Source organism: Myripristis murdjan, chromosome 10 (assembly GCF_902150065.1).
Source record: "Myripristis murdjan chromosome 10, fMyrMur1.1, whole genome shotgun sequence".
In the NCBI taxonomy this organism is placed as follows: domain Eukaryota; kingdom Metazoa; phylum Chordata; class Actinopteri; order Holocentriformes; family Holocentridae; genus Myripristis; species Myripristis murdjan.
The window spans coordinates 24,287,667-24,410,166 of record NC_043989.1 but is presented as its reverse complement, the minus strand read 5'-3'; the positions used below and the strand labels follow the sequence as shown (position 1 = coordinate 24,410,166).

Genomic DNA, 122,500 nt, shown 5'->3' with positions numbered 1-122,500 from the left:
GAGGAGAGGGGGAAGGAGAGAGGAATAGCTGTCAGGCAGCAGACAAAAGCTTTGTTTGAAGTGTCAGTTCGACGACGCATTTTGTGTGCGTGCGTGCGTGCGTGTGTGTGTGTGTGTGTGGCGATGGTGGTGTGTGCGCTCATTCAGACAGCATTAGACATCAGAGAAATATCAGGCATTCCTGGATAGACAGACTCTGAGAGGAAGACGCAGAGCACCATCAAGACGGATATGAAAATATAAAAATACAGCTTTTAGATTTCTGTATGTGTGTGATATGAGGGAGGATATCAAAAATAATAACGCTTTGTATTTGAGTGTGGGTTTGACAGGGTAGCAGGTATTATAATGAGACACAGCCTTCAAACATATTGTTACCTTACTGCTCTGTTTTCATGCACGCCATACAAATGCATGTATTTGACATTGATAGATAGATAAATAGGCAGGAAGAGGAGACAGACGAAGAGGAAGAGAGCACCGTGCCGCTTTGTGGTTTCATTTGTGTGTCATATGATAGGGGAGATAATAATGACACACAAACATACTGAGAGCATACAGACACATGCTGTACATATCTCCCTCTGTATTATGTTTCTTTTCTTGTGTCATCTTTGCACAGTACCCAGAAAACAGATATATTAAATAAATATTCCCGATCCAGTCAATATGAAAGATGTTCACTTCTTTCCAACCTCTCTGTTTGTTTTAGATGCAGCACAGAAACCAGTGTGACCAGTTCTGCAGCATGAAACATGAAATATTCTTTTTTTCCCCCTCAAAATTATTTAAAAATCGCTACCTTGGCTTTAGAGGATGTAAGTTTTTAATTTGTCAAAAAATAAATAAAAATTATAGATAAAGATATTTTTCATACTTGATTACTAATTACTTTTCCCCCATTTTTTAATGAAATTGCCCTTTCCAACAAAAAATTATGTCTTCATTGGCCAACTAGTTTTTTTTTTTTTTTTTAAGTAAACAGAGACTGAACCCCACCCCCGCCCAAATATCAATAGCAATATAATTGTCACTTCAGTAATAATATACAATCAATAAATTCAATAAGCTGTTTCTTTATCGTATAGACAACAGCTGCTATTGCCAGCGAATAGTAATATCTCAATAGCATGCTAAAAAGGTGTATGTGTGTGTGTGTGTGTGTGTGTGTGTGTGTGTGTGTGTGCAAGTGCTAATTTATGTGCCTCCGTGAGGTTGTAGGTACTCTAACATAATGGCTTTTAAAGCCCAGTGAGACAGACAGAGGATTAAAGAGAGCGAGAGAGAGAGAGAGAGAGAGAGAGAGAGAGAGAGAGAGAGAGAGAGAGAGACTTCAACAAAGAGTGAGCGAGCGATAAGAACGAGAATGAGACGCTGAAGTGTGTGTGATACAATGAAAACAGGCCACTCGGGCACATTTCTGAATGCAAACACTGTTGAGTAGAATCATTGTCACTGCAAACACAGACTCCAGCGACTCTAGGGGCCATTCTCACGCCATTGCCTCTCACTCTGCCTGCAATGTCTCAAAATTTATTGAAACCCCCTCGGGCCAAAATGGCCTTTACAGCTCTTTGTCCTGTAATCAAATTCATGAGATTGTGGTCTCTCCAAATTTATCACATTTGAATTATTACTGGTCAAACCTGCAGTTAAAGGGGTTGATGTGTCCTAGGTGTGAAACTAATCCAGCTTGGTAATTGTACTGAGTTCTGTTGGCAGAAGGCTGACAGCAATAGTATTAAAAAGTTTGATTCCCTTTATAACAGTCATCTGTTTGGATCTCAGTCCATAACAAGTACAAATTCAGCGCAGTCCAACGGCACACTGGTGGCGATGACGTGTTCTTGTTTCCGAATATGAGAAAAGGATTGTGAGAGTTGTGTGATAATTCACAGCTAAAGTGTGAAGATTCATACAGTTTTCACAATAACAGAGCGCTGCTTCCTTTTATTAATTAGATACAGCTCAAAAACGAACAGCTGAAATGCAGAAAATGATTTTCTCAAGTGTTGTAAACTGTGATGAGAGTCGCACTCTGACTGAGCAGCCTATAAATTTGCCTCTGGGTGACCATCATGCTGAGAAAATAGCACAGTGTGGGGAAAAAACACGTTAGAGTTGATCATGCTCATTTTAAGGCAAACTTGAACTCTGGTAGAGTGCTGGGATGTGTAGTTACCTGGACATGATATGAGTCCACATGGTGGTGAGGGATCCTCATTAGTTGCTCTGTGCTCCCCTGGGCTGCTAATCCAGATTACTGTCCAGAATATGGTCTCCACAGTGCAGCAAATTAACTCCAAAAATAAGACTTTTTGCACAATATTATGCCAATTTCCTATTTGTCTGATTCAAATGGGAAAATAATAAAAAAAAAGAGATGTTTAATTTCCTCAAAAAAAAATCAGCACTAGGACTTGTTTTTTGTATTGGCATAATCTGCCTTGTTCGTGTTTGTTTATGCACTGAAAGTATTATTTTAGGACCTATTTTGTTAGACTATGGAAGTGAATGCAGAGATAGATATACAATATTCCTGATTAGCAGCCCAGAGGAGCACAGAGCTACTATTGAGGATATTTCACCACCACCACTCATATCACATCCAGGGAACTAAACAACCCAGCCCTAGCAAACTTCGCTTTAGGTGCAATGCAGTGTATGCCTGTGTGTGTGTGTGTGTGTGTGTGTGTGTGTGAGAACAAAATATATATTTTTCTGTGTATGTGCATTACATGAAATGATTTGAAAATTGTTTTGGAACAATAGGGGTCCAAGAATGGAGCCTTGCGGGACACCGTTTGTTTTCCAAAGCACTCACTGTTACCTTAATTTCTTAAAAGAAAAAAAAATTGCTTTCATGTCCAAATCAATCAAAACTGCAGCTAACAAATAAAGGCAACAACCATAAGCAGTACATGGTGCTATGAGACTACAGTGCCATCACTGTTGTAATGTTGTGTCAGCTCCACAGTGTCTCCTATGATTTCCTCACAGCATATCAGTGAACTATGATTACACCCGGCAGTGTTATGTTGAGAAGCCACAGAGAGCTGCTTCCTATCATGAGATTTCATTATGTTTTTTTTTTTTTCATTCCGCCTTTGATATGTAACTCATAAATGTACCGGAAGAATGTTTTCATGTGCCTACAAGCCCAGTGACTTCTGAAGTGGACCCAAAGAAAACATGGAGAAAATCACTCGGGACAACATTTGCAATGCCAAAAACCACCCTGTACTCCTATTACACAGCAAAATATTGATACTAAAAAACTGTATGTGATGTCTTTAGGTGTAACGCTGCCTGCATGGTTGATGATACAAAAGCACCATAGCTGATGGTGTGTGAAAGGCCTCTGATTGTTCACTGTTACCACTTAAAAGGAACTGTGATTATTCCCTGATTAACTAGATCAACGATAAGGGCTTCCCTTAGCTCCTGACTCTCACCTGATAACGAGGGGTTAATAATTTAACACACACTCAACCCCGACACACAGACTCACACATCCACACTTAATCTCCAGACTATTAGCTGATGAGGAAGAATTTGTGCATGGTTAATTAGTTAATTAGTAAATTAGTGAGCACACTTAACTACATCCTGTATTCTGTGAAATCAGAACGGGAGAGACGGAGACAACGATAAGATGAGGGTTGGAGGGAGAGACAAAAGAAAGGGAGGGAGGTATGAGACAAAAACAGAGAAAGGGAGAGTAGAAAAAAGCGAGACAGCGGGAGAGAGACAATGAAAAGGAGCGAGAGAGAGAGAGAGAGAGAGAGAGAGAGAGAGAGAGAGAGAGAGAGAGAGAGAGAGAGAGAGGTGGATTCAGACCAAGGCATGTGGTGACGTTAATGTTTGCCTCAGAATGCACTCAACCCCAAACACTGGAGACATATAGGCTGTCGAAAACACACACACACACACACTCTGCCTCATTCTCTCTGTCTCACAAACACACATGTGGATGTGTCCGCACATACACACACGTAGACTTGTCTAAACACACACCCACACACACACACACACACACATGCACACACACACGGTGATAAGGAAACAATGTTAGACAGGCAGTTTATCATAAGGGCAAGAAGAGACAGAGAAAGATTAGAGACCATCCTTCTATTCAGACCAACACAAACACTGTGTCTTAGTGTGTGTGTGTGTGTGTGTGTGTGTGTGTGTGTGTGTGTGTGTGTGTGTGGGTGTGTGTGTATACCAGGTTTTATTGTGTGATTTCCAGAAAATGACTCATAAGGACATTTTCCCCTTTCCCATAAGCGGGAAAAACTGATATTGTGGCATTAACTTTAACTTTTAAGTTTTACATGTATGTTTTCTTGTGTGCATGTACATGTGTCTGTGTGCGTGCGTGTGTGTGTGTGAATATATGTGTGTGTCATCTCCCTCCCTTCTCCCTCTGTTTCTCTCTCTCTCTCCATATCTAATGACATTATGTTTGCTAATATCTGTATCATTTAATCCTTCTGCTTTGATCTCACGTATATGTGTGTACATGCCAACATACATATATTTTCGCATATGCCTGTGTGTGAGCACACACATGAGTGTGTGTGTGTGTCTGTCAATTTCCATGGTGAATGCAGTGGTTAAGGCTGTTTATATGTTAATGAGAGCTGTCATCTAGAACATAATGGCTTTACTAATGCAATCACACCCATTATCACGCTTATGATCTCTGTCTCAGACATTATCACTGATGTCACATGCTTGTCACCGCTGCCGGGTTCCTATGAAAGTGTATGGATCATTTCTATAATGCAAGAGCCATTTGCATTGGTTAGCTCTCCAAAAGCATCACAACAACAGCGGTGACATTTCCTCGGCTTCCCGGCGCCATTCGCAATGGGGGAATAATGTGATTTCGAAAATGTTATTGAAAATAATGCCACGCTTTAATCTCTCTCATTTGTATGTGTGTGCTTGCCTACCTCCTGTACATATATTTGCGTGTGTTCTTGTGCAAATGTATGTGTCATTGCCTGTGGCCTAACATATGAATTTACAGCTTTTTTTTTTTAATATAAAGCACCACAAAGCTCCCTGATATATACACCAGAGAGTACCACTGTGTGTCTGATATGCTCACTGAATTCCCAAAGTACACTTAAAAGTACCTTAAAGCATCACAGAGTGCACTACAACATACCAGTAAGGACACTAAAGTAGGATCACACCAATATATGGGGTTGACACTGGTGTTTAATTAAATAATACACATCAGCTAGTGCCACTCAGACTGTATTATATAATAGATACAATACAGATTTCTCACAGAACTATCATAGAATTGATCAGGTTGTCTTTAGGAAAACCTTAAAATGGTGTGAGCATATTGACATATTATAGTAGTAATAGTAGTAGTAATAGTATCCTGGGTTACAAATGCAGAGTTGCAGTGTTCCATTATGGTCTAAATGTTTTTTCAGGCATTCCCACACTGACAAAAACATAATTATGTGGGACCTAATGAGTGCTTGTCATTTTGGGGATTTTTTTTTTGGCACGAAAATGAAAATCCAAGCATACCAAACTTTTACACAACAGGAATTACTGCCAGCTTCAGTCTAAAAATAACAGCATCGGTACCTGACCCATATTGGTCAAACCCTGCGGGGACGGTTGGGATCACTGCGTGTAGAAAACATCATGAAACAGTGAACATCATGGAAATCTGAAATTTCTTCCATGCAAAGAGAGGCTTAGGTGTTCCAGAGTCAAACAATCAGTTTTGCACAGGATTAAAAGCTACTTTCACATGTAAGAGTGGGGTGATCCAATCTGACCACAACCTCAGTTTTGACTCCATTCGCCCGCATTTGATTGACTTTTCATCTGATTCCTGATTCCTAGTTAGCACGGCACACCGAGGGTTACTTCACCAATCTAACATTACTGTCTATCAGAGGAGATGAGCACTAACAAAGGCCTCAGTCTAAATGTGGAGCTTTAGCTGGCGGTCATGTCAAGGACTTTCTCACATCAATTCCACAACTACAAGTCTCCAAAGTTTTTTATCAAGCGAGCTCCACAGCAAAGCCAGCTGGGAAAACTTTAGCTGACATGTTGTTGCCGCTCTAATAAGGCCTGTGGCGTCCAGATCATATTGTTACTCTTCAAGGGGGGACTAAAGCCCACCAAGCCCTGCAGGAATGGATCACTTTAGGAAAATGAAGCCCCTAATAGTCAGCTATTGACTTTAAGGGACTCTCAAATTTTCATGGAGATAAGTAGAGAATAATACTAAATAGGAAGAAAGCTGGGTTTGCTTTCCCTTTTAGTCTAAGGTGGTGCACCAAAAACTGCTTCAAAGTGTGTTACTTCTACTGATAACTAGAGGAGGCAGATTTATGACGGTACAGGCAGATGATGTCTACAGTGCTCACTTGCATCGTAGCTTCTCTTTCTGCCAAACTTGCGCCTCTATATGACCCAGCCTGCTTTATGGCACAGGCCCCTGGCCATGCTTTATGAGCATTATCAGCTTGATCAAACTGCTCAACCAAAGCTGCCTGTTGTCCAATGGGCCGATGACTCCAGAAAACAGAAGAAATAATGAATGAGTAAAAGCCAATTATCCCCAGTCAGTGGCATAAATAAACTATCCTGCTGTTCTTACATGACCTCGTCTCCTCTGCTGCAACACTTCCCCTCCGCCTGTCCTCCTTTTCCTTCAACCTCTCCCTCTCTCTCTCTCTCTGTCTCTCTGTGTGTTTTTGCCTGCCAGCATGAACAAGCTGTACTGGACACACAGACACAGGCACTCACAGACACACACACACACACACACATACACACACACTGCTGCCTGCCAGTTCGCATGTGTGCGGAGAGGCGAGGGAGTGTGTATGTGCGCTAGTGTGTATGTGTGTGCGTGTGTGAAAAAAAAAGATAATACAATTTTTGGGACTCCAGCAGCATTACCTCTTCTCCTATGTTGCTATGGTAACAAGCTCAGGACCAGAGAGAGAGAGAGAGAGAAAGATGGATAGAGAGACCCCCAAGGACACACACACACACACACACACACACACACACACACACACACACATACACACACAGAGGCACTGCAAACATGCCTCCACACCACCTTCTTTCCCTCTCTCTCTCTCTCTCTCTCTCTCTCTCTCCCTCTCAGACAAAGGCTTTTCCAGCCAATTATCCAGCCCCAGTGCATGAAGGGTTAACAGCTGCTTGGTGTCTGTACCACAGAGATTTTACCTCCAGCCATTTGGTCTTGGCTGTAATCGCTCCACTCTATTCTGTGGCGTTAAACGTATGCCAAGTATGTGCAATAGCATTCTTTCATTGTGGGGATTGGGGAACGGCAGTAGCAGCATCCCACCTAACACACTCCATGCCAGCAACGTGACACACTCCGACTTTTTTGTCATTTCACCACTTTCCGGCTGAGGACTTTGTGGCTGCATTGTGTAATAGTCATGTAATTATGCATGTTGTGCTCACAACACATGCTCAGATTGTTTAGCCCCAGGGAGGAACTCAGCCCCACGTACATGTTGGAGCCGGTTATCATCAATACAATAACTAAAATATTTATATTTGCATGTATTAGCGTCTGAGGTGCAACCGCAGGTCAATCAATGTGACGGAATGCAAGCTAGCTGATTTACTATCAGTGAAATCACAGCCAAAATAATGCACTAAGATTTAAAATTTAATAGCTGTTGCCTACTAAACCGATCAAAACCTTCAGTAGTGAATATGGTTGATATGTGCAACCTCAACAAAGGCTATTATTTCCAGTCAAATGCAGCAGTAGAGATGAGACAACATGAAAATTCAACATCACGATCACTGTGACAAAATTTATCAAGGTTTCCGGAATTCTTTTGGAGGTAAAATGCTTGATAATTACTAATACACGTTGAAAACATTTCACCATGTTTTGTATTGTAAATGACACCATAAATCATCAAGACTATCAACTGTTTGCATTAAATAACTTTACTTTAACATATAAAATACACAATGCTAGTGAAGACATACTGTTTCTCCAGCTGGAACATGTGTATAGTGAAATTAATTTGATGAACGATGAGGGAAATCATTGTAACCTAGTTAATGTAACTGTCTGTCACAAATTAGTGTGCAGAGCCTGCACTCAATGAATAGTTGGAAAACGGAAAGTGTATTGACAAGATCAGGCAGTGTCACTGAAAATATCAATTTACATTAAGTGGTTATTAAGTTAATGGCTTTCTGCAAAAAGCACACTAATCAAAAACAATTATTGTGATTGTTAAAATCTGAAATGGTCGAACTACCTGTGGTGTTTTTAGGCAATAGTTTATCATAAAACCAGTAACTGCTCCATCCCTAATTAACAGCAGCTTCACTAAATAATTTGGTGATCCACTTTAATCTTACCCTCGTCCAAAACCTTGCACCTCAGCTGTGTGGCCCGTACTGTATGTGCTATTTTATTGCAAAGCCCTCCACAAAAAACTCTAATCTCTCACTTCACAAAGGCAGAAATCAGATATGTTGAACAAACATAATTTTCAGCCACAGGCCATGTGTCAAAGAAGAGAGATATTGCTTTTCGACATCTCCACACTGTGTACTACAACTGTCTTCCTAAAAAACACTTTGTTAAAGTGCAAATATCATGTCAGGCAGGGCTGTGACAATTGTGACCAGAAAGAGAGGATCCCCTGGATTTATCACGTCAAATGTCTTTTATTTTCACTGCAACAGAACTTCATAGATAGGAGATAGTGCTCAATAAAGAAAAGACATGAATTGTAAGTGATATTGTCAAGTGCTGTCAGCCATGATGAAGTCTGATAGCCCACAGGTCTCACATAGTAAAGCGTCTGGGGCCCGGCTGACTTGCATTTGCCTCTTGGTGCGGTGGTGAAAGTGCCGTGGGGGAAAGACTCCAGCGTGTTACATTCAGCTCCCATTCCTTTTCATGTCGCGCTCTTCAGTCTCGCTTTCATAAACGGCTTTTTATAGGCTTAGAAAAATTCTGAGTGAATGTAAAAAAATAGCATTAAAAGGTGGATCCCTGTTTTTTTATTGCTCAACACTGGAGGCAACGCTGCTTCCCAGCCTCTTCTAATCGCTCATGTGGACTTGACACCAGCGGCCATTTTTTTGGCCTACGTCACACACACAGGAGCGAGAACAGCCCAGCTGTCTGTGCACATCATACGAACCAAGGGCACAGCCACGGTCCAGACACTGGGGGTCCATGTCAGACGCCTCCCCAAGAATGTTTTTATGTGCATCTGTTTATGAAAATCTGCACATTTAGGACATAGTTTTGAGGACTATATTGACTAGTTCAGTTCACACTTAAAGGAACAGTCTTTGATTTCTCTGAGATAGGGGCTAGCCCTCCACTTTGTTTTGTTTTGCTCAGTGTCTTACTGTTTACTGCCTTTTCCAGTTGTAGCAAATGGGACAGCCTCCAATGGGGAAAACTTACATACTCATACTCAGAGCATTTTTATATAAAAAATTGTGATTGGAAAGACAACAAATGCTGTCTTTGGACAAATGACAGAAAAACAACTTGCAATGGACTTTTAAGAATGTCCAAGTTAATTTGTTTGCATTTTGTTGATTTGTGCCAAAATAAAAGTCGGTGCATTTACACTGAAAAGTCCCATGTGAATGAAGTCATAGACGTGTACAAAGAGTTACCAAAGGGGATCTCAATTGACTGAGAATGACCTGAAACATGCTCTGAAATACATCCCTGAGTATGAGCCAAAAATGGTTGATCTCTCTCCCATTCACTTATAACAGAGGGTCCAGTGGGTCAGTATCTCTGGAACCAAACCTCTGGTCTCACCTAGGTCTCCTCCACCAATGAAACATCTGAGGGTTTTCAGGGATGCTGAACACGCCAATCTCCACAAGACTGGGGGCGGGGGGGTAGATTGGTATTTTTTGATGGTAACGCACATAATTTCACAGATTCCTCACTGAAAAATTGATTCAAAACAAATGGCGTCAAGAATGTGGATACAGGTTTACATTTTAACCCTATAAAGCCTGAACTATGAAAGAATTGGCAGAAAATTCCAATTTTTTTTTAAACTGAACCCTTTATTTAGTCCTATAACAATATATATATATATATATATATATATTAAAAAAAATGTTATTACACAACCTTTCTGGTATATGATATATGATATGTATTGAAGTGCCAATGGTATGGTCCAGGGTGAACAGGGGAAGTGTTCAAAGGTATACAACAGTATTTTGGTCAAGTATTGATTAAACTGAAAATGAAAAACGGAATTGAAAATGTGTATCATATACGATACAAATGGCTTTATAGGTTTAAAGTAGCCTAACATATTTGGGCCACTTTGCCCAGCTTCTAAAATCAAGTCTAGGAAGTAAGTGGGAAGTTAACAATATAACTAACTATTCTAAATTGAACTGATTGATACGTTATGGACTCTATCATCTCCATGGTAACAAGACAAAGTCGGGTGTGTTTACATCTTCGCAAACATGGCAGCGCCCGATGAAACAGCTGATGCTGACTGACTGTTTATGTGACATCTAAGCGAGAAGGTGGTGAGTGTTACTGTGGCAACAAGCCGTCTCGTCACGCTGTCCTGCACAGTGTGCATGACGTTACCTCTGACACTCATTTCTGATAAAAGACAGTTGTGCAAAATGACACATTTCCGTGCAGTTCAAATGTAGCAGCAGTGCATAAGTATGCTGTAAGATGCAGAGCTGTAGTAATCTGACTAAAAGCCCGGTGCTGACCGCTCTGCAGTTAGAGCTTCCCACTGGGTAATGCACTCACAACTCAGGAAAAAACACAGACTTCAGTGCAAGGCTTGGAAAATGTTTATTTTGGAGATATGAGGAAAATGACTGTTTCTTTTACAGAGGCAAAAAATATTTCTTTTGAATAAATGTCAAAAAACTATTGTACTTTGGAGATGTGAATGAGTTGTGGATACGAGCTGAAGAGAAAACATCCCGACTCAGATTTGCAGCATTCATCTAATCAAAATGTTTGGTAATTGAGACAAGTCTCTGGGGGACAATAGAAAGAAATATGAAACTTGACTTTCTTTCTTTCTCTTTCTTTCTTTCTCTCCCTCTGTCTGGGGAGGCAGGAGAGGCAGCAATGGCAGGACAGGCATCGTTTTCTAGGTCGGCTCTCCTTGCATGGCAGACCATCAAGGCCACCCACGTACCCGGTGCTCCACCAGGGATATGATGTTTTGAGAAGCCTTGTTCTTCAGCAGTTTCAGACAGACAAGGACTTTGTGTTCTGCCAGTCTGCGGAGCCGAGCACGTCAGACGGGACCTGGAATCTGTTTTCAGTTGTTCTCCCCTCGTGGGCACAAGATGGCTCATGGTGATACAGCATTACACACTGACCCAGTTCACTTCCAGGACCAAAACACCGCTCTGTGCTGACAAACTGGGGTTACACTCTGACTCACTTTGCCAATATGCTGGCTTTTTATTAAACATTTTTTCATGCAAATTTAATTTATATTTATTGTATAAGTGGTCGGTCCCGCACTGGTTGTTTATGGGAAGCCCTCAACCTGAACTCATTCTTATGCAACATTTTTATTGGATTCCACACAAGTATGCATGGATTTGTTTTTATTACTTTTATTATTACTCTGGGTTTCAGTGGGGAGTTTTGTGTCCCACAATGGCCTGCATGTTGTTTCTGAGGCTTTTCCTCCATGGCATGAAAAAACATCTGGGGCAAACACTGAATCAGAGCCTATACAGCTCGAGTGTCAAACTCAGTCAATAAAGGGGCCTTATTAAAAAATCACAACCAATTCAAGGGTCAAACAGGGCCTGTGTTTATTGAACATGTTTAACTCAGTGGTCATTCTTTTGATCAAAGTGTAAAAATAATAATTCATACACAAATATGAACATTATGAAACATTCCTCCTCTAGATGTCTTTCAATAAAACAAAACAAAAACCACACTGATTACAGAGTGGAAAATGATACGAAACGGAGTCCACTGCATCATTCGTTTTTTCTGGCATATTGTATCTGCAGGCCGCTGCTGAATACTTTCAAATGACAAATAGTTTCATCATATGGAGTCTAACACAAACCAGAAAACTGATATTTTGCTGAAGAGGACTCGGTGAAAACATTAGGCTACATGTTTTTACTCGTACATGCACTCACATCCCTGGCACGCAAATCCAACTAGAAATCAAACTAATATTTTCATGTTAAAGCAGTGATTTGGTCAAAATGTGCCAAAGCATTTTAAACGACAAACATCAAAATATATGCAGAATGATTTGTAATTACAGAAAACAACCCTCTAATTGACTTGTGTTCATTCTCTACAGCCTTTCCCTAAATGTTAGCCATAATTTATGGCTTACTGTGACCTTAACCAATAAGCCAAAATGATCATCCAAAATTAAAAATAAATAAATTAAGTTAAGTCCATTGCAGTACTAGGACACGCAAATTAGCATGGGGGTGCGCAGGTGTTTTTGTGGTGTTGATAGCGCAGGATACTGCAATGCATGCTGGGGTTTGCAGTATCCACGTTGTGTGCAATATGGAACAGGGCCAATATTAACAGAAAATCAAACTCTGATCTGGCCTGCAGGCCTTGAGTTTAACAAATGTGCTATAGAGAGAGAAACCTGAACAACTACCATGCAGTAAGATGGAGAAAAAAAGATGTAGTACAGTGTTTTTGCCACTGGAGGCAGTGGTGAGCACTTGCAAAACAGTAGATGACAGAGTAGAATACATAATATAGTGAATATAGATTCTATACATAGAATATAGTGAATATAGATTATGTGGCAGTCAGTGGGGCTCAAAGATATAAGGGTGCTATAAAATTATCACTACTTTTGACTCAAAATATTTTATAGAAACTGGACTATCACTGTCATTGTTACACAGCCCAATATTTACAGTGAAGACATCAGGTGATGTGAAATTGATAGTTGTAAAATGACTGCAATTTCTTTGTGGCTATGTGATGCTGACCGCTTGCATAACCATAAGGGGATTTATTTTTCCCTAAGTGGTTCCAGATTTCATTTATCTAAGCCCATAAAAAATGTATATCTTCTTATCTCTGCACTGAATCTTGTGTCTTTTTTATCTTGAGCATAAACACGGACAGATTTAAGCATACTGAGTATCAGCACAAAAACTGGCTGCAGATTCAAACCAAAAGGTCAAACCCCACTACGCCAGTCGGTCGATAAGTGAGCAGGCAACTGGCAAGTGTCCCACGTATCTGTGGGGTTACTGAAGAGCTGCAAAACACACAGCCTTGCCTTTTTTATTTGAAGCCAGCCACAGGTCTCAACCTCAGGCATGATTTTCATGAGTGTGCAGCATCAGAGAGGCTGACGTTTCATGAAAAGGGATGTGTTCTCAATTCATTTTATTTTAGTTGCAAAACAGCAGGAAAGTTTAAAACCTCTAATTCATCAACTACATATCACATATCACCAGCAAGGCAGTGCTGACTACATAAGGCCTACCTTAGTCAACCTTTCACTTCTGTGCAAAGGTGACACAAGTTCATGTGTGAAACCGTGCCTTCAATACCGTCTAAATATAAACGTGTTACACTTGTACAGGCCCGCCAACAACTTCTTAAACTCACTAGGACGAACAAAGAATCATTAGAAAGTAATTATAGCTGCAATCTCAGCACAGCACAGTGTAGCATTACACAGATCTCCTTTTGATCTAGAGGAAAAGGAAAGTAGAACATTATCTCTGACTAAAATAACTAAAGCATGATATTATAAAATAAATGATGAAAATATTACAAACCCCATGAAGCCAAAAGACTTCAGTCTAAGGGACTTACTTTGATGACATGGTAATTATAGAGAGAGAGAGAGAGAGAGCGAGAGGAAGAGAAAACCAGAGAAAAAGAACAAGACAAAGAAGTGAAGAATGTAGTGAACAGTGAAGGAAGGCCAGAGATAGAGAGAGAGAAAGAGAGAGATGAAGTATCTAATAATTTAGAATGTATAGAGAGATGATGATGGTGGTGGGAAGTGTGTGTATGTGTGTGTGAACGTGTGGGTGGCGGTGCATATGTTTGACTTTCTGTGTGTTGTTATTTACAGAAGTATTAACAACTTGACCTGATTTCTTTCTTTCCTTTTTTAGAGGTTTGAGCCCCGCAGGGTCTGCACCTCTATTGTTTTTGCTCAGGTTTATTATCCTTATTATTCTCCTTCTGCTGTTTCTGAATTCCCCCTGAGAGCCAACATGGTGGAGACTTCCATCTCTGCGCTGTGATATCCACTGATCATCCAACATGCAAATGCTTCAAAATAAAAATTAGCCCTGTTTGCCTAATGGTGGCACTACAATTACAGCACAATCAATACTTCAAAACCCACCACTGCCCCCCCTTACAGCCTCTATGTGTAGCACTGGAACATATCATTGACAAATTAATTGTAATACCTCAGTATAATTACTGTAAACAAATGAGACCAGACAACTGGTAGCCTCTATCTCACACCAGCGGTGGCCTAACGTTTCTCAAAATTAAAATCACATTTCCCATCAACTCAGTTGCTTTGTGTCACTCGAGGCATGTCTGCTTTGTCTTCACTGAGGAGGATAAACATGTCGGAAGGGATTTTTCCTTGGGCGATTCACTTGCCAGCAACTGTGAAAGCTTTAGCCCCATTTGCGCAGGAGCAACAGCCCCATCCTTCTTGTTATGTGCCATAAATCAATAACCCATTGTGCAGTAAAGCGATGTAGGAGATCGCTCCACCAAATCCAAACCAGTGGCACAATGGAGTGTAAAAAGGAGTGCAGAGACAAGTAGAGGCTGTCAATCTGCCTCAGTAGTTGTCTTGTTTATTGAAATGAGCCTCATGTCTCAAATCTATTGTGCTAATTATGTTTTGATGTTAAAATGCTACATGTAGCAGCTCTGAGTGCGATTAACATTAAACTTGATATTCAGCTATCTATACACTACAAATCTGACCCACAGACAATCCAATATATGGTATCATTAGATGAATTTTTCCAGTAGGTAAGGTAAGATCAGTATTATCTATCATGATGTTTTATTAAAAATCATACATTTAAATTTTCAAGGAGGGGATTTCTTAATTTTAACCTGTCAATAGCAACACATTGTCACAACAGTCGCACACAATTGGCCTATAAAATATAGTCAAGCAGGGGGAAGGAAATGCCTGCAAAAAGCATACTAAAATAAAATCTTTCTTATTCCTTTCTTTTTTTCTTTCTTTCTTCTCTAATCATCCAGAAAATAAGGGGGTGCAGACTACAGGCGAGGAAAATAATGACTAGACGACATCAAAGAGATGATTTGAAAGAAAAACAAGACAGAGAAATGCCAGCAAAGGAATATGGGATAACAGTAAACACAAATACAAATACAGACACCCACGCATGTGAATGTGCATGTGCACGCATGTGCATGCATGTGTGTGTGTGTGTGTGTGAGAATGAGTGTGTGCACATGCATTTGGAGTTATAGCAATCAAATTGTCATTGGGCATGAGCCAAAAATGAACTTAACTGTAATGATACATCTTATAAATCTATGTCTAATCTTGTATATTGTGTGTGTGTGTGTGTGTGAGAGAGTGTGTGTTTGTGCATGTGTGCATGTGTGTGTGTGTGTATGTGAATACAGTACCTGAAGATCAGAGACGGAGATGCTATTTTACTCAGACGACTGCACTCTTCCATTATATTTGCAGGCTAGACTGAGAATAGGCACCAGCTAAAGAGCATCATGTGTAATTGCCAGTAGCTGAGGAATGTCCTGCTGAAAGTATCTTTAAAATCCCACCGATGAATCACGCTTCAGTCGGCTTCATCTGTCATAATTTCTGCGCGCGAGCCAAACTTAATGAAACCAAAACAACTGCCAACCATCAGATACACAAAACAACACCTAAAGATCAATACGCATTTAGACAGCCTGCGCTTGGTTACAGATATGCATACGCAGACACACACGAGGCATGCACACACACACTCAAAACACCAGCCAAACATACACACTTAGGGTATTGATTAAGCTCCCTGTAAGCCATTTTCTCCACTCGCTATATGGGCAGGCTGAAGGCTTACAGCTTGCAGTCTGTCCTCAGCAAAGCATTGCCATCTATCTACAAACTAATGAGGCTGAACAAAGTTTTTTTTTTACTACTGTGTTTGGCAGTGCTTGGGATTACACATAATTATAAAACATACTGTTTTTTTTCATTAAATGTAAGTTAACAATTAAAATGTAAATATAATTCAGCAGGATTTTAAGAAAACATATGACTGACCCACTAACCCATCCGTAACATGTTGGCTGTATAGTGCTGTAATTTGTGAGGTACAGCACACACAAGGCTTTTGACCCGGCTGACTGATGCTGACAGAGTACCAGACAGTTACAATATACAGATCTGACACACAAGGCGCAGTACAGAGTAATAGCATGTACTGTAGGAGCTGCACCGGCAGACAAGACGCTATATGACAGCAGGATGAACATGAACACCGTGCAGCTTTACATTTGAAGTGGGTGAGTTGTTGCGGTGCAGCAGCAGAGTTGCAGATGTTCAAAATGCACCCAGGTTGATACGGCCTCCTGGGACCCACACAGTGCATCTACGCCCTGTATCATCGACGTCACAGATTTGGAGTGGTATCTTCCAGAATGCATGCTATCATGAAAATCATGAAAGTCCCGATGATGTCACGTCTGCTGGTCGGACCTCGTGAGGGTTGAAAAGATGCCACGCAACTAAATGTTTACATTTCATGGAAGAAAGATCAAGTCTTAAAATATCACATCAAATTATTTTACATTTAAGATATTAAATTATTTCTTGTGCGTTAGAACCTGAGGAATGCTTTTAGTGAGTTTTTAGTGAATTTTACCTTTTTGAATCATGAAATACATGCCCATTTTATGGTGGGTCAAAAAAAAATCAGTTTTTGAGCTCAGAGCTCACTCCCATAGGTTGCAATGGGGGATTCCAGAGAGGACAGTGAGCACACTGCCTGCAAGCACACACACACACACACACACACACACACACACACACACACACACACACACACACACACACACACGTTTCTTGCCACATGAACAAATGCACAAGCGACAGTGAGGCTCCAGCGAGGCTAGATCATCACTGTGGGTCGTCGGGGAGCACAGACGCAAAACAACGCTCCATTTGCGGCTACAGGCAGAGACCTTGAGTGGTGTTCAGCGGTATGAGCGGTTTGAGTGTGTGTGTCCCCACTAACAGTAGGTCGTTGGTGGTGGAGAGGCAAACAGGACAAACAGTCTGCAGCTCACCACAGTGGACATCCTGGAAATCACACACGTCTATATGCAATCTTTAGTTTTCCTCTTGAAACTTGTCTTTGTCGCCCCAAACACTAAGAAACATTTTTTAAAATTAAAATTCAGACACCTTTCCTCCCACTTCTAAGGCGAATAAAGAAAAGCTGCATTAATGGCAGGTGGACAAACATAGCTTGGTTGATAGACAGACTGAATAGCTTGTATCAGCATCCATGTGCAGATCAGCAAAGCTCTTTCATTTGGCCACTTGTCTTGGCTGGCTGGTGTGTGTGACAGCATGTTTGTGGGTGCAGAGTGGAAAGGGTCTGGGGGTTTTGGTGGTGTAAGTAACGTAAACAGAAATTTACATTGCATTTGTCTACATGCATTTATGGATAAAGTCTGTTTAAGTGCGTTGGGCTACAAACATTACTATGAAAAAGTCACAAGTAGCACCTTCCAAGCTGTTTTCTGATGTCAGGCTTAGTGTCAAATCATCTCTAGGTTAGACCTGATCTGAATTTAAGTATTTTGAGGAGATCCTGGTATAGGGAACATTACAGTGGAGCCGAGAGACTGGCAACTACAACCAAATCAATGCTGATAATACTGGTGACTATTACTGTGAGTGTGGACTAGTAAAATGATTCCTAGACTGTGTTACATTCAGTGACCTCAAACCAATATACATCAGACCATCAGACCATCAAAAAAAAAAAAAAAAAAAAAAATATATATATATATATATATATATATATCCTACCCCTTATCTGAGAGTGTGTTTGTATATTTTTTTAAAGGCGTTAGAAATATAATGAAGGACGATAACAGCAATGGGAGTGTCACCAGTGATCAAAGTAGTAATTAATCTACATTCTGTCAATACATTAACCTTTAAGTGAATCAAACAGCAGTAACAGTGAAATTAAACTGTATTTCATTGGGCAGAGAACTCACTGGGAGCCTTTCTGGGACCCCTGAGAGCCCCTCCCACCACACACACACACACACACACAGAGCAGGATCGACAGACACAGAGTCACTCCGATAAAGTGCGGGAAACTACAGATCTAGATGCTGCACTGTCGCACACACACACACACACACACACACACACACGCATCGACCCAGCAAATGGAACCCCGCGTCTTGCAAGCTTTCAGACAGACAAATGTTCTCTGTAGGTAATAGAGCTTCAGAAGTGAGGATGAGGAGCCGTCCTGAAATTCATCTATTCAAAAAGATAGGAGGGCGGGAGGGGAGCGGACGGAGGAGACGGAGAGGGAGAAGATGGGGAGAGAAGAAACGGAATAGCGGGGGGAGAGAGCAAAGAAGACGTGTAGACGGCGTAATCGAGATAGGAGGGAATCAGACAGGGAGAGGGCGCGTTAATTAGGCGGAGAGTTGATAACAAATGTATTAGCGGGCCTCTGAAGGACGGCAGGAGCGGAGGAGAGATGAGGAAGAGGGGTGAGGGAGATATGAACAGGTTAACAGAGGGAGGAGGAGGGGAGAAAGATGAAGAAAAAGACAGAGAGAGACAAAGGGTAATTATGAATTAGTTGATAAGCAGGTAATAAAAGTCCTGGACGACAGCCCGAGTGACAGAGACGGAGGAGGGAGAGAGAGAGAGAGCGGCTGAGGATATCCTGATATCACTTTCATGACTGTCGACTCTCGCTGCTAAATCCTGAGTATCAGCAAACAGCAATAACCAAACTATACTTCTGCTGCATTGCAGACATGTCGGAAAGTCAGAAATTATGTCTTCCAGCTCGGGGGGAAAAAAGGCAACGGAGCAGCCGTCAAACTCGGAGATGTCTGCCAAGTTGCAGTTTTCTGGCGTCAAGTAAACACGGCGGCCCAGAGACAGAGCCACCAAAACACCTGCAGCCAGCCGGTGTCAGAGTGTCTGAGGACGACGGGGCACCGAATGTCCACCAAGAGGAAGACAGACTTCAAAAACTCAAAGTTGTTGGTCTGACCTCGAGTGAGAGAACAGTAACCTGAATACCATATTTTAGCATTTTTATCCTGGATTACATTTGATAAACCACAGCATGGAGTGACAAAAAATAAACACATATATGTCCACAATACAGCCAAATCTGTGTGCTGCTGCTGATTAATTCAATAGACTTGTTAGCTGTTAGCATGTTAGCTAATGGTTGGCAATGAGTGAGCTAACTAGCAGCTACCACAAGTTAGCTGACTACAACATCATTTTTACACAAATATTATAAAAAATATTTAGATTAGAAAACAATATAGCTTCTTGTGCCAGCATATTGTTAACAGTGAATATCTTCAAAACACACGTTCATCATCACCTATTCAAACAATTATGCGGTAACCCCTTAAACATATAAACATGACATGAAAAGCAGAACATTTATTTGCTAACATGCTATGCTAACTAGCTAGCTAACATGACCAAACAGTGATGAAATGTTAGCTGTTGCTGGCATAACAAACCTTTATTATTTGATTTGATTGATTATTACTTGATTATTGCCTAGGAAATGTAATTACAACCAAGCTGCGGGGGATTTTCCACTCCTGAATCTGAACAGAACAAGGGCTTGGACGTTCATTTTGGCCTAATTCGACAAAAAGCCTTTATGGTCCTTTTTTCTCCATTTGAATAACATAACGTCCTTAGAAGTAGGTTTCACTTACTTTTACTGATGAGTGACCAAACTGTGTGTCTGTGTTCCCCGTTAATATCCATGTTTTTTTTTTTTTTTTTTTTTTTTTATGTACTGTACATTATCGACAATATAATTTTCTCCCGCCATCCCAATTTGTTTCTACATACAGGGGAAACTATTACAGTATCTGCTAGTTAAAATAAAAATAAACAAAATAAAAATAAATAGACTGCTGGCACGAGAGGTGCAAGTTTTCTAGACAACACTGAGACTAAGTTGGTCATCAGATATTTTACTTTACTGGTTTAGGACAGTTTCTTGCAATAAAACTAAATATTAATATTTCTAAGCATTTTCAAATCCCACAACATTTAACTACAAATCCCTGTGGCTCCTCCCTTCTCCCACTGAAAGACTGGGTAGGCCACAGGAGACCTCCCCTCACACACACACACACACACACACACACACACATGCATAAGTACAGTGATATGGCAAACATGCAAACACACATGCATAAAAAAACATATGCGCTCACACACACCCGGAGTGAGTTGATCTTTGGGGAGCTGGATCCTCTCCTTTAGGGTAAATATGAGCCAGTGAAATGTCTCTAATTCAGTTCTTAGCAGTGCTTAAACCATGGCTGTGTAATGTTCTGAGAATAATAGAGAAATGGAATTAGATTCTCAATCAGAGAATTAACCTATTTTACTGTACACACTTCTATTTTGCAGCCATACACCGGGTAATGAACGGCACGTAATTGAAGACTAAAATTATGATCAATTTAAACAGCAGTATAATCTCATGTTATGCATCTTTCTGCCTTTATTGAGATATCTGGCAGCCATGTTATGTTATTTTTTACGTTCGTCGTCAGCATAGCATTGGAAAAAGGTGTCTCAGCCACTCTGCAAACCCATGGAAATCATTCACATTTGATGGAGGCGCCATGGTAGTCTATGGCATTAGTGCCTGCTAAAGTTAGCAGGTAAATCTTCCACTATTAGAGCTGCTCTGGGGAGACGCTGCTCCTAATGGGATTCAGATTTTTATTTTTATTTTATTTATTTATTTTTTAACCTAGTGCTCAATATAAATAGCAGCAAATGGGCAACGTTGCCTCTTAAAGGGATAGCTAGCTCTTGCACTACCTTATGAAATAATATTACATAACGTAGCTGTGGCAGCATATGTATGCATATTTTTTTTCTGTCTTGTTTTTGACTCTGTCTTTGGTGCTCACAATCATTGCTGCTCCAAGAGATCACCTGTCAATCAAACAGTGTGGGCGGGACTGTGACGTTGGACGTTTTCTGTTGCGTGTCTGCAGGTGGCGCTCTTTTCTGTATCGCCTCAGCCTTGGTGGCATTTGTGAATATTCTGCTCAACATTCTGCTCATGCTGGCTACCTGGTTCTTCTGTGTTGAGGCTGGATTGATAAACAGTAGCAAACCATATTTATTCAAATGAAAATGTGGCAGATTATTACTTTAAACTCTGAGTTTCTATTTCTTTTACTTTGTCATTACTTTGTCCTAACGAGAGCGCTGCATCCCTCCGAAGCGGCTGCCGATGGTATTGACTATTCATAAGCTCCCTGCTGTTCTACCTGCGCCGAGAAATGAAAATGTCAAAATACCAAAACGTGGCATCTCTTTGTGTCAGGGATGACGCAGCAGTTACATGTCACAAATGTCGGTGTTGTGCTTTAACAAGAGCATCATTAGAGTTTGCAAATGTCATCAGGGTTCGTCTGCTAACACTGTAGGCCAATTACAACGGCTCAAACACACACACACACACACACACACACACACACACTCTCTCTCTCTCTCCTCGACTCTCTCTTCCTTTACTCGGTGTGTCTCGCTGCCTCTTTCTACCCGGTGTAAATAATGTAATTTGTCACAGACAGGCTTCCATGTAGGAGATGACCTTTTGAAACCTCACAGTAAATTGGTCTCGGCTAGAAAAGCTACGTCATTAGCCCTTTCTGTCTCTGTCTCGACCGCTCTCTCGCACCTTCTGTTTCTCTCGGCATTCAGATTCAATTTTGATCATTTTGTTTAATTTTAATTCCAGCAGTAAATCTACCCTCCTGTAAGGCTTACTGGCTCTGTCAGTCGTTCCCTCAACAAGCAAATCTGCCACACACGCACACACACACACACGCTCACACACACAAATCCAAATCATACAACCCTTGTGGGATTAATTGGAGGGGCTCTCTGATTGGCTAATGCAACCAAAGTGTTTTAATTGAAACAGCTTCAGCTGCGTGGCGGTACTCTCTGTTAAATCCCTCTCTCTCTCTCTCTGTCTGTGTCTACAGTGCAACATCCACACATTTTCAGTATGTTGGAGTAAAATTGGTTTATTCAGTATAGTTCCTACTGGTCAGCAATTACTGCGCTAATTGCCAGTTAGTGGTCGGACGTCTCAGTCAAGCTCAGGAAACATAACATCTCGGTGTTTTCATCATCCTGACGCTGGAGGAAAATGAGCCGTCTAAACCGTTTCAAAGTCAAATTACTAAAACATCCCACTGATCTGCAGCGATGCAGCATTCAAATATGCCTGTGCAGAGTGATGATTAACACTGCTCTCTGCCCCCTTAAAATGATCACACACACACACACACACACACACACACACACACACACACACTGATATAGACACAAAGTAGGTATCAGCAATATCAGGACTGCCAACTGCAACAGAGAGAGAAGTACTTGAGTGCTGGGTTCTAGGTGTGTGTGTGTGTGTGTGTGTGTGTGTGTGTGAAAGAAAGACAGACAGAAAGACTGTCTGTGTGTTTGTGCTTGAGAGCAAAAGAGGCAGAGTGTGAGTGAGTGTGTGTGTGTGTGTGTGTGTGTGTGTGCGTGCATGTGTTATCATTCCTCAGCACCATGCTCTTGTTGGCAGATGGCACTGCCAACCTCAAGACCTGGGGGGGAGGGGGTATGTGTGTGTTTGTGTGTGTGTATGTGTGTGTGTGTGTGTGTGTGTGCGCGCGTGTGTGTGAATATGTATTACGTTGTGTTGGTATCTTGGGGGCAGAAGGGCAGGAGCTACCTTGTGTTGACTGCCAAGTCTCTCACTCTCTCTGTTTCTCTAACCTTCCCCCAGCACTCTCTCTCTCTCTCACACACACACACACACACACACACACAGACACACACTCACACTCATGCTGATATGCCTTCCCCAAGTCACGACTTTAAATTGCGTATCTAATTGGATTCTTAGGCATTTTAAAGTATGGTGGCAACACCAACCGCATTTCCATCAAGCTTTTTTATTTGCATTTTGTCCTAGCAAATAAAAATGTTTGATGGAAACAACAATTGTCATTAAAAAAAAATCCCCAAAATGCAACTAAACATTTGATTGTGTAATCATTCCAGCAGGTATGAAGGGTCGGGCTCTGGGCTGCAGAAAGCAGGCAGGCGGGGGCACGCATGACTGTGGGTCTAATGTCTAATAAAGTTAAATAGATAGAGATGAGGAAAAATAAACTTGGGGAGTTGGGAGTTTTACAGTAGATTTAATATACTGTATTGTATTATATGTACTGTATTATTTTTTAATTATACAGCAATTCAATCTGTAATTTTCCAACAGATGTACTGTATTTTGAAACTGTGAATAAAATTCAGTAAATAGTAAAGCTGCCTATTTCATTGCATTTTATTCATATAATAAAAATCTATACGTCAATTAGATGGTTATCCTCAAGAGAAATAAAGACAAAAATCTGTTATGATAGTAATCTGCTTATAGTAATTAATTCGGGCTGGATGGATGTGATGACTATTAGTGGTTTCCAATGTAGCAGTGGTATATCTCTCTCAATAGTTAATAATTACTTCAAAATTCAAAACAGGCTAATTAGAAACTACAAGGTCCAACCTTGACAGAGGGCCACAGACGAGGTGTGAGAGCATGAGAGCAGAGAGGGTGAGACAGCTGGAGAGAGAGCAGCAGACAGATGGAAAAGCCTTTTGTGAGGCAGAGCAGAGAGAAACGGGGAGTGATCTGAGATGAGAACACATGGAGGGAAACACAAACGAAACGGGCCGCACATTTTCCTAAAGAGACGCCCGGTTCCATATGTGAGGCGATGGTCTAAATTAGATTAGCAATCAATACCTTGGCAATAAACAAAATAAATGATTGCTGCAAGAAGTGCTCATTAGTCCCCTTCCCGCAGCGGGGCCAACAGGGACGTCTCTTCTTAAGCTTTATTTACACAGGGCAGGTTGACGGAGCACAACCACTCTTGTACTGCATCACCCTGCAGAAATAAAAGGGCTTGTAATGTCCCAGTGGATTAGAAGGGTAAGGCATACACATGTACTGCCAAGCAGGCCTGGCCAATAATATCAGTCTTATCACTGAGAACTGTGACTAAAAATGATACTGAGCTCTCATGATGCACAGCTCTGTGGCTGAAATGACACAAAGCAAATAAATCATAAGACTACCCTCAGAAAGGGTTTGTGATTAGGTTGTTAACCCTTCATAGATCATTAACAAACAATTTTAAACACTTTATATCAGTTTTCATACAGCAGAGCAGGCTCACTATTTGGCAAGATCATGTAAAGATCTGAGATTTAACAGAACAGATGCAGTGAAGCAGTAACTTGTTTTTGCCAAATAGTGAGCCTGTATCAATGTATGAAAAGTGTGTTTAAAATTGTTTATTAATGATTTATAAAGTATTTACACACGACTTAATAATGTAATCATAAACCATTCATAAAGCCTTTATGAGGGCAGTGTTATTGTAATGCGGTGGCCAAATAATTAATCAAATTAAGCAAAATCTCTCAACAAATAAGGGAATATTATTTGAAAATTGCCGTTTCTTCATGTTTATTTACCATTTCAGTGACATGAGTTTGATTATTTAAATTTTTTTTAATGTATTCAGAGTATTTTCTTTTGTGATGGTTTTTCATGTTTACCCTGCCTCTGATGTTATGGGTTTGAATCTCCAGCTCTCCCTCCTCTCTTGCCTGTATCTTTGCGCTGTGTGTTGTCTACTAAAGCAAAACCACCCTAAAAGCAATCTTTAAAAAAGACATAAAAGCAGCTATTATATCTGCAGCAGTAACCACACAGATAAATATTAGTATTTAAAGGTGGAAAATGGCTCTGAAGACAATGACTGTGCCAATATTAGACCGGCAGCTACAGCAGAAGCTGGCTGATCCAGTCCCATTGGGAATACCTGGTGCCGTTATGTACACCATTCCTCTTTACAGTCTAATTAGTGGTTACAAGCCTTGTAGATGTATGTATTGACAAGGAAATTGCAATAATTGCATTCTATTAAAAGAAAGTCTTTTAACATTGTGGCATGTTTCATAGCAGCTGGTTCGGTGAGCTAAAGCCTCGGCAGCTCAAATGCGAAACATTAAATGATTTGAATATTTACTTTCTTTTTAATTGCTGAGAGCTTTTGATCCGGTGAATTTACCATCCGTCTCTTTTTACAAAGTTATGTCGGCTCAAAGAGGCATACCTCTGCACAAGCACTTGGTTTATTTTTGCGCTCAAGAGTGACTGCTTATTGCACTTTATTGAGCAATTGACTCCCTGTCGGCTCTTATCATCTAATGTTTGTCTGTGGTAGATGTGCTGGTGATTTGTTTGGTCTGCTTTTATGTAATGTGTTTTTGTTGTGGTTTTATTATCTGTTTAAGCCTGAATGAATGAACAGCTATAAATAACAACATTAGATAAATCTTCCCTCTCTCAGCCACGTGGTGGAGCAATGTTTGTGCCAGGAAGTAGTCCCACCTGTGTGGCGCGTCATGAAATATACCATGGAATACCTTGATATGCAAAATTGTAAAACTTGTTTTAATTGGGTCAAAATGATGCTCCTCATACATGTTGGTTGAAGCCAAGTATTTGAATATGCTTATATAAGTCAAAGAAAAACACAAAAATCAAGAGAAAAAAAAAAAATTGACTTCAGCACCTTGGACAGCACCTGTTTCCTCCCAGATGGACTCCAGCTGAGCTAATAGCTTTACCAGTTTTATCACTCTGGTTCATTGTGGTGAGCACCAGGTAATACAGCTGCCATTCTGCAGCTTTGAGGGACAATTGTGCCACCAACAAGGGCTGAAATCGACTTTTTCCAGATAGAATAAATCCTTTCCGAGCTGTCTGGTGTGGGTTTTGTACTTGAGCCTTTGTGAATTTTTTGGCAGCCCAGTTTGCGATGAGACACATCTTCTTTTCACAGCCACGGAGTCGGTGATGTTCCTCTGTGAAGTGTCAGTTAAGTGGAGCTGGCTTGGCAAGCGGCCGCCGGTCACATGGTGAGGATGGAGATTTCAGATTGATGAATGATTTTGCATGTACGGACCCTGGAAGTGTGACTGAACTGATTGAAAGCTTGGGAGGACCGGCAGGCAGATTGGATCTTGGACTGTGAGGCTGAAGACTGAACGCATTGGCTATAAACCGACTCTGGCACCACTCTTCCTGTCCTCTTGCTTGTTTCACCCCACTCTGGAAAGGAGCCTAAGTTTTGATTGCAATCCTATCTTTACCCACAACTTAACCAAGAAAATAGATTTGATTCAACACGTTGAACTCTTATCTCCCTTGAGTAGCTTCAACATGAGGAAAAAACATTTTTCTCCATATTGTATGACAATGGCACAAACATATTCTGCATCTGCTGGTTGCAACACTTCACTGAAGCTCCATCACACTTAGATTGAGTGAAATATTCAAACCCAAGATGCCATTGTTTCATGGCTGCGGCACTACATCAAATAGAAAATATCTCGGTGTCTTGTGCATCATTTTATGCACATTTCCCTGTAAATCAGCAGCACAGATTTGGTATCTTTGGAAACCTTAGGATCTCTATATTAAAATAAAGCTCTGGGTTTGAATAAAACCCTGTCAAGCAGCATGCATTTGTAATGGTGAACCAACTGGGACCAGCACAGCAGAAGACATTAAAAATGATAAAACATTCAATTTTAACAGTAACACTAATCAATTATCATTATTATTATTCCCATTATTATTGTTATTAGTGGTAGCTTTAATATTGTTGTTTTTGTTGTTGGTGTTATCGCTGCTGTAAACATAATTAAAGACTTTAAAACTCAGAACTGTATTATCTATATCATCAAAATGCCTAAACTTCCTAACGCAGCTGGAACCTTATAATTCCATGCCGACGATATGTGTAATCAATTCACTAATTAACTATTTAAATGGTTCAACCAATCACCATCAGTGTCAATTAACATGCAGAGCGATCTCCCCGATTCCACGAGCGTGATTAGCCAGAGACATGATGGGCAATTACAGTGAGGAGTATGCCACAGTCAATGCAAAACCCATTACAGTCATACAAAGCCTTCAGATCTCCGTGTAAAAGAATGAAGCAGGGAGAGAGATGGGAGGAGGGCGAAAGAGCAACAAAGAAGAGAGGAGATGAAAGGGTATTTTTCCAGGAGGAGGAGGAGGAGGAGGAGACCTGCAGCGTAAGATTGTTTTCTCTCTCGTTTTCCCTGGTTAAAGGGAAAATCCACCGTCAAACAGGAGCCACACATCAATGGTGGGGAAGTGACAAACTTTTAACTCCAGTTTTGATATGCGTGGCGTCTATTGAAGGCGTGCATTATCTTGTGTGGGCGGAGCTAAAGCCAGCAAAACCCATTGTATAATTTAAAAAAAAAAAAAAAAAGAAAGAGCAGGTCTGAGAATAACAAATTGAAAACTTTTCATCTCCCAGAGGCCATGTTATCCCTCTGATCTCGGACAGTTTGGTCGAGATTTATGAACACCAAGTTGTCGGCTACATCAGAGCGGCTTCCCAGATCTGTTTGGAAAAAGACTCTGGCTATGGAGCGGGGAATTGTCCTCGTGGCTCAATCTGCTGGTGCACATCGAGCCAAAGAGACACCAGTATTTGTTTGCGTTGGTCTGAGCCATGGTGGGATCGTTTACTTTGTTGCATTTTGGGTTTCGTTTGTTTAGGTCCAATTACAACTGTACCAGGGCTTGTTAACAAAAGTCCAACGCCAAGCCCTGTAACTTTAGTTGAACATGATGGATTTGTGTGCGCTCTTTGCCATAATTTACCTTCTCTGCTGTTCATACGGGTTAAAAAAACACAGAGAAATAGCTGAGTAAGAGCATCGTCCAGACTGTGGTTTGCCCTTGGTTCATTTTGTTTTGCTGGTGTGTCCAAGACTGAGGAGCTGCTGGTTATCAGATGTCAGCAGCTGACTCTGTATACCCCTAAAGTCCATCTGTTTGGGTTTGTTTCCTGTCGATGGTTTGGATTTCAAGCTGCACCGTAATTCAAACCTGCATTTTCAGGCATCTGATCGTGCTCATTTGGCACCAACAGTTCAAATCAGTCTTCATTTTGTTAACTAAAACTACGACGAAAAGTATTCCCCAATGTCACTTGTTCCGTGAAAAAAAACAATACAAAACAAGACAAAAAATGAAAATTTGTTGACAAAAAATGTGACAAAATATCATGACATTTTCGTCAACAAAATCAAACCAGATGAAAATGTCAGAATAGACGAATGAAAACAATCTGGAAGGGATCCAGCAATTAGTTTGCAAGGGACATAAAGGTGCAGACCTCTGGTTATTATAATCTAATGGAAGCTGCGTGGAGCAGATGTCTGCTGGACGTTCCCTCAACATATCTTTGCTTTTGGGAGCAAAAAACAACAAACATATGGTGCAAACTTTATTTTTGATACTAAACACAGTATAATATGACAAGCTGGATACCAAATGCAACTGAAGGTCACTAATAAATACTATAATGAGGAATTTCCAGAGAAAATGTGAAAAAGAATTCAATAGGATCAGACCAGAACTTACTTTTACTGACTGAACCCACTGCAGCTTTCAGCAACTAAAACTAGACTCAAACTGAACAAAATCCAGTTGACTAAAATGGGACTGAAATGCAGTTTCAGGAAAAGACAAAAGCAAAATCATAATTGGCTGTAAAAATTAACGAGTTCAGATGGCATTGTTTTGAGCCAAAGGCGTTCAAATAAATTCCTGCAAAGATGCTTGGGCTTTCATTTCCCATGAGCAGAAAATGCACTAAATTCTGAAATCGCCACCTCATCATCCAATCAGCAGCTCCTTTCACTGTTTGATGTGACACTTTTAATCTAGCTGTTTTTTTTTTTTTTTTTTAAATATATTTCAGTGTTTTGTTTCATGTAATTAAGCATAGTGCTGTAAGCCCAATTTACCATCAGGGACGATTTACAGCAGCGGCGCGGTGGAGTGGCTGCACGGGGGAGGGAGGGTGTACATCCAGACACGCTGAGCTTGCAGCCACAGCGTCCCGCTCGGCCCTGAGCAGCTCCACTCCAACGGCAGGGGGTTAAGTACCTTGCTCAAGGGCCAATTCAACGGTAGCTGCTGAGGGACAACACGGCCCGTCTCGTGCCCTGTCCCCGCTCGCGATTTTCCCCCAGCTGGAATAAAGATTCAGAACAGCGGCCACAAGCTCGCCTTGTCATTGAGCTGCCACCACAATAAAGTGAGCAACTGGAGAACATGTTGTAGTGTGGTGCCGCCCTCGATCCTCTGTCCGAGCAGAAAGGAGGAGGGAAAGGAGGAAAATACAGAGAGAGAGAGAAACTGAGAGACAGATAGATAGATAGATAGATAGATAGATAGATGCTATTCCAGCAGACAATTCAGTGCATCACAGGACAATAGGCTCATTAAAAACAAGAAAACCCAATTAATTGTGACCACTTTCAGAACTGAAATATCTCAAAATACCCCTCCATGACTTTTCTTAGATCAAATTTCCATATATACCCATGTTGTTGTCTTTTCAAAATCATGCAAAGCAATAGGTGTTCTAATTATGTCTAATCCCTTAAAACTGACAGCTTCTTGGCCTTCCTGTCCGACCCTCAAATCCTCTGGCTCCTCCAGCTTTTCAAATGCCTGGAACGGCAGCAGCTCGCTGCGTGGAGGCCTCTGCTTTTACGTCCTCCGCTGCGTTTAGGAGGACATGAAGGCTTTTTAATGGCGTGTCAGTAGTGTAACGGAGGATGAATCAAGTCAAGACAAACAGCACCGATGCTGCACGTCGGTTCCATGCACCCCGTGAGACTCATGCATGTGCACTCAACAGGCACGCTGCCTCACATTCAGCACTGCGCCCAGTTTTTAAGGATTGATTAAAGTAATGGCTGTGTTATGACAGAGATAAATGACGCATTGGGAACTTGTGGCGCCAAGCAGTGAAATGTGTAAAGCAGCCAGAAGGTCCCATGGACATCCCAAAGCCATCCCGGCCATTTATTATGTGACCATGAGTGTGTGTGTGTGTGTGTGTGTGTGTGTGTGTGGCATCCTCAAAGTAAACCAAGCAGCAACACATGCAGTGACAGAGGGTGATGGACACACGCCACACACACCTTGGACTAAATAAACTCACATTACCAGCATTTTGCAGAATTCACACCATCTGAGGAGGAGGAGGAGGAGGAGGAGGAGGAGGAGGAGGAGGAGGACGGGGACATTTCTGACAAAACAACAACATTTCTTGCTTATTTATATCTGAGGTTGTTATAGCTCACTGATCAACGTCTGGTAGTTCGAATCCCTCCACCTCTCATGCACTCTCAGTGACTGCCATGCTATTTGGACGCACTGTCAAACAAGCCGGTGACATTGAACGCAAACATTCCTCAGTGGAAGAATTAGGCACTGTAGCCCAAAAGCCGGCGTTGCGGTGCACGCGTGTGTGTGTGTGCGCGCGTGCGTGCGTGCGTGCGTGTGCCTCCCGATTCGTCTCAAGCAACAACGGCAGCTTACGGTGACAAAGAAAGACGGTGTGCACGATTTGTCCAAAATTGAACGCGGGACTCCATCTCCATCTCTGATCACACACTCCTACGCGGCTTAAGCCTTGATTTGTGCTTTTAATAAAATCGGGGATGCCATGTCCGTTCACCCCCCTCTTTGAAACCCCCCTTAAATTAAAAAAAAAAAAAAAAAAGAAAGAAAATAAAAGAAAGCGCAGAGACAATATTAAATGTGTCAGACTCACCACGGCTGGTCCAGCTCCCAGTCTCTGAAAAAGTCGAATTCAAAGAGATCCATTGCCGCTTCCTTCGGGTGGTGGTTAAAATCCAAAGCTGGTGCTACGTGGTTCTACATAGGCTACTGATACTGAGAGAGTGTGTGTGCATGTGTGTGTGTGTGAGAGAGAGAGAGAGAGGGAGAGGGAGAGAGAGAGAGGGAGAGTAGACACAAGCGGCTGCCGCTGCCAGGAAGCTGCTACGTGGTCGAGGCAAGCTGACAGCCAGGCAGAGGTGGAGGGAGGGAGCGAGCACACACACACACACACACACACACACTGAAGAAGGCAGAAGAAGACAAGCCACATTGTAAAATAGAAACATTCCTTTGTAACAAGTATAGGGCTATTTACAGTTTTTCCACAATGACCCTTCATACCTCTCTCTCTCTCTCTCTCTCTCTCTCTCTCTCCCTCTCTCTCTCTCTCTCAGTCATGTAAGAAATAGCTCAGCTGAGTTGGAATGGTTTACAAACACCAGTTATTTCAAGAGGTCATTAATAATGTTCGATTTATTGGAGAAGCAGTGCCCTGACGAGTCATTTTATCCCACAAGAAACACACACACACACACACACACACACACACACACACACACACACACACTCCAGCACATCAGGTCACATTCAGACTCGGCTCTCTCCCATAGGAATCCATTAAAAGGTGATTTTTTAATATGGTGCTTTGATCTTAGCCAGTGGGATAAAATGCAGACTGGCGAGCCTGATTCAAACCTCTGACACTGACGCTGAGGGAGTGAGCCGTACAAAACTGTTTGTACAGAAGAAATATAGGGATAAGAGTAAACTTGCGACAGTGTGTATGAGTCCAGACCTGAGGGAGAAGATGTATGCAATGAGCAGGGCTGAGATCTGGAAAAAAAAAAAAAAACACTGCTAAAAAAAAAAAAATCCCCATCAAACCATTTTGTCTCACATTAAGTCTTAATATCTCCTTTTCCTTAAAACAAATGAAAGAAATCTGCCAGTGGGATGAGATAATCCCACTTGTGTCCAATGCAGTTTCATTTGTTTCAAGAATGTTTCTGGGAGCAAGGATAAATATGTTGAAATGAGGCAGATTGGCCAGCTAGGATCAAGAAAAATAACTCTGGATTCAAGAAAGTTCTGGAAACAAGTTGATTAGCATTGGATGTAAGTGGCATTATCTCATCCCACTGGAGAAATGTGTTTTTTTTTTTTTTTAACTTGTTGAAGAAAAAAAGACTTTAAAGACTAAATAACTGTATTTTTATGTATTTATTTTATTTTACTTACTTTTACTTACTTGTTTTTAGGTTTTTTTTAATAGTGAATCAGCACTACTTTATGATAAATAAATAAATAAATCAATCACTACCACTTAGCATAAACAACCTTGTTTTGAAGTGGTAATCCACAAGATCTTTTTTTTTTTTTTTTTTTTTTTTTTTTTTAATCTCGTCACTGGTGTGTCTGCACTGCACCTCCCTGACATCACCTGTCAATCAAACAGTGTGGGCGGGAGTGTGATGGCTTTTCCCTTGGATTTCCTGTTGGCGTTGACAAAATGCCTATTGTCTGTCCTCACTGATTTGGAGAAATGGCCCTACCTGCTGACCTGAGAGATGTGTGTGTGTGTGTGTGTGTGTGTGTGTGTGTGTGTGCATGTGAAAATGATTTTAATGAGCCTCGTGGCAAGGTGTGTTCTCTTACCACCGTGTTCCAGGCTAAAATCCACTCCACACGCCTTGCATAATACAAAATGCTCGCTGATGTGGTGTGAAATTTGCAGAAATATTTTGGTTTCTTCCTTCAAGCCGCAGCATCCATTTTCAGTACGGACCAGCCAGTTTGCACTGTGCTTTTTTGAGTTTCAGTAGGTGGCGCTCTTTTTCTTCGTCTGTTCGGTCACGGCGGCTATCATGGCTAATGCTAACTACCCCGTTCTTCTTCTGTTTAGTCCAAACAAAGCAGGGAAATTAAAATGGATCAATTGTTGCAAAGCAGGGGAGAGCTATGGAGAGAGCGCTGAGTGTTTAGAAGAGCAAATGTAAAAGCTTTCATGAACTGGATGGAGGCGGAATCAAATGAAGCCAGATTGCCATGCGACTGGCGGTAATTGCAGGAACATCAGACTTGAACCTTTGACTGTAGAAAGTCGGGCCGGGAAATCAAATGAAGTAGAAAAGGAAATGAGGAAGAAGGAAAAAAAATCTGCATCTCCTTGACTGATTTGTCCAGTTGCTTTTGGACGGTTGCACTATTTTTTTTTTATTATTATTATTATTTATATAATCCACGTCAGTGCCTGTATTTGCTCAGTTCACCTTCTTCTCAGAACAGCCAAGGTCTACGTGTGATAAGAGGCAACAGTTTACCTGCCCCGCCCCCCTCCCCTTTCGCTATCATCCGCTCGGTACAACACATGGCCAGTGGCACGTTTTACTGTTTACGCCTCACTCTGAATAATGATTGACCAGATGGTTGAAACCTCTCACTCAGCATGTGTGGTGGCTGGAGCTGGAGCTCTGCTTCCCCGTGACATCACTGTCCAGTCCTCTGAAACCGCTCCCGGTGCAAAAAGCCTGCGTGTTTCGACTCGTCATCACAGTTCAGAGAGCAGGAGAGTCCAAATGTATCGGAAATAACGCTTGAAGGAATACTGTGGGCTTTGGGTGTGTGTTTGAGTGTGTGTGCGTGTGTGTGTGTTTATTTACACTTGCAAGTGCATGCATCTGCCACTGTGAGTGTGTATGCATGTGTCTGGGTTTTGGGTGGTGTGTGTGTGTGTGTGTGTGTGTGTGTCTTTATTTTGGTCTGGTCTGGGGCAACATGCCAGCACGACTCTGCATCACACTCTGCAAGTACAAACAAAACAGCAGCTTCTGATGGAGGGAACAGAGAGGAAAGGAGGGCAGAGGAGAATGGAGTAGAATAGAATAGATTAGAATAGAATAGAATAGAACTGAAATAGGATAGCATATCAGGAAATAATCCAAGGGCACATTGTTTCACCTTAGCCCGGTGTTGTGTGGACATGCATTGGAGGCGTTTGGGGTAACCTCAGCGGAGTGTAATGGGCGCGGGCGATCCTGTCTCAAAGCGCCGTATCACGACCTTGATAAATTCAAACCATTTCAAGCCCTCCAATCAAAATTCCAGACGTCTCTAGACCTTAAAAAACACCACATAAAAATTCAACCATTTTCAAGGATTTTAAGCACCTGCGGGAACGTTGAAGCGCGCGTGTGGCGTGTTGCTACATGTGTGTGTGTGTGTGTGTGTACATGAAGAAAGGCTGTCCAAAACTAGGTCAGAGACTGAGAGACAGAAAACGACCGGAGAGAGGGAGAGCGAGAGAGAGAAATGAAAAAGGAGAGGGAGAGAGAGAGAGAGAGAGTAAAAGGGAGAGCGTTGAGGATGACAGAGAGAACGAAATACGGCAGAGAATTTAAAGCGAAACGATAAGAGGGATGACATGATGGAGAGTTTGAGTGGCAAAAAAATATAAAAAAGAAAAAAAAGAAGAGCAGGGCAACCGGATCAGAGCGAGAGCAGAGTGAAGGAAACAGGAAAAGAAAACGACATGAGGATAAACATGAAAAGAGGCGTGGATATAGAGACGCAGAATCCTGATTACAGCAGGCCTTTCAGTTGCAGCTAATTATCATCACCGAGATGAGCGCCGCTGTTTGTTTAGGAAGCTTCCCTCCTTGTCAGCATCTTTGGCAATATTGTTAAAGCCACAGCCGAGCCAGTGTGGAGCCATTTAAATTGAAAGTGTGACAGAGAGAGTTGGAGCGGCGCAGACAGACGCAGACACAAAGAAACTGATAAAATAGTCAGGAAGGACCAAGTTCTCGGCTTTGAGCTCATTATACTTGCTGTGTATCTTGCAGAAGTTGAGAAGTCCATGTCATGAATTTTCAATGGCAAACCAGGGCTGTTTCTCCTCTTTAGCACCGCCAGGCCCCGGAGCAGCACTGCAGTGCCACAGCGCCCCCATGTGGTCAAAGGCTTTGCATCACGGCCACGCACATCTCCAGATCAGTGAGGGCTTCCCTGCTTTATTGAATCTGACATGACACAGAGCGGTGTTGCTGTCTCCGCTCTTCTCTTAGTTTTTATTTCACTGGATGTTCGTCTCAAATCGCATCATCAGCTCGTGCCTCCTCTGTCTTCTACCTCTGGAAAAACAAACCGGAAGACTCTGGCTCAGTGAAACAGCAGTCATGTTTGTTTAATATTCATAAAATAACACGGAGAAAACACTTGAGTTCATTAGTTTCACTTCACCTCCGTTTGCTCAGTAGAATTTGAAATGGTTGCAAACCTGGGCCTGATTCCCAAAACCTTCTTAAGGGGAAAAATCCTCTCAAGTGCTACTGTTTTCTTTCTTTCTTTCTTTCTTTCTTTTTGATTTATTTATTTATTTCTATTAACTTTAGTCTTAAGGGGAAAAAGAGGGTTGGATTATACTGAGAAAAGCAGTTGTTAAATGTTTTATTAACCTTCCTCTTGTGTTTCCTCCTAAGGAAAAAAAAAAAACAACTTAGAAATAAATGGTGAAGTTGTCAATTCGTTCCCCCTGAACTTTAAGATACCAGTGAAATATTCAGTTAAAATCTAAGCCTCTAATTTCATACATTTAAGTAAATGTTAGACAGGTGGGATATTCATCGATTTCCCTACAACTAACATAAACTTTTTTTTTGAAGCTTCATTTTATGCAGTAACACTTTATAACAACCATCATTGGTGAATGGTAAATTGATAGTGACTGAATGTTATTTTACAGTTATTTTACAGTTATGAAACAATGAAATGATAATTAATAATGTTTACATTTAATGTTTAGTATATAAAATGTTATGTGTGCAACAATCAACGGTTTACTATGTAATAAGTAAAAATTATTTATCATCACATACTTCATTTATTCATGATGGTTATTACTGAGTGTTGCTTATTGTTTGTATCAGGTACTCACCAGGTACTCATGTCTGTGCTGATTCTGCCCAATCCTCTCATGCGCTGCTGTGCATGAGAGGATTTGTGGAAGAAGAAGCTGCTCAGTGCAAATGCTTGTTAGGCTTCAAGTGTCAACAGTTTGTTTGTGTGTTTCCATGCACTTTGAAAATGAGTTCATTCCCCACATTTGAGCAGGTATCTGATCATATCTGATCTGCCATATGAACAGGAAACTGGGGGCCTATTTTATAAAGTGGGCTAACTGGATAATCCAGGCTTAATATCAGTTAGTCTGGTTTATTGCGCTTCAAGTCTGTTTCACGAAACAAGCTCATAATGAGCCACGTTAAATTGCCATGGCAACCAATCCTTCCTAGCGAGCCTGGTCCAGGGCAGGTCTTTTTTTCTCTCTTGGACAAGTGTAGCAGTGTGAGCAATGTGGCATAGCAAAGCATTGTCAGGAAGGATGTGACAAGTGATACAGTGCATGACGAAAGTCTGTCTGTTTTGCCAATTAAAGCTTCAACCAGAGGCAAAAATGTGTTGAACATGCTAATGGACTTTGCCAGAGGGAAAAAGTCCCGCTGGAGAAACCTGTGTCTGTGTGTACTGATGGAGCTCTCAGTTTGACAGGACAACACAAAGGCTTCATTGCCCCTCTGAGCAAGTGAAATGGCCAATTTTAAACTTGTCTTGCATTGTATATCCAGAGGCAATGTGCACTCAGTCATGTGGAGAGGAACTTTTGAGAAGTGCAGCATGTTCTCACAACAACAGCCATATCCACTATCCTGCAAAACGTTAGATTCATGCTACACCTCCACATGGAGCACTGATCACTACACATGCATCAGAACCACATCAAGTTATGGAAGGTCACAGGTTAGGGTTACGGTTTGGTTTAAACAAGTGAACATTTGACTAAGGTTAGGTAGGTAAAACAGTTGAGATGTGGGTAAGGCATTTGCATGCCATGGATGAGATCTCGAATGTCGCTGATTGAATTTCACCAAAGCTCAGGGCAATAATGCGGCTCATGAATCTGTTTCAGCATTCTCACGATTGTGCTGATTAGCCGAGGCGGACACCACAGCGTTTGTTTAATTGTCTGTAAGTCAATCACAGAATGAGCACATTTTCTACTTCTGGCCCCACGACAACTCATTTGTTTACTTGTTGTCACTGTGAACTGGAATGACCATTTGTTTAAAGCCCTGTTGGAGGAAGTGGGGAATAATTACCCAAGGCTGCTGTTGCACAGCAGTGTGCCAGAGGAAAAGCTCTTGTTTGCTTTGCTGTTTATCAATAGCAGATGCTCTATGTGGACCACGGACAGAACATCCTGACCACAGCCGTCACTGTCAGACCAAAATAAGACCCTGAAAGCACCACAGTCACAATAAAGTCACAAACTCTCAAACCTCCCTGTTTATTCATGCATTCATTCTTGCATTTATGCAGCGCCCAAACAGCATACTATTTGTTTAGTCCATTCAAGTGCTAGTGTGTGCCAGTGATTCATTTGCCCCATTAGACTGAATGATCCATTCAGCCACGTCACCTGGCTGCCTTTTGGTCAAAAGACACAATACGTCTAAGGCTGTCATGTTTTCAAAGCTGAATCTAATGTTCAGTTTACCACTGTCGGGCAGCGTGAAAGAATCGAGCAGCGTGCCCAGCAGATCCTTGGTCAGAAATGGGCTTTGCACACTGGGATGCCTGCGCGGCTCCACACATCGACATGTGTGGCACCAGCTTGTTCCCACAAATGCGTGGCAGCAGACTTTTCCTTGAATGGCATGGCACATTTTCATTTTGGATGTGGAACAGACAGGAGGAAGGCGCTCTGGCATTTCAATGTCCAGACAACAGAAGAAGAGCCAAGCTGAACTGCTGGGTACAGTTCTTGCAGCTGCATGTAAAGGAGCCTCTGACTGCTTCGCTGCTGTCCTCCTTCCCACACAACAATCAGAACTACATGCGGACAGGTCTCCTTGCTCTTGGGCAGTAAATACCTGCTGTGGAACTAGAAACAAACTCTGACATATTGTACATACCAGAGTCTAGGCTGAAGTGGCAGTCAGCAAACACAGGGCCAACTTAGAAATCCTAACATCAGCAGCCGTCAAAGTTGAGTCAAAACGTGCAACTTAAATGTTCTGCTATTGTTGCATTTAGTTATTTGATAATGAACTAGTAATAAAATAATCCATTGTAATGACATTTGCAAATAATTTGGAACTGCAAAGATACTCTTTTCAACTTTCTAATACTGAAATAAATTGAAAGAAGAAACCAGAAATGTCTTATGAAGAGAGATACTGGACTAAAATTCAAAATGCCACGGCAACACTTGCAAAGCTTTTACATTTGACTGTTTCACCTGGTAACATCACAGAGCAGCCACAGAAAACAGAGGAAGATCGACCTTTATTTATTGAAACTGCTTGCATACAAAATATATTGCACTATGACCAGACATGTCAACTCAGTACGACCCCAAACATTTTCACCGCTAGTAGTATATACAAAGGAAAAAAGGAAAAAAATGCCCCAAGTGCACACAAGGTTTTCAGCTTTTTTTTTTTTTTTTTTGGACTACCCTGGTTTAAGTATCTACAGAATCTCTGTTTGCCTTGTCTTTCTGGAGCTCTGTTAAACAGCCCACAACGTGTCTAGTTAATTGTTTATTTACATTCCAGAAATAAATTAAAAAAAACAACAAAGAAAAAAATCTGCTGTGGTTTGGCCAGCAATGACCAAGGTTTTTTCAAGCCCTGTTAACTTGGTTCCATGTGTACCATGTTGCATCCCAAAATGGATTAAATGCTAACTGGGAGGGATGCAAAATGGCAGTCTGGGGGTCGGCTCCCCAACTCAGGCTCTTGTGCTTTCTGGATTTACACTTTCATCGTTGAAAACTTTGAACTTCGCCTTGAGCCATCACTTTGTGATGCTAAGTGAAAACAACGGATTATGGGTGGTGTCAAATCCATGCTTAAGTCATCTGCCTGCATCTGTGAAATCAGCGATCATCAGCCCTAAGAGAAAAAAAAATTCAAATCTGAATGTACCACTGCGATTCTGACTGCAGTCCAACGGATTAAAGGTAACAAACACTTTAGTTGTTTTTGCATACCTTTATCCTCGACATAATCTCTACACCCCGAGCACTGGATCAGTACAGTCACTCAGACAAATTGTGGAAACCGTCATTGAGGAAAGCCACTAACTCGCCCCAAAGCCAGTTGCCTACTTATGTTATGGCAGGAGATGTCATCAAATTCATTTTGAAAAGAAAAAACGATGATTTTCTCGCATTCAGCTATTTCAACAGTCCATTTGCAATGAGGAAAAATCTAAACTATCCATCTTCTGTTGGCCAGTGGAGCAGATGACTACAACAGGGCTCTAATCCATTCCCTCTGTTGGCCAACATCTGTGTTGGCAATGGACTGTCAACAAAGCTGGAAGAAGACAAATTTCAGCAGTGAATTAATGAGCAAACAACTTCAGCATGAAGCCATTCTCAAAGAAATGAGTTAGGATTATTTGAGTTTTCTTGATGAAAAGTTTCATGTGGCTTGACAGTGATGTTAGCAATTATATAATTTACTTTTTCAAGTAAATACATCTTTGAGGGTCCCAAGATAATTATCCATGCCGAGTGACTGCATTGTTCCAGTGCTCTTGAGACAAAAAGACTGCATTGAGGGTGGTGTGTACAAAGACAACAACAAGACACAGGACTCTGAGTCGCATCACAGGAGCATTTGCAAATAGTGTTGTCCTAAAGCAGAGCTCCTCACGGCTATTTGGGTCCCAGTTTGAGTTGCAAAGATCTTTCTGCTGGATCCCCGACATGACAGCAGGACTACAGTGTGTCATGAGTCTCAGGGGGATTCAGAATGTTTTGAGTTTTGATCCTGGGATGAAAAATTTTGAAAACTCTTCCCTGTCCTAAACTGTAGTTTGGGTCCCAAAATGGGTCACAAGCCTACTTCTGGTGACATGTTTCCCATGTGGCTTCCCACATGACAACATGTTCGTCATGAGCCTGGATCTCAGGCCAAGAGACTACATTTCTTTTTCGGGTTGCAGTTTGGAGAGATAGAGTTCTTGATTTCGACTACTCTCCTCTCAATATTAAAATGATCCATTTCCATTAGGTGCCATTGGAAAAAAATGAAGACTGGACAGTAACTGTCCTCACCAGTCACAGCTGCAGGTGCCTCTGCGCAACAGTCCCAAAAGTCCATATTCTGAAGTCTCGTTTAATGTCCAAAGGTAAAAATGTTGCTAAGCACCAATTCTTCAATGGCCACAACCATTCAGCATGCAGGAGTCCTCTTGATACCACCGCAACCCGTTTTTTTCCCCCCATATTAGAAGCCATATTGGGGGTTTCTGTATGTGGCTCATCCCTAAAATTCAACCTAAAGCAAAAAACACAAAAGCCATTCAGCCTTTCATGGCAGCTGGTTTGAAGGTTGAAGCAGAGCCGCAAAAGGCAGCAAAGTTTTGTTGCTGCCGTTTGTCTTTACGTGGAAACTGGCATGGTGAGTAGCCTGTTATAAAAATCAGTTGCCAGAATGTTAACATATTTTGCGTGAGTGGTGAACTGAAGGTTACTGTGATCCTTTGAGGGCTGAGTAAGCTCTAAAACCCTCTGGCCAATGTAACATCCTCAAAAAAAAAAAAAACATACTTTGAAAAAAATGTGTGCTGTTTCAAATGACTTTCAGAAGACAGTCTCACCATCAGCATCTCCCTGCATTGACCTGATCAAAATTGTACAGCATTTAAAAGCACCAACTAAAGGCTAAAGGAAATACAAACAAAATAAGAGTCATTTACAACCGCATCACGGTACATTTGGAAAAAAAACAAAAAAACAAGCTACTCTTACAGAACCAGGATGCACACCCTGATTTCCAAGAACTGAAGCAAAAATGGGATGTGGTCTTCCACTTCTCCTTTGGGTCCTTCGCTGTAAAAAGTTAGGGGCCCCTAGGTGGAGCAGACCACTCCTAAGGGAGGGGGATTTTGTTTAAGGGAAATGCACTGGAAAACAGAGTTCACATTGGCTGTTTCAGAGATGCTGACAAATCTCTCCCAAAGCTACAGGCTAGGGAACAGACTATGCCATTTCTATCACAAGAAAACCTCGACCGTTAAGGTGCCAAAACTTTTTTTTAAACTAGTCACTGTGTTGACAAAGCTTCCCATATTCAGTTACTGAATCAAGTCCAGATCTTTAAGGAAAAGATCATCCCAAAATGAAATATCCAGTCATTATCTACTCACACCATGTCAATCAAAACACCACTGAAGTTGGTATCTAACAGAATCATTTTGTTACTTCCAAAAGTTCAGTATTTACCTCATTATGTCCCGTGTTTTCCTCATGGATTTTTTTTTTTTTTTTTTTTAACCTTTTTGGTTGGATATGTCTATGTCCAATAATTAAAATGTAAGTATTAAAAATAGCAGGAATAACAAAGAAACAATAATGGATTTGAATTTGGGTAAATTTTCCATTTGAGGTGGAAAACACCCAAAACTTCAACAGTCATTATGTCACCCAAAAGTGCGCTAGTCTTCAAGTTCTGTAGCACTGAGGGCATTTCATCATTATTAACAGATGTGTGTGACTCAACCCTGCTGTGGAGGATACTATTTTTCACACATAAGTTTATTATCAAGAGCTCTAGCATTTAACTGATATTAAACACAAAAAAGAAAATATCAGGATAAGTGCACATTTGAAACAATAGTACAAATCTTTTCTCAGACAAATAATGACATCATTATATACAGTATGCAACCCCGCCCTCCCCTTTCTTTTTTTCCACCGTTTACAATACAATACGACCCCATGCTGTCGACGCCGTCCTGACAATATAGGGGTTTACTTTCACTTGAGCCATTGTTTGTTCCCAGACGCACTGCACTGAACGTTTACTGGGGAGAATGCAAAATGGCTGCAGCGGGGAACTGTGACGTCAAGTGAAAGCAATAGTCCTAACAGATTAGTGACAGAGGCATGGACGCTGATGATACTTTTGAAGTGAAAATGTAGAAATGAGCTTCCGAAAGCCTTTCCCATGAATCATTACAAGCTTTGCATAACCGTTTCTTGTGACATTTCCTCAAGGCAATGAAACATGGAATAAAACACTGAGGTAAATGATGGGGGTGTGGGGGGAGTTTAACAGTCAACAGAGTTCTCAAATTTCATTTTTTCGTCCCCACCTTTGTTATTCATACTGATTTTATCCCATTTGCCAATCCCCTCTTGGAAAAAGCAGAAAAACTGCCTCCTCTCAAAGATTTTTCCATATGTCATTGGCTTTAATTATGTTGATGGTTGGTTTGTCCATTGAAAAGGAAACGAAAAAAAAACAAAAACAAAAACAAAAAAAGTTACTCATCGACTACTCTACTACTCAAGCCAAACTGTGAGACGACTAAACTTCCATGTCTCTCCTCCTCTCTGTGTCCAAACCCACCGGATGTCTTCGTCCATAACAAAGACATACATGCAGCAACAGGCAAGACAGGTACACTGATCTCTGGCAGAGAAAAGACCTGGCTCAACCGCTGAAATCTTTTCAATTACTTTCATTAATCCAGTTGTTTTCCTAGAGGGAAGATGGATGGAGATTGAGCTATGGGTTATATTGACCCGCGCCATTTTGCATCCTCGAAAAATCAATAAGAACCGACTGCGCGGAGGGTGCCGAATCGATTTCTTTCTGAGCGTTTACCTGGGATGAGAAATGGCTGCTCGACACCAGATGTCAGACAAGATCAATTAACTGCTCTGATATTCAAAAGTAACTGAATCCATTTCACAGGCTAATTGAACCAGGTCAGACAGCTACAGGCTTATGTTTGTGGACTGTACAATGATACAACAACAACACGCTGTGAGGGAGCAGGTGCTTAAAGCAGGCCGTTTCCTGGTGTGGTGACACTGCACCTCCCATAACACACACACACACACACACACACACACACATGCACGGACACACACTCAACGCCTGTTCATTGATTTTAGAGGAAGCTCAGAAACACTGGGTGCTTATGCTGAGTGACGGGTTCGGGTGGCTGAGTGATGTCACCCCAGGAGGCAGCCATCTTTACACACCTGGCTCATTATCAATGTCTCTTCTTCCCTGATTTAGATGTCTAGGTTGTGATACTAGCCACAATTAAAGGCACATGTCACACAAAATATGGTAAGGTTTCCCTGAGCATTCGTAGCTTTATGTGTACCTACTTAAATCAAAGCGTTCCAGGTTCTAGCTTTGTGGGAGAAGCGCTCGTGTCCACACAGACTTCCTGAGCTGCTGCAGGCTACAGGAAGAAAATAATAAGCGTCTATAGCCTCTAAAGTACTTGACCTGATTCCACAAGTTTCTCGCATAGTCAGGAGACTGTTAGTCAGATTTAAAAAAAAAATTGGAAATCTCTGCTAGTCTGCATATATTGATAGCTACAGTAGCATTGGTAATAAACTGCAACTATATGAAAAAAAATGTAATAAATGCAATTCACTGAGAGTGCATTTCAGTACTGTCTTTTAAAAAAAATAGTTGAAACTAGTTAAGGCTACGAACATTCTGAGAAACCCTGCCACCGTTGTTTTTTGTTTTGTTTTGTTTTTTTACACAGGCATACCTACATGTGAACAGCCCCTTATTATATTTAGTAGTTTAGAAGTTATGCACATCTCAATATCAATCTTAAATCAGCAAGTACTTAACTCTCTACGTTAACCCATCTAAGTTACTGCACTCAGTCTGAGGGTGTTTTAAGACTGCTGACGATTTCAGATAGCTAAGGATGTACATGTTCTGTACGGGCCTACACACAGATTTTTTGCCTTCTACTTTTTTTTTTTTATTATTATTTATTTATCTTAGTGATAATGCCACTAAAGACCTTTCCAGGTAGACTATTTATGAAGACAATAACTCGGTGTGCTCTCATAGGGCCAGCGGGCTGGAGCACAGTAGTGGCTCCAGGTCAGAGCTTCGAGTCAACATGTGTTGCTGTTTCTTTCTGTCCTGCTCCAGTTTTGTGTGAAAACAAGGGGATTCTGGTTCCTGCACAGGTCCCATGAAGGATGAGGCTCATGACATGATTGTCTCGTCCTCTTTTTGTTGGGTCTAGGTGTGTCTAAGAGCTCTCGCACAGGCATCTATCCTCTGGTAAGAAGTACATTTCCAGTATCAACTACTCCGGTTGTGCCATTTTGCCTCCCAGAATGAATTGAAACAAATGCTTACTTGGGGCACTGCATAATGGCCACCGTAAACCATGCTACAGATGGGAGCTGTGACATCAAGTTACAGTAAAGGACAGATTGGTGTCTGGCATCTTTAACTACTGGTCGAGATCTAGAGCAGGATATGTAAAATGCAAAGACACTAAATTTGACATTTTGGTCCAACGGTTCAAAAAAAAAAAAAAAAAAAAAAAAAAAAAAAAAAAAGAAGAAGAAGAATGCAGTTTTTAAAGTATTTAAAAGTAAACAGCCTTGCAAACTAGTGCTTCAAGCCCAAAGTACCAATGGATGCATGGTCTGATAGTAGAAGAGAATAAAAAAGGGACTTTTAAATGACCTAGGCAACAAAGAAAAAACACATTATTCATGATCTCACTGATGTGATTAGTATATGCTGGCTCATTTCAAGAGCTCCCAAAAACGTCACTGAACAAAACAAACAAAATACACACATACCTTTCCACTACAATTCATCCTGAAAAACAAAAATGGATGCCTACAGCTAGAATAGATGAGAACCTTAGATGGCTCCGCTTAGCAAAAATAGAAATGAGAAACGAGCACACCTCAGTTGAACTCCTCTCTGTTCTGCTGATAGTAAAGGCATGCACTCCTCAATTGTCAAACTGGTGCCAGGGTTAAACTTAATACTGGAATATCTACTGATGTCCTCTCCCAGATGGAATTTTGCTTAACTCATCTCAAATATGATGCAGAGACGGATCATCTCCAAAAAACGACAATCTCAGCTTGGCCGAGTAAAAGGTGGGGGATCGTGGGAATCTTTGCCTGTTACAGCGGGAATTCAGTGTCACTCCTGTTTTGTCTTGAGAACCACTGAGCTCTTTAATGGGCGGGTTTGAGCGTTCAATACATGACTGTTTTTTGATTTGCTTTTTCTTATGCTGGCATGTCCAAACAGGGCAGTGAGGTGTTAAATTCAAAACTGTCCTGTTTCATTAAAAAAAAAAAAAAAAACGTATTCAGTGCGAACTCGCTTGAACCCATTTACTGCAAAACTAGTCCTGGGGGGGAAAAACAAGTCGGTGGATGCGGGGAGGTGGTGGGTCCAGGGGTTGATGCCCAGCTCAGCTCCAGTCAAATCCCTCTTCTTCCTTTCCGTTCTGTTTTTGTTTTAGCTTAGGTCCAAAATGTACTGCTTCTTTTTCTTGTTCACTCCAAAGCAGGTCAGTAGATACCAAAAATCAGTCAAGAACAGACAAGTCCAGCAGACACCAGACCAGCTCTGGCTTCCAAAGTCACGACGGTAAACTCTTCCACGCTGATGGAAATGTGGGTGTATGCGTGTGTGTGAGAAAGACAGAGAAAGAAAGAGCGAGAGAGAGCCAGACCCTACCATGGATTATGACAAGCTATCTGTGTGTGTTTGTGAACGTGTATGTGTGTGTGCGTGTGTATGTGTGTGTGTGTGTGTCAGAGTGTGTGTCTGCTTGCTGAAGTGAGTACTGCATGTCCTCCAGTGGTGTATCTACGACACTCCGTTCACCAACGGAGGAGCGTCCTGTTTGTCTTTCTTCATGCCTCGTTCTCTGACAGGCCGGTGGTGGTGGCGCGAGGGGCCGTCGCCCCCGGCACCAACACCCCCCTGTGAGGAGGAAGGCCCTCCTCCTCCTCCTCCTCGGCCCCCCGAGGCGTGCTGCACACTGCGCTCGTTCCCGTCCACGCGGATCTGTGAGGAAAAGGAAACAAGTGCTGATTGTGTCCCGTCCCGTGGTGTTTAGCTACAACTGGAGGGCAAGGACCAAACCGGAAGAGTTCTGTTAATGCCAGCATTAAAATCCTCCTTTTCCTATAAACTCTACCCATATTCCCACAATACATACACTGTTTTGTCACACACTTTGTGGTTTTTGAAAAACAAATAAGTGACTACTGAAATCCCCCTCTGCTCAACCACTAAGAGGCTCTTTCTCTTTGTTTCCAGGCTTGAACTTGTATACCACACTGAAATGCTTTCTGAATATAAAAAAGTGGATTGTAGGAGGTGGAAATTCTCAGCTCAAGTGTCAGAATTCATAATCAGCATTACATTTTCATATCAGCACACTTAAACTTTATCTTATTACGGAGACCATGCCTAATTAAGATGTAATATTTGCAGAAAATGAGTTTAAATGCTACAAACAGTGCTGAAAGTTGAAGAGCAAAGTGTCTGAAACCTGACTGCCCTCAAACTGTCTCTTGATGACAAAGTCACTGTGGTGTAGCGCCATGGCACAAAATGAAAGGATGAATATTTCAAGAGCAGGTGGCAAAATCAAACCATAGAGAGGGAGAAAGTGCAATATGTTCTGCTGCATGATGTTTAAAAACGCAATGTACTGGCTAGATGTTTCCTTTGCTCTTCATGTGCCACTGAAATTTAACTGACAGGTCTTTCACAAAACAATTTCAATCAGCAATTTTTCCAAATAACACCTACAGAGAACTTTTCTCAAATGATTTATTTTTCATTTTTTTTTATATACAATGTGTACTTTTAATTAACCTGCTAAACACTACTTGTATCATTTAAAGGTCCAAATTTTAATCCTCCTATGTAATTTAAGACAATTCTCTGAGTTTGTGAAATGTATGACATAAAATGCATACCGCAGCTTTTTTAGTGTGTGTTGCAGCTTCAGGGTCTCCATTGAACAGAACAGGCTGTTTTCTGTGTTTCTGCTTATGAACCCCTGGTCTCCTCAACAGAGTGTTGGCCTTTCAGCTCTGACAAGAAAAGCTAGAAAATGTGTGCGAGTGGGAGTGGTGATTCACTCGGCTTAAATTAAATTATCAATTCACCAAGTTGACTTCATTGCACACACAAACTTACTCTACCAATGAAACTACTGTGATTCTGATTTATTTGGGACACAGATGACATTCAGAGAGTTGGCCAAAACAAACTGGTTACCATTTGGTAAACAGCCCAGTGTTTTACTAATAACAAGCCTAAAAAAGTGGGACAACAAAAGTAAAAGAAAAAGGTTTGTGCGTGTACTTCCTGAAACACAGCCCCAAAAAGAATATGTATGAGGAGTGTTTGCTGGACATCCTTAGGAAAGGGTTTATTTTTAGGATTAAGTGTGTATTTTACCTGTAGGGTGTCTTCCTGTGCTCTGGTCTTGGTGTCTCTCATGTGACGAGGTCGTGGCTCGCCCCACTGCACCTCTTCACCTACACCAGGAGATAAAGCCCAACTGTAAACACCATTGTACTCAGCACCACTACTTCCAAAAAACACTCTAGGTCTACAGCAAATCTGGCTCGTGGGATTATGGGAAGACAAAAAACGTGAGGTGCTACATTTTTCTTGGGAAAATTTGGAATAAAACACCAGGCCATGTCATGTTGCCGGAGCCTTCACAAGTCCCTGCAATGTAAGATGGTCTGCAGTTTAGCAGACAGTAGCCTAAAAATGGGGTTAATTTTATTTAAGCCTAAATTAGATTTAGGTCAGGGGAAGTTATTTTATTTCAATGTCAATCTCTAGAGGGAAGAAAAAGAAAGTCAACACCCTTTACAAGAATATTATGGGGAAGGGAGTCGGCAAAGATGCATTATTTGATTAATTTCCATGCACCTCAATGTGTGATTTACATGGATTCAATTTATACTAATTTCTGCTTATTTTCTGACAATTTACAAAAAGAGCAAGAAGTAAGAGAGTCTAATTCTAAGCAGGGCATAGAGCTGAGCACAATTTCAAAAATGAGCACCTGCTATGTCTAAACTGCGACAAACATGCGCAAACTGGAAAAATGTGCCTGTAAGCCTCGTGTTAGTTCAGGAAGTGCACTGAAAAGAGCCAACTTGAAAACACGAGGACCACCACATAATGCACGTACTCAGGCTGTTATGTGTCTTGCTACTTTGTAAGAGCACAGATCTTTACAGAAATAAGGCAGGCTACTGATTTTCGGCATTTTCTTTGCATTCTCAGTTAGGTGGCAGTTTTCTTTGGTGAAACCCTTACATTGTGGTTACAGTGTGTGGTAATCCCAAATGTAGCTGAGGTCAGTGCAGCATAGACTGCATATGATATGCGCACTTCCATCGCGGCATCATGTAACAGTCTGAATACTACAAAAATGCTTGCTCTTTATGTCTGGGGAACAGGGTCAAACATGCATTTCTTCAGTTTTGCAATCCTGCAAGCAATGAAGCGGAGCAGGCTTCGTCTGAGAGGATGCAAGCAGCACTGATGCTGTCAACCTTTTTTTTCTATGTTGCCCTGACTAACAATTAAAAAAAATAAATAAAGGCTAACCAACATCATAATGAAAACCCAGACATTCATGTCATTTTTGATTTTGGTGGGGTAATGCAGGATAGCTCACGGATCAATCATGGACCCCTCACCCCCTCCTCCATGTTTTTTATGAAACAATGGCCCATCTTGTACCTGAAGAGGAAAACTGCCTAAAATTCAAAATGTCATGGTTCTCCTTGCAAAAATGAAGATGTTGAGGACAATAACTACACACCCTTATATCCTCCTCCTCCACCTCCTCTTCCTCTGCCCCCTCGTCCCCGCGGTCCTCCTCCGCCTCCTCTCTTCCTCCCATCTGCCCGTCTGGGCAAGGTCCCGCCCCCTGTTGTCATCAGCTCATCAGTGGGAGCCAGCGACCAATCGCTGAGCTCGTCTCTGTGGTCTGACTCTGTCTCCGAAGTGTTGGATGCCTCCGAGTTGGTGCCTGGGAAACAGAGCGCACAAGTCAAACCTCATTTAAACTGCCAAGGAAAGACAGCAAAGTGTCAGCCGTGAATAAACTGTTTTCGTTTATAATGAAGTTGCTGCCTGGGGAGGAGGTTCTCTGCCTGATATCAGCCACTTTGTACTGGATAGATGTTCCATTTACTGCATGTAGACAGTTGAAATTTTGCTCAAGACTACAGTGAGCTTAATCTGTCCAAATACTTCTGGCACCCTGAAATGGGGCCACTATGTACAAAAAAGGCTGTAATTACCATTAATCAGATATGGCTGAAAATAACATCAAATTGAAAAAGACAAGCTGCAGTTTAGCTTAGTCACTGTGCTGATTCACATCCAGTGAGAGCACAGACAAATACTGATGGAGCAGCTGAAAACAACTTAGGACACATTTAACACATTAATAATAGCAATAATTGCTTGTTTAAGTACCATCAGGTCGTCTCTTCCCAGCGCAAGGTTACTATGAAGAAGTTTCTTGCTAATGCTACCTGCTGAATCTAATTTGCCAATTCAAATAAAAAAAATAAATAAAGAGCCGTTTAATTTCTTCCAAAAATTAGTACCAGGACTAGTTGCTTTTTACATTGGAATGATCTGCTTTGTTTACATTTGTTCGTGTTTTCTTTTGTTATTTTGGAACCTGAGCTATGGAAGTGCATGGAGAGAAGATTAGCCAGCCAGGGGAGCACAGAGCAACTAATGAATTAATTCATATAGAAACTATCTGGATGGACAGACTGCACTCTGAGTAAGTGGGGGAACAATTCCTTTTGAATTTTGGATGAACTGTTCCTTTAAGTAATATCATGAAACACATGTATATGTCAACATGAAACAAACTCCATGTTCCCGAATTACATGTACGAATTATCGTACCTGAGGTAAAGGCTGCGCCTCCTCCTCTCCGGCCTCGGCCACCTCTTCCTCCCCCTCCTGTGTAGGGCTTCCCTCCACCCCCTCCGGCTGCTCCTCTCCCCATGCCCAGCCCCATGCCGTTATCGAACACATAGGTTTTGTCTTTGGGGTTTCGGGGGCCCGTTCCTCCTCCTCCACCTCCTCCTCCTATCTGTCTCAGCTGTTCGTCGATCTGCAGACGCTCCAGACGCAGCTGATCCACCTCCTTCGAAAAGAAACAATTGGAAAAAGCGTGAAGAAGTCAGACTTTGACAGAGATCTGTTGACTAGCTGATACTGCAGCGCTGCTATTAAAACCTTGAGATTACTGCGGTTAAAATGCTTTATTATTGTGCTGCTTTTCTAGAAAAAAGGGGGTTTGGGTAACAAAAGTTGAAAAAAAAAAAAGGGTGCTGTGATTTACTCATGAATGTATCATTTGCACCTCTTCCTATAGACAAAGGGAGATAGAGGACAGTTAAGAAACATTATAATTCAGATTTCTGTAAAACAAATAATTAGCTTCTTTAAAAGTAATCAGAAATCATCAGTGTTGCTTTAAAGTGTGCCTTTTCAACATTTTTAAAGAAAAAACATGCAAATATTCATGAAGCATGTCATATAATTTGAAGCATTATGTTACTGAGTTTGCTTTATTGCCTTGTTTTACTTTTGACTTTTTTACCTTGTATCACATTCAGTCAGACTCTGGGTGTGGTGCGCCCACTAACCTTGAGGTAGTTGAGGTGGTAGTCGAGCAGGACTTTAGCATTGGAGATGCTTTCCTTGGTCCCCACAAACACAAACGGCACCATTGCCTGTCAGAGAGATTCAGATTTTTGTTTTACATTTGTCTTGTGTGCATGAGCAAAGTTACATCAAGCATACCAGCACTCGTCCAGTTATTTTTAGTACTGAAATCAAAAGGTCCAATCCCAATTTAACCACTTGACTATTTCTCATTTTGCAACATGAAACTCTTGCTAAACACCCCCCTCATCCATGCACTCTAAATTCACCATATTCACATAGGAGCCATTACCATCTTATGTCATTCTCAGATTAGAAAGCTCAAATTCTGTAAACCTGACAATGTCATACTGCTGTGTCCCAGGGTGCCCGTTTTAAATATCATCACTTCACAACCTCACCATTGCACAGAACAATCATGCATAGTTCGAGATGAATCAGTATATTTGATCATCCATTAGGCACCGTTAGACAACAGCTGCTGTCAGCATTCAACCACATCCTAACCTCTGTATAATCATGTGATATATGATACCACAGGAAAGGTGAAATTAAAAAAAAAAAAAAAAAAAAAACTTGGCCATACTTATTGTTAAGGCTAAAATTCACTGGGCATGGCACTAAATTTTAGCTTGGCAAGATTTTGCCATCAGGCTTGCAATGTAACTGTCTTTCACCTCATCTAAGAGATTTTGTGTTTGTCAGCAAAAGTTAATCTAACCCTCTTATTGTATCCTATAGAACGTTAAAATACATTGTGCTTTTGTTTACAGTGCCAAGAAATTGCTTGCTAAGTGTAACAGAGACCAGGTTAGGAGTTACTGGTATGAGAATCCAGTGCGTCCTGTCAACAAGCCAATAATTTGAGAGAGAGTAATGCAGTGACTGGGTCATGATAATGGCGTGCTGTGACTTAGTACGTAGAGGTGTTGGGCTTAAAATAAAACAGAAGCTGCTTCCCCACAGACCTCATCTGCTGGCAATGAGGGCTTTTTGTCGTTCTCAGGTTCGATGCGAACCCGCACCACGCCCGATTTATCAACCACTTCCTGGATCAGCTTCCCATTCTTCCCAATCACTTTCCCTATAAAAGATACAAACAGGATCAATCAGTCACAAATCAAAACTATGTTCTTTTAGATGATCAGTGTCCCTTAGTGTTCATTATTAATTTTGTGCTTTAATAGAAAGTAAGTGAATAATGTCAAAAATTGTGCGTCTTTTTTGCCTTAAATAATTGAAATGATTTTCTTACCAACTAAGTTGCGGGGAACTTTGATGACATCTTCAGAGAACTCCAAGAAACTCCTGGCTTTACGGACAGCTTCCTGGTCCTGAGACGTGAATCAAACATACACTAAACTCTTAGCCCAGTGTGCATTGTACATACTCTGATTAGGACACAAACAAGTTTTAAGGACAGAAAAGTGAGGCGTAGAGAGTGCTACGTTGAGGTTAAGTTTGTAAAGACAAAGAAAAAAGTTTTAAAGACAATCCACTGTCAGTACAGTATTGTTGTGACAATATGCCACTTTCTCACCTCCCTCAAATTTAGTCTTTCAGAAAAAACAAGAGATAACAAGCAGCTCTGAATCTGAATGACAGGCTTATATATGAAAAGCTAGCATTGGGTTATAACCTATATTAAATTATTATAGCATACAAGGATTACAATATTACAGGTATATGGGGCCAGTGTCAATATTCAAATGATACATAGCTTGGGTTAATACCAGCTGACAGCGATTAATATCCTGATATCTGTCCTACCCTTAATGCAAAGCAGTAACTACAGACAGCCACAGACAGATGATAAAATAATATCTTTAGAAACAGCAGGCTGCTTTCCTTTCTGATTACATTTAACCAACACACCACATTTCCTCTCCTTTTACAGCATGTGGAAGGTAACTGTCTCTCCATCCAGTTCTACAGCAGTACTGCAGATCCAGTGAGATCATGGATCTGTATACACACTTACTTATGCATCAGTATATCTATCAACCTCTATACCTACCTCTCCATATATGTGGAAAGTGCAGGTCTCCTCATCCAGGTCTATAGTGGTGACTCCAGGGACTTTACGGGCTTGCTGAATGTTGGCCCCGTGGGTCCCGATGGCCAGACCCATTAAGTCGTCCCGAACTGCAAACTGTTCGTGAAACCTTGACGCTAGCTGTCTGGAACTCTGCAGAAACACCACGGGACAGTCAGACAGACACAAACACAAACACAAACAGTGTCAACAGGAGTTACGTGATTCCTGACATGCAAACATATAATGTAGCTATATATATCACCACCTGTAAAATGCTCGAGCGTCACACAATTACACAGTACATTACTCTTATGTGTGTGTTTGTGTGTGTATGTGTGTGTGTGTGTGCATGTGCATGTACCTCCAGTTGTCTGCTAGCCTCTTCATTCCTCTGCATGAGAGACAGTTTGGTGCGCAGGCTTCTAAAGTGCATGTCACTCATCATATTAGCCCGCTTTGTTGTAATCTCATTCACCGACTGCAAAATCAATCATATAAATTAAAGCAATTAATCAAACAATAAAAACACAACACTAGAAATAAGTCAATAAATGAAGGAATAAACAAATCAGGGATTTAGAGAGTCGTTAGAATTGAATTCAGTTCACCAGAGGCCCAGAAAGCATTTGTCTTATGATCTTTAGTAAAAAGAGAATGTAACAGACCAGGATGACCAGCTGCTTTTTGTCAGAGTCGTAGGTGATGCTGAACGCTCCCACGGCCTTTTTAAAGTCTTTGTGTGTCGACTCCTTGGAGCACCTGACAAAACACAAAGTTACACATGCATGTAAGTGATGGAACACACAAAAAAAGGTTTGTTATAAGTGAATCAAATGTATTGATAAATGTTGAAACAATAATTCAATATGTGATCACCATGTGATGTTGTCTATACATGCGTGTCCGTCAACAAAGGCTAGCCCTAAAGTAGAGAAGCCCTACTACAACACAAGAGTGTGTGCATCTGGCCAAATCAGAGCCAAGGTTAAAAGTGTTAAATCATTGCAGTTTGAGATCTGGATGAATTACTGATGTCCTGACCAAACCATGGCTCTGGGGCCAACATCAGAATAAAAACGGTGTTTGTGGAAAAACATTCTGATCTTGGAGAAACGAGCAGGGCTTAGTTACCACCAGCCACCAACCACATAGTGGTAAATTCCCTTTGTGAATGGAAAATCTCTTTAATTTACTGACCATGTTGTTAAGGGAAAAGCAGGTCAGTCTTTCCACTCTAAATATTACTTTGGCTGTTAAGAAATTACACTGCCTGACAAAACTGAAAGATGAAGAATCAAGACATTTCTTCGCCTCAAATATGCAAAGAATGGAGCGACGATATTAGACAAGAAACAGGAGAGGGGATTCTGTCCACTTGAAAAACTAGGCACAGCCCTGTAGCTTGTAACAACGGTCAGATGACGTAGTAGGATACAGGCTGCGTCTTACTGGCTTAAACTGATGTTATTGATTAATGGATTCATTTGATTGTTTTGGGGGGGCATTTAATTAATCACTTGCATGTAATCTGAATGTTTTACAGAAATGCAGTTCGCGTCAAATAAACAAAAAGCTGTTATCAAGCCCTGAGATCTATGTCAAGTCTAAGTTTTGTGTTTGTGTTTGTGTATGTGTATGAGCGCGTGTGTGTGTGTCAAACACACATCTGCCGCAAGTCCTCAGGTACATCCAGTCTGATCTTGAGGAAGGTGTTTTTGGTGGCTGGTTTGTTTGGATTGACTGGCCGCAACCGCTCCAACGTCACGATCTCATTCAATGTAGCATCGCATGCAGCGTACTCTATGACATAAAACTAGAGAGAGAGACAGACAGAGAGTTAGAGAAAGACAGGATCACCACTCCATTCTGCAAGCTACCACAAGCAAGACTGTTCAATGATAGTTGGGTGAAAAAAAAAATCAAGCAAGATTTGTAACTCTGCATTAAGGCATACGACAAACAAACAAAACAATCATTTTACTTAACCAGAGTATCGACATTTTATTGGATATTTTTGATGGCATATTGTGTGTGTTACAACCTTTGAAGAGCAAGGCAAGAAAAGAAGAGTACGAGAAAGAGATGAGAGAAGAGGAGGAGAGAGATAAAAGTGTAAGAACGAGTAAATGAGACACAGTAAAACCAGGCCAGAGGAAATAAAAGGGGGATAAAGGAGGAAAGAGAAGAGCTTGAAGCTATGGAAAATAGCTCACAGGTTAATTTAAATTACATTAATTCCTTCAATCACAGATGTTCAAAAGTCAACATTTGGAACACAATCAGAACAGCAGGATCTCGGACACAGAGAGGAAACTCGGTACCAGCTGGTGGTCAGAATTCGAAAATGGCACTGGCCTGCAGAAAAACTGTGATAAATTTAGGCGGATTTTCTTCTATGAGCCACTTTAGCAGGAAATCAATCTGATGTGAACATCACCCAAAGGTGAGACGAGTGACAAACTGCAGTGCCTGCTACTACACAGCTGCAACATTTTCGGCTCAGAGTTTAGTACTGCAGGCCTGGTGTCACTCAAAGACAGAGGGTATGATGTGAAATCATACATTTAAACCGCGTGCGTGTATGACTTGATGACCTATCTTCCCCTTGTTCTTTAACAACAAAAAAAGGTTTAAGGCTATATTTTCAGCAAAGTATATCAGGTAGGGCTAAATGAAACTATACCTTTGGTATTAAAAAAAAATCTAATGAAAATGAACTAACAAATAAAACCAAGACACACTGTTCCTTAATTGCAAACAGGGTCAACATGTTTTGTCCAGCTCAAAATCTCCATCATGACTCCAGGAGTATTTCTGGTTTTTGCTGTGACATGAAGATAGATTTTTGGAATTTAGATAGTTTGTCTGGCTGAAAACATAAGATTATTTCGAAGGTAACATCTGCTTTAGCTTTGATTGAAGAGAGAGTTTGGAGGTGACAAAACGAGGCAGAAAGCACTGATGAGCAGCGGCTAAGTTGCCGATGAAGACCAGGAGCAGCATCCTTCATGCCAGCTTGCTGTTGTCGTCCTCCACTCGCACCTGCACAAACGCTGGTCTCTGTCCCCAGGCTATTCGGGTGTTTCCACCGCAGGTGATTTACCATTGAGCCTGTGTTGCTACCCTTAAAAACTAAAGCGGCTTGGCTGCGCAGGCCGATGTCTGCGCTGTGTGCACGCTATGTGAAATCCACTTAATTCAGTGTGGCAGTGTACACCTGACAGTGTTTCCACTTACGATTCTTTCAAACAACTGCCAAACAGTGCTTCTATTTTTGGTGGATGCCATCACTCTTGTGAGTGAACTTAAAGTCATGTGATGAAAAAACGCGTACGCAGTTAGTGTTTTTTCTAAACATTTATGATTGGCTAACCGTGTACATGTGTACAAGTCCCACCCCTAATCTGTTCATTTAGCTACAGCTAAGGGTATAAATATGACAGCCAGCTTTTTAACATTGAGACCATAAGAATGTGGAGTGAGCTTTACCTCCCCTTTGACCATCCGGACCTTGGCCAGCCACCATCCACATGGCTCCTTGTCATTAGCCCTGGAGTAGACCTAAAGACACAGAGACACAGACACACACTCAGTTTCACACACAAAGCCAAGATGCCCACTATATTCACGGGCATTTGTCTGAGAGGCATAAGCTGAAGAATATCCAATGTAGAATTTCGACAAACTCTATAATTTCTTATCTTATTCAAGAAACCATATTAATTTGGTTTGTTAATTTTTCAAAAGGTTTCTGATTCAGTCCTACCTCGACCTCATCGCTCTCATTAATCTCCTTGCAGAAACCTGTTGGAGGAGGGAAACGTACATCCTGGAATGGGATCTGACGCTCCGGCTGCCAGCTGGAAGAGAGGGACACACACACACACACACACACACACAAACACAAAAAAAGAGAATTTGATCTTGGGCAACAGGTGACACATACAATATAATATATTAGGGTTACATGACTACTCTGTTGTGTGTGTGTGTGCTACGTACTTGTTTTCAAATGCCACAGTTACGGATCCTTCATGAACATCCTTGACAAAGGCCTAAAGGAAAAATAGAGGTCATTTAACAAGACATGATAGCAAGATATTACGTGACAAAAAACCATAGACTTTAGCTGGCATAAAGCACATGAATGATAAGCAAATATTCCTTCGTCTGTAACTTCCTAGTAGATTGGAACCTACTTTTTGCATCTAAAAGCTATTTCATGCTCCTAGTTTCCAGCGACCTACAACACTGTTGATGTTACGGTCGACCTCCAAAAACTGCATTTCAGTTTTGTTGACTTTATTTTTTGTTGATGTGCAAACATTTTAACATTTGTTTTCCAAACACCCACTAAAACAGCACAAAATTCATGATAAGCTGCAACCTATTTGGCTCTGGGAAACGAAATACAAAGTGTACTTTGCCAAGCCCAGGATTAGCACCAGGGACCCTGGCATGTTAGTGTGCTGCCTACCAAAAGAGATACAGCACCAGCACGGCCGCCTGAGAAACTCACTGTGGGGCTTGTGGACATTTTTGGGATCAACCAGCCAACAGAGTGACCTCATGGTGAAAAAACAATAAGTGTAATAGTGAATATATAGGCCTCACATTAAGCTAGGGAACTATCAAATAAGTCATGCTATTTATCTTCCTAATGATGATATTATGTACTCCATTAGAATCATGATTCAGTAACTACTTACTGCTTTCAAGTGAGCCATCCAATTTTAATGGCCCAGTGACTAATGCTAATTTTCTCTGGCAGCATCCACTTCACACTCAACCTTTTAACTGCATCAACACAAATTGTGAAATGCTGTCAAATACTGAATGTCTCTGTCACCGCAGGATGAAGTTGCTCTGTGACAATGAGCAGTGACAGAGTTAAAGTTAAGCAGCTGGCAAGTCGTACATTTTCTCTTTGTGATTGTGAAAACCTTGGATAGGGCATTTATTGATCATACTGATGATTATGATAGTATCTATAATTATGTTTATAATTAACTCATTGCCAGTTGTGCAAATATTTGTCATTGAGGATAATGAGAAAGACATGAATAGTTCTGTCAAATCCAACCAAATGCCAAAGGTCCCGCTGAGATGATGTTACCACCTAAATTAAACCTAAAGGTAACCCAAAGACAAGACACCCACACCAAACAGGACTACTTTCTGTTCACTTTACACGCCTTTCTGAAGTACTCTTCCAACAGGCTGGCAAAGTCCGCCTATAAAAACATCACTGCAAGTGAAAGGCCCTACCTTTAGCAAATGAATTGCCCATTTCTGGCGACATGTCTGACTATTCGACTGGTATTTTACGGCCGAGTGCAGAGAGTAAAGCAAAGTGCAGTAGGCCCCCCTGGCTAAATCAGAGTCAGTAGGCTACAGAGGAATGCAGCACATACAGGAGGGTTCGCTGGCCAACTCACAACTCATTAAATCTCAGCATTCTTTAGTAAGGCTGCAGTGAACATGCATTCCATTCACATTCATCACATTCATTGAGCTGCAGCAATGCTCACAGTGCTAGGGCGATATGACAACACCAATAAGGAAGCAATGTCCGATCTTACTAACTCCTGAAATCAAATCAGTAAATGGGCAATACATGTAGCCCTTATATCAGGGGATAAGCACCCAAAGTAATGCCTTCATCGCTGTCAGTTCAGACCTGGAAACTGGACAAGAGGATCACAAACCCACGCTTACAATCTGCCCAATGTTATGAACACTCTTGGGAGAATGACAGTGTTGCAGTGTTGTCTGCTGACTGACACAGGTGACACGATCAACACCTGTAACAGCCACAGCACACACCTGCCCGAGTGTCCATGAGCAACACTGAGCACTACATCACTTTCCTCATGTGGCAATTTGACGGAGCATGAAAGGAAATAAACTGCAACCATGCAGATGGTCCCGAAAATCACAAGCATCACACTTGTCAACTATTGTTTTCAGTCAATAGGTGGATATTAATTTGGCTACCTGCTCAACATCCTCTTAATAAAACTTAACTAACTGCAGACTGGTGCCACTTATAAGGAATGGAAATCTACACACTGTATATGATTTGTTCTTATTATGCTCAGTAATGCTTTCAAAATAGATTAACAACCGAATTTTGACACTTCGACAAAAACCTTTCTCTGTAAACAATATAAGGCGCTGCCGTTTACAATAACGCTTACTTCAACACATAACCATTAATAGCGCCAGTTTAAACGATGTTGTAGCAGTAGTAAACAAATCATCAATAGTCAAAATATTAACGAGAAGTTTGCTTTCAACTGTGAGGATGCCGTGGGTGAGACGAGCACCACCAAGCTAGCGTTAGCTTTATTTACATCGTAGCTACCTCCACACACTGGCGTTGGCTTGGTACGGGCAGTAAGGCCTAGTTCCAGGAGGTAGCTTTTAGCTCCGCCAGCGAATGTAACGTTGGTCAGCCTAACGTTAATGCATTAAATGATGCAATGAATTTTGTTAAAATGGCAATAAACTTACCTTGTAGAAAGCCCCGCTAGTTCCCCTCACTTCCACGACTAGTTCATCCATGACGCAAGTGACTACAGCTCGCTAGCTAGCTAACTACCGTTAGCCGTGTGAGTAGCTAGCTAGCTAGCTGGCTAGCCTGATGCTAGCCAAGGCAGAGAGCTCGATGCCGCTCGGCTGCTAGCTAGCTAACGTAGCCTGCCAGCTGGATGAGAGAATAGGCCACGGTAAGTGTGTATGCTTGTAGTGTTGTTTCCTTTGTTGCACTCTGTTGGAAGCAAATGTTTTGTTTTGGAGATTTGCAGTCCCAGAATTACGACAAATCACAGGCGAAGCATGTAGCGGGCTAGGCTAGCTTGTAGGAGTAGTTATGTTAATGTTATGTGATTAGTGGTGAACCAGCTGCTGTTGGTGCATCTCTCCATGTGACGTCTTCTGTTTCTTCCTCTGCTGAAATCCGAGGCTGCTTACACTCATCTAAGCCTATTGCTGCTCTCCACAGGTAATGAATAGGAATAGTATTTCTCACAGTGTGACCGTAGATCTCAATAAAATTACTGTCTTTAAATCCTGCAGTTCTTCACCCTGCACAGAACCTTATTCCTATCCTATCTAATAAATTAGACTTGATATTGCTCCAGAACTGCAGCCCAGACCTTTTGTCCTGAGGCAATGGAAATCACATCTTATATCCACAAAAGGCTTTTGGCTGCATCTATCTCACTGCTTTTTGACTTTCTTAAATTTACAGCCGCAGCAGTGGAAACAAATGAAGTGTTTGTCTCTTGGCAAATACAGACACATTTTCTTTTTGAGTGATATTTCATTTGTCAATACTTATGATCTCTCCTCCCCCCCAGGAAGCCAAAGCCCTCCACTTGGATTTCAACACCGAGGACAGCGATCATTTCCTCTCCCTGGTAACCAGAAATCTCTCTCACAGCAGCTGGTGCACAAAGTGAGCGCAGCAATTTTAGATGATTGAAGACTACTTATGTTATGTGGTAGACCTGGGAATGTTATCTAAATGGCACTTGGGATTGCTCAGCAGGATTGATCATCAGATTGTACACTTGATTATTACACTGGATGAGTGGGCCCGTGGCTCAAGTGTCCCTGCGTATGTCACTCTTTCCTCTTCTGTGTTATTTTCTAGTCTCTGGGTCAGGGCTGACAACTTGGTTTTGGTGAAATATACTGCTCTGTGGCGAAGATTTTCCCGAAACTGTTTAATAAACTCTTTTTTTTTTTTTTTTTTTTTTTGCCTTTGTATGTCACTAGTGGTCTGTTTTCAATCAGAAGTCTGCCTCTTCATTGCTGACTTGCCAGATTGAATTTTCCATGCTGCCAAATGTTTCTACATACAAAAAAACATGCCTTTATCCCTGACTGGAGGGGTGAAGATCACAGTGCACATGTGGTCTCACCTGGTGACTAACATCCTTTCTGGGAATTCTCAGCCTCATTTTATTCAAACCCTGCATGCACCCAACCATGACTCAAGATTTAAACATGCCTCAAAACACGCACTGTTTTGTCTGATTCTGTGCCTCAGGACATCTTGAGATACAAATTCCCCTTTCAAGTGAGAGTCTGAAGACAATTATTGATTAGCCCATCCTGCTGCAGCATGACCTGCCCTGGACAATGTTCCATAGCCATGAAACAGGCTACTGATACTTACCTGCCTGCACTGTGTTAAATGGCATTTACAGATATTTTTCTGTCTCCTCTCAATCTACAGTCATTTTTTTTCTAAGACAGAGTCAGAATGAGTCACTGATACATTTAATGTTGGTTTGTCTTTGCGATCCAGTTTTTGGAATCGCTGATAGACATGCAGAGTGAGTATCAAGACGAGAGGATTTTGTCTAATTTATAGCCATTTCAGTCCTCTTCACTTTTACCTCTGTGATCCTTTCTTCTCAGATTCTCAGTGTTCGGCTCACTCATCTGCTACATCCATTAATGGACACACGATCTGGTTGAGAGTTTAATTTTATAGCCGGAGACGAGGAACAGCCACAGGCCACGGGTTTGGAAAGAAAAAGGGAAAGATGGAGAGAGACAGACAGGAACAGAGATAGGGAGATAGGAAGTGAGGGAGAAAGAAACCGAAAGAAGAAGAGGAAAGCTGGATTGAAAGGAAGAAGGGACAGAAATGGAGATGGAAAGTGACACTGAGCGATAACAGACAGGCAGACCGAGACCTGACTGAAAACTAGAGACGAGATGGATGGACAGAGATAGAAACAGAGGCCGACAGACGAAGAGGGAAGTACGACAGAGTTAAAGACAGAAAGAATGGAATAACAGACATGAAATCAGAGGTTCCTGTGTGTGGGAGGGAATCAGGATCTGCTAACACTAAACACTTTCTCAGTACTTTGGTCAGGTCATGGGTAACTATATGACCAAAACAGATACACTTCTGACAGATGAAAACCACAGTAACACAAACTGACCAGCCTGTGTTCGGTCACGAGTGCATTTCCAGCCCCAGTGATGTCCCGGGAACTGAACAACGTGCACAGAGAACAAGGATGTGAGTTGACTGAAGCTTGTTCAACATCTTTATCAGAAGTCCCTTTGTGAGATTGTGATAACAACAGCGTTACATATGAAACACAGAGTAGAAGACATCCTGGTAGAAATCAAAACAATAATAAATTAACATTTTAAAAGGAGAAAAATGAACATTGTCATCTCAGATTTAACAGTAATTCTAATAACATGACTACATCATCAAAATGAACACCATTCTTAAGGCTTTTGTTAAAGGGATAACTTGGGATTTTGGCTTTTAATCTAATTTTTCTTGATTAACAGCAACAGGGCACAGTAGTAGGTAAAACCTCCCTCAGCCAGAAGATGAGGGTTCAAGTCTTTTGTGAGCCAGCATCCTCCCTGCTGAAGTGTCCTTGAGCAATACAGTCAGCCTCTCCCAGGTCCAGAGTTGATGCTCTGTGTCTGACTCCTGACCTCCCTGAGGACAGGGGAAACGGGAAGAAGATTCCTCTACAGGGAGCAATAATGTTTTACTGGGAAAACAGCCTTGAAATATCTTGACATCTACAGCAATGTAGCAGCAAACTACAGGCCATGTTCAGTTCAGTGAGGGATGCTGTGAAGCGACTGCAGCAGTGCCCTGTTAATTTGAATTAACAATATTAACAGTGTTGCCAAGCTTTCAGTTTCCTGACCGGCCAATACAGAGGACAGCTTCTCCAAACAATGGAAAAATACATGACTAAAATTCAAAATGTCAAGGCATCCCTTTAAGAGCAAATATGAGTTATTAAAAAAAGAGCCAAACAAAATGTAAAATATGTACAGGGACAGACAGGAGGCAAGCATACATACTTTACATCTGTATTCTTAACTTTTAGAGCTAACAGTGTATACATTTCAGATTACCTCAAATGTTTAAAGACAAAACTTGGGGAGATTGGTTTGATGTTTGAAATGTAACTTTCCTTTCTTACCATGAACAAATGCTCGTCATCATGATAAATGGTCACTCTACCAATCATTACACTCTCTCAAATCACATTTATATAGCTGCTGAGTCAATTCAATACAGGTGTATAATGTCAGTAGTGATAAACTGAAAGCAAATCTGGCTAAAAACAAAGGCAGCTTACATTAATTCAATCATGAGAAACCATTTCAGATGTTATTTTAATCAGGTCTGGCAAGTTTATGAAAGAAATGCAGGCACATTCTTTTCCAAGACTTACATCAGGCTAGTACAGTGTCATCTCACCAAGAGTGTGTTACCGCTATAAATTAGACAAGAGTTGCACAAACCTGGCAACTGGTGTATGCTTTTGACTCTAATACCATCCTCTGTTTCCTCTTTCTTTTTTTTTGGGCCAACTCTTGCTTAACCTACAGCTCTGGGTTGGATTTATGGAAGTTCAAATCCTCCCTTCAGCTCACAGCCCCATGCAGTGAGACTGAATAGCCTTGTGAGAGGTTTCCTCCTGATATGTTATGGTTAATCTCCTTTCACACGCCCCTATTAGCTGCTGCAGACTTTTGATCCTGCTGCCACCGAAATTAGCATTTCGGAAACTGTGGAGTAATACTGAAGGAGCAATACTGAACCAAGAATATTAATGAGGAACTTGAATATTTCAGAAAATTATCTGGAAGTCTGGATTTCACTTGCTTTTGTATCATTTGGTGAAGCGATAAATTATTTGACCAGGAGTCATCGAACTTCTCGCTAAGAGGTCTTGAATTCTTTTAGATATGGCTCCCAAATACAGTAATGGCAATTTTCGATGTTCATAATGACAAAGACAAATTTGGATGGCAGTTGTTACCTCGCCACAACAAAAGGACTCGGCTGAATGTCCCAGCCAAATGACCGCTCTAGTTTTATGGGGATGTCACCACAATACATTTAATTTTGGTAAAATTTAATATTTGGACAATGTGTACGTGCTGGTTTTCACTCCACTGTGTCGGTGTCTACACTAGATTTTGGAAAGGACAGGGAACCACTGAGGTATCAGAGCAACACACACAGACAACGGCTGCACAAAGGCCTTATAGCTGTAACATTAGATTAGTACTATTATGTACAGAGTGTTCCCCCATCCACACCCTGGCTATCTGTGTGTAGAAGCATATGTCTGTATAAATAATAGATACATCTTAATGCAGAGTTATATCATCCATCATCCTGTACCCATCCTTCAACAGACAGACATGTAAAGTCCCCTTACATATGCTGGCACAGATTGTGTAGCAGGATAAAGACGTCTCCATTATCTATGCAGAGGTCACAGTTTTGTATCTTCTCCCCTGCCCTCTCAGACTAGAGACAACAATATTGATGGTGACTGCTACTCATGAAAGACAAGACTAAAGGCCTTTAGCTAGGACATTCACGGATCACTTAACTGTTCTCCATGTCTCCCGAAGGGGAGCATGACTAGAATAAAACAGTAAAAGAAATATTGTATTCATTACAGAATATGCCATTGTTACGTCTAACAAGATCGGACTAGAGCCGACTGTCTATCTAAAAGTCAAATGGGGGTAAGATCGCACTCCACTCACAGGGGAAGCTGGATAAACCACTTTGCTAGAAGGTATGCATGGTGAGGATATGTTTACATCAGGACGAGATGAGAAAGAAGAGACTTGCCATGACGGCCCTTTCTATTAGTAGTTCTCCAGCATAAGGGTAAAAGGATCTTACTCGCTTCAAAATCAATATGCAACATGGTGTCTGAGAACACATAAATGGTCTGTTTTCAGGAAGCCTAGCCTTCAAGGTCTTCCCATTGCTCCTTTAGACTGATTTGAAGTACTGAAGTGTAGTACAGCCATGATACACAAGCAGCAGTTTGATGGAATAAAGGTTGGTAATGGTTGACCACCAGTGGTTTGCAGGATGCTTTTGTTCCTTAAAGCCCTCAATGTTATCCACATTGATTTTGTCTAAGATGTGTAGTCCCATCCTTCCTACAGGCCGTAGCGCTGATTTACATCGCTTCATTAAGTTTCCCATGTATTAGTAATCTCACAGTGATCCTAGATTGCTCCTACTCCTGGAGGATTGAGCCATATTGGCAAGACAGTAGCAGAATACATCACAAATGCTGAAAAATGAGCGCTTCGTTCATCCTCTCATATGATTGATGTTTCCACTTAAGAGGCTGTCTGAGTGTCGGGTTGATTACATACATAAATAAAGCTCAAGTCTTAAAAAATCTGAAACTGCTTTCAGTTCTACTAATTTTCCCTGTCAGTCAGATCATGAGAGAAGCAGCTTTTTAAGGCAATGGCAATATCACAGGCAACATTGCTTTCAGCTGAGATGAGGACTGGCAACAAAATCAACTTGGATAAGATTGCGAGATTTAAGATATATGATTAAAAAGACACCATTGGTCATTAATTGTGAAGACAAAATTGTAGTACATTCTAGCCTCAAATTTTTGCCATTAATCATGGCTGTGATGCTGATCGAGCCAGGGTCGGCTTTGCTCACTGTTTTGGACGCTATGGCCATGAAATAGGTCATAGGCCTGTTTCCTGTGTATTTCCAAATGACAAGTATGTTTAGTATCGGTATGTTTAAATGTGTCCTGGTCCCAGAAGGAGTGTTTTCAGAGTGTACTCAGTTTCGGTCTACAGTTGGATAAGTGGAAGAATCCCTGGACTACAGTGCAGAAGGCAACATTGTCTTATCCAGGACCTTGTTAGTATGTGTGTCCCTCCTCCCTCCCATTTTCCTCTTCCTTCATTTCCGCCTCTCTATCCTCTCTCTGTCCTCCCCTTCCTCACCCACAAGGACTTAAAATTGATGTTTCAGTCCTTTGCACTGGCTTTACTGTCCCGTCCCTCTCCTCCTCAAAATACATTGCTCCTGGTGTCAGTCTCTAGTGTAAATCTCACCCTCCCATCCTCCTTCCTCTCCATCTTCCTCAGCAAGGACAGCTGCTCTGAAAGCCTCGTGCATTAGTCTGCTACACCCTCCTCCTCCTCTTCCTCAACATGTACAGTGACTCTTCTCTCTTCCTTCCCCTCTCTTCCTCCCTCCTCCTCCTTTTCCTCAACAAGGACAATTACTCTTTGTTTCGGTCTCCTGTGTCAGTCTCACTCTGCCGTCCTCTCTCTCCACATCTCTGTAGAGCAGGGATTTCTGGGCCTTGAGGCGGCAGGCCAAGGACATGAAGATGGAGTCGACGTTCTGACTCTCCCTTGGGTCTTTGGCCGACGTCTCAAACAGCAGCATGTTGTGGGCGTCAGCGAACTTCAGCGCCATGTTGGAGGGCACCTGGAAGGCAAAGTCAAAGTTTGGTTAAAAAGTCCTAAATTAAGTAAGAAATTGGTTCGGTAAGAGAGTAAGAATCCTGTTCACTGACCTGTATTTGGTCGACGAGGTCACACTTGTTTCCCACCAGGACTCGAGGTACTGATGCTGAGACCCGATGGCCATTACACTCCTGGAGAGGAGCATTATGGGACTTTATTAACTACATCACACATAACACTACTATTACTATTAGTAATACTACACAAAGACAACAACTACTGCTACTACCACTATTACAGTTAGTACTACTGCTGCTGATACTATTACTTACATTACTGCTGCTACTACTACTACTACTACATCTACTAGTACTGCTTCTACTCTTGCTGCTACTAGTAATACTGCTACCATTACTATTACTAATACATTTTTTTAATCTGTTGTATGACTCTTATCTTCTTTTTAAACCTGTCTTTATTTGTATCCTCATTTTAATCCTCATTTTCTTAACCATTGTGTCTTTTATTGTAAATTACTGTGCAGCACTTTGATAAACTTTTTATGTTTTCAAAATGTGCTATATAAATAAAGTGAATTGGATTGGATTGGATGACTAGTAATATTAATAATAATGCTGCTATTGCCGTACTACTGTTACTACTGATAATAAAACAACTACTAATAATCCCACTACTGTTACTACTACTACCACTACTACTGCCAGTTCTACTCTTACTACTAACATTACTACTACTACTAATACAACTACTGTGAATAATAATTATAATAGGTTGGTTATTTTTATGTTACTGTTGTATTGTTGTGTTAGTTGTATGCACGGTAATATGATTTCCTTTTTGCATATCATTTCTACATACACAAGCATGAAGCCTGCTTTGCATAATTTATTTATTTTTTATTCAGAGAAGTCAAAGTGCCAGGTTGGCCACAGTACAGCAGCTCTAGAGCAGTGAGGTCAGGTTTAGCATGCAGAACCAGGTGTGTGGTAGACCTTTTTTCCCAGCAGCCATTTTGACATGAAATGGCAGGCTAAACACAGGTGTTACTAATGATATTGATTAAGCTTCAGTTAATTTTAAGTGGACCAGAGCCTGTCCACCGTCATGAAAATTCACTCTGGTTTCCTGTGGTTTTTATGATCTTTCATGGTAACTATGATTACTACAGCTGCTCCTAACCATGGCACTACCACACTTTTACTGTGGTATTGACTGATTACCAATATAAAGCAAAAAGTCATTACATTTGCTTAATAAGTAATATTAAAATATTTTTTAAAAATATAAACAAGGAATTCCCACCAATCACATCTCTAAAACTTCTGGCCAAAATAAATCAAAAATTTTCAAAATGTATTAAAATTTCCCTCACTTACTAAAAATTAAATATAGTTTGCTTACTGAAACCATGCTTAATTTTCAAAAGGGCAGTGAGCCAGCATTAACTACAGCAGTACCTTGGCTCAGTTAGACTTAAATATAACGGAACCATCATTAATATTATTAGTAACACCAGTGTGACCTGCTATTTCATGTCAAAGTGGCTGCTGTGGAAAAAAAAAAGGTATATTGCAACATCACTGGAGGATGAGGAGGCTTGTGGATGGAGTAAGCACCACAAACTGAAGAGCTGCTGATGGCATTTGCTGTCACCTAAGGGAAAAAATTACTTTTGAAGACTGTACTGTGGACTGTGCTGCTCCAAGTATGCCCAATTATCTTACTCTGCACTGATCATAGATCTGCAGTTGTTTGTGCAGTGCACTGACCTGTATCCATGTCTGCAGGTTGCGGAAGGAGGCCATCTTAGTGACATCGTATACGAAGACCACGGCGTGGACATTGCGGTAGTAGTGCTCCACCATGGATTTACGGAAACGCTCCTGACCTGCCGTGTCCCACACCTGCACCTGTAGCAGCAGACAGGGTAAGAGTGAGAGTGTGTGTGTGTTTCTGTGCTTGAGAGAGAGGAATGCAACTGTCAGCAGACTTCCAGAGAGAGGAAGAGCAGAGAGACACCCAAATTTACAAAGCTAATAATGCACTTGTTCCCTCATCAGTGTCTGTGGTTGACAGACTATTCTGGCTGCTCATGAGCCATGGGCTGTGACCGAGGGAGATGTCAGAGATAATACATCCTCTGTTTGTGGATAGGGATTGACAAAATCCCAGGCAAGGTGTAATACGTCCTAATGTTTGTTGTGCTTGTTCAAACAGATCGAGTGGGCAACACAGCCCATTATTCTTAGAGTAAAAATATGACACTGGCTATGTTGAGGACAACAATATTTTTTCAGTGTAAATATGTACCATGTGCCTGTTCGTGTGGTGGGTATCACAAAAATGTGCCATCAGGTACCAAACAGCTGCTATCAGTCCGTGTGAATATCAAAACAAGAGAAAAAAAAAGCCTGCCAAGTTCCTATACTTATTGATACTTCCATACTTAGGTACTTTGATACTGTAAATACTTTTTGGTTTTGTTTTTTTTTTTTTTTAGTTTATGCAGCCTATCACTATTGGTGTTTGAAAGTACAAGAAATAAAAGAGGATATGTTCAAAAGTAACTCAGAAAATGAGTGTAATATCTAAAAATACCTTTTTCTAAGAAATGTCAATGTCAAGGGATTAAGAAATTTCTGATTCCACCTCCTCCATGACTGCCTTTACTGTGGCAGAAAATTAGGTTAAGCTGAACAGAGAAGAAAGAGATGAATGTCATCATCATCATAACCTGCTTTATAGTAAAGTGGTTATATCCACCATAATATAAAGTGTGTCAATGCAAGCATTTCACTTGCCTTAGTCCTTAAAAGTAAAACTCTGTTACTGAGGAAAAGTCAAAAACTGGCCTGTGTGTACATGAATGATGTTCATTCATACAAAGTATCAAAAAAGTGTTAAGTAGGTATTGGTATGACATTTAAATGATTTGAATGATGTATTGAAAAAAAATATAAAACAAAACCCGAGCCCTAGATAGATGTGACTGTAAGAATCTGTATTCAGATGGAGGCTGGACACTGGACAGGAACCCAGGCATCTATCATCCAGCCAAGGACGAGATTGGATTACACTTGAAGAATTGCACTTTGGTAATTACTATTTTGGAAGGACAATGCATGTGAACACTACTGTTTAGGCCCACGGGGGCTTATAAAAGCCATGTGCACTTACAGTGTCCCAGGAGAGCAGTGCTGTATAGCACAGTGGGCTTGTGTGCTTAATCATTAGCCTCAAAAAGGAGCACCCACACACCGTCTTTTCAGTGTTTTTCCACTGACTTCATCCTTAGCCCAGGGTTACCCCTCACCCTCCAACACAGCTTATTCAGCCCTTGTCACCAGTTTAGCACAGGGCTGAGATCTACAATTATATGATCAACCCTGAAACCTTGAATTTATATACTGCAGAACTAGAGCCTACAAAAAAATGCCTTTTATTGCTAGGAAGCTGATATGAATGGTTTTCCCCAGATGGCATTTTGTATTTACAGTGAATCCAATAAAGTGTGAATGTAAAAAAATAAAATAAAATAAAGCCCGGGACTCAAGCTTTATTACACAATAAAGAGCAGAGAGTGTTATGAAGTATGGGAGACCTGTGTAACAGCGTTTACGAGGCCATGATGCCACAACTCATGGCATGTCCCTTATCTGCCTGAGCCACCAGGATAACCAGATTTGTTCTTATTTACAGGGTAAATGTTGGTGTTGACTATGTTTTCCATGGCAACAGCTGGACTGGGAGTCAGCTAAATGTGTTAAAGGGTGTGACAGTCTATATTTACAGTCCCTGTCTAAGGGACCATCGAAAGATTTAGGATGTAGGATGTAACTGCTAACTCCTTATTTGTAGTGTGTGATTGTTTGGATTTAACAAAAGGAACACAAGGAAGCAAAGCATTATCTTTCGCCTCAGCAGTTGCACAAAACAACAGTTATGACATTGATTTTGCCAAGCAAATGTAGTTCAGTCATGAAAAAAGAACATGGGTTAAAGAATGATCTTTATGCCCCCAGGGTGTAGTGATTTACATCGGGCTCCTAGTGGCCTTGCATCTCCCATCCCTAAACCCAGGCTGTGTGCAAAGGACCAGAGAATTACCTCATATTACCATTTGAAAAGAGAAGCCCTGCTAATTAGCATCAGTGGCTGAATGGTACATTGATCCTGCTCGTCACATCAAAGCTCCTGTGTGTTGAACACTGGTGGAATACAGGATGGGCTGACAAAACGCCACGCTTTTGATCATGCATGAAAATAGCATAACAACAATAATAATGTTTTCCTATATCTGTATGCCCTTTTTTGCATTTATTTCTCTGTCTTAAAGATGTTAGCAATGGCCCTTTAAGTTATGGAAACAATACCAAAAATAGCTGTATGTCATGATTTCAGTTGAATAAAAACATCGATTCAAATGCAAGCAACATGGACAAATGTCCAAGAAGATCTAATGTTGATGATATTTAAAGACATTTGGACTACATTTCACATATTCCTGAAAAGTATTATAAGTAATCTGCCATGTTCATTGCACATCTGTTTTTATAATATGTTGCTGTCAGGATACTCACTCCTGCCAGTGTGCATGGCACTTTAGTTCACAAAAGCACCACTGAAGCAATTTTAGGACAAGCAATGGAAAAAGTCCAATGTGGAGGCAAAACATCATAGTTTGGATGATTCATTACAAAATGAAAGTGAAACATGCAAAGTTTGAAATGTCTGCCTGTGTTGTGGTGTGCTCTGTTCTGGTTAAAAAAAAACAAACAAAAAAAAAAACAACAACAACAACATGCCCTCTCCCTGGTGCATGCTGGTTCTCAAATGCCTGCCTGCTTATGCACCCTCTGTGCTCCCTACTACCACCAGTGTTAATGCACTATATGGACAAAAGTATTGGGACACGCCTCTTTATCACTGAATTCAGGTGTTTCATTCTGTCCCATTGCCACAGATGTATAAAATCAAGCAGCTAGCAATGCAATCTGCCTTTACAAACATTTGTGAGAGAATGGCTTGTTCTAAAGAGCTCACTGAATTCCAGTAATGTAATAGGATGCCACCATCGCAAAAAGTTGCATAAAAGTGGCCAACTTTCTGCTGACTCAATAACTGCAGAGCTCCAAACCTCCTTTGGCATTAACATCAGCACAAAACTGTGCACCAGGAGCGTCATGGCATGTGTTTCCATGGCCGAGCAACCGCACACAAGCCTAACATCACCAAGCACAATGCCAAGCATCGGATGGAGCGGTGTAAAGCATACTGCCACTGGGCTCTAGAGCAGTGGAAACGTGTTCTGTGGAGCGACCAGTCACACGTCTCTATCTGGCGGTCTGATGGACGAGTCTGGGTTTGGTGAATGCCAGGTGTCGGCCTCGGCTCTTTAGTACCAGTGAAGGGAAACTTTAATGCTTCAGGTCATTACGAAGCCTTCCCAGAAGAGTAGAAGCTGTTGTAGCTGCAAAGGGGGGACCAGCTCCATATTAATGCCTATGGATTTAGAATGGGATGTCATGAAAGCTGCTGTAGGTGTAATGTGTAGGTGGCCCAATACTTTTGTCCATATAGTGCGCAAATTATAAGGAACAATGCAATATATTCTAACTAGTGCAAATACTAAAAAAAAAAAAAAAAAAACCCATAATATTTTGATGTACATTTCACAAAAATGTCAAAAGGATTAAGAAATTGCATTTAATTTTTAAATTGATTTTTTTTTTTTTTTTCACCATTTTAGGGATCATCAGACAGGGAAGGGCATCGCAGCTGTGAACTACAGTAAAAGAGCTCATTATTTATCATTATTGAAAATGTGCCAACATTAGCCAACGAAAGTCACTTTCATCTGGGGTTCCCTTCTTTTATCAACACCAACCCTTTACAGAGACAAAAATATCTTTACTTAACGCTCCATCTGGATGTGTTGCCCCAACATAAAGTAATCTCACAGTGAGTGATAGTATATGTAGCCAGATGGCTGTCTGCTGACATACTCAGATGCTGGCGTGACAGATAGCACACCTCTTTGTTGTCTAATCTTAGAAGGATGATCTGGAAGAAAACTGCATCAAACGTGCGGGAAGCGAGAAGTGAGAGACGCTATGATGAATTTTTCACAGCTTCCATTGTGTAGCTACGGGTTACAACCGGGTAAAAAAAATACAGGTTCATATAAAGTGTGCGTGAGAGAGAAGAAGAGACGGAGAGAGAGGAAGTGCGAGAGAAAAAGACACCACGTGCATTGTGTGCCTCACTGTGTGTGTGTGTGAGTGTTTGTGTGTGTCTGAGTCAGACATAGGGGGCATCTAGAGGTGACAGACAGACTGGCCTACTAACAGAGAGAGGGGTGCATGGGAGTGTGTGCACATGTACGTGTGTTTTGGGTTTTGGGGATATAGGGATTACATGGGGGTTCACAGACTCACTGAGGAGGTGGACGGTTGTGTGTGTGTGTGTGTGTGTGTGTGTTCTGAGGTGCACATTCCACAGCAGAGTAAGAAAATTCAATAAAAATCATAATATCAAGTCAGTCATTTGCATATATGAGGATGTTTGTAATGGTCCTACACAGGCAGCACTTCAGTGTATATGGGCAAATATGACAAATCTTTACCAGCATTACTGTAGACTTTTTATAGCCCGCTGTGATGCAATGCTGCTTTGACTCATTTTGTCCCATCAAACCATCCCTATTCTTTGTAAAGACCTCAGAAATTGTTAGATTATGATTGAACAGATAGTATACTGCTGCTACTATGGCCTGTGTAGAGAATTTGTTGTGATTGATATGTTTGACAGTGCGGTCATGGAGCACTGATCACCAATCAGTCAAGTAAATTAAATGGATGGATGATTATTTCTTATCAGTTTAACTGAGGAATTTGTTGATAATTCTAAAAAAAAAAAAAAAAGTAATCTTTTAACTGTGATTCAAGACATTTTTTTTTTTTTAGTACTATTACATAAGATTTAGTAGACACATTAGGAATATCATAATGATGCAGTGATTTGTTATTGGCAATAGCTATATCTGATGGATTCCTAACAACAGGTTTGGGGATTGGCCAGTACAAGCTGAGCTTTGATAAACCCACACAAAGAAAACACAGTAACAGCATCAACAATCAAAACCATACTGTACTGGAAAAAAACAAACAAACAAAAACCATTGTAGTAAGGGCTGTAAAATGTCTAGCTCATGTGGATAACATTAAGAATAGGCTACTGAAAATGTTTTCATCCTATAGGGCTATTGTTGACGGCCAACAGCTCCAAGAATGGCTGTCCAGGATTTACTGAGTGTCAACAAGATGAACAAATACAATTATTAAGCCCATTTTTGTATCAGCATCTGTGGTGTGAAAGGTATCCAATTCTGCAAAGTAGGTCGAGAAAACTGATGAGAATAAAAGAAAAGGCCTGTAACGTGGTTACAGCCCAGGATGAGACTTTGGGCTGCAGACAGCTGATGCATGGCTGATCAACAAAACCCCCCAGTGGAGGAGCAGCAGGAGGAGGGGAGGAGGGGAAGAAACACCACTTCCCGACCTCCAGCCCTCTGTTGCTTTTTTTTTTTTTTTTTTTTTTTTTTTTTACCTTGATGGTTTCCCCCTCAATCTCCACCGCCTTCTCTCTGAAATCCACGCCGATGGTGGCCTCGGTTTTGTCCGGGAAGCTCCCCCCGGTGAAGCGGAAGGTGAGGCAGGTCTTCCCCACATTGGAGTCCCCGATGACGATGATCTTAAATATCCGCGTCTGGATGCTCAGCTCCAGGGAGGAGGCGCTCAGGTCCACGGAGGAGGTGAGGCTCGGGGCGGCATCGTGGCCGCCGCTGCTGTGTCGGGTCCGGCCGCTCCTGCTTAAATCCATGGAGGATGTCAGGATGGTGACATTGTCGTCCGCTCGGTTTCTTCTTGTGTTTCCTCTTCCTCCTACTCCTCCGCCGCCGCCGCCGCCACCCGGAGCTCGGGTCTCCTCCTCCGGGGAATCGTTGGTCATTATGCCGGAGGAGGCGATGCGCAAGGCGGGGTGCGTGTGTGGAGAGGAGAGGCTAGGAGAGGAGAGGAAAGGGGGCGGATGGATGGATAGAGGGAGGGACAGGGGAACGGAGGAGGGAAGGAAGGAAGCAAGCACGCAAGGAAGGAAGGAGGAGACCAGAGACGATACCAACCACACTCTTTTTCAGCAGCTGATTGTTGCCTTAAAGGGAGAAAGCATTCAGAGGAAAGGGAAACAAAACAAAATCAAACTTCATATTATCCTTGGGGAACAAAGAACAATAACCATTGTACTATTTTAGCTGAATACCACGTCAGTATCACAGCAAAGCTATATTAGTCATAGCATTCTACAGAAGAAATACAGTCAAGTGTAAAATCCCCTTTAGAAATACAAGAGGAATATTTTAGTGTTTCCATAAAAGATTAAAACAATACCTTAAAGTACTGTAATGTCACTATCAGCACACTGTGGGGGCCCATAGGCACACTCTTATTAGTATTATAGCAATATCATGGAATAGGAATATTATGGTGATACTATAGGAGATAAAAATTAAGTACTAAAAGGTTATAAACTCACCAGGAGGTATCATACATGCACTACAAGTCACTATGTGAATACTATAGGAATATTCTCCCAATACCATAGGAAATAAAAAATACTGTGGAGTTGTACAATGAATACTAAATGGAGCACCAGACACACTAAGTCACTATGTGAATATTATAGAAACTTTATACCAATACTATACAGTGGGAAAAAAGTACTACAAGTACCGTGAAGTCACTAAAACTCACTACAGTATAGTTAAAAACACACCTTAACAGTAATGTTGTAATAATAATAATACTTTTAGGTTCACCTCAGTGAAAAATTTCCCCTACTTAAACAGCTTTCATCATCTGACTCTCTCCCTCCATCCTCATTGTGGTTATATTCTCTGTTTGCTTTAATTCATATACTTTATTATTATTATTATTATTATTATTATTATTATTATTTTGTAATACTGTTTATTTCATGAGATTTTATCTTTCTTTACTGCAAAGTGTGTTTGAGTTCCAAGAAAAATTCTATGCAAATAAAATGTATTATCATTATTGTTATTATTGTTGTTGTTATTACTCTAGAATTTGTTTCATTATGCAGTAACTATGTCATTTTTCAGCAGAAATGACATTTATGTAAACTCAACGTTGTCAGTGCAATAGGATCATTTTCATTTCTAAGCTAGATAAGTCTGGAGGCGGTGGTCATGTTTATATTTTGTGGAATAAGTATATAATAATTATCATGAAGTTGCACAAATGAGAAGAAGGATTTCCCTAAAACATTGCTCTCTATGAAACATGTCTTGAGGGTTTGTGCCAGAGAGAAAGGGAAGGAAACTTAGGGGGTTCTGGTTCTCACACTGACTGCATCATGTGATCTCATCAGCTGATCACTTGGTCACATTCCACAAACCAACATGGCCGTAATGTAAAGGATTGAAATGCAGTCAGACTCCAGGCACAAAGTAAAGTCAACACTAAGAGTAGCAGGTAGTGAGGGGAATCCCATTCAAGGCATTACCACATAATATTTACACCAGGCAAAACTCACACAGTGTTCTTTCGTATAGATCAGTGGAACAACACAATAATAATATAATAATATAATATAATAATAAAACTGGTTTGTATTGACCAGATTATGGCCAGTAGCCTCTGATTGTTTTCTTCCCATCATACATGACTTTCTGCACAATTTCCCTACAAAATGTCAAGAATCTCCCTCTGCTGGAGAATGAAACCTGCTGATAGAGAGGAGCTGTCGGGGCCAACGGGACTGAAGAGGTGGCTCCAAACAGGCGCTTGCCATTTATAACAATGTAAGGCTGGGCGATATGGACAAAATCAAACATCAAACACAATACTGATATTGTGATGATATTGTAGTAATGACGACTGGTGCTTTCACAAAATTTACACAATGAGATTTTTGATAAATAATCATTAATAAAGTAGATATGATGACCACAAGTAGGTAGAGACAAAAAACAGAACATCTAGAGCAGGCTCAGCAAATTGCATCCCTTTACTGTGACTCAGCCACTGTTCATATCTGAACCTGGGCTCATCACCGTCCATCCTTATTGCTCCTGCCTAATGGAATGCTGCTTGCGGGGCAAAATCAATACTGGCAAGCTGCCTTAATGAATAAAACACACCCACATACACACACTCACACACTCACACAGACCCCAGCCTGGCATGGTCTGCTGGGTATTAGGTAACTAAGGACTACAGGACAAACTCAGCAGCACAAGCAAAACACAGAATCCCCTTCAAGCCATCTGGGCTAATTGTGCCCATAAATTTCCATCCAGAAATGGCTGACTGTATCACGCATTATTCAGAAATTAAAGCCCCAACCAGTTATGATGCCCCTATGTTGAGATATCACCGATAATGTTTACACTGTGATGCACTGGAATGAGGGTGTATCTTCACTGAAAGTGTTAATGTCTGAGCTTTTAATGATAATAATGAGATATGTTGTTGCTCCTTATCCTCTTTCCCTCCCCACAGGGCTACTGAAACTTTACATTACCAATATGTTCAAAACTTTTAGATAAAACATCTGTTTTATGAATTACGATGGGTTATGAAGGGACAAAAACTGTAATTTCATCTACATGTCAGTCTTCAAAAATAGCCAAATTTTAGATGGTGCCATAAATTATAGATTAATTGAAAATAATATTCCAGATGTCGGGCTTGATTGTGGCATTGTTGTTGTCCTTATGTCATCATTTGCTTCTTTCTTCTTGTGTTAGGAGGCTATATGACATGCACAACCAGTTTCCATACATTATTTGTATTGGAAAAGTTAATATAATAATATACAGGCACTTTAAGGTCATTTGTTATGTGCATTTTCATTTAAGTTAAAATTTTAGGGAGCTTGCATATAAGAATGAAAATTCTATGTGAAATGAATTCTTGGAGGCTGATGTTTTAAAGGTACAAGGATTTATGGCTGCAGATGAGACAGTAAATGCAAATATGAGATTAAAATTGGTGTCACTCACCGTGTGAAATGTGGCTGAACAAGGCGCCGGGGGAGTGAGCTGCTGTGCTTCCATTTTGATCCGCTGTCTGTGGAACAATCGTAACAAACACACACATACACACACTTGTGCACACATACAGTATGCACATACACACTGTGTGTTGTAACAATCAACATGCACGCAGAGGCTCCTATCCCAAACACTTGTTCTCTTTTCCCTCTCCCTCTCAGACCATCTCTTTTTCACACACACACGCGCGCTTTGTTGAGCAAATACTACACACAGACACAGCCTCTTCCTCACAGACACGTACACTCTATCTCAGAGACACACACATAATCTTTCTCCCGCTCACACACACACAACAAACACACACACACTCGCTCTGTGGTGAACAATCCCAACATTTGTGTCTGACAAAGCTCCCTTCTCCGTCCTCAGTCAAAGGCCTGTCTGTCTGAGAGCAAGCCTCAGTATGACATTCACATTCTGGAGAAGAACACAAACCAACACAGTGTGGATTTACACACACACACACACACACACACACACACACACACACACACACACACACACTAACAATACAATATGCATTAGATTCATGTGTTCATCTCTATGTCACGGTCAGGAAACACACCACAGCTGGGCAACTTGGGTAAAGCCAGTTTCTCAGAGTCGGTAATGAGGATGTTGGCTTTGCTATAATTGGCATATCATCTCATTTGAACTCGGTTGTGGTTGTTGGAATCAGTCAACTGTCACTGCACCTGACAGGCAGGCCTGACAGCAGCCTCCGCTCAAGTTTTGAGAGGAATACCATTGGACAAAATGAGAAATCAAATCTGCCCTAGTTTTATGTCTCTGTGTATGGGAGATCTAGTCTTTTAAACTCGTACAAAACAGAGGCAAAGATAACAACAAGCCTGTAGAAACCAGTATGCTATTGATTTTGAATCACTTTTCAATTAACTCATATAGCACTAAATTAATTCCACAGTGTACAGCTGGATTATTCTGCACATATTTAATCAAATACATTTAAAGGTGTAATAACTGAAATCAGCAAAATGAACCGCCACACCCCTCATCATGATGCCTTTGGCCTGCTGGTGTGGAATTTACCTCTTCCTTACTTGATAACCAAACTCTCCACAATTTTTGTTTGTTTGTTTGTTTGTTTGTTTTGTAACTTGTATACCTTTATATTAGAAACCACACCCCCTTCCCACAGCTGGACTGGTAATGAACATTAATCTAGAACAAAAAAGTGCAATATGTAATAGTCATTTGGATACTTGAAATCTGTATGAACTGAATAGCTGTTAGTATCCAATGAAGTAAGATGTAACAGCTCCATGTGTTAATTGAGTAAACAACTTTTGGTCATTACCAGCATGGAAATGTTTAAATTGTTCGTCTGAGAATTCTGGAGCTTCTGGAGTTGAATTTATAATCATGTTAATACCCCACCCAATTAATTGTAATCATCATTCCCTCTCTCCTCATGTCACTGTCTTGTCAAGCCAGTTTTTCTGGGAAAGCCGTGGAGGAGAGAGACAGGGATGAGGAAGAAGCTGTGGACTACCAGCCACTTCAGATCACCGTGGAGTCAGTGACTGAGTACACTGCTACACTTGTCCACGGCACTTACTACTCAGCTTTGTGGTGGTTTGGGGGAATAGAACAGCACGCCTATTAAATGGCACAGCAAGGATGATGCACTGGTGGGCGGGGTTTGATTTCTAGCGAGGTGGGGTGGGGCAGCCTGGGCCAAAAATGCCAAGGCAGATTTTTTGTTGTAGTCCAAGCCTGCCCCTCAGCTTCCCTCTCCAGCCAATTAGTGTTAAATTAATCAGTTCTTTTTCGCTCCATGACCAGTTTCATGCAAATCCATTCATAACTTTTTGAGATACTCTGCTTAAAGATAAATGGATAAAAGGAATGTAGCAAAAACGTAGCCCCAGTTGTATTTCATTTGCCAAGGGAAAAACAATCAAATATTTTATAAATGCATTTTTAAAAAAATATATTATAAGCTATACTATGAAATTATATGAGGTTTGTTATAGTTGCCACACATTATTATCCAGGTGGCTTGTAATTCTCTATGATGGATTTACTGAGATTAGTCAAGCCTCCAATACTTGCTTGTTACAGCAGCTGTTAACTACTGGCTCACTCAATCTAATGTTCAGTCAAGACAGTACATTCACTGAATTGGCCCCTTCCATGTGTGTTGGCTATCTTACTAACCTGTCTAACATAATGGTCTGTGCATAAAATAGCACGCAAATGACCACATGTGTTTCAGTGACTATAGTTGTGGCCCTTTAACCAGTGAGATTAGAGTAGCTAATACATTAGAGAACCCTTGTCGACGGCCTAAACCCCAGACGGGCTGTATGATGGCAGAGAGAATACATTAAACAGCTAACTAGTAGCAGCAACGGATAAGCACAAAGACAGAAAAGGGGATAAATAACACTTTGAATTATCCCCTAGATAAATAAAATAAAATTGAAAAAGCCTTGGTTTTGACTCAGCTTGCCAAAGGTTTCTTCCTTTGTTTTTCCCTAATAAGGTTTTCTTGGATAGTGCGCCGTGCGGGCCAGGCTGTGTGTAGGATAAGACTGCAGTGGGTGTCAGAAGTTGCTATTTTGTGTGTTGTGTGTTGTGTTTTGTGTTTTTTGTGTGTTTGTCACCATTCTGACTGGTTGTTCATTTGTTAGAGACAGGTCTGCTCAGTTTCGTAAAGTCCGTTGAGACATGATGAGTTGCTATATGAACTTGAGTTTACACTTTAATGAACAGCTTCACAACACCATTTCCACTGTTAAATATATTTTCAGTTCAGAATGGCAGCAACCAGTTGAACTTTTTATTTTGAAATTTCAACAAATATTTGAATGACCTAGATGAGCACCTCATGCCTGCTGCTATAACAGTTTGTCCCTTGTGGCTATTAAGAAACTCTCCCACCAAAATGTGCATAAATAAAATGAGATGGATACATAATAATTAAAACAGCATCTTAGTCTGTTTATATCATAGAAAGGGGTCATTGTTGTCTACAAGTTCATACGATATGGGACCTTATTAACAAAGCACATCACTGGAAAAGTTACTTATGATGGACCCCTGCTCAGGAAGTTTTCAGGCCAACACTTCCCCAACTGTTCATAAATTGTGCACTTGTGAATTTAAACTCCACAATGAAAAGTTTCTCTGACCACTTGTAGGTGTTCTTAAAATGGAACAGCATCAGTACTATAAATTCTGCTGTGTAAATTTGAAATTGCAATATAAACTCTGGAATTCAACCAGCAGATATGTGAAATAATACCTACCAGTTACACATCTTTACATTTACATGCCAGTCTCAAAAGAGTCCTCCATTATTTAATTTACAGAACAGGAAATGTAAACTACACTGTAATATCCACAGTATTGTTGATAGGACACTATACAATATAATGTTACAAAGGCAACTTACACAAAAAGTCCAAAGGGTTAAGATAAAATGGCACTTTTAGGGGTGAAAGTGCATTTTATTGTCCAAAATGTAAGGCTGTAACCCTGTAAAATCCACTATGTAAAGATGAAAGTATACTGTAAAATTTGCAGCTGAAAATGGAATGTTCACACAGCAAGTTTGATACTGTGTTAAATGGAAATTGCTTTGCGAGGTATCTTAGTCGGCCTATAGCTGCAGGCAACTTTTGTGCCAGGGGCAATCCGTATAGCATTTATTTTCAAATCCTTACGAAGAAGAATAATCATCCAGACTTATTTGTTCTGCTATGAGATTTCACTTATATAGAATGAAGCACTGTAGCTGTCACTCAATTGACTTGTAGGTATGTAGATTTAAAGTCTGTCCCAAGGGCATTTTTAGCATTGCATTTGTAAATGCCTGAGTTCATAAGCACAGGGTTCTGTATAACCAGACTCCCCTCCTCTGTCATGTGGATTCCTCCTTGCACTGTAAATCGGTTGTGAGGAACCAAGGTGGTGCGTCCAGGCAACGTCCATGAAATATCCGGTTTGGGAACACCAGCGGCAACACAGTGTAACATCACTGGTGATCCTCGGTTGACTCTAGTGACGGAGGCTGGCGCGTTGGTGATGCGTGGTGGGAAAACCATCACAGCAACTGGGTAGGACAGTGTTGACAAGCCAAAGGTGTTGGAGGCTTTACAGGTGTATGTTCCCTTGTCAAAGGTGGCAACCTGTCTGAGGTGGAGTGTCCCGTTGGCTAGGAAGGAAACCCGGCCAGCTGTTTGAGGTTTGTCCAAAACAACGCCATTGGGTAGGATCCATGAGATTGATGCCTGCGGCCAGCCATCCACAGAGCAGGGCAGGTTCAGGCTCTGGCCATAAGTGATCTTCATCTTACCTGGAAAAATGAATTCTGACAATAATAAGTGGATCTCATGCAAAAATGCAAGAATTCTAGAGATATATTTATGTAATCCTTCAACCAATTGAGATTAAACAGATTAAACAGATTTTCCAATGATACTATATATGGTTTTAGTGTTTCACAAAATTCACAAAAATAAGAGATTTCTCCTATAAAGTGATGAAACAGAAAAACATACCTGTAGATCCTCTTATCACTGGCTTTCTGCCGGCCTCCAGAGCATAACGTTTTTCTGCTTGCCCTGCTACATTTTTTGCTATGCACCGGTACACTCCCTTGTCACTTGCAACTGGTTGAGAGATTCGAAGAGTCCCGTTTCCGAGATGATGAGTGAAACGCTGGAGTTTAGCACCAGGCGTTAGCATCGTCCCATTGGGTAGGAGCCATGCAAACTCTGGGTGTGGCTTGCCACGAGCAGGGCATTCCAAGGTCAGTTCCCCACTGTCTTGCTTAATGGGTAAGATTTCAATATTGGGAACAGCAAAGCTTGGTTTCTCAGCTATTGATGCCACATCCAGTTCAACCAAAAGTGAAGCTTCACCTAGATGGTTTTTAGCCAGGCACATGTATCTTCCTTCATCTGTTTTCCTCACCCCTCTTAGCTCCAAACTTCCATTTCGGTGGACTTGGAAGCGACCGCCCAGGTAGGGTGTGGGGAGTGAGTGACCATAAGGTGTAACCCACGAAACTCTTGGCTCAGGTTTCCCTTCCACTCTGCAATCCAGTAGTGCTGTCTGGTAGGAAACAGCCAAAACTTTTGTGGTGCTCTTTCCTTTCACGCCACTGATAAAGGGTTCCTGAGACTCGACTTCAAGTTTCACATATTTAACATCATCACCAGCAGAATTTCGTGCCATGCAAGTATACTTTCCTTGATCAGCAAGCGTCACTTTTTTCACCACTAACATACCATCGTCCAAAGTCTGGTATCTATCTGATGGCCCTTGAATTACATAATTTTCTGGTGAGATCCACATGATTCTTGGTGTAGGCTCGCCAACTGCCTGACAACTTAACTTAGCTGATTCTCCAAACCTTGCCATCACCAGGGACTGTGATTTAAAACGAATTCTCGGAGCATCCGGTCCCACTTTCACACTTAGCTTTCTTTCATCCTTGCCCAATTTGTTCTTGGCATAGCATGTGTAGTCACCTTCGTCTTTTTTGCCCATCTGCTGGAGGAGTAAAGTTCCATTGCCAAACATCACAAACCGGCGATTGCGGAGGCCGCTGTCATCCGACTGAAGGGCGTTGTTGATTAAGGTTCCATCTGGGAGACTCCATGAAACTTCTGGATCGGGGAGGCCAGTTGCTACGCAGTCCACCTAGAAGGAAATCAAAGAGTCAGGGAGAGAAAGATCAAATCAATAAGGAAGTTTCTTGTACATGTAAAAACAATGGCAAGAATGAACAGAATGTGCACCATCATATTAGATCTGGTCTGGATCAGTTGAAATTATGATGCAGTTCACCGATGCAAATCAATGGTTTTCAAACTTAATCTCAAGAAATTATGCAGTGATGTATGTAAGAATTTATCTAACAAATGTGATTTTCTTTCATTGTGTAATTCACCCAATTATTTTCATTGGGCTTGGAAATAATACCACATAAATACCTGGAAGTTCTGTCCAAAAGTGACCCTGGTCTGTGGAGTTCTCACATGTTCAATTCTGGGCGGAGTCATTAACACCTCCACCTGATGAATAAAATGTGAAATTATGTCTGAATTTCATAGTTATTTTTCCTTGGATAACATATGGCTGGAACTTCAAGTATTAATCACTGAAAGACCCACAGCTACAGCATTTTCCACAGTGTAGTATAGCAAAATAACATTCCTTCTTTTATCTGTGTGGAAAGACTGCATTTTTGATGCCTTAAATTATTTTCACTCATCCTTGATTTAGCATCCATAATTAAGTCCTTGTTTCTCTTCTACCAACCTTGATTAGGTTAGTTTAGCAGTTTTCCTATTATAACACACCATTCAAGATTGGTCTTTGATGGTAACAGCACAGGGATTGTCCTCAGCCAACAACTGAATGCAGCCTAAGACTTGGCAGCAACATGAACTTGCCTGAAGGCCTTATCTGTTCCGTATTTTTTCTCACCTGGAAGAGCTCCATATCCTCCCCATTAGGCCGCTGGAAGACACACAGATAATTTCCACCATCCAACTCTGTTAGCTGTAGGATCCTCAGAGTCCCATTACGAAACACTGTAATTGGCCTCTCTGGACTGGAGAGAGATGAGGAGAGAAAAGAGTCAGAGGTCTGAGCAGTCAATCAAATTGAATGACATCTAAAATCTTTTTTTTTTATTATTATTATTGTAGTTCTACTCTTGGTCAGCACTGTAGCGGTTTATGAAGTCATAAACTAGGCATTTCATTTACCTGTATCGATGCTCCATTATGGTCTTGGAGGGTAACTGCCAGATTGTACCTCTTGTTGACCCAGTGGACTCTGGGCAGTGGAGGTAGACAGTTGAACCGTACATCGCTGACACAGAGTGCTGCCGGGATGGCCCGGGGACAGCATGGCGGTTGGATGGAGGGATGGGGAGAGGAAGAGGCTGGTGAGGTGACAAGGGGAGATCTGCTTTCACTTCCAGCTGGAGAGTTCTTCTGGCGATGCCCACAGCATTAGTGGCTAAACACTCATACCTGTACAAAAAGATTGATGGCAGGTTGAACTTTTTAACCCATAGTTTAAGCTGTCAGATGAACCAGCGCAGAACTATGATATTTACTTTGAACTGAATACCACCTCTACTTCACTGACTACGCAAAAAAACAAGTCTTGAGCTTTAAATGTATACTCAAATTAGGCTTGAGCCGATGTTGAATAATATTGGGTAATACGTAGTTTGCCTGAGCACGTAACAAGGCATCCATGAGTGTGGAACAGTGTTTGTGCATTGTGCACCCGCCAATGTAATCATGCATTATTATCTTGATAATGCACCCTTAAAATAACAGTGAAATCTACAACACTAACTTCAGACGTTTTTTTGTTAGTCAGTTGCACAATCACTTTCAACTTCCCCAAGACAGCAATGTGCCAACAATGCACTTGACCACACCTCACTTTAAGACCAACACGCCCAGCGGCACTCAGATGCAAACAAGTGCATTTACTATTTACACAACATGTGTGCAGAACAGGAAAATGACAACTGCACTAGTTGGAAAATAGAAAAGACACTTGCATCGCACTTGGTGCCACTTTTTGCCGGGTGTAAGATTGTGTCTAGTAAGTAAACAAACTCACTGCGTTAAGTGATTCTGTTTCCTTTATCTATATATCTTTAGTTGGACTGTTCCTTTGAATTTACATGCATAACCTTTTAACATCAATTTAGTAAGAACACATTCTTGCTTAACCCGGCAGGTTGACTAAGACCACAGTTTACTTGAGCACCAGATGCAGAGAGATCAAATTATATGAAAATACATTGAAATTAAAGCAATAATTAACTTTCTGTACCTTCCAGCATCGGCTGGTGAAACTTTCCTCACATAAAGTGTCCCATTGGGGAAGACAAACAGCCTGCGTCCCAGGAACTGTGACGGCTTGACTTGGACCCCTGATGGGAGTGTCCATTTCATTGTGGGCACTGGTTCACCTTTGGCGGAGCAATGTACATACACACTTCCACCTGCAGAGGTTAGATTTGAAAACTTTAATGGGTTACCTTGACAGTGAGCATCTGTAATACATTTTGTCTGACTTTGGGCACTCTGGTTTTGCGTGTGACTTCCACATTTTTTTTACCATACCTGGCTGAATGATCACTGTATCCAGTGCACCCTCGCTGATACTTGGAGGCAGAGCCGCTACATGGACATGATAAGTAATTGTATCAGCACCTGCGGCATTGCTTGCAATACACTTGTAGTCCCCTTTGCTGGAGAAATTAGCAGACTGAATTCGGAGAGTCCCATTTTGAAACAGAGACACTGTTCGGAGAAGAGTCTGGGCATTGCCGACTTCACGAACAAATGTCCTGTCTGGAAGAATCCAGGAAATCTGGGCTGGTGGTCTTCCAGAAGCAAGGCATTCAAGACTGATACTCTTTCCTAAGTAGACTGCTACTTCTGTGGACTTTGGAGGTAGGATTTTGGGGGCCTCAGTCTGGACAGCCAAGGTAATCACCATGCGATCCGAGCCAAACCTGTTATGGGCTGTGCACAGGTACTGGCCTCGATCCTGGAGCTGGATGTTTCTTATAACAAAAGTCCCATTTTTGAAGACCTCAAAGCGGACACCATGCTTGGTGTTGGCTGGGATAGTGGCACCTAGTCATGGAAGAACAAATAGTGGGTGGATGGGTAGGGGGGTTTACCATTTCTTATATGCAATTTCACAAATGCCATCCCAGAGCCTACAGAGAAGAGAGGAGTTTAATAAGTCTTTCAAGCTTTCACTATCTCTGTCTGTCTTACCTGTGGAGACTTTGGTCCATGCCATGTTGGGTTCAGGGTTTCCTGTTGCTTCACAGGGCAGGAACACATCACTCTCTGCCAGTACTGACATGCTGGCTGTGGTTACCGTGGTGATACGGGGCTTTATCCCACCACCTCCCGCTCCCAACAGCCCCGGCATAGGAGGCACAGCAGTGGGACGCAGAGAGCTGATTCGTCCTGCTGCAAAGTTGGACAGATTGGACAAAGAACATATTTTTAGTGTCTTTTTCATCATCACCACAATTTTACCAATATGTCACTTTACGGAGTGCTCTGCAGTGTTTTTAGAACATGTAAGAGGGTGTTAGGTGCTCCATGAAAACAGCAACAAGAGAAAGTAATCAATATTTATTTATTGATTAAACCTAAGTTTAAGCTTTGATTTCCACACGTTTAAAATACATATTTTCATGAGTGCGCTCACCTCCAAAAGGCCGTCGACCTCCATACAGAACCCCCGGGGTGGTGTGGGGCCGAGGGAGGGATGTAGGGAGGAAACTGGAGAGAGATGATGATTGGGGTGCAGCAGATTTCGGAGGTTTCAGAGTGTAGGTGTACGAAGCAGTGGGTGCTGGTGGTTTTGTTGTGTGGGGTTTGTGTGGGGATGGAAGGCTGGGTTTGGGTGTGATGGAGGATGGAGTGTTGTGGTGGTTTAAATGAGGTATGGGTGTCAGTGGATAAGTTACCCTCCTCCCTAGCTGAGCGATGCGATCAAGCTGTGCCTAGAAAAATCAATACAGGAATTCAACATCAAAATTATGAATAAGAATAATATAGTATTGATCCATTTCTACCTGACATTATACCCCATGGGTCCACATCTTGCCAACCTTGGGTGACTTTATGTCCATTTATTGACCAATTTAATTGGCCATGACTGCTGTTAGCCTATATCACACCCACTGAAAATATATTTCCCCTAATTCAAATTCTTGCACAATCGCACTGCAAGATGCACTGCAAAAATCTCAATTTTAACAAATCATTTAGTCTGGTATTCAGTCATACAATGTTGTTTTTAGTCAGATGAGATCCCATTTGTTTTCAATGCAGTTTCATTTGTTTCAGGAATTTTTCTGGGAGCAAGTATATACTATAGCAAGTATATTCAGTATAATATTATTATAGTATATGTTGAAACAAGGTAAAATACAACAGATCAGAGCACTAGCATCAAGAAAATGTCACTTAACGGAGGAAAATTCTGGAAACAATTTGATTAGCACTGGAAACACTGGGATTACCTCATTCCACTGCAAGAATCTTTTTTTTTTTTTTTTTTTTTTTTTTTTTTTTACTTTGTTTGAAGATTTGAACACTGAATAGGACACTGAATGACTTGCTGAGATGGATATTTTTCTGTGCCAGTGCCTCTAGTCATGAAATCACCAAAAATGTGTTGGTTACACCCAAGTGTACTAGTGCCATGCCAACACTTGTTTTGTTTCCCAAAAATGGAGCCCATTATCTTTATACAAAACAGAACCCACTTGCTATTGTTTACTTCACTTAAGATGTACAATTTTCTAATATATATCCAGTTTTTGTCCCCTTAATGTTATTATTTTTACTGTAATGTTTTTTTGTAAAGCACTTTGTGAACTCCACCTTTAGAAACAGAATTAGAAAGTATAGACCACATTAATTTACATGCACATGCACCCACCACTTGTCATACCTGTCTGTATCTGTTCCTCAGCCTTGACAGAAACAGCTGATCTATGGTTTGAGTCCTGCTCCCCCCACCAAGCTGATGGATTTGATGATAATGATGTGATGGCTGGGGAGTGGTGGATACAAATCTGGCATTTCCCACTGATCCAGAAACCACACGTGTGGGCTTGACCGTTTCTGCAGTGATTTCTGGTCGATTGGTGACCCTTGACTCTTGAAGCCTGAGGTGGGGGAGAGGCCAGGGCATGTAGGTGGGCACAGGGTATGACCCAGGACCTACAAACAGAAAGTCAGCTTTGTGTCCAAAAACATTTCAGTACATGCTAACGAGACCAATATTTCCAAAACTGGCTTTTCATTGATGAGTCAGTGTCGACCACTATCATGTGATAGTACTTTTCTGACCATAACTCCATAAAAATAGTATGTAAAACCTGCAATGATGATTGTTTTTTGTTTCTGTGTTGTTGTTTTTTAAAAGACAGTAATACTAGATTTTCAACTACCATTAAAAAGGTACTGTGAGCTAACTCTGTCCTGCATTAAACAGCTAATACTTGGCATGAAAATGGTCAAATTTAAAGATATTGCATGTTAAATCAAAATATCTATCAAATATCAGCAGCAATCAAAAAGTACTGCTATCGGCATCAGCCTTCAAAACCCATATCAGCTGAACCCTAATGCAAAGAACTACTGTCAAATGATTTGTGGCAATTGTCATACTATAGTACTATAATCTACTGCCTTTGTTTGCTGGAATATTTCACCATCCATTATATTAATTTTATTTTATTTCACAGCAACATTTTAAAGAGAAAATCCAACCCATCAAAGCTTTGATTACCTTGCCTAGAATGGGGGAATGACCTTTGACTGGGCCAGTAGGGATAGAGGGGTTGGTTGTGTCGATGATGATGGTGTGAAGGCTGGTGGGGGATCGCGGGGGCATGGGGAGACTGAGGAAACTTTTCCTGTTTATCCTCCCCCTGTTTTCCTCTTCTATTGCTTTGCTCTCTCTCTTCTTTTTCTCTCCTGCCATTTCTGGCTTGATCTGTGTGTGGTGGCCTGGAGGAGGAGGTTTGATCCTTTCTCTCGTTGTGCTGGTGGAGCCAGGGGTGAACTGGATCCATTCTAGGGAAACTGGGGACCGCAGGCTTTGCTTTTGGCTCTTCCATCTTTTCCTCCTCTTGTTCTTTCCATCTGCCCTCTTCTCTTGTTCTGTCTCTGTCTGTGGGTGAGAGAATGACTTTGGAAGGGGAAGTTCTTCCTTGTGTTTGTGTTTTGTCCTCTGGTGAAGGTCTAGTGTGAGGTGGAAATCTATTTTGAGTCGTTAGCCGGATGCTATCGCCTGAATTGTAGCCCTGTGTCACCCACTCCTTTGTAGGTTTTACCTTCGCTCTCTCTCTGCCTCCTGTAGCTATTCTAGATGCTTTTTCCTTCTCTTCCTTTGGTTTTATAAGCTCATGCTCCCTCTCTCCAACAAGTTTTTTCTTATCATCAGTGTTTTCTTCTTCAAAAATTTTAGCCTGTTCTTTGTCGTTTTCACCTTGTTTTCCAATCTCTCCCTTTAATTTTTCCTTCTGTCTTTCATTCCATTTGTGTGTTTTTACAAAGTCTTTCTCATCCTCTTCCACACTCATTTCTGTTGGATATGTGATACTGTCTGGTTTTGGGGTTGGAATAGTCTTTGGATTAGGCAAATTATGTCTACTTGAAGAGCTCATTTCCTTGTGCTCGTTTTTTCTTTTTGATGTATTTGTGGTATGAATACTATTAGAATTATCAGCGGTATGAAGGATCCCACGATTTACATCTTCTTTTGCATCTGAACTATCATTATCTTTGTCATCATAAACTTCATATTCTAAATCACTTTCATCCTCCTCTGTCTCATAGTCAGCATTTGAAACTTCATGTATGTCCACTGTGGTTGGAGCAGCCGTTGTAGTCGTTGTGGTTGTAGTTGTAGTTGTGGTTGTTGTGGTCGTTGTTGGCGTAGTGGTGGTAGTGGTGGTAGATTGCTTTGATGAGCGGTGGGAGGGGTTCAGATGCGGATGGACTCTTCTCATCGGTGGTCTCCTCCGTCTATAAGGTGGCCTCCTCCTGTTGGACAAGCCAGGTGAAGGTCTTGGGCTCCCCCTCCCCTCTCCAGTAGGCTTATTCTGTGACTGCGTGATTGGCTCAACCGCTGGTTGTTCAAGGGGGGATTGTACAACCTCTCGCTGTTTTTGCGATGTATCATACTCCTCATCTTTCTCCTTTTCTTTTTCTGTTGAATGAGACTCATATTTATCGCTTGTATTGATATTCAAATTTATTGTACTAGTAGTTGTAGCACTAGTAGTAGTGGTAGTGGTTGGGGTTGTTGCAGTGGTAGGTTGGGGTGTACTAGTTTCAACCCTGACAGTAGTTGCCATTATGGTGCTAGCCTCTGGTTGTGATGGCAGAGCTGTATTTGATTTAGTGTTAGCTTTAGCCAATATCTCTGCCCAGCGATTTGGATCTAATTCCTTTACAGATTTATTAGGTTTTCTCTTAGAATCTTTAAGTCTTCTCCCTTTCATAAACCGACCAGGATTCCTCTGCTGCGTCCCTACCCTCCTTGGCATCTGTGTAGAAAAAGGGCGTTTAATTTCCTGGTAATCTCCCCCTGATCCCTCTTGGTCATCCTCATGGACAATTAAGATCTTCTGCTCTTTTTCTGTCTGTACTTTGGAGCTATCCATTTCCTTCTCTCCACTGACTTCCACCATGTGTGATAACATGTCAACTCCATACAGATTTGAAGCTATGCAGCTGTATTCCCCTGCATCTTCTTGTGTCAATTTCTTTACCACCAAAGTCCCATTTTCCATCACTTCTGCCCTTCTAGTCTGCTGAGAGGGGAGAAGAATCTGATTTTTGGGCAGGTACCAGATAGTTTGACTGGGCTGTGCTGAGGTCACTTCGCAAGGGAGAGCAAGCAAGCGCCCCTTCTCAAGTGTTATTGTTTGAGCATTGAAAGCACTCGGGCTGAGGGAGCGTTCTTTGATAGTGAGCCTCACAGGCACCATGTCCACACCAGCTTTGGTTCTGACCACACAGTGGTAGAGGCCTGAGTCAGACAGTGTGGTATTCAGAATTACAAGTTCCCCTCTTTCAGAGATTTCAATTTTATCAGTTGTACCTTCAACAATGGACAGATCTGGCAGCATCCACTCTACGTTAACCTCTGAACCTGAGCTGACAACACTGCACTCCAAGTGGACCTTTGAACCTTCAAGAGCAGACTGAACCCGCCCCGCTGTTCCTCTGTGAATCAGTGCCCAGGAGGAAGCAAAGTCATCGTTGTCATCTTCCTGCCCTCCACGGTTGTTGATCTTCTTGGAGATCACAGTAGTAAAGTCCATCACAAGTTTCTTGGTTGTTGTCTGACGTCTGTTGAGCTGCAAAGTGACTCTGGGTTGAAGCAGCCATGAAGGTTCTGCCACCAAATAACCCTTTAACTCTGTGAAGTACGGGGAATTTTCATTAACAGCTTGGGCATATTGATAGGTTGTCCCGGTAGTATTTCTTCTTTGTAGGCCTCTTTCTAAGATAGCAGGGCTTTCATAGTAATATGCAACCAATCGCCATAGATTCTGCAGCGCCTCCCGATCAATCTCACACTCAAGGACGGTCACAAGTGACACGTTTACGGATATCTCTCCAGGTGCATGTGGACTCTCTGTCCAAGTCATCGGGGAATGAATGCCAGGCCGGCGGACATCACATGCTACTTGGGCATTATTACTATGACTGTCGGAGAGAACGATGGTCAGGTGACCCAAAGGTTTTTCAAGGTCATAGGTATATGGCAAATCAGGCTCTGTGTCAGATTCAGCCCACACTGGGCTGTCCTGCTTTTTGAGAGGGGAGCGGAGGACTGGGCGCTCGCAGGTAAGCTTGTCGGGAGTTAATCCTAGAAAGAGGCTCCCATTCAAGGGTTGTGGAGAGGAGCACTGGGGGCAGGTCTCACCAGATGCTGGGTCACGTTCTTTCTTACACTTTATTACCCCTGGGAATAAAAGGGAAGGTGGGTGTGGAGACAGAGAGAGGCAAAGGGAGGGAGAAAGTGGGAAAGGGATGGAAGTGATGGAAACAGGAAAATTTGAGGGAAAAAGAAATGCGTGGGGCAAGGGGGATGGAAGAGGTATGAGGAGAGAGGGTGAGATGAAGGATGGGAGGAAGGGATGGAGGAAAAAGGAGAGAGGAAGGGCAAGAGGTAACAAGAGGTATGAGAATATCAGAGTTAGAATTTACTTTAGAATAAATAAATAAAAAAAAAAACATTTTAACATACACAATGATAAAACAGGACACAGGGATAATAGTTGGCAATAGTAAGCAAAATGTAGATAAAAATAAATGATCTGTCTTGAGTTTCAGTTCAGAGGAAGTTCATGTACCCAATAATACATTTCTGGCTTTCATAGCCTCCTATTTTGAGAGAAAGCAGGCCATAAACATAATGATATATTATAAATTGCTATGCTGCTTCAAACAGTTAACATATGGGACTGGTTATGGATAACTGGCAAAAACATAACAAAGAGTGATGACAATTTTTAGAGCATATGCTGATGATAAGTCTAAGATGAGAAAAAGGGTGAAGGAAAAAAATTAAAAACAGGCTGATTAAGAGTATTAGTGACCCTAAAACATTATTAGTTTAAATGATTGACACATTAGTCAAGTATTAGACTATATGTTTGTTAAATCTGAATATCTGACATGTGGCTCTTGCCATGACAGGACTTAACAAATCTCAGTGTTGGTCCCCCATGTTTTTCCATTACTTCGGCTTTAGCATGTCCATTTTTGCAGATTTATTACAAACTTTACTGCATCAGAAATTGTTCTTTACCCTCCCCACCCTCCCCACACTGCTATATTGTACAAAAACACCATGCTTAACTTTGCAGACTGGGCAAACAACTGGACTGCCAGTCAGTGTGTGATCCTTATAGAAAATGTCTTTTCAAAAGAATAGGGTTTCACTCAGCAGTTTGGATATTTTAACAATAATTATAATGGACATATGGTTGTTACTGCATCAGCCCTCTGGCCTTCAGTCCTCCTGTGGCCCTTCTGTCTTCATCAGTAACACTAATGGCCACCATTTGTCCATTTTTATTTTTTTTTAGTTAAGAAAGTTAAGAAAGGCATTATGAAATAATTGATTCAGAGAGCTATGTGTCCATACCCTCATGTTTGGAGTTCCACTCTACCAGCCAGTGGAGCTGACAGTCGCAGGTCCAGGGATTACCATGAAGAGCAAGGAGCTCCAGCCTGGGAGCTGTCTGTAGCACTGCAGCAGGGAGCTGCTCCAACAGGTTGTCTGACAGGTGTAGGTGTCTGAGAAGAACAACAATCACTTAGTCATTTTCTAACTTACTCCTATCCAAGGTTATAACAGTCTGGAGCCTATCCTAGCTTCAAATGGGTAGAACAAAGTGAAACACATTCACCTATGAGCAGTTCAGTGTCTCTGATCCAAAGAATCCAAACCAACTAACCATGAGAAGAACATATAAACCCAATAAAATCGTGTTGCTCTTAGATTAAGGGTGCAGTACTAACCGCTGCCACACCCTGCCACCCCAAAACTCTTAAACCTCAAAACCCATTAAAAAAAACATCCACATGCTCTAGATCTCTTACTTCAGTCCGGACGTCCAGAAGGTTCCCAGTAGTGACACCGTTATGAAGGTGTGAGGGTGGATCTCCTTGAGGAGATTCCCCTCCAGCTGCAGGAGCTTCAGAGAGGTGAGGCCAGAGAAAGAGTAGGGCTCTATGAAATGGATGAGGTTGTGGTCCAAATGGAGACGGATCAGACCAACCAGACCCTCGAACAGACCAGGGCTCACCGATGTGAGCTTATTGTAACTCATCTTCAAGATCTGGACAGAAAAAAAAAAAAAAAAAACACATCACAGACCCTTTCCTATTCACAGCAGCCGTTTTGACTTGAAATAGCAGGGTAAAAATATACGAAATGAAATTCTCATCATGGGTATGGACATTAGAAAGTCATCAACACACAGTAAGCATAAAGTCAAAAATGTAAGAGCAAATTGCAAAACTGACTCATAAAACAGCAACGAGTGAGTGCTCCATCCAGTGAAAGCCAGACTCACTGACAAGAACTAAATCTGCTTCAGAAGGATTATTTTTGACATCTCCACCCTCACCAGCAACTAAGAAAGAGATTGGGATCCAAAAGAATGCACAGTAATCTCATGAATGGTGTGGTGAATATAAAGGAAGGTAAATCCTTTTTAACAGTCACTGTCCATCAAATAACCATCAATATAATCAGCAATATTTCTGGAAAAGAATAACTTTTTTTCCCCTTAAAGGTGCATCATGTAGACTCAGTTGACCAACAAGTGGAATATGCATCACATTTTGATGGCTGAGTCTACATGCTTCTCATTGTTGGCCTGACTTACTGTTAAATTATCTACTTATTCCACTTTTTTCTGAATCTAAATGACCCTCACTTCAGTCAACCCTCAGTTTGGCATAGCGCACCTTTCAAAGAGCATATCTATGAGTGTACTGTACGTAATAATGCTAAATATAAGCCCAAAAAGTGCTAAAATGTATTCTCTTTAACATATGGGTAGACTGATTTTAAATGTCTTTACTCTCCACTACAAACAGGATTGCTATTTTTGATTAAGTTCAAGGTTCTACAAGTCACAGTTTACTATGGATCCTATTCATCCTATTCATATGTCTGGTCCAATATACCGGACCTCATATAGGCTTGCCGGAACTCAACATCATGCTCTATTTGAAATATATACATGATTGAATCCCAGAATTTAATAAAACTTTGTACATTTTTTTTTTAAATAATTGTGGCTTATCTTCATCATCTGGACAAAAAACATGTCATGATATGATGACTATGACAGTCTGTAAACATACACACACATATACACACTCACACTCACACTGTACCTGTAGTGATCTCAGGCTATAGAAGGCCCCAGGGTGAACCGTGCTAATGTCGTTGCCATGCAACATGAGCATCTCCAGTTGCCGCAGCGAGCTGAATTCTGACCCCTCCACCTGCGTCAGGCTGTTATAACTGTTAGAGAAAGTAAACAGGACCAGTCACTGAGAGAAAAGACTAACAGAGGGTATAGAAAACTAACATCTTAGGCAGCTCATGTGTTGTGGGGTCTGTTTAATGTGTGTCACACTGTTACTGAGAGAAAGACAAAGGTGGTGGGGGAATAAGTCATTGCATGTATAACCTTCAAGATTAAGGGGAAAAAATGATGGAAAGAATGATGGATGGAAACAAGGAAGGAGGGGTGACAGAGGGCTCTGACCTGAGCCAACCTTTGACCCTTGCTGATTCCTTCAGACTCCTAAAACTTCACCATGTGCCAGGCAGAGGAAACACAGACACAGGCAATCTGTCTGAGATTATACCTCTGTGATGAGAGGTGTAATGATTTCACTCAGTTGCTTTTCCTCTCAAAGCTTGACTTTACCATTTAATTCTAGGTGGACACAAAATAATCTGAAATCGACCCAGGCACGTAATCAGACTATATCAGATTATATCTTGATTCTTTGTTGTGGGACTCCTCAGCTTCACAACAGACATCCATCCTTCTGACAGTGAAACTGATTGCCAAGACAGTACAGAACAGCAGATCCCAGAGCCAAACACATCATCAAGCAGTGGGACATGGGCTTATAGCATAAAACACTTTATCAGTGGGGGTCTGATCGGACTTGATTGATTGCCTTATGAGAGGTAGCCAGGGCCTCCATCAGCAGAGATCAGCACAGTATGATATAGGCAGGGCAGAGCCTGCAGTCCTGCTCTGGGTTCATCAAGCTGAAGTTGTAAAATGCACATTCCCGGCATGCAGATATCCTGACCCAATTGAACACAGATGGGAAGATAGTATTTTCCACTACTCTCAATAAAAACTGAAAGATTGCTATATATTATTTGGTAGTCACTTTTATCCAAAGTACCATGAGTGCATATATTTTTTACGCGGGTTTCTCCAGTGGGAGTGAAGTTCTCACCTTGGCAGCATTAGTGCCTTGCTCTCTTACCATGATAAATGGTTTTGTATCCCTCCAAGATAGTTCCAGACATTTGTAGAATCAATTCCAATGCACACTGAAGCTGGTTCAATATTTTATTAAGACACTTATTCATAATTTAGTTACATGCCATCCTGGCAGGAGCTGATATGACTTGATAGCTCGGGCGACACTGGACTTCTAAGGGAGCAAGCAAGCACAAGTCTGTCATTGAGCATGATGGCTGTGCTGCGTTCTCTGCTTTGAATAACTTCCTCACATGAAGAAATAGCTGAATCTGAGCATTAGTCTAGACTGCGATTTGTCCTCAGTTCATTTTGTTATGCTAGGCTTTCCAAGCCTGAGGGACCACTGTCTATCAGATGTCAACATCCATGAGCTTACACCCGTAACACCTCGTGTTTTGGGTCATTTCACATAATTGGTTGGCAATAAACACTCCAGACTAGACAGCTGCAAATGTTTGGTATACGCACCCTAACTCTGGCATGAATAGAAAATAAATCACCCTGGTTAGCACTCTGGTCAGCAGGTTTAGAGAGACTGGCTGTTCGCTGGCTGCAGGTTTGGCCCTTGGACCTGTATGATTGACTAAATCGTCTTTGAGCAAGTCCGTCCATCACTAACAGCGCCTGTCTGGACTGATACCTCTCCCCCTTACAAAGACACAGCCATCAGGGATGAAAAGACTCAGAAAAGAAAAGAAGCACTGCATAATCCAGAGACGATAAAAGAGCACAATGTAAAACCCAGCTCTTTGCAGTGAAAGCCATTAGTGTAAGTGATGAACCGAAAAGACTGCCAAGTGGAAGATAAAACAGACAACATCATCAGATGCAAGGTCAGTTTTACCCCAGCCAGACACACAGCATCAGCCCATCACTCGCTGTCATGGGGAAAAAATGTAACTTCAGTTTTGACCTTTGCAATTTTTACATCACTCGTCCACGGAGATATATTGTATTCCATATGTCTGTTTATGTAGTGTGTGCACTGCATGTTTCTTTGTGTGTTTCCACTCGTCAATATGTCTTTGCAACAGTTAAAGATCCATCCATGAAACACAAACCAGAATGCTCAGTGGGGCTGGAGGTATCTGTTACCTTATTCCATTTGGCCTGAAGGGGGTGGTGTAATTTAATATTAATATAACACTTACTGTTGCCAAAATCTTCATTACAAAATCCCTGCAATGGAAGGTCAGCTCCATGAACCAGCATAGGCATTTTATATTGGGTTTTAGAGATTATCTGGAATGAACTGATAGCTTTCCCACAGTCAAGGAGCCCATATGGAGACAGTTTGCCTCCTGTGGACAATACTGGAGCTTGGCACAGCATATGCAAGGTAGCTTTTGTGACCATTTACCACTGACATGCTTTATCACATCAAAGCAGGGAGTGAATAGCTGGAGAGCTACTCGAAGCAAAGACTATAATCCACCTGAAATGAAGCTATGGGGTTTCCCACAGTCGAGCCCCATGTGTTAATGACCAGTTTATTGTGAACAACAGTTTGGCTCGAGATGCTGCTGGCCTAGAAATTTGCCAGGTAAGTATGTATTGTTCACAGACAATTATCAGACGCTGCAATCTGCTATATGCAGTGGGAAATTCCCCTAAACAGGAGTTATGCAACTGTAAGGCAGTGGAACCTCTGTCCATAAGAGAAAGACCCACATGGAAGTGATTTATCCCCTGCAGAGTAAGTTTATCATCACATGCTGGTACTACACCCTTATCTCCTTGGTTTAAAACAGATGTTGGCAAATAAAACGCACAGTGGGCTGTGTAAAGATCATCACGCCGGGTAGGCTGGTTCCTGTTGTTTAAAAGAAGCTTTCTTTTGTTCATGAGGCAGGTTGAAGGATGATGATGAAGCAATGGGTTGGCACCCAAAGTGAGTCACTCATCTACTTAATATTGGCCCTGACATGACAAGAGCAGCAATATGTTTTCATTATCCTACCTCCTGAGGCAAGAGACTAACTCTCTCACTTGGATCCATAGGATGAAAATGTGGTCTGACTATGTTTACACTTTTTCCAGGATGAAAATGAGACAAAAACTAAAAAAAACAAAACAAAATTAACTTCTGTTGACAAAACTACAATGACATATTCGAACATTTTGTCAACAAATAAAAAAAGAAATGAAAATGCCACAAATAGACAAAAGGTTGGATGCAAAACTGCATTCCTTTGTTCTTGCACTATGTGCAATGACAATAAAGTTGAAACTAATCTAAGTACATTAAGTACATTATAAAAACAAAAGGTAGATACGAAATGCAAAAAGTTATAATGAGGAATGTAGATTAATCTATGCATAAAGGTCAATGAAAAATAATTGAATTTCTTTTCAAAGAAACAAATGTGAAAAATAATGAAATGAATGAATGAAACTAATCAAAGTAGAATTAGATTAAAACTTTTGTTTTTATCGTCCAAAGCAACCTTAATTTTTTTGTCAACAAAAATAGAATAAAATCAACAAAATACATATGACTAAAATGTGAGTAAAACCAAAATGCATTTCAGTCAAAAGACTAAAAGGAAATCAACATTGACCATCAAAATGAGCCCAACTGAAAGGCATGCTGGGATGCAGAGACTGTTAGTAGAGTGTGGGCCAAGTAAGGGAGGTGGAGTGGGCTAAAAGGACACAGTATTTTGCTTTGTGCCCCTTGGACTAACATTGTGTAAGTGTATTCCCATGCATACATACAGCGTGCATGTGTGTGCGTGTGTGTGTGTGTGTGTGTGTGTGAGTAACTGAGTCTCACCCCAGGTTGATTCTTTCTGTGTCTCTGGGGAAGGTTTTTGGTATGGCGGCGAGGTGTCTGAATGTACAGTGAACCTCTTTAACACCTGGACAGCTGCAGCTCCGCGGGCAGGATGGAGCGCCATGGACAGGAGAGATCTGCAAGGCACGGGGTGCAGAAACAGACGAAAGGAGAACAGGAAGAGAAGGGAGGTGATGGAAGGAGGTGGTGGACAGGAATAGGGAGGAGGTGAGGGCGAGCAGCAGAGTCAAATTCACAAATTCATAACAGATCAGCAACACAAAGAGAAGCAAACAGATAAGTTCAGACCTGTGTAGGCACTCAGTTTGGAAACAAGTCGGCAGCAACTGAACTAAATAGAGAAAGGGCTTACATTAAACAGACCAGCTGCTTGAACATGGCCTCCTGCAACTAGTTTTAGCATCATTGTCTATTTGTATGTAGCTTACATTCCTTAAAAATACCCTCAAGATGTAATTAGAGAAAAAATTGTTGCAGAGATTTGCCCTGGACCTGCACTTTATATGTCTTCCCCATGTTATGTTTCTTTATCCTACATTATTACTTAATCAGCATAAAGTTTAACACTGTCTATATTACATTCATGGAAGAAAATGAATGAATCAATAATAACAGTAATCTTTAAGACAAAAATGTATGTTGTCATGCACAACCAGCCATGTTTCCTTCTGCTTATCCTCTCATAAACTTCTCATAAAAATAAGCTTTGCCCAGTTGTGATTTCCTTTCTGATGACTTTCTGACATGACTGCCGCTGTTGCCTGCTAAATGTCATATTTGGTCAGCTGACTAGTGAACAGCATTACGTTAAGCTACAGACATTCTTGGGCCTGTGTTACTGTACATAACCCTGGGAAGTGTGAAATATTCAAACCATACTCAGCTAGGACTGTGTCAAATGGCGGAATCCATCTGAAATGTTTCTTGCCACTCTGCTAACCTGCGGAGGGCTTTCAGGTGAGGTAACACACCATCTGGCAGCCATACTGGAGGTGCTGCGCTCTTGAAAAACAGTGGCTGTGAACAGCTGATTGTCTTTCGAAGCACAGGAGCTCAACAGATGTGGTTAGTTTCTGACTGGGGACTGATCATCACTGATAAACCTGATCACTATTTGGTTTAGATAAGGTCTGATTGTTAGCTAGCTTAGGGTGACTGTATTTTCAAACCATTATTTGCTGCATGTTAATGCACGTGCATGTATGAGCTTGTGCGTGCACCATAGGCATTTCAGCACTTAGCACACCTACTGTTTCTGCAACTGTTTTGATCCTGGCATCATTACACAGAAAAGGCTGAACATTTTGATGTGTAATGCGTCTATAATGTAATGTAATGTAATGTAATGCGTTTGTTTAAAAATGTGGGAACAAAGACACCCATAGTGTGACTGTAGAGCAAGACGTTTCTGTGAGGATCTGCAGGCAAAATCTGTTGAAGACGCCGTCACCAGCTTCCATGGTGTGTAGCATCAAAGTAGAGGTCAGATAGCTTCGACAGGCACCATTAGACACAGCAGAAAATGCTGAACATTTTGGCATGAAGTATGCGTATGTTCGACTCTGACTGCAGGCATGAATAGCAATAAATAAATAAATAAATAAATAAATAATAGACAGACAATTTCGCAGGAAATGTTGAAAATCAGGACATTTTGGTCTTTTACAGATATTTGAGATAATCGGGACACCAAGCTTGAAACTGGACAATCCTGGACAAACAAGGATGTCTGCTCACCCTGAGCTATGTAACTACAGTGTCTGGACGTGTCTAACCCTAACCCAAAAACCAGGAGTTTGTTACGGTGAACTGTTCAAGCTTCAGCTCAGAGTGTTTCTGAGAGGAGACTAGGGTCAAAGATGTGATCAGACTACACATCTTTACTTCTAATGTTTCTCAGTGGATCTACAGGCACACCAAGATAAACCATCTTATGTATCACTCTATTTCTAGCCTTGTTGTGATATATTCAGCATAGATTCAGCACAGATCTCACTGCCAATTTTCCAGCAGTCATGATGGCGTGAGCCGCCGTTACAAGCCGATTTGTGATGCAAATCCTCTCTTTTCCTATGATGTCTGGGATGTCTGGAAAAAATACCATAGGTGAAATCCTTTGCAGTAAAATTTATCAGTAAAACTTTATGCAGCTGCCCACTGGCTTCTACAGAGAGTCTAGTGAGTCTGGCCTGAGGACGCTTGCGTACCGTTGGCCACAGGAGAGAGGAGAGCAGCAGGGGAAACCACACTGCAGCCGACCTGCAGAAGACGGTAGCGCACCACCACAGCGCCATGACTGGATGGCTGGCTGGCTGCAAGCTCACGCCATCAATCCACCTGGGGGAGGTAATGAGGAGAATCATATAGTTTAGTGTAGTTTTTATACACACAATGAACGATTATACTCTAAAATGCTCTATAAAACACATAAAAATGTATGCTTTTCTGAAAATACAATTGATTTTTGTTCCTTTTGGTGTTTGATGTCCTCATGGTGCTCACTGATGGCTATATTTACCCTTATTTTTTGACACTTATTTTGATTGATGTAAATTATCATCTGTTACTGTTTTGTAAATGAATGTCTTTAGAAAGCTGATACATTATAATATTCCATAGTGAGTGTTACTTTAACACCCACATGAGCATTATAATATGTACATGAAAGACTTAAGACATGGGCATGTACACATAACAGTCTGTGCAAATGTGAAGCATAACCTCTCAAACAAAGTGTCTTTGTGTGTCCCTAATCTGTCTCCTGATTCCTTGTTTCTTGGCTTTTGACAGCAGAGGAGCTCTTGGAACGCGAGTCAAACTAACTCTCACATTTCTTGTCTCAAAACACACAAAGCTGCAGCTCAATACGATGAAAGCGAAAATTATCATAATGCCTTGTGAAATGCATTCACAACCATATCGCCAGCCCAAGCTGGTGCACGTGTGGATGCTAAATTCATGGGGAGGGAAAGAGCAAAGAAGGAAGAGAGAGAGGAGGTGAAAGAGAGAGAGCAGGAGGTGGATGAGAAAAAGAAAGAAGAGGAGTTTGAGAGAGAAATTGCGAGGCTGAGAAAAGTCTCCAAGTCTTAGTAAGATGACAACTGTAACAGCTAGTGTAATACCAAACTATTCGCCCTTAAGGTTGATAAAACACATCAAAGACGCTTGTTTGAAGACTTGCTGAAATCCCGTCTGTCTGCGCTGCGCCCCTCCCTGAGGAAAACAGCAGACTGCAAATCCACGTTTATCCCAGATAATCACACTCAGAACTATGAATATGTGAATATTTGTAGATACACTATAGCTCCTTTCGCTGCCTGCACTGCGGTTTTAAATGGGATTATTGACTTAAAGTCACACTCTGGTTGCGCAAACAAACAGAATAGAACACAGTAGAATAGAATAGAAAGGGAACTGGAAGAATTAGCCTCACAACCTCAGCAGCTGTGGTTTCCTACAGTGCCAGGCGGTTTGGTACATATTATGTTCGTATAATGTTAACATGCTCCTCAGAGGGCATTACATACCAATTACACACACACACACACACACACACACACACACACACACACACACGTACACACACCACCCTGAGAGTTTTCAAACCTGTAGAAGGTCTTTCAATACTGCTCATGTTAACACACACAGACTCACACAGTGAGAGAGGGAAGAATAAGTGGAGAAGAGAAACAAGCACACATAGGAAAAAACACGCACACACGCGCGCACACACACACACACACACACACACCTGCGCCCATTTGAAACCATTAGGGGCCAGTTTGGGGGTTCTAGTTTTCATGTCTGTGTTCTCTCCTCACTGGGAGGCTAATTAACCTAGCAGCTGTGTGTGTGTGTGTGTGTGTGTGTGTGTGTGTGTGTGTGTGTGTGTGTGTGTTGGGTTGGGGGGCATGGGGTGACAGGAAGACACACACACACACACACACACACACACACACACATATATACACTTCCTGATCCAACAAGCACATTAGCCATCACAAAGGTCAGTCAGGTTTGGTTTCAGTGAGGAATGCTGACAGTGACGATGAGCCACTACAGGAAGATTTTCACATTGGAGCAAGTGATGCAAGGTTAGACAAATAACACATTTATCCTTCAAAATACCAAGAGCTGACTTTAACAACCTGGCAAATGCTCCCCAAAGGAGAAATTGGCTTTCCATAACTGCATTTTTCAATCTTATGATATATATATCAAATTAAAGTTAAATTCTAATTCAGACGCCATTTCCGGAATGACTTATGGGACACCTAAATAATAAATAATGTCTTATTAATCCCAAGAGGGGGATCTTCCCTTCCCCTTCCACACTCCACAGGAAGGTCAGAGGTCAGGGTCATATACAGAGCAGCAGCTTTTCATCTGTTGGAGATTCAGTGTGTTGCTCAAGGACACTTCAGCAGGGAGGAGGCTTGGTGACTTGGGGAACTGAACCTTTACCATCCAGTTGAAGGACAGTCTTCTTTACAACTAGTGTACCCTAGTAATCTCAAAATCTTTTGGGAGAGTTGCCATGTAATTTGCACGTTCATGCTCCCCAGAGGATGAACCCTGTCAAAAGTTCAAAAGTAACCTCACGTCCTCTCCTGTAGCACCAACCTTTGGCCAAAATGTCAACTCTGATATTTACAAATCTACTGAAAGGTGTTCATGAAATTCAGTAAACACATTCATGACACCCAGATCAGGCACTTTATGATTCACTTTCATGACCTCATCACCTTTCCTTTCGCACTACCATCAGGCCAAAATGTCAACTTTTACACAAGATATGACAAAACCAAATTAGTGATTTGCCTTGGCATTTGGTGTGTGCATCAATACTCCCCAATGGAAGATCCCTCTAGATTTTGGTCACCTCATGACTTTTCCTCTATAGCACTACGTTTTGGTCAAAATGTGAAATTAAATTTCTTAAAATCTATTTCCATGAAATCTGGTGAGCACATCCTGCTACTGAGACCCAGCCAGTTTAAATGTTTACAGTCTTATGGATGACCTGATGGGAGAGAAACCATTGGCAAATATGACTTTTTCTTTTTTTTTTTTTTTTTTTTTTTTGTATTTCGATTTTTGGCAGATTAGACATTTCCCTGCAGGCAGAACCAAAAGTTTATTTTCTGATTAAATGTTTTATTGCATGTAAATGCACATCTTATCAGATGACTTTATTCAGCGTCCATGTAAACAGCAGAGCTGGAATCTCTAATCAGGATGATTTCAATTTGGTTGAAGAAACATTGTCCACATAACCTTAGCTGATGATTCTGTACTATTAAAGTAAATTAATGTAAAGCATATTAATAGAGAGACTTTTGTTGTTTCACAGAGTCCAGCAATCAGCATCCATACGATTCAGATAATTAGCACCAAACTATAGCTGCAGCAGCTTTTCCTGCCATGGAGTTGGCTATGTAATGTCTCCTATGTGGAGCGCAGAGTGTTGAGCACAGGTAAATGTTATTAGCCAGCAAGTAGTTCTGTCCCCCTGGCGCCCCGTATGTGATGGCTTTACCAGCTTTCTGTGTCAGCACACTGGAGACAGGAGGAGGAGATGCAAGAAAATAAAAAGGTAGGGGAGAGGAGAAAACAGGAGGTAAAAAGACACAAGAGTGCAGAAAATATGAAGGGAAAAGGAAGAGAAAGAAAAGTAGAGGAGGAGAGAGTGAAATAAGAGGAGAGAAGAGGTAACAGATGAGAGGAGAGAAGTTGAGGGTTCCCCTGTACCATTAAATCACTGAGTGCTGCCCCCAGACTCTCGGCTGACAGAGATAAAGCACTGTGTTGTCCAACCCCCACTTATCAAAATCACATGTTCACTGGCACACAATGGTCCTGCCTCACGCTGCCAAAATGCATCCTTCATCCCTTCATTCCATCATTCCTTTTCTTTATGGTCTTGCCCTGCTGCCATTTTTCCATCTTCAGCTCCTCTGTGCTGCACTTGTAAACATTATCAGTGAATGAAGTCCTGGATGAAGAGCACAGCAGCATGTGGTGCAGCAGGAATCAAAGCCATGTTGCCATCAAGAGAATGGAAACCAAAGAAGGAATAAAATGAATGAATGAAGGAATCAAGGAAAGAATGGCAGAAAAAGGGAAGGTAGACAGAGTCTTAAAGGAAGACGCCTGGTTTTGGAGACATTATCCGGTTGGTGAACTTGCCAGTTAACTGAACTTTTACCAAAATCACATGCATGTCCTTGGTAGATCATGCTAAATTTTTTTGGGAAACTAGAGAGATCGCTGCAGCCTGAATTTGCCACATGACGTCACAGTAACATGGCAGCACACATGCCAAACAATGAGCAGAATTTGCGTCAATTTCTACTTTATAAAACTTAAATGGTTTATAGTTTGTGTTGTGAAAATGTGCTGTAACAACTTTGCAATGGGTTTTATTCACAGTTATCAGAATGTCATAATGTTAATAGACACAAAGTTTTGTGTTTTAGTCACAGCTGGGTATTCATGTTATTCCACATAAAACACTAAAATGCCTAGGTCAGGACTTAGGAATACCGAGCTCCAATCATTAAAAATGAATTAAATGGCATCAAACTCAGAAATTACAGGTCAGAGCTCCGATTTATCCGACTTGACATCATTGACGACATCGAACATGACAACCTTCATTGGTAAGACTGATATTGTTATAAAAATATTGGTTGATATACGCATAATTTAATGTGTATTAATGCAATCAGTGAAATATGTTTATATTTTGCTCTTATCATAGCAATATGTAGAGTTTAACAGCTTATCATCTCTCAGGTTTCAGGAGTTGGATATCTCTGGGTTGGCATTCTGACTCTGACTGTCATGTGGTGACTTCTTCATTTTGTAAACAGGGAGTCTTTCATTCAAATAGTTCTAACAAGTATTTTTCTACAGTATTGCACATACTTTTCAGATCTCATGTAGCTTCATAGCTGCTACATGTTGGCATTTTCTAACCTTTTGTGAAAATGTCAGTAGCCTGCTATCACATAACATAATGTGGGCCAAAGTGAATGACCCATGGATGAGTTTGGTGTCCATGTTTCCATCACCTAAAGGGTAAGATGACAGTGCAGTCTCCCAAAAACACGGTGTACTCCTTTAAGAATGTCAGAACGAGGCCAATACGTCTTTATGTCAAAAGCATTAAGCCAACTAGCGGCCAACTCAAAGCTGCCCTATTCAAGATAACACATGTCAAGAGAACACTACAATATGATTTCCACATGTCTTCCATGCAATTCCATGTGAGTCTATGACATCATGTGCCGCCCACATACCCTCATTCAGTAATGTAGTACAATATCAAAATGTTATTCAACAATTAAAACAGCCACTGATTGATGGATTTTGGATTTTGACCAAAAAAAAAAAAAAACTGTTTCATGGAGTTATGTGACATTCACATAATTGTAAAACATCTACATACTATAACCATCTGGTTCTTGGCAAATAAATAAATAAATAAATACCCCCATCATTTACTGACATACAGTTGGGCAAACAGTTGGTTTTAGAAGTTGATTTCAAAGCTTCATGTCATAATTGTTATGAAACTTTATGTCACTTGTGTGTGGTCAAAAATATTGGACTACTGCCAGTTTTTTGTTCTTTCATGTCACAAAAGAGTTTTTCTCCCACATTCAGTAAACATGGGCTGACGAAAAAATAACCAGCGGTGACTTTCTCCATTTTCCCCAAACAAATCAATTTTAGAAGACTCTTAAAAGCAGAGGTTGTAAATCTGTCAAGGTGGTGCTTCCCGGCCGGTGTAGCCCAGGTGTGCCCAGGGATTTTGCACGACTCAAGAAAAGAGTCAAGACAAACACAATGTCTATATCGACAACGGTGAGCTGAAAATCCGAGTTTTCTTTCTAACTTGATCCAATTTTGGGCCGAGTCAAGTATGCTTACTGTTGTTTATTAATCAAGCTGGTCCCCACTGAGTCATCACAACAAAACTGTGTGTGGCTTTTTCAAGGCATCAGCGCTCGATGTGCGTTGGAGCTGAGCTGCTAGTTGGCTGGAATGTTCCTCGAAACCCAAAACACTGAGAGGAGCCCTGCTGAAGTGTCTGGTTACAAAAAAACAAACTTACCAGCCAGTGCCAGGATTTCTGTTGCTGACATATTGCACATTTCTCCTCATATAGTATGACATATATGTAGTAATGATAAATACGTGAATTTACAGACGCACTTTAAAGGCAGTCATGTTGGAATCTTTTCTTGGTGCTCTCACAACCTTCTTCCTTAACTTTTTGAACTTTCCTGAACTTTTTTTGTTCAGGTGGTGACTCAAAAAAGCAGCAAAGCTTTAAAAAAAAAAAAAAAAAAAAGTTCTCTGTTCATGTTTCTTGCCAAAGTGCAACTTAGTAGGTAAACCTTTTTGTAAGAGCAGAGAAACACACCAGCCACGTCCAAAAGAAACACCACCCAAGTTGTGTTTGAGATTTCCCTCTCTGCACAAGTCAGTCACCTGATGAATCACAGCGACACAATCACATCTGTCACTGACATGACAGCGAGTATGAAATTAAATTTGAGAGCGAGACAGCATTATTCGATGCTGCGAAGACAAATGCCGCTGTGAGCTGTCACTTTGGCAGCACTTTGACACCTGCGAGACAACTTTAAGTCGTGTGAGCCGACAGTTTGAAAAGAAATTACTCATCCACGTGTGTGCCGATAATTCAAACATCAGCCACTTAATTGTTGAGGATAAATGGATACTAAAGGAGTCTTGCAGAAAGAAGAATGCAAGGAAATCGCTTTCATGCAAATGTCCAGAGGATCGCATCAACACGTGTTTAGACTTTCCTACAAACTTTCAACTGAATCTTTCAACTTATGGCTCAAACAAACAGCAGAGAAAATTGCACAAAACAGTTTCTTCAATGCCAACCCAACACAAGAACCTCTTTAAAAAGTTATTTTTTTACATCTGGCAGCATTTAACTAGGTGTCATTAGAAAAACCACAAGAGACTTACCTGAAAATTCCTCCAGAAAGAGAAAAAAAAAAAAGACAAGGAAAATAACAGCCAACAAACTACAAAAATCAACCCTCCAAAAACAAATCCTTTAGTCTTGAGTGCAGGCTGGAAAAAAGTTTTTCTCTCTCTTTTTTTTTTTTTTTTTTACAAGAAAAAACAGGCGTAAAAAGTATCCAGTTGATGTTCAAGTCCCTGTTGGTGTTTTGCGGACTTGTAAAGCCTGGACCGACCCTGTGTGTGTGTGTGTGTGTGTGTGAAAGAGAGAGAGAGTAAGAGCAGGGATGGAGAGTAGTGTGTGTGTGTGTGTGAGTGTGTGTGTGGATTAGTTTGACCCTCTGTTGGTCCTTCAAGCATCTGGATTTCAGATTAGCGTCTTTCTCTTTCCACTCATTCACTCTCTCTCTCTCTCGCTCTCTCTTCCCGTGTGTGTGCGTGCGCGTGCACGTGTATGTGTGTGTGCAACTGTGCAGTCAGGAATGCTCCTCACCACTTCTCCATCCCCTCCTACACTTTCTCTCCTTCCCTCACCTCCTCCATTCATCTCCCCTCTCTCTTTCTGCTTTACCTGTGCTCGCTCTCCCTCTCTCAAACTCTCAGTTCAACACTTTTTGAAAACATTTTTGCTTTCTTTTTCTCTCATTCCTCTTCTTCTTTTTTTTGTCTGTCAGCCTCTGCTTTCTTTCTCTAAATCACCCTTTCCCTTCCCTGCTGCTGTTTTTCTCTTTTACATGCTTTCACCTTTCCCTCCCTCCCTCTCCTCCTGTCTTTTTTTTTTTTTTTTGACTCATGCGGTACATTACAGCTTGTGAATACAGATTAGCCAATTATAATAATCCATCTACTATATAGACACAGAGCCTATGCCAGCAGCTATGTACACTGATGCACTCGTACTTTACAAGTTGGCAGACATTCAATGTTTCTCATACAAGCTGAGTGGGATAAAATGCATTCTGCAGAGATACGGGACTGTGAGGATATTACACTCTGATTGTCCTCTAAGTCTTTTGGTATGTCAGTGCGGTGTTGGAGCCCCACAACACCTTTGGCTTTGTTGACATAGTGATTTACTGGATTGAACATTTTTTTTTTTTTTTCACTCATAAATGTAACGCCTGAGCTTTCAGTAACATGACTGATGGCGTGTAGCAGGGAAATGTGAGGCTTCCATCTACATTTTGAGGCTGTGAAAGGTTTGTTGTTGTTGTTGGAGACAGTCACGGTTTGATTTGAGGAACACACATGCATCTGTGGTCATGATGGGCTGTGAAAGTTGTAAATGTCTCCTGTGAATGGATGTTTTTGACATGTGGATCCTTCTGACTTCCAAAAGTTTTGTTCCTGTGTGAAGTTGTCTCATCTTCTCTGTTCACTTTCATTCCAGGGGAGGCGACTGGTGAAAAGTCGTCCATAGTTTACATGCAAAAATTCAATGTCTAATCTGCAATTTGATGTGTTTGATCTAAACCTCAGTAAGGACACACTGGCAGTAATGACCAGAATGAGCCTTGACAGTTTCATTAGAAGTGTGAATGTTGTCAGAGTTAATCTTTTTCCTCTGTTTTGCTATTTTATTTTCAACGTTTCACCGTTTTAATGTTCTTTTGTTATTTGTTCACCCAATCGTGCTTTAGCGATATTGTATGTGATACAGTCATGCCGATAAGGCTTTACTGAATTGAACTGAGAGAGAGAGAGAGAGAGAGAGAGAGAGAGACCTGCCCGTCTGTCTGACGCCTCACCTCAAAACTGGACCAGTTGCTCGTCCACCGTCACCTCGTGGCCGGGGTCGTAGCCCAGCGGACCACTCGTCCCACAGCTCCCTGACGGCGTCCAGTTTGTCCGAGGCGCGCCTCACAGGCCTCGTGGCCGGGTTGTCGAAGCGGAGAGCCTTGGAGCAGGCATAGAAGCGCTTCAGGGACATGGTGGCTCGGAACATGGGTCTGCCACACTCCGCATCCCACAGGCTGACCGCGGCCTTGGCCCGGGACCTGTACACCCCGGCCAGGAGGAGCAGGCCCACGTAGGCGTGCACATCGACGACATCCATGTCGGTCCAGCCGGGGCCACCGCCCCCTCCCCCTCCTCCTTTGGAGCCGTGCGAACTGCGGGAGCCCTCGCGGTTCGTGTGGACTAACATGGTCCGCTCCACCCCGGCCGTGAAGAGCAGGAGGAATGCGGAGAGCTTGTCTGGGACCCTGGGAAGCGAGCGACCATCCCCGCCCCCAACAGGGCTTGGAGGACCACATTATCTTTCCATTTCTCAACGGGAAGAACGAAGGGATGGACAGCAGCGCAGCTCCTTCTCCTTGTCCTCGTCCTCCTCCTCCGTCGTCATTGTTGGGTTCGCCCTCTTTGCGTTCCTCAGCGTCCTCCTCCTCGCCCTTGTACTCCTCGCCCTCACGCTCCCTGTCGTCCTCCTCGTCCTCATCCTCCCCATTGTCCTCCTCGTCCTCGTCCTCCTCCCGGTCGTGCTCCGGACCAGGAGCAGGAGCGCCTCGGGCCGGGGCTCGGCGGCTCCGCCCAGAGACGGAGGTGAAAGAGGAGAGGCGAGCCGGGTCAGCTGGATCCGGACGGGACGAATGTCGAGGACTCAGTTTGTCACCACCGGCCCCAGTCAATCACGGTGTTCCCCAAGGTTCTGTGCTCGGTCCCCTACTGTTCACCATCTACATGTTTCCCCTTGGCCAGATCATACGTCACCATGGACTCAACTTCCACTGCTATGCGGATGACCCACAGATCTACCTCAGGGCTTTACACACATTTGCTTTAGATCAGGGGTGTCAAACTCGTGCCATGGAGGGCCAAGAGGCTGCAGGTTTTCATTCCAACCAACAACTCCACCAGGTGATTTCACTGATTAGTCCCGCCTCTCTGTTTCGAGGTAGGGTGATCAGTGAAATCACCTGGTGGAGTTGTTGGTTGGAATGAAAACCTGCAGCCTCTTGGCCCTCCATGGCATGAGTTTGACACCCCTGCTTTAGATGGTTTGGATGACACTGAGGGGCCCTCACCTAACACCAGCACACCTGTAGTAGTACCACAACCACTGAATATGACATTTGAAGGAGAAAAACCTGATTCCCACAAGAACTTAGGTTATGTTTTATGTAAGGGACTACTTAGATAGTCAACAAGACACATACACTTGGGTAACAATTTTTATTATAATGTTTTTCAGGAGGTTTAAGATACTGGACTTGGTAAATCTGGAGCTAACTGGAGGGTTAAGGGAGTGTTCTTAATTTCAGCTCATTTCCCTTTTCCCCTTGAATTTTTGGATTTTCACAAGAAAACTGTGCTGCGGCTTTTAAGTTTGCAAGTCAGAAACTAAAGTTAGCCTGCATTCAAGCGCCTGTCAGACATAAAAACAAAATGACACCTATGAAGTAAACTGTTTTATGACCAGGGGTTGTGATGGGCTAGGCCTGGGCCTAGTGACACCACTGCACAAAACCAGTGTTGTTTGCCCACAAAATCTTCAATACACAAAATGTAGGGATGTGCATTTTGGGAGAGATTTCTGATGCAGCTCTTTTGGCAGCAAAATGTGTTTCTGTTTGCCATAGCCGAGGGGGGAAACTAGTGATAGCACTCCTTTCATGTCATTGTTCCCTTGTTTCATTAGATTTTGTTATGAATATATTTTAAGATCATATGCTTTCTTGCACAGGCTGTTTGTCACACTTTTAGTAATTTTTTGTTTACACATCATCACATAAATAGTTCAGTGATTTTGCGGCATGGCTTTGGCAATAATGTATTAACTGGACATTCATGATTTCTGAGGTATATGTAGAGCTGAGCAACCTGCTTGATCAAAGACACAAGCCAACCCTGCTGATAATTCCCATAAATCACAGCTAATCATGTATCCCTGGCTGCTAGACCATCTGTTGGGTTAAGGCTGGAAGCTAGTGGTTATGCTTTCTGTTTTTATTTGTGTTTACATGCGATACTACTGTGTACCAAACTTAGGCTGTGTACAAGGCGTGCTGGTAACCATTGTGCAGAGGAAAAACTCCCTTCAGGACATTGTTAAGCACCATTATAGATACTTCAATGCTGCAGACAGGACTTGGCTTCAGCCTGTACTTGAAGCCACATCACAGCCAACATCTAAACAAAGCCTTGTTTAGTGCTGCAGCTGTGATAAACCCTCTGGCTTTTAGGTCAGCCACAAAGCCATGCAATGTTACAATCAGTGGATTAAAAAAAAAAAAAAAAAAAAAAAAAAAAAACTAATGTGGAATGGCGGTGATTCAATTAACAAGTTTAAATGTTTGTTTTAAGGCATCTGGTCATCACCAAAACATTCAAATGCTCTCAACATTTTCCTTGTCTGGAGTGCATAAAACAACACTTAAATATGTGAAAACACAGTTCTGACAGGATGCTGAATAAAGGCATGGTTCAGTCTTCGGATGTTATCTGACTCTGAAAGATTTTAACCCCAAGTGGAAGCCGAGAAAAAAAAAAAAAAAAACTTTAATGACATCAAACCAGAGCACTGTCAACTATATGCACAAGGACCAATATTATCAGTCTTTAAAACATCTATTTAAAAAATGTTTGGCAGAAAAAGAGCATCTGTCTACAGTACAGTAAAATTTCAAAGTATAAAAATATATTACAAATCTTCAGAAGTATTTACAGACAGGTTTTCTCTAGAAATGTGTCTAACTCTACAATTTTGTCAGTTTAGCTTGCCTCAGTTAGCTTTCAGTCTAGCTGTGTTACTTAAAGCATAAAATCAACATCTCCCTCCCCCTAAAACTTCTCAATATGCTCAGCACCTAATGTAGATTCTTCAGAGAGCCTTGGAAACAAGATTCATAAAACTCACAGCATTGTTCTGGAGGTGATGGGGGAGCAAAGGAACATAGAGACTGAAAAGAAGGAAGACGGAGAGACTGGCTCCTCATTGGTCGTTGGATAGCAGGATGTGACACTGGCATCCCCTCTGAAGATCGTTAGAAGAGCATCCTGTGGAGGGAGAACTGTTTTAGATAAAACTGCCAACATTCCTCTTTTTCTTCAACACCCTGAAACTGCCTCGACCTGTGACCTTTCTGTTATGAGATGGTCACTCTCTACCCTAAGCCACCCTACCACCTTTACACACACACACCTGTAGATGTTGGGGTCGAGGAGCACGGCTGTATCTGTGGGCAGCTTGGACAGATGCACCACTTTGGTTTTCTGCTGCAACCTGTCGCTCTCATTCACCCAAACATCTGGCAATCTGCGACAGTGAGACAAGATGACATGAGGAGAGGAGAACATGAAGTCACATGGAGCCATAGATGTCACAAATGTGCTTTCTGCATGTTGACAAACCATTGATGTGTTTTAATGATTAATCGTAAAGCCCCAACCTGTGAAACAAAAAACACTGGAGGAAAAGGACGGGGGTGGTTAGGGGACTGAAAGAAGAGTGCAGGACTCACATGTCTTCAGGTGTCCAGTGCAACAGGACCTTGACTTTTCCAGTCTTCTTTCCTCCTCGCTATAACCTGAAAAGACAGAGAGCCAGATAAGAATATAACCACGTGCAGGGACCATTAACCTGCATTTCTGTTCTAGATGGGATCCAGGTCAATGTATCAAATCATGTTAAATTCACAAAAAAGGGACAAAAAATGATGCTACATGTGAGTGAGTTGCCCACTGCACTAGAGCTACTGTATTGGCTGGTGAACTGGAGATGGTGTTTGGGAATTTACCTTTTCCCTTGTATATCAAGATGCTTTGACTTCGAGAAACAGGAGAGGATCCAGAGTTCAGTTCCGACCGAAAGTAGGCTTATTATACCTTAAGACAAAAGTATGAGGTGCATTTTTATTTAATAACATACTTGCACAGATCCGTGCCAGCTTTACAGAAAGAATTCATTCATTCTTTTGTAATCCATAGTTTTCTCCTGTCACATTTGCATCACTCAGCACTTTATCTCCCGCTGTACTCCCTCACCTGCCCCCTCCACCCCATCTCTCTCTCTCTCTCTCTCTCTCTCTCTCTCTCTCTCACACACACACACACACACACACACACACACTCTTACTTTCAGTCTGTCATCAGCTCATCACGGTGATGATGGTGACTGGTGCCAGTTGCATGAGCCAAAAATCACTGGCATTCCTGTGCCATCCTCCCTCTTTAACACACATGCACACACACACACACATGCATAGAAGTGTACAGTAATGCACACACATACTCACACAAACACACGCACACACACACACAGACAAATGCATACGAGTGTGTCATTATTAGCGATAACAAGCTTTGCATCCTCTGTTGACAGGCTTCATTTCTCGCTGAAGTGTGAACTGCGTTTCTGTCAAGAGAACTGTTAACTGAAAAATGTTAGTGTGAATGCGTGTGTGTGTGTGTGTGTTTATTTCACATGCACATCCCAAGGGCTGATCACACAGTGAGTAAACAGGTAAACACCATTCTGAACAGATAAGGTTGATGAATTACTGGCTAAATGAGATGCAAGCAGAGCATTAACTTAAAGACGGCTTCCTGCTCTAGCATCATTTGATTATGTTGGCTCGCTCCACAGTTTGACAGCTACCAAGATGCTGACAACCAGACGCTTTACACACTGGCAAGCGTAATGTCAGCAGGGTGCTCCAGCCTCAGAGTATGCATTAAAAAAACACAACAATTTTCTGTTCGGCTTCTTTTCCACGTGGCATTGAAGCACGACTCCACCCATGATGGCTGTACAGTACAATATTAGAGATCATCAATCTGCTGACGGGACGTTCAGGGCATTTATTTTGTTATGAAGTATTGTAATTGACTTTCCCTCAACCTGTCTTATCTTATTCTACTCTAGATAGTGATTTCTTGCATTTGCAGGGTTGCAGTCATGAAAATGTGTATATTAAAACCAAAATCTCAAAAAATGAATACATTAACAGTGTTGAAGTCTAATGAAATCAGCCTGGGATCATATTTGTCCCTCTCCATGTGAAAGCAGTTTGTTTCCTGGCCTGGCATGCCACTGGACTGTCTGCCTGAGCATCTTTCCCATCTAATTTTCTTTTTCTTTTTTTCCTTTTTTAGTGTTTATGTTGCCTTTCAGCTGAAAGTTCAGGCTACAGTCATATTATTCTGTCTTAACCTAACTGTAAATGTTCTGGCAATCTCTTTCATTCCCATGCATTCCCAGTAATCTCTGCCTAAATCTCTCTCTGTTCTTTCACTCTTGGTGTTCCCAGTAGCACCCTGTCTCTGTTTATCTACTCCTCCTCACATTTGCTGGCTCCTAGCAATTTCATACCTCAGTAATCTGCCTACTCTTTCTCTGTGTTTTTTTCCCCTCACTGTTATAGCCCTCCAGGCTGAGAAATAGATTTCAAAGGATACTCCATTTGACAGCAGTTCCTCAGGTTAGTTTATTTAGAGACTGTAGCACAGGAGAGGGTCCGTTCCAAGGTTAGCCGGTGGATTTGATTCATAACTGTAGCTGACCTGATTCCCTGATTCAGTCAATGTTTTGATGTAATTGTGTAATGCCTAATGCAGGCGCTAAACTTGTGTCTCTTGCCAACTTGCCTTTCTTTCACTCATCATCAGGAAAAGGGTAAAAAAAAAAATGACAGGCATTAGAACAAGGTTGTGATAAAAAGTTCAAGGTCTGTCCAAACTGACTGGGCTGAAATACTTTGCCAAAGTTTGATAATGTCTTACATTGACAAGTTTGACACGGATGACAAGAAAGAACACAGGAAGCCAAAATGATGAAATGTCTTCCTCTTCACTCATTTCTGTTAGTTTATGTCTTATACGTAAAGATTTGACCTACTTTAATAGTATCACTCATTGACTACCACTGATGAGACTGAAGAAGGAGAAAAAGGGAACCAGAGGCAACTGAGCCTATAACTGGCATAAACAACAAAGTCATGTTTGTCACAATCCAGAGGTGTAAGCAAGAGATGTGACAGAAACATCTGGTGAACAGTTGATCATGCTCAATACAGTGGTCCCTTGTTAATCGCTACGTTCTAAAAAATAACCCGCAATAGGCGAAATCCGCGAAGTAGGCTAGTCAGCTTTATTTTTTACAATTATTATGGATGTTTTAAGGCTGTAAAACCCCTCACTACACACTTTATAGGCTACACTTTTCTCAGACAGGCTTTAACATTTTCTCACATTTCTCTCGTGTTTAAACACTCTCAAAGTTCAAACCTTCGTAGAAAAATAAGTCCAGTATTATAGAATGAACGCATTCTGTACCGTACAGGAGACAGGGCACAGAGGAGATTGATTGACAATGGTCTACAGTCCCTTAGCCAATCAGGACGCAGAACACAATGCGCTGAAAAAAAAAGCATGCAAAATTGCACTAAAAAAATCGGCGAAACTGCGCGGCCGTGAAAGGTGAACCGTGTTATAGTGAGAGACAACTGTATTGTAATTTGGGTCCAAAACATCAGAGATCCCTGATGCTGATCAACAGTATTGAGTCACTGGTGCTATCGGGCAGCAACAACCGACTTATTTCTCCCTTTATTGTATGGGTTTGCTCAGACTGTCCATGTTGTGGTGTCCCATGGCCACTGTTTCACATCTAATCACATCACCCTGCAGCCCACACATCTGCTTGGGGTGGCATTTATTTGTCAAAGCAGTGTAGCCATACCCAGACAATAAAAAGGTCTCAGGGTTTAATTGGGAGTTCAATTTTATTTGAAGATTTACAGCAGTTCAAACTATAGTTAGGTTATAGCCTAATTATCACTGTAACCATTATCAGTTACAGTGGTAACAGTTACAGTTCTGCCACAGTGTAACCACTGATGTTAGCTGGAGACGTTACTATGGTTACAGTTCTGTCACAGTGTAGCCACTGATGTTAGCTGGAGACGTTACTATGGTTACAGTTCTGTCACAGTGTAGCCACTGAGATTAGCTGGAGATGTTGCTATTGTTACAGTTCTGGCCATTGATGTTAGCTGGGGACGTTGCTATGGTTACAGTTCTGCCACAGTGTAGCAACTGAGATTAGCTGGAGATGTTACCATGGTTACAGTTCTGGCCATTGATGTTAGCTGGAGACATTGCTATGGTTACAGTTCTGCCACAGTGTAGCCATTGATGTTAGCTGGAGACGTTGCTATGGTAACAGTTCTGCCACAGTGTAGCCATTGATGTTAGCTGGATACATTGCTATGGTTACAGTTCTGCCACAGTGTAGCCATTCATGTTAGCTGGAGATGTTGCTATGGTTACAGTTCTGCCACAGAGTAGCCATTCATGTTAGCTGGAGACGTTACTATGGTTACAGTTCTGTCACAGTGTAGCCACTGAGATTAGCTGGAGACGTTGCTATGGTTACAGTTCTGCCACAGTGTAGCCATTGATGTTAGCTGGAGACGTTACTATGTTTACAGTTCTGTCACAGTGTAGCCATTGATGTTAGCTGGAGACGTTACTATAGTTACAGTTCTGTCACAGTGTAGCCACTGAGATTACCTGGAGATATTGTTATGGTTACAGTTCTGGCCATTGATGTTAGCTGGAGATGTTGCTATGGTTACAGTTCTTTCACAGTGAAGCCATGGACTCTTGCCACAGACGTTGCAATGGACACAGTAATTGAAAAAATGCTAGAATGTTGTTTACACTTATTAGAGACATGATCAGCAGTGATATTAGTACTAATCATATAAGCAGAACATGCACTGTAGTGATTCCAGTGTAATCGCATGGGTCTCTAAACATTGCATGGGAAAGTAGCAGAGTATGCAGCATGTTTGTATTCTCTGGGGTTTCTCCATCTCTCTCTATTAAAGTTTTTTTCCTCAGTGGTATCTCTTGTGCTCTGTCTCGGTGGACTCTCCATCCCAGCTGTGCTGATCTGTTAGCAGCGATGTGACCTGAGACAGGATGAAGAAGCACCTGTACGCTTCTCATCGCTCTCTCTCCAGCTCTCGTCACGCACTTCTTGACTGTTTGGAAAACAAAGCCAAGTTTCCATCAACTGGTGGACCATAAAACTTTCATGCTCTCCATTTGCAGTGTGTTGCAGGATTTTATGTATATTCCTGTCTCAACTGGCTATTGTTTGAAAGTCAAATACAACCATATTTATGACAGTTTTGTTAATTATTGACATTTTCCACCATGTGAAATTGAGTCATGAAATGCATACTTGCATCACTGTAAAATGAGGAAGATGAGGACTGAATGTGTTTGTGTGTTTGTGTGCGTACAGGTGAAACCTATTAAAGAACAGCGCTGCCAAAATCCCCTTTCCTCACATGGGGGTGGAGGTCTGCAGGAACCTCACAGTTTGACTTCATTTTGAGAGCTGCGATTTGGAAATTGAAACGGTTGTTAAAGCCATGAGAACATAAACGTCACCCTCCATGACTGAAAACTGAGTCAGTGTGAATTTCTTTCTCAGAAGAGCCTGAACAGGGCATGCAGCTCCCAGCAAGCTCATAAAGACAATTAAGAATTAGGCTTACAAATGGCAGTAACCCACATACGCAATGTTTATTACACCACCTCACAGTAATACTCTCATATACTAAGGTAAAGAGTGAGAAAAAAACATGTACTGCCTGTTGAAAGAAAACATATTCTCAAAGTACATTCCTCTGGTGCACTGATTTCAATGGATGCAATATGAAAAATGAAGGAAGGAAATCTTTTCTCTGGAGACCTTCAGATAGACGAAAAGATTTGATTTACTGTATTTTTTTTTTTTCATTTCTTAAATCTCTGGTTTTTGGTTCTGTCTCATTGATATTCCCTTTGCTCTTTTTCTTCAGGGCAGCTGAAGCCCTGGTGCAGATGAGGGTGAACAAGATTTGCGTCATGAGATCGACATATTGTACATTTAGAAAAGACCATTTCTCAGCCACTGGTGCTGTATGAGATCGCTCTGCTCGTCCTCACCAAAAATGTTTATGCAAATTAAGTCATCCCCCAAACACACCCTCTTGTAATTGTGCTTATAGATGAAGATTATCAGAGTGCACAAGCAAATGGCATCTTCATTGCTACTTGCAAGCACAAATTGCATGCATCAGCTGTAAGATTAATCCACCAAAACACCTTAATGCCCCAAAGTGCCCTTCTTAACTGGAGCAGTTTCTGATATGATTGCACATTATAGAACTGAAAACCCTCTGCCTTATTTACCTGCCTTCCCTGTGACAATGCCTGTGCCTTGTAGCTATGATAGCAGCCATTCAGAACAGAAAAATCTCTTTGCATCACCTTTTAAAGCACTTCAAGATGTTTGTGTGATACCATTTTCACCTCTGTACATCCAGTGATTCAGTTCCTATGGGTAGTATGGTTCTGCATGGTGAGTAAACACTGTTGCATTCTGATTTGGTTTTATAGTGTGTTCCTCACTGAGTAAAACTTCAGTGAATCTGGACCCAACAAAGGAGTGATTGTATCACCCCAGGTGAGTGGGACATCATGCTTAACTCAAGAAACATTTCAATATGTGGTCTGGGGCTCATGGTTCAATACACTATGATATAATGTGATAGATAAAAGTTTAATGACAGCAAAGTATGACTGTGCCAAAATATGTTTATATCCGAGCCACAAATCTTTCTAGCAGGAGCAGTGGAGTGTAAACAATTTAAAAATGTCATTAGAAAGTGCAAATAATATCATTTGATGGGAGAGCTTGTGAAACCGTGATGGGCCAGCCATCTGATTTGTGATTACTGCAGCAGAATATCATAACAAATATCATTTTTTCTGCCCCACCGTTCAAACTGCCACATTTTTGCACTGCAGTGTATTGGATTTCAACATATCAGGCCATCCCTGGAAATTGCTATTTTGGCATCCAAGGTAGAAGGAGCAGTTGAAGAGAGCGGCTCCGCAAAAATAAAACCTGTTTCCAGATGAGGAAAAGGTGCTATTACTGGTTGGACCCAGGGAGCGATGCCATTGGTGGATGTCATTTAAGTAGCTATTTTTTATTCTCTGAGGATGCCATCCACAGAGCTGATTTTGAGGGAGAGACAGCAGTGTGGAGTTTGAGCCACTGCAGGTGACGTCCCAGCTGTGTGCAGAAAATATGACAGGTAGGCTGAAGTTTGAACGCTGGTTTTCTGCAAAGCCCTCTTTCACTCAATCCCACTTTTCAATCCGAGGAGTTCAGAATCTGTATACTGTATATCTAAACGGTAACATAAAGTGTGCTGATACCACCACAATTATAAAAGTCCAAAAGCAATAAAGTATCACTGTTAAGGCTATAAATTGTCATGAGCATATTTTTCTCTATCAAAATCTCCTGGGGAAATGAGAGTGAAGTTCTTCAGATTCATGAAACCTTCCAAATGACCCCCAGCCCTGCTTGCTGCGACAGGTCTCCCTTTGTTTTTAGATGAAACTTGATGCTGCTCTTGCGATCCCAAAAGTGTGCTACACTTGCTCATATACTATGCCTCTTATCAACTTCATTCTCTCCTGGAATCACATAAAGGCCCACACATTACATGAGCCCACACATTTCCTTTCAAGTTGCCCCAGGCAGTTTCAGCAACTGCACAGTAAATTACACACAGCATGCTCATATTTACTGAGCCGGCTGCTTTATACTGAAAGATCCCACACAGATGAGAGACCCTAACCCTGACCCAGATCCAACACTGATGCCTTGTGTTTCCTCTGGAGTGTTTATGACAGATTCATATTACAACATTTAAAGCTCAATTCCCATCTTTTCTCAGATCTGAAGTTTGCAACTTCACTGTACCCGCTTGTTGTTGCTGCTATCCTTCATTTTTTTGTTTTGGACCACCACTGTCCAGTCTATTAGCCCAGCCAGTAGGCTCAATCAAGTGGCTAGGTTAATAGGCTGCAGCTAGTCACTGCTGACACTGAGTGTTGACAACACGTTGACAGTGACGTGCACCTGTGCAATGAAAAAAAAAACCACACATGAATTCCCACCTGACTCTCTCACACACTGCCAGCGATCGGATAAGTATCTAATTGAGGAGTACGAGTGAAAGTGGCCCAAATCTGATTTGAAAAGACTGGATTTGGGCCAGATCTGTGTCACATGTGGGCAAATGTTTGGATTTGGTCCACTTCAGTTTGTAATGTGAACAATGCATCCTATACTTGGGCCAAAGGGGAGAAGCAGCAGACTCTCACCAGGTCTAGGCTGATAAGAACAATTTATAGGGCAATCTTGCCCAGTGTAACTTTAAGGTAAGAGAAGCTGGTGGAACCACGATCAAATGTTTTATGCTTCTGCCAGTCACAACTCTGTTTTTGCCACACATCAAAAATCCTGAGGGCTGGAACAAGAAAATCAATTTGTGCAGTTTTCATATCAAGACACAATCACAAGAGACAGAGTGTAGATTTTGACATGAAACAATATTTTCCCTATCTCTAAGACAGGCAGACACACACACATTCAGACAGAAGAAAAGAGAAGTGTAGAGATAGAGACGGATTGAGAGAAGGTGAAAACTGAGGAATAATTGAGAGACACAGAGAGAGAGAGAGAGAGAGAGAGAGATTTCAATCTTTTGCAGGAGCGTCCAACGTTCGCCTTGGCACGGATCACATCTCACAAGCCTCTGGTTCTCACTGTCATCTCAAAACCTCAAAGACAAGAAAACCCTTTTTTTTTGGAGTTCAAGCTGTCATGCTGCAGCAACCATCTGCAACGCGAAACAGACGTCCTGTCAGAACTTCCAGCCAATCAACATCCACATCATTACACAGCTCTGCAACACTTCTGTCTTCATCTGCATCGCAAACCAAGCCACGCTTTCTGATCCACGGCCACAGCTGCTGAACACACTTGTACACATCTGTGTCTGTTTCTTTGTGCGGTAACTGGTAGGGTCTCAGCACATTTATCTATCAGTAAATACATTTATTTGTTTTTGCACCGACTTTTATTATGTATTTATTGGTAACTTGCGTTGATATGGCGTGTAACCACAGAGTGATTTGTGTCTGCATGATCTGAGCTGCACTTGATGATGGATGATGGTTTGGTTTTACTCACGCCATTTTGCATCACTAATCATATATATTAAAGGGGTAATCTGATGATAATTTCATGATAAGTTTGAGTTTTTGCACTTTTGCATGTGTTGACAATGGCGGCTATCAGCGCTTATGCTACAAATCCAGGCTTTCTATGCATTACAAACAAACTAGAGACATAAAATGTGTCATTTTCCCAGGAAAGAGCCACAAGATACTAAGAGTTTCAAACAGCAAATGTGAAAGCTGTACGATTGTGTTATACCAACTGGAAATTAAATGCAGAGAAACAGGCCTTTATTCAGAAGAAAATGTTGCAGATTATTATTTTAATTAAAGGACGGGCTTCTATTCTTGAGACGCTTTACGCTCCAAAACTTTGAGAGCGCTGTGTATTCACATTCAGAACCACCTTCATCTACTCAGAATCATCAAGTACAAAAGTCATTTGGTTTATTTGGTTGGTTCACTCTCATATCCAGAAATACAAGTGAATTGTAAAATCTCCCAGCGTGCTTGTATGACAACATGCCAGATGTTTTAATGCCTGGCCACAGTGTCCTCCAAAATCACGTTTTGATGTGAAAGCATACCATACATATGTTCTCATGTTATGGCAGCAAATTGCAATTCCTGAGCATGAAACGGGGCATGCACGAAGAGGTATGGGAATAACTGTGATATACTCTAAGAGGAGCTTGGCTTGTTGACAGCGTGGACTGGTGGAACCAGTTAGCTTTTTGGACCGGACCCATTGTGCACTGAGGGAACAGACAACAAGAGAAGATCTACA

General features: G+C 41.5%; 3 protein-coding genes across 3 annotated transcripts; all 3 read right to left on the bottom strand.

Annotated features, from left to right (window-relative positions):
• Positions 1-38,526: 38,526 nt before the first annotated feature.
• On the bottom strand, positions 38,527-59,743 carry fmr1 (fragile X messenger ribonucleoprotein 1). Its single transcript, XM_030061482.1, has 15 exons — positions 59,332-59,743; positions 56,818-56,870; positions 56,582-56,675; positions 56,305-56,376; positions 54,480-54,628; positions 53,481-53,574; positions 53,177-53,293; positions 52,795-52,965; positions 52,033-52,111; positions 51,746-51,861; positions 50,759-50,845; positions 50,010-50,253; positions 48,901-49,110; positions 47,511-47,590; positions 38,527-46,100 (listed from the first exon to the last, which is right to left on the bottom strand). The coding sequence occupies exons 1-15, from the start codon at positions 59,380-59,382 to the stop codon at positions 45,900-45,902; spliced, it is 1,818 nt and encodes a 605-aa protein (XP_029917342.1). The 5' UTR covers positions 59,383-59,743; the 3' UTR covers positions 38,527-45,899.
• Positions 59,744-61,874: 2,131 nt separating this feature from the next.
• rab33a (RAB33A, member RAS oncogene family) lies at positions 61,875-74,245 on the bottom strand. The gene is made up of 4 exons (XM_030061485.1): positions 73,726-74,245; positions 67,887-68,027; positions 66,207-66,287; positions 61,875-66,118 (listed from the first exon to the last, which is right to left on the bottom strand). The coding sequence occupies exons 1-4, from the start codon at positions 74,125-74,127 to the stop codon at positions 65,894-65,896; spliced, it is 849 nt and encodes a 282-aa protein (XP_029917345.1). The 5' UTR covers positions 74,128-74,245; the 3' UTR covers positions 61,875-65,893.
• Positions 74,246-81,019: 6,774 nt separating this feature from the next.
• Positions 81,020-109,822, bottom strand: LOC115366286 (matrix-remodeling-associated protein 5). Its single transcript, XM_030061641.1, has 18 exons — positions 109,425-109,822; positions 100,872-101,001; positions 98,644-98,780; positions 94,747-94,876; positions 93,439-93,677; positions 92,981-93,132; positions 89,561-91,792; positions 88,793-88,984; positions 87,758-88,029; positions 86,522-86,801; positions 86,059-86,256; positions 85,393-85,911; positions 85,100-85,271; positions 84,007-84,276; positions 83,723-83,849; positions 83,227-83,307; positions 81,787-82,933; positions 81,020-81,581 (listed from the first exon to the last, which is right to left on the bottom strand). Exons 1-18 carry the CDS (start codon positions 109,820-109,822, stop codon positions 81,028-81,030), a joined length of 7,230 nt encoding a protein of 2,409 aa, XP_029917501.1. The 3' UTR covers positions 81,020-81,027.
• Between the last annotated feature and the right edge of the window lie 12,678 nt (positions 109,823-122,500).

Excerpts from the sequence above, each read along its gene's own strand:
- fmr1 (XM_030061482.1), bottom strand. The coding sequence starts at position 59,382 with ATGGATGAACTAGTCGTGGAAGTGAGGGGAACTAGCGGGGCTTTCTAC. Across the intron at positions 56,676-56,817 it reads ACTGTGGCATTTGAAAACAA|CTGGCAGCCGGAGCGTCAGA; the intron begins GTACGTAGCACA and ends CCTCTCTTCCAG. Across the intron at positions 46,101-47,510 it reads CACAGGAAGACACCCTACAG|ATCCGCGTGGACGGGAACGA; the intron begins GTAAAATACACA and ends TTTTCCTCACAG.
- rab33a (XM_030061485.1), bottom strand. The coding sequence starts at position 74,127 with ATGACCAACGATTCCCCGGAGGAGGAGACCCGAGCTCCGGGTGGCGGC. Across the intron at positions 68,028-73,725 it reads TTGAGGGGGAAACCATCAAG|GTGCAGGTGTGGGACACGGC; the intron begins GTAAAAAAAAAA and ends CTGCTGCTACAG. Across the intron at positions 66,288-67,886 it reads ACCTGCAGACATGGATACAG|GAGTGTAATGGCCATCGGGT; the intron begins GTCAGTGCACTG and ends GCTCCTCTCCAG.
- LOC115366286 (XM_030061641.1), bottom strand. The coding sequence starts at position 109,822 with ATGTTAGTCCACACGAACCGCGAGGGCTCCCGCAGTTCGCACGGCTCC. Across the intron at positions 86,257-86,521 it reads CCCGGGGGTTCTGTATGGAG|GACGAATCAGCTCTCTGCGT; the intron begins GTCGACGGCCTT and ends ACTTTGCAGCAG. Across the intron at positions 83,308-83,722 it reads AGGATATGGAGCTCTTCCAG|GTGGAGGTGTTAATGACTCC; the intron begins GTGAGAAAAAAT and ends TTTATTCATCAG.